General features: G+C 44.6%; 3 protein-coding genes across 9 annotated transcripts in view; 2 read left to right on the forward strand and 1 right to left on the reverse strand.

The window, feature by feature from the left end:
- Window positions 1-2,925: 2,925 nt before the first annotated feature.
- LOC309382601 (complement C2-like) lies at window positions 2,926-66,833 on the reverse strand. 2 transcript variants are annotated; one of them, XM_081934293.1, is made up of 18 exons: window positions 66,454-66,831; window positions 62,550-62,777; window positions 56,739-56,924; window positions 53,522-53,695; window positions 51,517-51,630; window positions 49,953-50,089; window positions 45,161-45,302; window positions 39,157-39,288; window positions 38,299-38,388; window positions 32,265-32,405; window positions 30,674-30,771; window positions 28,984-29,089; window positions 24,695-24,845; window positions 20,996-21,075; window positions 15,561-15,652; window positions 11,604-11,730; window positions 5,961-6,010; window positions 2,926-3,480 (listed from the first exon to the last, which is right to left on the reverse strand). In XM_081934293.1, the coding sequence occupies exons 1-18, from the start codon at window positions 66,491-66,493 to the stop codon at window positions 3,292-3,294; spliced, it is 2,277 nt and encodes a 758-aa protein (XP_081790419.1). In that variant the 5' UTR covers window positions 66,494-66,831; the 3' UTR covers window positions 2,926-3,291. The 2 variants fall into 2 exon arrangements, with proteins under 2 accessions (XP_081790419.1, XP_081790420.1); XM_081934294.1 differs by lacking the exons at window positions 28,984-29,089; window positions 30,674-30,771 and having other exon boundaries at window positions 66,454-66,833.
- A 5,167-nt stretch (window positions 66,834-72,000) lies between these two features.
- Window positions 72,001-143,422, forward strand: part of EHMT2 (euchromatic histone lysine methyltransferase 2) — an 85,654-nt gene continuing 14,232 nt past the window's right edge. The window contains exons 1-22 of one of the 4 annotated variants that reach the window (XM_081934274.1): window positions 72,001-72,320; window positions 112,474-112,537; window positions 112,662-112,901; window positions 114,454-114,761; window positions 116,851-116,923; window positions 117,136-117,233; window positions 120,029-120,172; window positions 122,229-122,372; window positions 122,710-122,824; window positions 125,880-125,981; window positions 128,519-128,664; window positions 129,976-130,119; window positions 130,625-130,854; window positions 133,420-133,611; window positions 134,942-135,024; window positions 135,618-135,724; window positions 136,838-136,960; window positions 138,583-138,684; window positions 139,508-139,612; window positions 141,189-141,343; window positions 142,012-142,179; window positions 143,286-143,422. The exon at window positions 143,286-143,422 is cut by the window's right edge and continues 8 nt beyond it. In XM_081934274.1, coding sequence (XP_081790400.1) covers window positions 72,216-72,320; window positions 112,474-112,537; window positions 112,662-112,901; window positions 114,454-114,761; window positions 116,851-116,923; window positions 117,136-117,233; window positions 120,029-120,172; window positions 122,229-122,372; window positions 122,710-122,824; window positions 125,880-125,981; window positions 128,519-128,664; window positions 129,976-130,119; window positions 130,625-130,854; window positions 133,420-133,611; window positions 134,942-135,024; window positions 135,618-135,724; window positions 136,838-136,960; window positions 138,583-138,684; window positions 139,508-139,612; window positions 141,189-141,343; window positions 142,012-142,179; window positions 143,286-143,422 — 3,085 coding nt within the window. In that variant the 5' untranslated portion in view covers window positions 72,001-72,215. Of the gene's footprint in view, window positions 72,321-102,214; window positions 102,267-111,230; window positions 111,498-112,473; window positions 112,538-112,661; window positions 112,902-114,453; window positions 114,762-116,850; window positions 116,924-117,132; window positions 117,234-120,028; window positions 120,173-122,228; window positions 122,373-122,709; window positions 122,825-125,879; window positions 125,982-128,518; window positions 128,665-129,975; window positions 130,120-130,624; window positions 130,855-133,419; window positions 133,612-134,941; window positions 135,025-135,617; window positions 135,725-136,837; window positions 136,961-138,582; window positions 138,685-139,507; window positions 139,613-141,188; window positions 141,344-142,011; window positions 142,180-143,285 lie in introns of those variants that run through there. The other 3 variants (XM_081934273.1, XM_081934276.1, XM_081934275.1) reach the window with 3 other exon arrangements.
- ZBTB12 (zinc finger and BTB domain containing 12) lies at window positions 89,459-98,839 on the forward strand. Of its 3 annotated transcripts, XM_081936435.1 has the most exons (4): window positions 89,459-89,725; window positions 90,149-90,571; window positions 92,681-93,259; window positions 94,949-98,839. In XM_081936435.1, the coding sequence occupies exons 3-4, from the start codon at window positions 92,763-92,765 to the stop codon at window positions 95,973-95,975; spliced, it is 1,524 nt and encodes a 507-aa protein (XP_081792561.1). In that variant the 5' UTR covers window positions 89,459-89,725; window positions 90,149-90,571; window positions 92,681-92,762; the 3' UTR covers window positions 95,976-98,839. The 3 variants fall into 3 exon arrangements, with proteins under 3 accessions (XP_081792561.1, XP_081792560.1, XP_081792562.1); XM_081936434.1 differs by lacking the exon at window positions 90,149-90,571; XM_081936436.1 differs by lacking the exon at window positions 90,149-90,571 and having other exon boundaries at window positions 92,740-93,259.

Consider the following 143,422-nt stretch of genomic DNA (forward strand, 5'->3'; position numbering starts at 1 on the left):
AAGACTCACCTATTTCAATCAGCTGGCCTGGCACTTTCTTAGTTTTACCTCCCAGGGATTTATTTTATTTTAGGGTTTGGGGTTTTAATTGTGATGTTTTTAGGTATTTATTTCTTAGTACAGCCTATCTCCCCCTCCAAATGTATTTTAAATGTAGCTTAAATGTATTTAATTATTATGACTGGTTTTATTGTATTGACTGTACACCGCCCCGAGTCCCTTTTTGGGAGAGGGGCGGTCTAAAAATCTAAGAAATAAATAAATAAACTGAAATGCTGCATGTCACTTCTAGTCCTTCTTTTCTCTAGTCTACCCATACCTAGTTCCTGCCACCCTTCTTCATATCTTAGTGGCTCTTCTCTGCACTTTTTTCCAAAATCTCATAATCCTTTTTGTATTGTGATGATCAAAACTGGATGCAGTATTCCAGGTGTGATCTTACTAAGGTTTTACAAAGCGGTATTAATAGTTCGCGTGATTTTGATTCTGTGCCTCAGTTAGCTTTTTTGGCAAAGAACGCTGTGACTTTCCCACCAAAGGGGATCCCTATTTTTCTATGCTTTCAAACTGCTAGGTTGGCAGAAGCTGGGACAAGTAACGGGAGCTCACTCTGTTACCCGGCGCTAGGGATTCGAACTGCCCAACTGCCAACCTTCCTGATCGACAAGCTCAGCATCTTAGCCACTGAGCCCTGGGCCTTCTACTTACAACCATTCATTTAGTAACAGAATAACAGAGTTGGAAGGGACCTTGGAGGTCTTCTAGTCCAACCCCCCCCCTTCTCAAGCAGGAGACACTATACCATTACGGACAAACATATTCTTAAAAACCTCCAGTGTGGAAGCATTCACAACTTCTGGAGGCAAGTCCTTCCACTGGTAAATTGTTCTAATAGCAATAGCACTTAGGCTTATATACAGCTCCATAGTGTGATTTATAACAGTCTCTTCAGTGGTTTAAGAGTCAGCCTATTGCCCCCAGCCATCTGGGTCCTCATTTTACCCACCTCGGAAGGATGGAAGGCTGAATCAACTTTGAGCCGGTCAGAATTGAACTTTTGGCAGTCCGCAGAGTTAGCCTGCGATGCTGTATTCTAACCACTGACCCACCACCGCTTCTAATTGTCAGGAAATTTCTCCTTATTTTTAGGTTGGTTGTCTCTTTGATTGGTTTCCATCCATTGCTTTTTGTTGTACCTTCAGATGCTTTGGAGAATAGGTTGACCCTCATCTGCTTTGTGGCAGCCCCTTAAATATTGGAACACTGTTCAAAGTGAATATTCAAAGTCACAATGGCGCTGAAAAAAAGTGTCTTATGATCACTTTTCACACTTACATTGCATGGTCACAGGATTAAAATTTGGACTCTTCCCAACTGGCATGTATTTATGACGTAGCCACTGAGTAAAGATACCTATAGGTAGTCCTCGACTTACAACTGTTCATTTAGTGACTGTTCAAGCATCGTTTTTCAGTGCGGTTGTAACTTGGAACGGTCACTAAATAAAGTGTCGTAAATCGAGGAGTACCTGTATTCCAGCTCCATCCAAAGACAGCCTTAAGGTTGCTCAAATCTTGCTCTGATGAAGCAGAACCAGGATCAAACTGGCAATGAGAACAACAAATTTCATGCCAGAAATTTCTACTTTTCTGCTGAGTCAGGGATATGTGGAGAGAACTTCTACTTAACAGTGGAGAAAAATGGAAAGTGGTCATTAAGAGTTTTATGCCAAAATCATAGCCTATGTGTGTGTGTGTGTGTGTGTGTGTTGTATTTGTACTGATAAATAAATAAAGGGAGACTAGTATAGATCTATTTCAAGCTAATTAGCTAATATATATAGGTTGAAATCCCAGTAAGGGTATGGCTAGCTGATGAGAGCTAATATATATATATATTATCTTCCTGAAACTACATGCAGAAATTATTCCACTTCACTTCAAGACTATATTCTGGATGGGGGAAAAAAAACCTCATAATGTCTCTATCGGGCTATTCCTTTATTTGTAGAAAAATATTTAGGGACATCTATGATTAATGTTGTTTTTCTGGGTCACTTTTTTTGTTTTCTGTTGCTTTTCAAAACCACTTCCAGATTTAAAGTGCAATTATGAAACTAAACAAGGACATTCATAAGTTATGGGTATACGTGTGTGTCCAATGCGTTCAGATGGCAGCCACAATCTCACAGTCAAAAGACCTGCCCTTCCCAGGGTGTCATAGAGTCTAATCGGGGAAGGAGGTAGCAAACTGTTCCTGGCCCTTCAATATTTTGAATCAAAAGCATCCTGTGTGAAGCAGGAAATAGGATTCTTTTAATTCAAAAGTGCTCTGGCATTTATTGCTTCCTGGGGATTTCTAATAGCCTCTTATTATGAATTCCTGAGTCATTGTTTGCTCAAAAGGCACACAAAAGGCTTAATTGCGAACTACGAAACAACATTATACGATGATGCAAAATAACATGAAAAGGAACCACTTATGCAGTGGTGAAATTCATTTTTTTTTTACTACCGGTTCTGTGGGTGTGGCTTGGTGGGCGTGGCAGAGGAAGGATACTGCAAAATCCCCATTCCCTCCCCATTCCTGGGGAAAGGGTATTGCAAAATCACTATTTCTACCACACTCTGGGGCCAGCCAGAGGTGGTATTTGCCAGTTCTCCGAACTACTGAAAATTTCTGCTACTGGTTCTCCAGAAACGGTCAGAACCTGCTGAATTTCACCCCTGCATTAAACACAAACATTCACTCTCAGTTAACAAGAATTGAAGCTAAGACTCAACTGAGATATGCTACATGATCGCCAATGTCCCATGACGGATATGGCACAATAACAAGAAGAGAAATGCCACTCCACTGACAATGTGTTTAATAGTAATTCTGCTGCCATGCTCTGTAAGAAATCATAACAAGCAGCAGAAAGAATAATAAGAAAGAAGCATTTAATTACCGTGTTAATCAACATTAGAAAGCTTTAGGGGAACAGGATTAACTTTAGAATAAATATTGTACAAGGATCGTGGAAGAAGGCAAGCAGAGGTGCATAATATACAGTATTATGAAAAGAATCATTGGCTTAATTATTATTTTCAACTGATTGGCATTTTTGCACTGTCTGTTTGAAGGACCTCAAGGCTTTGACACAATGAGCTTTGGACCAAATTAGGTTTTGAGCCTTCTGCTGAGAATATCAATTGGTTGAATCACAGATGCCATCAAACTAATCATCATGGAGATTGCTGGCTTGGCCAATATTGTACTGAGTCCAGGTTAAGAGCAAGTATTAGAAGTTCATTGCATGGGAATGAATCTCAAGGAGTTGTCCAGATATTTTCTTAACCAATCCTGCACTTGAAATAGACTGATGTAGAAGTTTCGTGGTTTGGATTCTTTGCTTGGCCGATCTCGTATTATCTCCCCATCGTCGTTTTTATTCTGCTGTGCACATGGATTGTACGTGCCCCAGCTGATCACACCCACCTATCGGGAAAGACAAAGAAATGGTAAATAATAAACTAGATAACCTGGATCAGATCCAGTGAGTCACTAATTGTGGTTATTGGCCAACCTAAATCTCACTGTTTCTTGCCCTTCACCTGGTGTGTATTGTGGCCCGCCAGTGGCCAGCAGATCTTGCAGCAGATTCGGACAGTGAGTAGGTTGGGGAGGAACATGGGCCAGTCCTGGAGTCTGGGGAAGGCTCTGATGAGGGCTTTGCATCAGAGGCAGAGAGAGGGCCAGGGCTGTCTGACAGTTATCAGATGCCTTCGGAGTCAGACATCAGTGAGGCAGAGGAACAGCTGGAGCCTGTTCCCAGTGTGCGCATGCACAGAGTTGCCAGACAAAGGGAACAGCTAAGGAACAAGTTCAACTTGGGAGTAAGGCCACAGGTGGATGTTGAATGGCTCCTCCCAGAGGGAATAAAAGAGGAGCGAAAGGGGAGTGGAGTTTGCAGGGGACAATTAATTCACTTAATTGGTTCGTGACTCTCCGAAACTCCTTGCTAAGTTTTGAAGCTATTGACCTGGCAGCTCTCCAAGCCAGATAAGGTCTGTGATTGTAAATTCACCCTTGAAAGACTTTACTGGATGTGAAGGAGAGGAATTCACAGTAACTTAAAAGGGGTTTTCATTGGGACAAGGAGTCTGCTTCATGCTCCTAGTCAGAACAGGGTGGTTCTGAACAGGGAAGTCTCCATCTTCCAGTAGGTACAGCCTTTGGTTGATGTTCCCAAGTATGATGTAAAAATGTACATCATGAGGTCATTTTGCAAGAGCCATGGTGGCACAGTGGTTAGAATGAGGTATTGCAGGCTAACTCTATCCACTGTCAGGAGTTCAATCCTGACCAGCACAAGGTTGACTCATCCTTTCATCCTTCTGAGGTCAGTAAATGCTAACAATATGGGCAATATGCTAACTCTGTAAACAGCTTAGAGTGGGGTATAAAGCACTATGAAGCCATATATAAGTGCTATTGCTATTGCTATTGATCCTTTTGTCATAATATCACACCCATATATGCCCAAGGTGGAGTTCTCCTTCTCACAATGAACTATCCATGACCTGTGTCAATCCTGAAGCAACTTGCCTTTTTGCTTCCTCATGGGTACTTACTAACAACGTATGTGGTAATGGAAACAGGGTTGAAATGACTGCCTGCCAGGTGATTCTTGCAGAGACCTTTTCATCCCGTCTCACCTCTAAAACAAAGCCTATGACAGGGGTCTCCAAAGTTGACCATTTTAAGACTTGCAAACTTCAACTCTTAGAATCGGTGGTCTTTAAGTCCACAAGTCTTAAGGTTGTTAACTTTGGAGACTCCTGGCTTATGTGGTACTTGGTAGCCTCCTCCAGATACACACTTGCATTTACTCTCACAATAATCCAGTGTTGTATAGTGGATAGCGTGTAGGGCTAAGCCTATGGTGACTGTAGTGAATCACCTGTACAATACCATTGGTTTATTCTTATTTCTGCAACCACACATGTTGGCCGATCGTTGTTATTCTAACTTCTGCCTTCCTTTTTTAAAAAAAATATTTTTATTCTACAGTTTTCTTCGTTTTACATCACAGTTTCAGCTTTGCAACAACGATATACTGGTTATATCCACAGTTGTTTACATTATACATACGATTATGTCTCCTAGTACACAGTATCATGTTCGTAACTATTATTTCCATATTTCTAACATAAATCTCTATAAAATTATCATTCTAGGTATTTTATTTTACACGTTTGTAACATCTCACATCTAGCTTCTGCCTTCCTGACCTACCTTAAATTGAAATATTTTAAGGCATAAAGGGAGAGAGTAAGTCGGACATATCTGCAGGAAAATTAAGGGAGGTTAAAAAAAAAAAGGGGGGGGACTTTTGAAAAACAAGATCATAGAGCCACTGAGCCTCTCCTTCTGCTTAGTGCAAGAATCCAAGTAGAGCTCACCCAAGAGAAGGTACCCCAAAATCTGCTGGGACACATCCAGAAAACAGGAGTCTGCTTTTTTCACACCAGGGTCTTCACTCTTAAGCAGAACTTCCTGCTTATTAGGAAGATTTTATAACACTCGCCCTAAGGAATCTTGCCTTTTCTTATGCAAAGCATCTCAACTGTTCTCACAGCATCTAAAGTAGAGGTGTCAAACTCAAGCCCCATGGGCCGGAGGGTTGCAGGACGCCATCACAGCCGAAAACAGAGCTCACAAAGAATTCCGTTTTCTCTGGCAGAGGATTGCAGGAGGCTGTCGCAGCCAAAAACAGCTTTTCATTAGCAGAGTGCTCAGGCAGTACCGTTGCAGCTAGTTCAATAAATCACAATTTTTTAAAAAAAACTCTGTCTTAGGAACAGGTAGGATCTCAAGAAGGGACTGGCCGTAACCCAGATGAAAAGAACATATAACCAACTGACTTCGGCTACTACTGTACATGCGACATTAGAATCCAGTACATAGTTCATTACCTGAAAATGTCTTTCTCTCCTTTCAACGAAGAGCGATCCCCCAGATTCACCTGCAAAATAGAATGGAATGGAATGGAATGGAGTGGGCAGGGTGGAGCAGAGCGGAATAGAATAGGAGTAGAGTAGAGTGAATAGAATAGAATAGAATTAGAGTAAGTAAAGTAGAGTAGAATAGAATAGGAGTAGAGTAGAAGTAGAGTAGAGTAGAATAGAATTAGAGTAAGTAGAATAGAATAGAGTGGAGTGGAGTGGAGTGGAGTGGAGTGGAGTGGAGTGGAGTAGAGTAGAGTAGAGTAGAGTAGAGTAGAGTAGAGTAGAGTAGAGTAGAGTAGAGTAGAATAAAAGTAGAGCAGAGCAGAACAGAAGAGAACAGAATAAAATTCTTTATTGGCCAAGTGTCATTGGACGCACAAGCAATTTGTCTTCGGCGCATAAGCTATCAGTGGGAAAAGTGAAATTAAACAGAGGACTAGTTTCAACCACTTCAAATTTCACCACTTCTTGCCACCTCCAGGAGGAAAAAGTTCAAAAGTTCAAAAGTTCAGGCCTTGCAAAACTGGGCAAAACTTAACTGCCGATTAGATGAACAATAGACGGAGAAGGCCTCTTTCTTCCTCCTAATCAGAGATCTATCTTTACATCTGAGAAGACCTAAGACAGAGGACTTCTAAACCTACAGATCTAAGGCCTCAGCTTACTCTGGAATTCTTTAAAGATAATTGTTTATTTCTCACTAGCCTTTGATAGGTTTATTTTTAAAAGAGAACAGATTATCTCATGTAGATCATACATCTTGGAATTCTTCAGTCCATGTTAAACATGGTACTCCTATTGTTTCATTTGAAATGCCAATTGATACCCTGTGTGTGTGTATGTTTGTTTGTTTGTTTGTTTGTGTTTGTGTATGTTCCAGCATAACTCTGGAACACCTGGAGCAATTTCAACCAAACGATACACAGATAGACTTACTCTCTGGAAAAAAATACTGCATGGTAAGACACCCCTAACACCCCTTGGGGTGTATATTCTGTTAAGATACAGCCTATTGTGCCGTAAAATGGCTTCTACTGTGCAGCACAGTGGAGTTGCCATGGTAACGGCTTCACAGTACTCTACAAAGGGGCTCCCTCTGGTAAGGGGGAAAATCCAACATTAGAAATTATGTTTGGTCCGGACATTTTCCCCTTATAAATAAATACTTGGATAATGCCAGGTTATCAGCTAGTAGTTGATAAAACCTAAGAGCAAACTATTCTGGTCATCAAGATGCAACTTATGTCAACTAATATCCAGCTGTTCCATGGAGGAAAGCATTGTGTAATTCCTCCTCCTTCTCATTAATCAATGCACTGTAGGATGAAGGATTGGGCTACGGATCATCATGTTCCATTCTGATCCATGTGGGTTGGTAGATAGATATTTTTTGACTTCCCAGTCCAGGTATGAGAACGATTGCCTCAAAATATAATCCAATAATGTCAATACTCAGTCATCCAGGTAATGATTGTCTCAAAGGTGCTTTTTCAAGAGGCAACTTGACTTTCTTGGGTTTTTCTTTGAAGACGTTTCACTTCTCATTCAAGAAGTTTCTTCAGCTTAAAGAAGCAGCCTCTTGAAAAAGCACCTTGGGGACATCTAATTAACTTCTATATCTAAAGGGGGACCAGAACTCATGGTCTTCTGGCTTCTAATCTAGTGCCTTGAAACACTAAACCAAACTGGCCCTCAACATTTCTACTTGGGCAGCAGGAAATGTAAATTATTCCCACCCCCATCTGATCCTTTGCATAGGTGGTACTGTGCTCAATAGTAGTAACTGTGGGAGGGATCTTGGAGTCCTAGTGGACAGCAATTTAAATATGAGCCAGCAGTGTGCAGCAGCTGCCAAAAAAGCCAACACAGTTCTAGGCTGCGTCAACAGAGGGATAGAATCAAGATCACGTGAAGTGTTAATACCACTTTGTAATGCCTTGGTAAGGCCACACTTGGAATACTGCATTCAGTTCTGGTCGCCACGATGTAAAAAAGATGTGGAGACTCTAGAAAGAGTGCAGAGAAGAGCAACAAAGATGATTAGGGGACTGGAGACTAAAACATATGAAGAACGGTTGCAGGAACTGGGTATGTCTAGCTTAAGAGAAAGAAGGACTAGGGGAGACATGATAGCAGTGTTCCAATATCTCAGGGGTTGCCACAAAGAAGAGGGAGTCAAACTATTCTCCAAGGCACCTGAGGGCAGAACAAGAAGCAATGGGTGGAAACTAATCAAGGAGAGAAACAACTTAGAACTGAGGAGAAATTTCCTGACAGTTAGAACAATTAATCAGTGGAACAAGTTGCCTCCAGAAGTTGTGAATGCCCCAACAATGGAAGTCTTTAAGAAGATGTTGGATAGCCGTTTGCCTGAAACGGTATAGGGTTTCCTGCCTAGGCAGGGGGTTGGACTAGAAGACCTCCAAGGTCCCTTCCAATTCTACTATTGTATTGTATTGTATTGTATGGCTGAAACGTACAAGGCACTGAACCAGCCACCCGGGTCATAGCAAGGACTAGAAAGGTTAGAGAGGGAAAAGGGCTCTACGAATTAAAGTTGCCATAATATCAATAAGTTGATTCAGCGTGTAAGGAAATATCCAGGACTGAAAAAAACCTCTTGTTATTAGAAAACATTTGCCCAGCTGGGACCAGCAATAGGATGCATCTAACCTCTCCTCCCCCCACTTAAATAATAAAATTATGTAACTTATCTCTCTACCTAACTACCCAGCTCTGCACTGGTTGATTTCAACCTGAGGCAAAGTTGACTTTCCATCTGCTCTGGTGCAGCTCTGCAGAATCTCTGAGTGGTTCATTACCCCACCGATCGGGCCTTGACCCCATTTTGGGGAAACACTGTGTCTGGCCTGCAGCCATCTTTTCTTTTGGACCTTTGGCCTGCCACGGTTTCTATCATTCTGCTCTGCATTTTCTATTGTGGGAAAATGGGAAGGGGGGATTGTACGGAGTTAGATGCCATGTAGCCATAACACAATTCTTTCTCAAAAGCCAAGGTCATCCTTTGTCTTTGCACCTCTGCACCTGACCGGAACTGAATGGGTGGAGCTGCCCGCATGGCAGTGGGAGATTGGACCATGTGATGGACTTGTGGGTGTGGGGGCAAGATCTTGAACTTTCAACTAGGTGGGGAAGCTTTCAGATTCGGGTTTTCCCAGATGTGCCAACATGGCTCTCTTAATAAATTGGAACTTTGAGCAATACTTTGCCTTGGACTCTGATTTACTTTTGGATGCTATTTGGAAACCTGACACACTGGCTATTTGCCTGGATGGCTGGAAGACTGCCTCTGAAGGCCATCTGCTGGCAGAGTATTGGGCTCCCTTGAGGCAGTTGGTGGGCCCCTGAGAAAACAAACTGCTGGCTAGGGCAGAACAAGAAGCAATGGGTGGAAACTAATCAAGGAGAGAAGCAACTTAGAACTGAGGAGAAATTTCCTGATAGTCAGAACAATTAATCAGTGGAACAGTTTGCCTCCAGAAGTTGTGACTGCCCCAACACTGGAAGTATTTAAGAAGATGTTGGATAGCCATTTGTCTGAAACGGTATAGGGTTTCCTGCCTAGGCAGGGGGTTGGTCTAGAAGACCTCCAAGGTCCCTTCCAACTCTGCTATTGTATTGTATTGTAGATGGGCAAGGGATTCAATCCAGTTGAAAATTTCTTATGTCAGTATTTCTCAATCTTGGCAAGGTGAAGATATCTGGACTTCAGCTCCCAGAATTCGCCAGCCATCCCATGCTGGCTAGGGAATTCTGGGAGTTGAAGTCCAGACATCTTCACCTTGCCAAGGTTGAGAAACAATGACTCATCTCCATGTTCTTACATACAGTACAAAATTCAGCATCCTCTTCCTGGTTCTTTGCTCCTATCTATGGGGTAAATTGAAGGGATCACTCATTGGCTTTATGATATAATCAGAACAAAACTGGGTGCAGTGTTCCCAGTGTGGTCTTACTAAGGCTTTCTAGAGAGGTATTTTAAAAGATTAACAGAGTTGGAAGGGACCTTGAAGGTCATCTAGTCCAACCCGCCGCTCAAGCAGGAGACCCTACACCATTTCTGACAAATGGCAGTCCAATCGCTTCTTGAAAGTCTCAAGTGATGAAGTCCCCACAACTTCCAAAGGCAAAGCTGTTCCATTGGTTGATTGTTCTCACTGTCAGAAAATTTCTCTTTATTTCTAGGTTGAATCTCTCCTTGATCACTTTTCATCCATTATTCCTTGTCTGGCCTTCAGGTGCTTTGGAGAATAGTTTGACTCCCTCCTCTCTGTGGCAGCCTTTCAAATACTGGAACACTGCTATCATATCTCCCCTGGTCTTTCTCTTCACTAGACTAGCTATGTCCAGTTCCTGTAACCGTTCTTCATATGTTTTAGTCTCCAGTCCCCTAATCATCCTGCTTGCTGTTCTCTGCACCTTTTTCTAGAGTCTCAACATCTCTTTTATAGTGTGGCGACCAAAACTGGATACAGTACTCTAGGTGTGGTCTTACTCAGTGGTGGGTTCCGGGCGGTACAGCCCGGTACGGATGAACCGGTGGTAGCCAGGAACAGCGGCCATCGTCCCGGTACGGTGGCTCGTTTGGCCCACCCACCTGCCCGCGTTCCTTACTTGTTTTTGAAGCAACTGGGCCAATTGCGCACACGCGCACAGCACCTGCGCGACCTCCGCCGAGCAGCTGGGTGTCGCAGGGCGGTGGCGTGCGCATGCGTGTGCAGCGCACGTATCCGACTAGGACGCCCAGCCCCGTGGGCAGTGTACCAGTTGCGACAGGATCTGGAACTCACCACTGGTCTTCCTTTATAGAGTGGTATTATGATACTTACAGCTCAGCCTCAAACGATAGGCTGTCCTCAACTTACAACCATAACGGAGGGCTGAATTTCAGTCAGAAGCTGTTGATGGCCCAAAGTCAAGATACCACGTGCCTATGCTCGATTTTACCATCATTTTTATGAGCCGTTGCTGTTCTTAAATGAATCATGCGATTATTTAGGGAACCACATGGTCATTAAGCGAATCCGGCATTGCAAAAAACACTGCACCTCGCAATCACCTGACCACAGAACATTGCAACTAGTCGCAAATGCCAGCCAGTTGCCAACTGCCCCAAATGCATTCATGTGACTATGGTGGGGTGGGGGATGGGGTATGGCAGTCGTAACTTTGAGGACTGGTCCTAAGTGGCTTTTTTTAAAGTCCACTGTAAATTGGGTCGTTTAGCGACGGGCCTAAGACTAAGACTACCCGTATTTCTAAAGGATTGGGGAGTGAGAATGGTACAAAACGCTCCTTGTTTAGTGACTCCAGCGTAGATGACCCAGCTTGGCCAGAATTCAACCCTTTCTCTTTGATGTACGACACTTCGACATGCATTGGGGATATAGTCACGTCTCCTTTTGTAGGTTGGTTGGTTTGTTTGTTGGTTTGTTTGTTTTATTGGATTTATGTGCCGCCCTTCTCCCAAAGGACTCAGGGAGAACATTAAAAAACCCACATCCCGAAAGTTAAAAAGAAATTAAATACGTATCCAAAAAACAAACCCAATTTATAGGACAATACATTTAAAAATGGGATAAAATTCACCTTTGCAAGTGTTGGCTTCCAACAAGTTATCTTCTCCACTGCACAGGAACCTGTCAGTCACCACTTCGTCGACATTGGACACATTGGCATATATCTTCTGAATAGCTCCAGAAGCACACAGGGGACGCTGGAAGAAGACACAGCTTAACAAGATCTGTTACTGGAGTAACTAATTGGGCCACTGGATCAAGAGCTCTCTATCTGTTCGTGTGTGTGTGTGTGTTTGTGTGTGTTTTCAAATGGATCTATGGAAATTCTCTGTCATCTAAATCATGGTTGTCCCAAAGATGTTTTTTTTTTCCCCAAAAGGCACCTGGACTTTGTTTTTCCTTGAAGACGTTTCACTTTTCACCCGAGAAGCTTCTTCGCTTCTGACTGAATGGGGGAAGGATTTACAACACAGACATCATCTATTTCCGGTGTACAATGCAGTCCCTTTCAACAGTCCCAAGAAGGTTCCACACCAATTTGCACTATTCAGGTAAACCTGAGGCTACAGATAAACCTCAGAGAGAGTATTAATGACCAAGTGACTGCAAGGAAGACAAGTCCTTCCGTCCTCCACCATCATTTTAATGTTTATTTGTATTTTAATTTAAATATTGTACAGTCCACATCCTACCTCCTCCGTTTACCTATTTGTATATTTAAGTATATTTATATTTTGTATTCATACTGTTTTAACTTTTAACTTATTTATTCATGACTGTACACCGCCCCGAGTCCTGTTTAGGAAAGGGTGCGGTTTATAAATTAAAGATGATGATGATGATTATTATTATTATTATTATTATTATTATTATTATTCAGTCAGAACTGAAGAGGCTTCTTGGATGAGAAGTAAAATGTCTTCAAGGAAAAAACAAAGTACAAGTGTCTTTGGTGAGGAAAAAAAACCACCTTTGGGGCTGTTGACTGCCTCCACTAGTCCCTAAAGCAGTATTTCTCAACCCTGGCAATTTTAAGACGTGTAGACTTCAATTCCCAGAATATCCTCAGCCAGGAATTCTGAGAAATGAAGCTCGCTAGTCTTAAATTTGGCAAGTTTGGAGGTCCCTGTTTATCATGCAGCTTCCCCCATTGTTCAGCGCATGCCTCCCCTTGTTCAGCGCACAGCTTCAGTGCTCAAAACAAGCTTCGCAACCAGAACTTTGGTTTAGGGGCTTACCCTACATGTGGGGAAGTGGGACAAGTTCCCCTTTTCAGAGGAGGCAGAATAAGCCCTCTGAGCAGCTGGTGCGGAAAAGAGGGTAACACTCCCGCTTCACTTCTGCCTGGGTTGGTTTCAAATCTGTGCCCAAATTATCCCAAAGGTGGTGTTTTTTTTCCAAAAGGCAACTCGACTTTCTTGGTTTTCTATTTCCTTTGAAAACGTTTCTCTTCTCCTCTTCAGTTACAGTTGAGTTAGAGGGGAGATGAGAAGTTAGAACTGAAGAAGCTTCTCGGATGGCAAGTGAAATGTTTTCTTTTTTGTTTAAAAAAAAAGTTTTTTATTTTTTATTTTCATTTTCATACAGATATTCACAACTACAGCATCACATCTTAACAAACACTATTATATTTTATCCAATATTATATCAATTCTTCTCACCATCTACCCACGGTAACTCTCTTTTGCTCTTCTGCTTTCCATACACCGTATTATACCTTGTTCCACAACAGCACTACCTCCTCTCCCTCTCTCCTCTTCCATACCTCCTTCCTTCCCTCTACCATCTCTCTCATCTCTACTTCCTCTTTCTCTCTCTTTCTACACACACACACACAAACACTCCTTCTTCCTCTCTCTTATCCATTTTCCTTCTCTCTCTTATCCTTTCCACTTCTTTCTTCTCAGCTTTTGATCCCGCTCTCTGTGCCTGTCTGATCATTTTCATTCCAGAAGCAAAATGCTTTCAAAGGGGGGGAAAAAACCCCGCCAGAAAGTCCAGTTCACCTTTCGGAAAAAGCATTTTTGGGAAAAAACCATGACCTGGATGATTAAGAATCTCCATAGTCATGGTGCCCAAATTAAAATCTAATACAATTCAGATTCGGCTATGTGTTATTTTTTTCAGTGACCTGCTAAGGAAGTCAAGTGTTGAATTCTGAAGAATCGGGATAGAAAGATGATGGATGCTTTGAACTTGGTGATGGAAATTCTGACTGAAAGTCTCAAAAGGCCGGGTTGATGACAGACCATCCATCCATCAGCCTCAGAGCCTTTTCCCAATACAATTGCCTCGCCAATGACATTTCTTCACTGCCAAGTTCTCCATCCTTGAGTCAGAGAAAACGATCCACATAAATCTATCATTCCTGTGGACTGTTGTTTTCCTGCCTTTTCCCCAGTCCTACTGTTCTACACCAAGGTAAAACAACAGAGCCTAACGAATTTTATCTGGCTTCAGGCTGTCTTTTCAGCACTGTCAGCTTGAAGAGGGAAGACATTACTTGAAGGATGGTTTAAACCAGGGGTGTCAAACTCAAGGCCCGGTGGCCGGATCCGGTCTGTGTGGTGCTTCGATCTGACACGCAGGCCACCCTGGAAATACTGAAGGACCAGCCCACGGTGCCTCTGCCACAAGGCCGTGCACGGCCCTCCAAGCTCAGTTTTCGCTGGCAGAGGGTTGCAGCAGCCAAAACAGAGCTCGGGAGCCCCTTTTTACTGGCAGAGCGCTCGGGCTGCCACAGGCGCCCCGACACGAGTGATGTCATGCTGGCCACGCCCATCCTGGCCACACACACACACACACACACACACACACGCTCCCCCAAGGTCAAACACAACCCTGATGTGGCCCTCAATGAAATCAAGATTGACACCCCTGGTTTAAACGTATCACACAAATAGGCCCGAGATGAAATGAACGCAGTGTCATGGGAATAGAAAAAAAGAGATTTCCCAAACATGTTTATGGAAAGGGGAAAGGTGCTCAGTTACTCTAACTTAATCTTTCTCAACTTTGGCAATTTTAGGACAGGTAGACTTCAACTCCCAGAATTCCCCAGATACCATGCTGGCTAGGGAGTTTTTGGAGTTGAAGTCCACCCGTCTTAAAGAGGCCAAGACTGAGAATCACTCCTGTAACCAATATATGTATTTATAGTCTTCTCCGTTCCTGTCAATCATATGCCTGTACATTATTTGTATGGTGCTAATTATGTTAAGTTTTTCTTCAGCCAGAGCCACGACTTGGCTTCATAATGAGCCTTGGTGGGATTCAGAACAAAAGATGAATTTGGACAAAGCAAAAAAACAACAACCCAAAACCTTTTCTGCTTTCCCTCCTGTGAGTTTGCTCCCTGAATAAGTTGGGGAGTGCGGTTGTGTATGTGTGACATTTGCACAGAGCTATTGGTTGGTTTCATCTGATGAAAAAGCTGGAGCTTTCTAATGATAAACCCACAACATTTGAGAAAAAAAGGCTTTCTCACCCCATCACATTTTAGGAACACCAAAGATTTCTAATTTTCTCATTTGCTGCAAAATCTGAGCTACAACGAAATGTAGTATTTCTGCACAATTTTTTTTTTCAGGAGTGTAACAACGTTATCACGAAAATAAAGTTGATGGTAAAAATTCGCTTTTTCTAACAGAGTTATCCAAGTCTGGAATACCTTACCCGATTCGGTTGTCTCAGCTACTAACTTTCACAGTTTTCATTCCAATTTGACTTCTGTCGACCTCATCCCCTATTTTAAGAGTTTCCTAAGAGTGCACTAATGTACCTACAGGTCCTGTCGCATTTTTGCTTTTTTATCTTGTTCGTTCGGATTTGTAATTTTTGTTTCAACAATAATTAAATAATTAATTAATTAAAAACAAGCTTTCAAACTACCTTTTGGTATTTTCAAGGGAGTGGCAAATTAACATTCTCCCGTTCATTTTCTTTAAGAGACTTTTCCACCTTTATTTCCTCTTCCCTTTGAGGCTCTTATTACCCAGAATCCCCGAGGAGGGAACCAAACACTTACACTTGCTTTGGTCTTGATCTGTACATTCATTCTCTTGTTGTCCAAGGAAATGAACTCGGCAGGCACCTTCTCAAAACTCAGTAGCTCCAGTTCTGTGAAGCAGAAAGGGACATGTAATTATGGCTTTAGATCAGGGGTGTCCAATCTTGGCAACCTTTGGACTTCAACTCCCAGAATTCCCCTAACCAGAATGGCCAGTGGCTGGGGAATTCTGGGAGTTGGAGTGCACAGGTCTTAAAGTTGTCAAGGTTCGAAAAAGTGGTTTAAATAGATGAATATTTAGGCTCAGGCATCTAATAGGTTACAGCAAGGAAGACCCATCCTCAAACAAAAATAACTAAACAGCTTTGGCGTTTGTTGTCAGGGGAAGTTCCACCCTGAACTAATGAGGTGTGGATTGTCGGCTTTCCAAGCAGCATATTTCCGAATAAGCAGAAATATAAAATAAAATAAAATACAAATCTTGCTATCTAAATCTTACATTTTGACAAGAGCTATGTTGCCCACCTCCTTGGCAGGTGAACGGAAGATCAGAAGGAAAGTAAAGAATGTGTGACGTATTATGAGACATGCGCATCAATCATTGTCAGATAAGAAACAATTCAGTCTACTGCATCTCAGAATATAAGCACAAGTTGGCAAACCAATTAACGCAGTGACATTTGTGAACATAGGAAAGCAAGAAATGTGGCTGATAAAAGAAAGTACGGGGGATTGTTTTCATTTTGTGCCCTCAGGAAAACGAATGCTAAAAGGCAGTCATCTAGAGTGGAGCAATTTCCTTTTCTGAAGAAATATCCTGCTTTGTTTTGTGGGGGGGAAAAAACCCTCTGATATTTAAATACAGAAACCCACACTCCTTCTAATGAAACTGGGTTGGGTTGCTTGAAAGAGTGCCAAGAAACTTTTCAATATTTGTTCCGAACCGTTTCTTCATCTTTCCTCTGAAATAGCAAAGGTTTTAACCTCCCGAGTTCCTCAAAATCTCTCATGTTACAACAGCAAAGATAAAGATGTGCCAATCAGTCTAAATTAGTCAGTGACCAGGCCTGGTAGAAGCAGAGGCAGGATTTGGGGGTGTTTTTTTTCAATGGATTAAAAAAAAAATGCATTAGAAATCTTCCCAAATCTATTTGCCCTTCGTTTTCTTTGAGGTGCGTGAATAGCCTTTATCATTTCCTCAATGTTCAATATTTCTAAATATTGGGGGGCGTGGGGGGGAGGTCCAGTCCTACACCCCTTTTTTGTGGAGTGCCTCAGGGATTAGGACTCCCCTTGTTCCTGCTTAACATCTACATGAAACTGCTGGGGGAGGCCATTCAGTGTTACGAGGTACAGTAGCATAGGTATATGACATCTACATAGGGTGATACTGATAAGTGATCCTTTATTATATACAGTATCTCTATCTATTGCTGGCCAGGTTATACTATTCAAATATTGACCCAGTGCCTTGAGCGGTGTTTCTCAACCTCAGCAAGTTTAAGACATGTGGACTTCAATTCCCAGAATTCCCCATGCTAGCTAGGGAATTCTGGGAGCTGAAGTCCATACATCTTAAATTTCTGGAGGTTAAGAAACACTGGTTTATATATTAGGGAATGTTGGTTTAGGGCACCTGAGTTGTTTCTTGGATGCTGGCTTTAATTGTTTCTTCAATGTTCTTATAGTTCTTGGTGTAAGCCACCCAAAGTTATGGCACATAAGATGGACAGCCACATAAGCCTCAACGATCAATCAATCAACGCCATCCTCACTAATGTGCATGTTCTTTTTTTTTAAATGCCCTTGAACATTTTTGCATTTTTTACAAATATTATTTAATGCAGGCTGAAGACCTGATCCTAGCAGTTGTTCACTGCTATTTCAAGATTTTTTAATTTAATTTTCTTTATCTATTAAATTTTTATGCCGCCCACCTTTTCTACAAGGTGACTCTGGGGGGGCTTACAAAGCAAGTAAAAATAGTTAAAAGATTAAAACCACACAGAATCAAAATATTATTAAGAACTGTACTAAAAGATGGGGGACAAGAGCATCTGAATTTTTCGTTTCGATTTTCAAATGGAAAAAAAAAAAAAACAAGCGAAATTGGGCTATCTTCAATTTGCAGGTTTATATGGGACAATCAGAGCCAAAGAACACACACATTCATAAGAACAATGCAGGGGAAATAATGAACTGAGCGGAAAACATGGAATTGCAAAACATGGGTGTGTTTCACAAAATTGGAACCAATAGTTGCCTCTTTGGGGAACTATTCGCCAAAACACGTGGGGAGTGAGTGCACACATTTTAAAAAATTAAATCAAGTGTACCAAACCAAATATGAGAGATTGAGAAACAAAAAAAGAACGGAAAGTAATTGATTTCTTAAAAAACGGAAGAAAGGAAGATAACCACTTTGTAAAAATGAGGAACTGATATTGACAGTACAGCCCTAGAGGGACATGCGCAGGGCATCTCTGGGGAGAATGTCAAAAGGACAAGTCCTCAGACCGCAATAAAAGCGCTGACTCTTTTAATTTAAGTTATGTATAATTTTTTAAAAAACAGGTTTGGGCTTCCTCTGCACAGTTGAAGCCCCCATCTTGAAGTTCTCGATGCCCCCACCCTGAATGTTCTCACTGCAGATACTGAGAAATATTTCCATTGGGGAAGAGAAAACCTTCTGAAATGGTATGCGAGAAAGACCTTGAGGGAGGGAGTGAATAAACGCTGCCCACGAAACATAAACCACAGCTCCATAGTAGGGAGGACTTTCTCTGTTACTCATGCCTTGGTCATCAGAGACAGCTGGATCGCCTAAAGTGTTAGTATCACTTTATAATGCCTTGGTAAGGCCACACATGAAATACAGCTTCCAGTTTTAGTCACCACAATATAAAAAAGATGTTGAGACCCTAGAAAGAGTGCAGAGAAGAGCAACTAGGATGATTAGGGGACTGGAGGATAAAACGTATGATGAACAGTTACAGGAACTGGGCATGGCTAGTCTAGTGAAGAGAAGGACCAGGGGAGACATGGTAGCAATGTTCCAAAATTTGAGTGGCTGCCACGAAGAAGAAGAGGGCCAACCTATTCTGCAAAGCATCTGAAGACAAGACAAGAAGCAATGGATGGAAACTAATCAAGGAGAGATTCAACCTAGAACTAAGGAGAAATTTTTTGACAATTAGTCAGTGGAACGACCTGCCTCTAGAAGTTGTGAATGCTCTGACACTGGAAGTTTTTAAGAAGAGATTGGACAGCCATTTGACTGAAATGATGTAGAGTTTCCTGCCAGAACAGAACAGGGAGTTGGACTAGGACCTCCAAGGTCCCTTTCAACTCTGTGATTTTGTTATCTCCCATATGACTACTACAGCGCACTCTACATGGGGCTACCCTTGAAGATAGTCCAGGAGCTGCAGCAGGTGCAGTATGTGGCCATGGCAGCAGTTTTGGGCACCCCAACGACTGTGCATCTAACATCTTCATTGCGCTGGATGCCAGTTTGCTTCTGGGTCCAATTCAAGATCTTAGTTGTCATATTTAAAGCCCTTCTTGGCATGAGGCCAGGTTATCCAAGGAGCCATCTTGTCCCAATTGCATTAACCCATCCTACGCAGTCAGCCAGGAAGAGCATATTACAAGTGGTCCTTGATTTATATATTCATTTAGTGACCGTTCAAAGTTACAGCGGCACTGAAAAAAAGTTACTTATGACAGTTTTTTACACTTACAACTGTGGTAGCATCCCCATGGTCACATGATCAAAATCCAGATGCTTGGCAACTGGTTTTTATTTATGACGGTTGCAGTCACCCGGGGGCCATGCGGTCACCTTTTGTGACTGTCTAACAAGCAAAATCAATGGAGAAGTCAGCTTTACTTAACAACTGTGTTACTAACTTAGCACCTGTATGGATTCGCTCAGCAACTGTGGCAAGAAAAGTTGTAAAGTGGAGCAAAACTCACTTAACAACCATCTTGCTTAACCACAGAACTTTTGGGCTCAATTGTGGTCGTAAGACGAGGATTACCTGTACTTAAGAAATTCTGACTTGCAGCATTTAGGAAGAGAGGGGGAATTTTTTTTGCCGCTGTCCCCACATTATGGAACACCTCACCCCACAGAGACAAGATCGGCTTCCGCTTTCCCAGCCTTCTGGAATAGCGTGAAGGCCTGGCTCTGCCAAATTAGAATAGAGCTGGAAGGGACCTTATAGGTCATCTAGTCCAACCCCACGCCCAGGCAGAAGACCCTACACCATTTCTGACACATGGCAGCCCAATCTCTTCTTGAAAGCTTCCAGTGATGAAGCTCCCACAACTTCTGAAGGCAAGTTCTGTTCCATTGGTTGATTGTTCTCACTGTCAGAAAATTTCTCCTTACTTCCAGGTTGAATCTCTCCTTGTTCAATTTCCAATCCATTATTTCCTTGTCTGGCCTGAGGAATCACATAGGGAATCAAAGGGTAGCATGCAACCTTGGAGAAGGGATTCTCCCTCCACCTTTTAACTTACCTTTAACCTTGTTATTGTTTTTTCATTTGCTTTTCATTCTGTTTTGCCTATATCTTTTATATGATTTTATGACTTTTTATCTGTAAACAGCCCAGTCGTTTAGATAATGAGATCGGCGGTGCCTGGATTATGATGAATATTTAAATAGTGGAGGCCCCAGAAGGAAACCTTCCTAAGTTCTCAGACTGTAAAGGGGCGTGTAGGAAATTTGTACTTTCAGACTGGCAAGATTCGGTTACAATAAAACAGAATTGTGTTGTTTCTCTGGGTCATATAATTTATGCATGCATAATTTTGTGTTTATTTATTTATCTTGTCATGTTTATGTAGTGTATATTGGAGGTGGTGACCAGAGGTGGCTTGCCAATTTTTTTACTACTGGTTTGGGTGCGCGCACGACATTGCTGCGTATGCGCAGAAGCATCCAGTGGGTGGGCGGAGCCTCTCGCCGCCGCTACTATTGGTTCAGCCGATCCGGGCCAAATCAGCAGCAACCCACCTCTGGTGGTGACCCTTTGAGAGCTGTGAAATTTCATTTTAATGTATGCCGATTAGTGTACACTCAAAGTGACAATAAAGTTATTCTAAGTTCTAATTAGCTCCTTGGTCATGCTTCTTGTCTGTTCTATTGGGAAAGCTGACACTTCCTGCACAATTTAACAGAATAACAGAGTTGGAAAGGACCTTAGAGGTCTTCTAGTCCAACCCCCCTATTCAGGTAGGAAACCTTGCACCATTTCAGACAAATGGCTGTCCAATCTCTTCTTAAAAGCATCCACTGTTGGCGCACCTGCAACTTCTGGAGGCAGGTTGTTCCACTGATTAATTGTACTAACTGTCAGGAAACCTCTCCTAAGTTCTAGGCTGCTTCTCTCCTTGATTAAAGCCAGCACATTGCAAGGTATGGAGAAGACTGGTGTCCTTACCATGATCTCTGCATGTTGTTGTTCCAGGCTTTTTCTTCAGGGCTCTGCTGGCCCCTTCGGTGCAAGGAAGGCAGATCGGTCTAGGGAAAAAAATTGATCCATTTGATTTAATGACCACTAGGAGAAATCCAGGGGGTGCCATAAAGGTGGGTGGGTAAGTGACAAGAGGAATACTTCACCGTAAAGCATTAGTACCTCTTTATAAAGTAAGGCCACACCTGGAATACTGCATGAGTTTTGATCACCACATTACAAAAAAGATGTTGAGGCTTTGGGGGGGGGGAGTACAAAGAAGATCAACTAAGATGATTAAAGGCTTGAAGACAAAAATATAAGAGGAACAGTTGTGCAAGAATTGGGTATGGCTAGTCGAGAGATAAAAAGGACTAGGGATGACCTGATAGCAGATTTCCAGTATTTGAGGGGCTGCCACAAAGAAGAGGGAGTCAAATTATTTTTCAAAGCCCAAGACAAGAAACAATGGATGGAAACTAATCAAGGAGAGAAGCAACCTTGACTGAAAAAATACAATTTCTGTAATAGGGTTGTCAAAGTCTGGAATGCCCCACCAGACTCAGAAGTCTCCGCTACAAATTTTCATAGTTTCAGTCGCAAATTGACTTCCATAGACCTTATTTCATACTTAAGTGGTTAGTAGGGGGCGAGGGCATGCATAAATAAATAAAATAAATAAACCTAGAACTAAGGAGAAACTTCCTAACAGAACAATTAATCAGTGGAACAGTTTGCCTTCAGAAGTTCTGAATGCTTCATCACTGGAGGTTTTTAAGAAAAGACCACCTGTTTGAAATGATATAGGGGCTCCTGCTTGAGCAGGGGGTTGGACTAGAAGACCTTTAAGGTCCCTCCCAGCTCTATTATGATTGAATGAGGGAGGACAAGATGGCAATACAAGTTGGGTAGGGCCAGAAGGGATTTTCCAACTTTGGAAGTAAGACATTGGGTCAGCAAAATGCCAAGATGCAAACAGAGAGGATACCGTAAGCCACAATGAAGGGCTGTGGCCAGGTGGCCCTTGACTGGCCATCCTTCTTGTTTGGGATACTCAATCCACTGCACCCACTACCAAAGCCGGTACCTGTTTGTTTATTTGCTTAAAAGGTTACAACAGGGGCTTTCTCTATCCTTTCTGCCCCCTACAGGATAAAACTGTAATAAAAATGAACTTCTCAGTAACACAGTCAACAAGAGAATACAAGAATTCACTGAAGTAAACATGAAAGTCAGGAGGTCACAAAAACTTTAAGCCTCACTCATCACTTCGTTGAGTGATTCCCTCATACAGGGACCATCCCTAGTTATGACAGTGATAAAAAAGTAACTTTGCAACCAGTCCTCTCATATATGATTTTTTTCTGGTTTGTAAGGCAAAAAAAATCTATCTTTGTATTAACACTTGTATTTTATCACTTTATTTCATCTATCTATCTATCTATCTATCTATCTATCTATCTATCTATCTATCATCTATCCATCTATCTATCTATCATATCTATCTATCTATCTATCTATCTATCTATCTATCTATCATCTATCTATCTATCTATCTATCATCTATCTATCTATCTATCTATCTATCTATCATATCTATCTATCTATCTATCATCTATCATCTATCTATCATCTATCTATCTATCTATCTATCTATCTATCTATCTATCTATCTATCTATCTATCTATCATCTATCATCCATCTATCTATCTATCTATCTATCATATCTATCTATCTATCTATCTATCTATCTATCTATCTATCTATCTATCTATCATCTATCTATCTATCTATCTATCTATCTATCTATCTATCATATCTATCATCTATCTATCTATCATATATCTATCATCTATCTATCTATCTATCTATCTATCTATCTATCTATCTATCCATCTATCTATCCATCTATCATCTATCTATCATCTATCTATCTATCATCTATCTATCATCTATCTATCTATCTATCTATCTATCTATCATCTATCATCTATCTATCTATCTATCTATCTATCTATCTATCTATCTATCATCTATCTATTTATCTATCTATCTATCATGTATCTATCTATCTATCTATCTATCTATCTATCTATCATCTATCTATCTATCATCTATCTATCTATCTATCTATCATCTATCTATCTATCTATCTATCTATCATCTATCTATCATCTATCTATCTATCATCTATCTATCTATCTATCTATCTATCTATCATCCATCATCTATCTATCTATCTATCTATCTATCTATCTATCTATCTATCTATCTATCTATCATCTATCATCTATCTATCTATCTATCTATCTATCTATCTATCTATCTATCTATCTATCTATCTATCTATCATCTATCTATCTATCTAATATTTATCTCCAAAATTAGACTATGGTAGGTACTGTATTTTATTTTATTCATTAGGTAACAAGACCAATCCATCAATAAACTACTATAAGCGCAGTTGCAGTATCATTTAGCAACTGCTTCACAATGACAGATAACAGAATAACAGAGTTAGAAGAACAGAACAGAACAGAATAAGCAAAGTTGGAAAGGACCTTGGAGGTCTTCTAGTACAACACCACCTGCTCAAGCAGATAATCCTATACCAGGGCTGTCAAACTCCCAGCCCGTGGGCTGGATGCATCACACATTGGCCATGCCTATGCCCCGTTTAACGAAGAGGAAAAAAAATCCCAATACATCATGTGATGCTGCCATGATGATGTGAGTTTGACACCACTGCCCTATACCATTTCTGACAAATGGCTGTCCAATCTCTTCTTAAAAACATCCAGTGATGGAGCACTTTCAACCTGTCTGGGAATTTCTCCTTAGTTCTAGGTGGCTTTTCTCCTTGATTAGTTTCCACCCATTGCTTCTTGTTCTGCTTTCTAGTGCTTAGGAGAATAGATTGACACCCTTTGCTTTGTGGCAGCCCCTTAAATATTGGAACTGTTAGGGATGTAACCCTATGCTTGGCTTGGCAATGTATATAAGCTATGATTACTTTACTGTTACTTTAAATGATTCAGAGATGTAATTGGTTTGTTACCTCATGAAGCCATAAAAGGGAGCCAGAATGACTGTTAGTTCTCTCTCTGTTTGTCAGAAGCTGGTTGGTGTATAGTGAGGTATTGTAGTTTGCTACTGTTTAGCTATACTTTGTGTGTTAGACTGATTATCTTGATAACTGAATTACTGAACCATGTATGACTTGGACTCTGAATACCTCTATATTTCTACATAGTAAACTACTATATTTTTATACTATTCAGTGTCTCTGTATGCTGGTTTCTGCGTGTTATTCCATATCACTCTCATTACACTTCTCTGTGCACTCGCTCTCCTAACGGGGAGCATAATTACATAACAGGAACACTGCTATCATGTCATCCCTAGTCCTTCTTTTCATTAAACTAGACATATCCATTTCTTGCAACTGTTCTTCCAATGTTTTAGCTTCCAATTGTGGTTGCTAAATGAGAACTACCTGTAATAGCCCAATGCAAATGAGTTTTCAGTGGAAGATCCTGCTTTGGTAGACAATTCCTTTAACTGGGCTGGAATTCTTTTAACAAGGCTTCGGTTGAAATGTGCAAAGAGCCTAATTAGTGTCAATCAATCAATGCTTCAGAACAAACCAGGTGAACTTTAAAAACCTTGGCAAAAAGACACCATACCTGATTCTTCCTCCGAAAGTCACAGGTTTCTCCAGTTCAATGAGGGAGATATCGTAGTCATAGAATTCTTGGATGCCCTCAGCCGCCTTGGCTCGAATGTTGTATAATTCATGGTCAATCCGTCTCTTTATGGGTACCCTGATTTCGCCTCCTGCCAACGGGAGAAAGAATCAGAGATCCTCGATTTTCTTTTTCTACTGTAAAAACATTGCATCGAGGGGGGCCCCGGTGCTCTATGAGACTGGTTGTTTTTTTGCAGATGTTTCCTTACTTAAGTTATGTAACATCATAAGTGCTAAATTACTTGTTTTAGACTAACAGTGCTTGTTACCTTAGAAGCAACATAGAATAACAGAGTTGAAAGGGATCTTGGAGGTCTTCTAGTCCAACCCCCTGCCTAGGCAGGAAACCCTATACTGTTTCAGACAAATGGCTATCCAGCATCTTCTTATTGACTTACAGTGTTGGGGCCTTCACAACTTCTGGAGGCAAGCTGTTCCACTGATTAATTGTTCTAACTGTCAGGAAGTTTCTCCTCAGTTCTAAGTTGCTTCTCTCCTTGATTAGTTTCCACCCATTGCTTCTTGTTCTACCCTCAGGTGCCTTGGAGAATAGTTTGACTCCCTCTTCTTTGTGGCAACCCCTGAGATATTGGAACACTGCTATCATGTCTCCCCTAATGGATAGGCACACACAGGCTTAACGGTAACAACAGCTCTTTATTAAGTACAACAAGTGAGAACCACCCAGCGAAGGTTGAGTCTGACAGCAGCCTTTTTATAGGGAGCTGTCAGACCCTTCGACCAAAAGGATTAAACCTCTGTTCCCACTGGAACAGAGGACCTTGGTGGAAACCACTGTAGTTAGATCAAGTATCTAACAGCCACTACTTGTCCTTTGAGGTAGATCAGGTGAGCAGACACTGGAAGAATGCAGGAGTGCTACTTTATCACTGCAAAGGAGTGTTTCTCAACTTTAAGATGGCTGTCCCAAAGGTGCTTTTTTGAAGAGTCAACTGGACTTTCTGGTTTTTCTTTGAAGACGTTTCGCTTCCCATCCAAAAGCTTCTTCAGCTTCCCCACCATCCAGTCAGAGCTGAAGAAGCTTCTTAGATGAGAAGCAAAACACCTTCAAAGAAAAACCAGAACGTTAAGTTGCCTCTTCAAAAAAGCACCTTTGGGAGAACCGTGACCTGGATGACTGAGAATCTCCATAGACGTTTAAGATGGCTGGACTTCAACTCACCCACAATTCCCCAGCCAGCAGGTATGGGGAATGCTGGCATACTGGCTGGAGAATTCTGGGAGTTGAAGTCCACCCACCTTAAAGTGCCAAGGCTGAAAAAAAAAATCCCGTTGTAGAATATAATCACAGAATCTTGAAAGCTCCTTGCCATTTCTTATATGAAAACACAACCATGGTGAGGTTATTCTGAGTCCCCTTCTCACATCTCCCTTTTCCCCAGGACTGAGTTGCCTTTTTTTCCCCTTGAGGGCTCCGCCTACTTTCATCAAGGTGTTCTCCACCTGTCGTGTCCCCCGTCCCCACCCCCCGGGTGTGTGTGTCAACAAAACTAAAGAAAGTGAAACTGAGGTCAGGCTTGGAAACACGCAGGGTAGACATTCTGCAGAAAACCAATACCTTCCCCAAGATACTGTCATTCATTTCCTGCCCAACCAAACAATTAATAATATACCTGGAGCTCTGCTGAATCAGACAGGTAAACATTCCCATGGACTTTGCCAACAAGGAAGCAAATACAATTTACTTCTTCTTTTTTTCCATTGGCATGAAAGCACTTTCCACTAGGGTTGAGGTTACAACGGGTTTTGCATGATGAGATGTATTAGAAATGTAGAAGATTGGGGGGGAGGGGAGAGACGATAGGATTCTGGTGGTTTTATGAGGTAAAATGGGCCTTAAGGCATGACCAGAAGGGGTAAAATGGGCCCTAAGGTTCGAATCAAGCTGCCCAATGTCATTTTGTACAGTGAGATGGGTGGTGTAGAAATTTAATAAACAAACATTTGTCTGAAACGGTATAGGGTTTCCTGCCTAGGCAGGGGGTTGGACTAGAAGACCTCCAAGGTCCCTTCCAACTCTGCTATTGTATGGTATTGTATAAACAAAAACAACCCCTGACTCTAAAAAGGCAAAAAAAGGCTGGGTGGTTGTGGAATAATTCATTCTATCTACACTAGGTAGGTTCCAAAGCCCATAGAATACAGGTAGTCCTTGATTAACAACAGTTCATTTAGTGACCGTTCAAAGTTGCAAAGGCACTGGAAAGTTAGGGCCATTTTTTTTTACATTTGCAGCCATTGCAAGCATCCCCCATGCTCATGTGATCAAAATTCAGACGCTTGGCAATGACTGACTCATATTTATGACGTTTGCAGTGTCCCGGTGGTCGTGCAATCACCTTTTATGAACTTCTGACAAACAAAGTCCCCGGGGAAGCCAGATTCTCTGAAACAACTTAACAACTGCAGCGATTCACTTAACAACTGTGACAAGTCGTAAAATGGGGAAAAGCTCACTTAAGAACTGTCTCGCTTAGCGACTTAAATTTGGGGCTCTGTGGCAGTTTGTAAGTCGAGGACTACCTATATAGGATGAAAGCCTAAACGGGATGCGTGAGCCTGTTTTTAAAATCCCTATCTTAGTAAACCTAACAGCAAACCCATTATTGTGTCTATACACAGTAGGTACTTCCAAAAATTTCAGTGGAACTAGGACATTTTGCTGCCTGGAAAATACAGATCACAGATAGTGTCTTACTTCACTTGATTTGTAGAAGCCAAGCAGATTTAATACAATACAATACAATAGTAGAGTTGGAAGGGACCTTGGAGGTCTTCTAGTCCAACCCCCTGCCTAGGCAGGAAACCATATACCGTTCCAGACAAATGGTTATCCAACATCTTTTTAAAGACTTCCAGTGTTGGGGCATTCACAACTTCTGGAGTCAAGCTGTTCCACTGATTCATTGTTCTAACTGTCAGGAAGTTTCTCCTCAGTTCTAAGTTGCTTCTCTCCTTGATTAGTTTCCACCCATTGCTTCTTGTTCTGTCCTCAGGTGCCTTGGCCCTATAATCTATCTATCACCCAGTTCAAGCAAGCAGCATTCAAGCCGCGTTACGTATTTTCTTTGGTTCTTCCCTCCGATCCTCTGTTAATTTTTCCCAGTTAAATTTTAGACTGTTATTCCTTTAAGGTTTTCTGTGTTCTTGTTTTCTGGAGATGTCCCAGCAGAGGTGATATTCACTTACCTTCCCTGCCGGTTCGCAAATGTGAGCGCATACGCTCAGCCTTCCTTGTATGCACTTTGGCTTTAAAAAGTAGCTAAATGGGATGCCGGAGAATCGGGGTGGGGGGGGGGAGGCAGGGCCACCTGCCATTTCCGCTACGGCGGAACGCCATCTCTGTGTCCCAGGTATGTTGATGGAGCTACGTACAAATCAAGGCAGAATCCAGCATTTCATATTGGAATCAGAGGTGGTATTCAGCCAGTTCCGACAGGTTCTGGAGAACCGCTAGTGGGAATTTTGAGGAGCACGGAGGAAATGGGGATTTTGCAGTATCTTTCCCCTGCCACGCCCACAAAGCCACGCCAACAGAACTGTCAGCATAAATTTTTGAATCCCAACACTGATTGGAATTGGCGTCTCTGAAATTCTATCCCCAACTGCCGTATTTTTCGGAGTATAAGACGCACCTGTTTCCCTCAAAAAAGAGGGTGAAAATCTGGGTGCATCTTATACACTGAATACAGGATTTTTGGCCTACCGAAACCCTGTCCCCTTCACAAAAATGGATGCGCAGAGGGTTTGGGAGGCCTGCAAAGTGCTCCTGGGGGCTGGGGAAGGCAAAAACGAGCAAAACCGGGCCGTTTTTTTAAAAACCCAGCTCCCAGGAGCACTCTACAAGCCTCCCAAAGCTCTGCATGCCCTTTTTTTCTGCAAAAAATGGCTCATTTTTGTGCCGCCCCCCCAGCCCCCAGGAGCACTCTAAGAGCCTCCCAAAGCTCTGCATGACCCCCCCCCTTTTTTTTTTCAAAAAAATGAGGCATGCAGTGGGTTTGAGAGGCCTGCAGAGTGCAAAAACTTTTTCTTTAATTTACCTCTTCAAAATCATGGCGCATCTTATACTCTGGTGCATCTTATAGTCCGAAAAATATGGTAAAAGCAGGAAAATAATGCCTCAGAAATTCCTGAAGAAGGGAAGACCCCGGAAGTATGCTGGAACCACGATACAATGCATGCTTTCTTTTAAATGTAGTATCTTACCCAGCACCACGATCCAACTGTCTTTCCAGCGGTTGAAGCAGTGAGCCGCTGTTAGAACCCAGGTGTTGGAAATCAAGGCACCTCGGCAAGTAGTATCCCTATGATGCTAGAGCAAAAATTAAATACAATATAATCAGGTTAGCACCCCAGAATTATGTTCTAGGTCAGGGGTGTCTAACTCAATTTGAGGACCGCATCAGGGTTATGTTTGACCTCGAGGGGCCCAGGGGGAGTGGCCAGGGTGGGTGCAGCTAGCTTGACGTCACTCATTGAGGCTCTGTTTTCAGTCGCGACAGCCCACCCGGACTCCATTTTCTCTGGCAGAGGGCTGCAAGAGGCTGTTGAGGCTGAAAATGGAGATCGGCCGGGCCACACGCAGCCTCCCCGAGCTCCGCTTTTGCTGGCAGAGGGTTGCACGAGACTGCGGCGGCCAAAAACAGAGCGCTGGCAGGCTGCACGCAGCCCTCCCGAGCTCCATTTTTGCTGGCAGAGGCACCACAGGCCCGTCCTTTGCTGTTTCCAAAGCAGGCCCGTGGACCAGATCTAAGCACCTTGTGGGCCGCATCCAGCCCGTGGGCCTTGAGTTTGGCGCCCCTGTTCTAGGTCATCTTTCCTTGACTGAGGGACTGTTCAGATCCCCCTCCTTTAACCATTCGACAGAACCAAATACTAGGGATTAAGCAAGTTAATTGCAGGTGGGGGCCACATTCCTGTAAGCCCCTAGAGAAATCTGGGAAGAGGAAAGAGATCACAATAACTGGGCAGTGATCTCTTTCCTCTTCCCAGTGGTGGAGGAGAACAGTCTATACCCGGGGTGGGTTCCTGCCAGTTCTAACCTCTTCTATAGAAGAGGTTCCACAAATCTACAGTGCTGTTTAGAACCGGTTCCAGCTCCCTCCCCCCGCCCATCCATACCACGCTTGCCCCGCCTGCCGCTCACTGATTGGCTGGCTCACCAATCGCCCCACCCGCCTCTATCTAAACCTTAAAGTCTTAAAGCTGTCAAGTTTGAACACCCCTGGGGTTTTTTTCCTAAAGGGTTAGGGGTGCGAGGGTCTTGTAACTTGACAGCTTTAAGATTTGCACACTTCAATGCCAGAGTTCCTGAGCCAACATGACTGGAGGAGGAATTCTGGGAGTTGAACTCCACAAGTCTTAAAGCTGTCAAGTTTGAACACCCCTGGGGTTTTTTTTCTAAAGGGTTAGGGGTGCAAAGGTCTTGTAACTTGACAGCTTTAAGATTTGCACACTTCAATGCCAGAGGTCCTGAGCCAACATGACTGGAGGAGGAATTCTGGGAGTTGAAGTCCACAAGTCTTAAAGCTGTCAAGTTTAAACACCCCTGTTTTTTTTTTCTAAAGGGTTAGGGTGCAAGGGTCTTGTAACTTGACAGCTTTAAGACTTGAACACTTCAATGCCAGAGTTTCTGAGCCAACATTTTGGTTGCTAAGCAAGAACATTGTTAAGTGAGTTTCACCACATTTTACAAGTTGGCCACGCTCACCCAGTCACATGACTGCCAAACCACTCCCACTTGGTCACATGGCTGGCAAGCCACTCCCACTCAGTCACATGGCTGGCAAGCCACTCCCACCCAGTCACATGGCTGGCAAGCCACTCCCACAAAGCAGGCCACACCTACAGAAGAGGTTCTAAAAATTTTTGAAACCCACCACTTGTCTGTACTCACTGTGTTTTGGAGACGCACATGCCAAGGGTTCTTCTGATCCCACCTTGCATTCTCCGAGTAGTTTGACAAACCACAAATGGCCTCCAAATCTCTAGGATCTAAGATGATTAGAAAGTTAATGAATCTAGGAGAAAACCAATCATCAATCTTGCTGTTTACCATCCTTGCTTGTGTGTTCTTTCCACATAGATGTCTATCAAGATTTTCAGGCATGGTTGTCCCAAAGATGCTTTTTCAAAAGACGATTGGGCTTGTTCTTTTTCTTGGAGACATTTTGCTTCTCATCTAAGAAGCTTCTTCAGTTCTGACTAATAATGGAGGGTGGAAGGATTTATACTGACTGGAAGGAATAGCAATCCTTCCCTCCTCCACCATTCAGTCGGAACGGAAGAAGCTTCTTGGATGAAAGGAGACACCTCTTCAAGGAAAAACATGCAAGACCAGTTGGTTTTTGAAAAAGCACCTTTGGGATTTTCTACATAGAAAATTTCAAGATCCATCACTCTTTGAGCAAAACCAACACAATATGACTTCTGTCCAAAGGCCCCCATTGCCTTTGTTTAGTGACAAAACTTCTCATGTTATCAGAAACGAGGCTCTGAGATTAGTTTTGCATGTGGGAAAATCAATCAATTTGATGTCAATATTTTGTGTGGGTGTGGGTGTATTTGTGTGTATGCATGCCTTTGAGTCAGTGTCAATTCCTGCAACTACCTGGACTAGTCTTTGCAGATTCGTTACCCAGGTTTTTCGGAAGCGATTTGCCATTGACAGTTTCACAGGGCCGAGAGAAAGTGACTGGCCCAAGCTCACCCAGCTGGCTTCATGCCCAAGGTGAAACTAAAACTCAGAGTCTCCTAGTTTCTAGCCTGGTGCCTTAACCAGTGCACCAAACTGCCTCTCTTATTTCACATATACACGATGCATTTCCAGCACTGCAAAAAAGCCAGTTTCATTTCTATTTTGTCCTGGATCTTATTACCTGCTTTGCATAAATAAAATGATTCAAAATAGGGAAAGAAAAAGGAAACAACTGAACAAACAGAAACATAAAATGAGGGAGAAGTTATACAGGAAGAACTGTTCACATATAGGCTGGAATTATCTACACGTAACAATAGCACCTAAACTTCTATACCACTTTACAGCCCTCTGTAAGTGGTTTACAGGGTCAGTCTATTGCCCTCAACAATCTGGGTCCTCATTTTACCAACCTCAGAAGAATGGAAGGCTGAGTCAACCTTCAGCTTGTCAGAATCGAACTGCTGGCAAAGGGCAGAGTCAGTCTGAAATACTGCATTCTAACCACTGCACCAATGCGGGCGGCTCTTTAGTCCTCATAACTATACATTTAGCGACCGTTTGACGTTATAACGAAACTGAATTTTAATGTTACTATTGATTACCTTAATATTTTAATGTTTGATCTTGTTGTTTTTAGTTTGCTTACAGCAATGTAAACCGCCTGGGTGAGATGGGCAGCATGTATAAGGCTGAACATTGGGTAGATGCACCAACCCTTTGCCCCTTTTCTCCCTTGCCCCCCCCCCGCCCCCCGTCCGTCCTGGTAAATAAGATAGATCCTACACACCCAATAGATCTTCAAAAGCGTTCTTCAATTCCTGTGGATTTTCCATCACAAAGACATGCCTTTCCCCTGGCTTTTTCGATGCAATCTCATTCATGGCACTCAACTCAACGTCAAGGTTTCCAATGCCAAAAACATAGATATCTGAATGGAAAAAACAACAGGACAGGCACTGATTATGTCACCTAGTTGGATAATGAAATGTCTGCAAGAAAAAAACCAAGGGCCCTTCTTCAAAAGGACATATACTAACAACATAGGACATTCTGGAAGAGAAGATAGGACAGTCCCCAAATCTTATATCAAGGGATTCGTTCAGATTGATCAAGCCAGTTAAGTAGCAAGGATGAATGGGCTGGATGCACTGAAAGCCATAAGAAATAAGAAAAATAAGAGCATGGCTCTTTAGAATTCATTTGGAGGAAAACTAAGCACATGGAAGATTTCCAGCAAACCTGAGGTGAATCCAGCAGGGGGTTTTATACTATACTAGCCGATAAACCGGCGTTGCCCAGGTATTTATTTATAGGGGGGAAATGTCCGAACCAAACGTAATTTCTAATGTTGGATTTTCCCCCTTACCAGAGGGAGCTACCTTGTGGAGTACTGTGAAGCCATTACCATGGCAATTTCACTGCGCTGTACAGTAGAAGCCATTTTAAGGCACAACAGGCTGTATCTTAACAGAACACACACCCTGAGGGGTGTCTTACCCCCACAGTATTTTTTTACAGAGAGTAAGTAATTTGTGTACCAAGTTTGGTGGAAATTGCTTGAGGCGTTCTAGAGTTATGCTGGAACATACATACAAACAGCCATATGTGTGTGTGTATGTGTGTGTGTTATTTGTACTGATAAATAAATAAAGGGAGACTAGTACAGATCTATTTCAAGCTATTTAGCTCTCATCAGTTAGCCATACCCTTACTGGGATTTGAACCTGGGCTGTATTACATATTAGGCAGATGTGTTAGCCACTAAGCCACAGGCTCTCCTCCTTATCAGCTGAGCCAGGGAAATAGGTATGTATTTGTGTTACAACCTCTGGTATGCCCAAATATGGGAGGGAGCTCACTACTTCCCCTTTCTTTATTTCGGCATACCAGGGGTTGTAACACAAATACATATATATATGTAGAGAGAGGGGGGGAGAGATTGATTGATTCTAAGATCTCCAAGAACATTTGTAGTGAATTAAAATTTTGTTACTTTACTCTGTGGGTTGCCCAGGAAAATACTTAACTGAAATTACTTTTCCTAGAGAGATGCAGGAGTGATTGTATTTTCTATTTCCAATTATTGCTGCATGAATGACTTGCCTGGCTTTTGAACAATTGTTCCTGCTATTTTCCAACAGCAGCAACACATCTCTTGGATTTTAGACAAGAGTTGGCAAGCAAATTTATAGGTAGGTAGGTAGGTAGGTAGGTAGGTAGGTAGGTAGGTAGGTAGGTAGGTAGGTAGGTAGATAGATAGATAGATAGATAGATAGATAGATAGATGATAGATAGATAGATAGATAGATAGATAGATAGATAGATAGATAGATAGATAGATAGATGTTTAATAATAGCTGGAACAGTAAAGTGGATAGATGAATGAATGAATAAATAAATATGAAGATATTTAAATTAATAGTTGGACTGAATGAATGAATACTAAGATATTTAAATTAATAGTTGGACTGAATGAATGAATACTAAGATATTTAAATTAATAGTTGGACTGAATGAATGAATACTAAGATATTTAAATTAATAGCTGGACAAATAAATAAATAAATATTAAGATATTTAATTTAATAGATGGAACAATAAAGTGGATAATGGGCCACAACATACAGTGATAGTTGATTGGTTAGAGAATCAGTTGATCCTCCCTCTTCTTTGTGGCAGCCCCAGAAATACTGGAACACTGCTATCGTGTCACCCCTGGTCCTTTTTTTCCTTCTTTTCTTTTCGAGGCAATCTAGGTTATGATTGATTGCTGGGTGTACAGGGGGAAGGTTCCCTCCCCCCCCCTCCGGCCTTTTTCTTCTGGATGCCCTGCATGCTCTGCGATGCTCCTATTTGCCTGACTATATTGACTAATATACATATAGATGGTAAATGTATGTATGTATTTATTTATATAAATAAGTACAAGTTTGTGACAGCGTCTGTGACTTCATTTGGACCCCTGCTGCGCAATTCCCTGACAATAAACAAATCAAACCTTACATCTCTTGGAGAGCATGTGCCACGGGTTACTTACTCCCTGAGCTACAGCCTTTCTCCTGACGGTGGAAAGTGAAAGTGAAAATGAAAGTAAAGGTTTTCCCCTTAATGTAGAAAGTGGTGCTTTACAGCGAAGGCTGATCTCAGCTGCTCAGGGTAATGGCTTGGATTTTGTGAGAGAGTGAGAAAATAAGTGTGGTCAAGGTGAAGAATGGATGTTTGAAAGTAAACAATAATAAGGACATAATAAATAATACTAGAACATAATATACTGGAATACTAGAATTAGTAGAAACTTGTTCTATAAACATTTGTTTCCTGTAACACATATACGGTATATTATGCCTTTGTATTTGTAACACACCCATGATACATTATACCTTTAGATTTGTATTTCCTGTAACTAACTTCCTGTAAACCTATGCTGTATTAGGCCCCTGTAAAGTATCTGGTAATTGTCAAACCTATGTTCCTGCCATTTGATCTGAAGATTTGATCAAATCTCCTTCCTGCCAATCTTCTTTCTGCAATCTAGGTATCTCAGGTTGGAGTCGCCCCACAGCTCTAGAACCTACACCAGGGGTGTCCAAACTTGGGAACTTTAAGACTTGTGGACTTCAACTCCCAGAATTCCCCAGCCAGCCATGCTGGCTGGGGAATTCTGGGAGTTGAAGTCCACAAGTCTTAAAGTTCCCAAGTTTGGACACCCCTGACCTACACCTTTGATCTATGTAAGTTCCCTTCCCTGCAAAACCAGGGAACCAATTCAGAGGTGGGTTCCTACCAGTTCGGCCGAACTGGTAGTAATTTGGCAGCTTGGGTTGCTGGAAACGGCAGCGACCCAGGCCTGCTATGTAGTGGTGGGTACCGGATCCTGGTGCAACCGGTACGGTGAAACGGCGCCGGGCGTCCATCACATGAATGCGCGCACGGGGCGCATGCGTACTTACTGCCCGTGACACCTCCGTGACGCTCCAGCTGCTCAGTGGAGCGTCGGGCAGGCGCCGTACGCTCCGCGCAGAAGCCCCAAACAGCTCAAATACCGGTAAGGAGCGTGAGCGGGCGGGTGGCCCCTCCGGAGCATACCGGAACGGTACATGGTGCTCCCGGCAGGCACCGGTACGTCCGTACCGGGGCGTACCAGTCGTAACCAACCACTGCTGCCATGCCCCCGAACCAGTTCTCCTATAGGGCCGCCATCGTGCTTTTGTAATTGCACAAATGTAATTTCACCCCCCTTTTTTTAAACGTTTTGTGCATACGCAGAACTATGGTTGTGCAAAAGCACACTTGTGCACCGAACCAGCAGTAATGCAGGGAGCAATCCACCCCTGGGCCAATTGGCCAATTGTGAGAACAAAGGAAGAGATGACACTGATAACGCTAACGAGGCTGCTCCTATCCTTTGGCAATAAATAGACAAACCTAATATGGAGACCGGAATTGGGGATTTAACTGATGTTTTATAACGTTTCTAACAGTATAAAAGGAAGGCCACTCCCTCTCTTAGGTATGGCTCTTCCCTGCATATCCTTGTATGAGTTTGGAAGTGCCAACTCTTTGATCAAAGATTAAATGCTGATTCTTTCTCAAGCCTCCGTTTAAATTCTTATTTTGGCTCTCTTTGTGGGCTTAAAAGTAGCCTTACAGATTTATCTAGAAGCAGCAATCTGAGAGAAGCAATGAAGTCAGATAGGAGAGGTAACCTGGGGGAAAAAAGCATTTCAAGAGGGCGGGAAAGGATTTATTGAGGATCCCCTCATAACCATCAGAGAAAATGAACTCTGGCAGCTTTATAAAGGCTACAAGAACAATTATTTTACTTCGTGTTGTGAACTCCAGGCCACAGCAATTAAGCCCGTGATGGCAAACCTATGGCACACGTGTCAGAGGTGGCATGCAGCGCCCTCTCTGTGGGCATGTAAGCCATCGCCCCAGCTCAGTTCTGCCATGCATACGTGCAAACCTTCTGCCCGCCAGCTGGTCTTTTGAGTCTCTCGCACATGCGTGGGAGGCAGAGCGTGGGGCGCACGCAGGGGATCGGCAAGGCACATGCGTGGGGGCCATGTGGAGGGGCAGGATGCATGCAGGGAGGGTTGCTCGTGCATGCGCGGGGGTGGGGCATATGCATGGGGCCTGCGCAGGCATTGAATTTTGGAGGTTTGGGTCCATGCTTTGGGCACTCGGTCCAGGAAAGGTTAGCCATCACTGAACTAAGCTATACAGGAATTCCTCTACTTATGACCCAAACTATAACTGACCCCAAAAGGGGGCTTATGACCCAGTTTCAAAGTTCTGACAGTCACAACCACTCCACAGTCATGTGATGAAATTTTGGGCAGTAGGCAATATGGTCACATATAGAGCCCTTAGCAAAGTCCTGCAGTCACGTGATCACATTGTATGACAATTTTGACAGGTGCTTACTTCTAGTTTTCAGCAAAACTGCACTCATAGTCAGCCACTGCCTCACTTAAGGACCACAGCTTTTGCCTAATGACCAAGGCATTGTGATGTCTCCCTTGGATGACTCCTCTGACTCTTTCTCGGAGGCCGGCTTGAGGGAGGATGAGCTCATTCCTGGCACATCAGGAACTGGGTTAATTAATGACTCTGAACTGCCAAAAGTGGTTTATAGGGGGCTTCGGTTAGGGACAGTTTGCAGGTCAGTTTGCAGAGGAGGAGGAAGAGCTGACGTCCATGTTGGATCCAAGAGCACTCAGGGGCAGAGAAAAGACAAGAGCAAAGGAGATCTGCCAGATTACTCGGGAGAAGGCCCTGCCTGCCTTGATGGACTGCGCCAGAAAGTTATTTATCATGCCAGGCAGAGGGAGGCATTTCTGGGAACAACGTGTTTGTTTTGTGACTGTGTGTTTGTTTGTGATTCCTGCTTGACTTTGTGCCTTGGAGACGCTGTACTTCTCTTGCCAAGTGAACTCTCGTGGATGTACTTTCTGTTTTGCCTGGTGGCTTTAAGTTTGCTTGGTGGACTTACTTGTTGAAGCAACTTTTTAATGGACTATTGGCCATTGCCTTGTGGACTAACCTTGGCCTGCTTGTGGGTGGCTTTATTTGGGGAAGTTCTGAGGCTGGGTGACGGGAACTACTGGGGAAACATTAATAAAATCTGTAAAACACACTTACATGTGTGTGTATGGGAATGAGTGAGTGAGTGGAGCAGCACCGTCATGTGACCAACACATTTTAGGAACATCTTGGCATACATCCATAATGGACAGGCTCCATTACAGTCATACGCATGGGTGGGATTGAAAATTTTTAGCAACCTCTTCCTGATTGCTAGGGGAGTGGGGGAGTGGCCATGGGGGGGCGTGGCCTATTCGGCCTCCTGCACCATGGCAGGAGGGCATTTTCGTGCACCATAAGCTCCGGACGTTTTCCTCTGGGAGGGCAAAAACAGCCTCCCACAGGCTCCGGAGGCCAGAAATGGGCCTGTTTCCAGACTTCTGGAATTTCCAGGAGGCCCATTTTTCGCCCTCACAGAGCCTTTGCATGGGCCCTGCACTTACCTAGCATGATGAGTGGGCTGTGTGGAGATTCCTGGGAGGGGAGGGGCAGGGTGGGCGGGGCCAGCCGGTCCTTCCAATAACTGGTTCGGTGAACCAGATGTAAAATTAGCATCCGGTTCAGCCGAACCTGTCCGAACTGGCTGAATCCCAACCCTGGTCATACGTCAAGGATTACGACTAGTGGATTTTCAATTGAGCAGTAGTTATAATGAGTTCAGTCTGCTGTAGAAAAACAAGATTCTTGAGGGACAGGTTGCTGTCGCAAAGTAACCCAATTCATTCTTGACTCACCGAGATAATCTTTTCGGTTTTCCCTCACATTCAGCAGACCTTCTATCTGCTTTACTGCCATTTTGGGAGAACCTCCAAGATTGGATTTTCCTGAAGACAAAAAGGAAAAAATAGAGGACAAAATCAGAGAGCAAACCCACTCCCTCCTAAAAACTGATGAGGTTACCTACCAACTTTCTCAGAGTATAAGACGCACCGTTTTCCCTACAAAAAGAGGCTGAAAATCTGGGTGCGTCTTATACACTGAATACAGCATTTTTTTTGCCTCCTGAAACCCCGCCCCTTCAACAAAATGGCCATGCATAGCTTGTAGGACGCTTTCAGAGAGCTCCTGGGGGCTGGGGAGGGCAGAAATGAGCAAAAAATGGCCCATTTTTTGCTCAATTTCTCCCCCCCCCACCAGCCCCCAGGAGCACTCTATAAGCTTCCTAATGCCCTTTTTCTGACAAAATAACCAGGCCTGTTTTTGTGAAAAACGGGCCATTTTTTACCTGTTTTTGGCTCTCCCTCTCAGGAACACTCTACAAGCCTCTTAAGGGCTATTCATGCCCTTTTTTGAAAAAAAAATGGGCCCCTTTTCGCAAAAAAAGTGCCGTTTTTGGGAGGTCTGCCTCTTCAAAACCTTGGTGCGTCTTATACTCCGGTGCGTCTTATACTCCGAAAAATACGGTAGTTTGGGTAATGAAACGTCTACAAGAAAACCACCAAGCTCAGAGAGCACCAAGGACCCCTCATTTCAAGCCTGAGCTACAAATATCCTCCTATATTGGTACAATATACTAGACAGCGAACGGTACCGCCGCCCCCCCTCACTCCCCACCCAAAAAATCCATTTTCAATTTCCCCCCTTTTCCTTACCATCCGTCAGCAGAATGATAGCATGGCGGGCTTTGCCCCATTGATCTTTTGAAAATTGTTCTTCGTTAATCATCATCTCATAAACGGCATGAAGCGCCGCATAAATGTTGGTGCCGGTTGCATTGCCGTGATCTGCCAAAAAAAGAGGGCTCGGTTAGTCTTGAGAGATTCTTCTTTTGAAACCTCGGTTCCTCTAAGGCCGTGATGGCGAACGTAGGGCACGCGTGGCACAGATGGCACGTAGAGCCCTCTCTGTGGGCATGCAGAGCCCTCTCTGTGGGCACACGAGCCGTCCCCCCAGTTCAGCTCCCCTGCGCACGTGAATGCACCTCCCACCAGCAGGCTGATTTTTGGGTCTCCCCCATGCATGTGCGGGGGGGCGGAGTGCATGCGGGAAATGTGCCGGTACTTTCAGGGGCTGAGGGGTGTGTGATCTAGTTGTCCCCCCTGGCAGCCCGTTTTTGCTCCTAGACAGCTGCAGGGAGGCATACTACCGTGTTTCCCTGAAAATAAGACAGGGTCTTATTTTCTTTTGAGCCCTGAAATAAGCACTTGGCCTTATTTTCAGGGATGTCTTATTATTTTTGAGGTGCAGGAGGAGGTGAGTGTGGCTACCTCGTGGCTGCTGCTCTGTTGGAATATTTTTGGGGAGGACTTATTTTCAGGGGAGGACTTATTTTAGCACATGCACGCAAAAGTCCGATTGGGCTTATTATCCGGGAAGGTCTTATTTTCAGGGAAACAGGGTAGCTCCAAAATGGGGCACCGGGGGGGAGGGGGTCGCATGCAGTGGTGGGTTTCAGGCGGTACGTCCCGGTACAGGTCTACCGGAGCCAGTCCGGAGCACTGGATACCGTTCCAGTATGGTGCTCCGGAGGGCCAACCCGCCCGTCCGAGCTCCTTACTGGTCTTTTAATTCTTTTGCACTTCCGAACATGCGCACGGCGTGTACAGCACCTGCGCGATGCAACGCTGAGCAGCTGGCGCATCGCGGAGGCACTAAGACGCATGAGTGCACTGCGCACGTCCATGTGGATGCCGCTGGGCCTGTTCCAACCGTACCGGTTGGAATGGGATCCGGAACCCACCACTGGTCGCATACGTGCATGGGGGCGCAGGGAGCATGGGGGGTGGGAGGTTTATCGCATGCACATTGCATTAAGTGTGCGGGCACACGCACATCCTTTTGGCCCATGATGACAGAAAGGTTCACCATCACTGCTCTAAGGCTTGAGAGCCTTATACAGGCGGTCCTTGACTTAAAACAGTTTGGTTAGAGATTGTTCGAGGTGAAAACATCACTGGAAAAAGTGGGTTATGACTGTTTTTAACCCTTATAACCATTACAGCATCCCCACGGTCATGTGATCCAAATCCAGACGTTTGGCAACAGACTCATCTTTATGACGGTTGCAATGTCCCGGGGGCCATGGGGTCACCTTTTGCGACCTTCTGACAAGCCAAGTCTTTCGGGAAGCCAGACTCGCTTAACAACCATGCTACTAATTAAACAAGTGCCGTGATTCACTTAACAACTGTGGCAAGAAAGATGGCAAAAGGGGACCAAACGGACAGAACAAATGTCTCACCTAGCAACAGAAATGTTTGGGCTCAATTGTGGTCGTAAGTCAAGAAGTACTTGCAAATGAGGCACACAAAAGGACAATAAAGAGCACAATGCAAAAGGGAACTGCGATAGATAACATTCCCCAAAGTTTTGTGGATTTTTTCACTCATGGGGGAAAAAAAGAGTGGGAAGGCCCTGCCTGCATGTTTGAACATGGATGAAAAAGAATGCTGCCATAAGAGTCCAGTTCAACATCTACTTTATAAAACGTTGCCGTGGGTCTTATTTTATTTATTTATTCGGCATGTAGCATCTACAGAGGACATCCTGTGGGGCGAATGCTGCTATTAAAAAAAAAGAACAAGAACAGGAAACAATTGGATCATTTTTAAATGCAAAAATCCTCAAAGCAAGCTAACCAATCTGGCTTCCTGAGGGTCTGATTATCTCCGGGTGTCTGTGGCAGCCTCTTCTCAGGTGGACCAGAGGAAAAACCCCATCAGATGAGCTAATTCTCCTTTATTCTAAGGCCCTATTTTAAGGCAAATCTTGAAAGTACTAAACTCCCGTTCTCTCTCTCTCTACCACCTGGCAGGTAGGGAGGTTCCTTTCCGAGTCTCTTTCTCTGAGCATTATACAGCTGCAGCCCTGCTACCCCCTTATTTGGTTCTTCCCTAAACAGCAGTTCACTTTGCATGAGATGGCTGGCCATGGGAATTTGATAGAGATAGAGAGAGAGATAGAGAGAGGGAGGGAGGGAGGGAGGGAGGGTGGGTGGATGGATAGGTAGGTAGGTAGGTAGATAGATGATAGATAGATAGATAGATAGATAGATAGATAGATAGATAGATAGAGAGATAGATAGATAGATATGAAGATAGATGGATGGATGGATGGATGGATGGATGGATGGATGGATATGAAGATAGATAGATGGATGGATGGATGGATGGATGGATGGATGGATGGATGGAGCGAGGGAGGGAGGATGGATGGATGGATGGTTGGATGGATGGATCGATAGATATGAAGATAGATGGATGGATGGATAGATAGATAGATAGATAGATAGATAGATAGATAGATAGATAGATAGATATGAAGATAGATGGATGGATGGATGGATGGATGGATGGATGATGGATATGAAGATAGATGGATGGATGGATGGATATGAAGACAGATAGATGGATGGATGGATGGTTGGATAGATAGAAAGATAGATATGAAGATGGATGGATGGATGGATGGATGGATGGATGGATAGATAGATAGATATGAAGATAGATGGATGGATGGATGGATGGATGGATGGATAGATAGATAGATAGATAGATAGATAGATAGATAGATAGATAGATAGATAGATAGCGGTGGTGCAGTGGTTAAGAGTGCAGTACTGCAGGCTACTTCTGCTGACTGCCGGCTGCCTGCAATTTGGCAGATTGAATCTCACCAGGCTCAAGGTAGACTCAGCCTTCCATCCTTTCGAGATGGGTAAAATGAGGAGCCAGATGGTTGGGGGCAATATACTGACTCTCTAATCCGCTTCGAGAGGGCTGTAATAGATAGATAGATAGATAGATAGATAGATAGATAGATAGATAGATAGATAGATAGATAGATAGATAGATATGCATGCCACAATTGCACACAGAGCCATATCTGCTGGCACGCAAGCCATCAGCTCCAGTGTGCATGCGCATGCCGGCCAGCTGATTTTTGGCCTTCCGGAGGGGTGTTGTGCACGCATGCGCATGTAGGGGCACTCTTTGCATTATGGGTGCCAGCACACGGCGTGCTATTGCGCATGTGCACTCGCATTTTGGGCGCCCAACAACAAAAAAGATTAGCCATCACTGATCTATGCATTGGCTTTGGTCCAAAAGAGGGAATGCATTCCAGATCCATTAGCTAAAGAGCCCCTCTTTGAGGGAGATAGGTGAGGTGGTTTCAAAATATGGAAAGAAAGAGGGGGGAGGGAGGGAAGGAAGGAAGGAAGGAAGGAAGGAAGGAAGGAAGGAAGGAAGGAAGGAAGAAAGAAAGAAAGAAAGAAAAAGAAAAAGAAAGAGAAAAAGAAAGAAAGAAAGAGAAAAAGAAAGAAAGAGAAAAAAGGAAAGATGGACAGACAGACAGACTGCCTTCCTTCCTTTGTGGGACTGTGAAAGCACACTTACACTACTGCAATAGCAGTTCTCTGGGAGGGTCCTTTCATCCCCCCCTGCCCCAACCCCAAAAATAGATTTATGTGGGCTTCCACCACCTTATGTCATTTATGAAATTGTAGAACAGTTGGTTGTTCTCCCAGACCTTGGGGACAGAGGGAATGTGGAACCCCCTGGGTTTCTTCTCTTTTTGTTTTGTTTTACTTTGCTTTAATTGTTTAATCGAGTTTTTATGAATGTTCTGTGGAAGCGGGGGGGGGGGGGATGAGAAAGGACTATACTTTGCTAAGATTTATACCTACAGTTGGGAATTTCAACCAAGTTTCTAGATTTTACATTCAGACTCCAGCAAGATTTACCTAACAGCTTTATTTCCTTCTTTGAATCAGTTCTATGCTAATCTCTCCCCCCCCCCAAACACAATTCCTGTTGGTAGGCAACCTTAATGAATACAATGCAATATTCGTTCTATTTACAATGTAATCACATAGCAATGTACACGTTTGTAATTCCGGGACAGATAAAAGTAGTATATTGAAAGGTGGCCCTCCGTTTTATTCTTTGTTTACACAACACAAACACACGTAATTTAAGCCACAGCCGCACTAACTCCTTGCCACTATAGGACAAAATCACAGCTTCAGTTTAAGAGTCGATGCAAACACAAATTTAAACAATACCAAGGACACCCAAAGGCGTTTTTCAAAAAGCAAATGGACTCCTTTGCTTTTCCTTAAAGGCATTTTGCTTCTCATCCAAGAAGCTGCTTCAGATGAACTGAAAGAACTGAAGAAGCTTCTTGGATGAGAAGTGAAACGTCTTTTAGGAAAAACAAAGGAAGTCCAGTTGCCTTTTGAAAAAACACCTTTGGAACAACTATAACCAAGATGACTGAGCATCTCCATAGACAATAATAGGGACAGAGGACCAGCTAGTTAGCTGCTGCAAGAAAATTACACCGACTGACTAGAAGCAATGGCACGACAAAGTAACATAAATGTGTGCATTGGAATATCTGCAAGAAATACCATTTGCCTGTAAGCAAGAACTGGTGGGACCATAAAATAGTCAAAGTAATAGAAAATTAAGAAGCTAAAGTGTTTCCGGTATTCCAGTATTTGAGAGACTGCCACAAAGAAGAGGGGGTCAATTTATTTTCTAAAGCACCAGAAGGCAGGACAAGAAACAATGGACGGAAACTAATCAAGGAGAGAAGCAACCTGGAACTAAGGAGAAACTTCCTAACAGTGAAGACAATTAACCAGTGGAACAGATACAAATTTATCTCATACACATATACAGATAGTCCTTGATTTATTACCACAATTGAGCCCAAAATTTCTGTTGCTAAGTGAGACATTTACAATACAATACAATACAATAGCAGAGTTGGAAGGGACCTTGGAGGTCTTCTAGTCCAATCCCCTGCCTAGACAGGAAACCCTATATCGTTTCAGACAAATAGCTATCCAACATCTTCTTAAAGACTTCCAGTGTTGGGGCATTCACAACTTCTGGAGGCATTTTCTGTTCCACTGATTCATTGTTCTGTCAGGAAATTTCTCCTCAGTTCTAAGTTGCTTCTCTCCTTGATTAGTTTCCACCCATTGCTTCTTGTTCTACCCCCAGGTGCCTTGGAGAATAGTTTGACTCCCTCTTCTTTGTGGCAACCCCTGAGATATTGGAACACTGCTATCAGGTCTCCCCTAGTCCTTCTTTCTCTTAAGCTAGACATACCCAGTTCCTGCAACCGTTCTTCATATGTTTTAGTCTCCAGTCCCCTAATCATCTTTGTTGCTCTTCTCTGCACTCTTTCTAGAGTCTCCACATCTTTTTTTACATCGTGGCGACCAGAACTGAATGCAGTATTCCAAGTGTGGCCTTACCAAGGCATTATATATTTCTTAAGTGAAGTTTTGCCCCATTTTATGGCCTTCCTTACTGCAGTTGTTAAGTTAATAATAATAAGGCTATTAAGTGAATCTGGTTTCCCCGTTGACTTTGCTTGTCAGAAGGTCGCAATAGGAAATTGCATAACCCCAGGGAGCACCGCAACTTTCACAAATATACAGTGTCGCAACAATAACATGGGGCTTGAATCATACATTTGCCGGTTGGACCGCTCCCTCCTCTCAGATGCCAATCAGTGTGTAAATGTTTTAAACAAAATAAAAAATCAAATTTATAAAGCCACCCAACTCATAACAACTCTGGGCAACATACAGAGATATCAGGGGAGAAATACGACATGCAACCTGGTCTAAATACCTACCTTTGTAATTCATACTATTTTCTATCTCCTCAAGCACCATATCGGCATCTTCAGCGGCAACAGCACCAATGTCAACAATTGTCTTGGGCTGGCTGGCATAAGATATGACTGAGAACTTGACCGGAACTTCAAAGCTAGAAATCTGAGGAGCAAAGAAAAGCCAAAACACACAAACAAAAACAGGATTACGCTTTAGAGAACATCCATCAAACAGGTCATTTTACCATCAAAAAACATTTTTCCATATGATATTCTTCCAGCAAAGGATTTCATTTTAATGTTTGGCAAAGAAATCTGAGGCATACTTGTCTAGTCGTTAAGGCACCAAGCTAGAAAGCGGGAGACTGTGAATTCTAGTCCTGTCTGAGCCATGAAAGCTAGCTGGGTGACCTTGGGCCTGTTACTCCTTTAAATATCACCTAAATATGAGCCAGCAGTGTGCAGCAGCTGCCAAAAAAGCCAACACAGTTCTAGGCTGCATGAACAGAGGGATAGAATCAAGAACAGGTGCAGTGTTAATAAAGTGTTATAATGCCTTGGTAAGGCCACACTTGGAATACTGCATCCAGTTTTGGTCGCCACGAAATAAAAAAAGATATTGAGACTCTAGAAAGAGTGCAGAGAACAATAAAGAGGATTAGGGGACTGGAGACTAAAACATATGAAGAAAGGTTGCTGGAATTGGATGTGTCTAGTTTGATGAAAAGGACTAGGGGTGACATGATAGCAGTCTTCCAATATCTCAGGGGCTGCCCCAAAGAAGAAAGGAGGCAACCCATTCTCCAAACCCCCGAAGGCAAGACAAGAAGCAATGGATGGAAACTAATCAAGGAGAGAAGGAACCTAGAACTAATGAGAAATTTCCTGATAATTAATCTGTGGAACGACTTGTCTGTTGAAGTTGTGAATGCTCCAACACTGGAACGTTTTTAAGAATAGATTGGACAACCATTTGTCTGAAGTGGTTTAGGGTTTCCTGCCTGAGGAGTGGGTTGGACTAGAAGACCTCCAAGTTCCCTTCCAACTCTGTTGTTCTGTCTCTCTCTTCACGAGGTGGTTGTGAGGAAAATAAGAAGAGGAAAGTGTGTTGGATATGTGGGTAGGATATGTTAGCCGCCTTGAGTCATTTGAAAAAATAATAAAGGTAGGAGACAAATGAATAAATTGCAAATAAATAAATAAAAATATTCCACAATGCTCCCTCAGTTGATATGAAGCAGGATCCTGGTCTGCTCAGTTTCAAGGTAGCTTGAATTGATCAGGAATACATAATAGCAACAATTCAAAGACCCAACAAGTGTGTGTGGTGTGTGTGTGTGTGTGTGTGTGTGTTACACTTACAACCTGGATTCAAAGTTCTGACGACACTCCCAGGACGCATAACCGACCATACTTCGGGTGCTGTGTAACTGGGCCACATTTGTAACATGTAACAGTAACAGAGTTGGAAGGGACCTTGGAGGTCATCTAGTCCAGGGGTGTCCAAACTTGGCAACTTTAAGACTTGTGGACTTCAACTTGCTGGCTGGGGAATTCTGGGAGTTGAAGTCCACAAGTCTTAAAGTTGCCAAGTTTGGACACCCCTGATCTAGTCCAACCCCCTGCTCACACAGGAGACCTATACTAGGGATTCGAACCACCGAACTGCCAATCTTTCTGATCGACAAGCTCAGTGTCTTAGCCACTGAGCCACCTAATCATCCTACAGCCACTTTATCATCCTAATCATGTGATCACATTTTATGACAGTGCTGCTTTTTCCCCCTTTTCATTCCCCTTTCATTTCCCTTTTATTCATTTCATTTTACAGCATAGTAACCAACTTTAGGCTGCACCTATTAAAGGGCCGATTGCTGCAAAGAGCTCATTTTTTTGCCATAGAAATGCCATAGAAAACCATTGGTTTTTCCTGTTGAAGTTGAATTGTTGTGGAATTTTCTGTCAAACAAAAGCAGGACTTTTTAAATATTTATGGAAAGGAATAGTATCAGCTGTCCTCGTTTGTTTGTGCGTGATACTAAGGATTGCAGTCACTGATCGGTTGATAACTTGAGGGGTCAGCAAGTCATTGCATTGTTCTTCCAAAATCCTCTCAACAACACACCAGCAGCTGAATACACAAGAGTGGAAGCCCAGGTTTAGCTTTGATATCCCAGCCCTCTTTCCAAACCAGCTTTTGATCCATTTCTCCCTATTCAAGGTGACTGGATACTGCCAACTTACAATCATTGAACAAGAGTGATCACTCCTCAAGGACATCTATAAATCAACACTTCTGGCTGGGGAATTCTGGGAGTTGAAGTCCTTGGGAGTTGCCAAGGTTGAGAAACACTGCTACGAATGGTAGTTTCAACGTGTCCTTTGGTGACCTCTTAAAACCGAATTTTGGAGGACGCCACGGCAGTAAAAGAGAAGCTCTGTTCTTAATGAATTAAAAATCCAAGTTGGGGAGGGGGAATTTCCAAAGTAACAAAGGCAAGATAAAAACATCTTAAAAATAAAATGGGACTGAAGCATGCAATGAGTCAGAGAAACAGGATGATAGAGGACAGGAAGGCCTGGAGGAATGTTGTCCACGGGGTTGCGATGGGTCGGACACGACTTCACAACTAACAACAACAAAACATTATCAAGCAGCATCTTCTACCTATCCCAGGTCCTTGGCAAGGACTCAATAGGTGAATAAAACTGCCAAATTCAGTCTAAGCATCCCACCGACTGGGTTACCAACCATAATAATATTATATTAGATTAACAGAGTTAGAAGGGACCTTGTAGATCATCTAGTCCAACCTCCCCAACCAAACAGGAGAGCCTATACCATTTCTGACAAATGGCAATCCAATCTCTTCTTGAAAGCCTCCAGTGATGAAGCTCCCACAACTTCTGAAGGCAACTTCTGTTCCATTGGTTGATCGTTCTCACTGTCAGAAAGTTCCTCCTTGTTTCTAGGTTGAATCTCTCCTTGGTCAGTTTCCATCCATTATTCCTTGTCTGACCTTCAGGTGCCTTGGAAAATAGCTTGACCCCCTCCTCTCTGTGGCAGCCCCTCAAATATTGGAGCACTGCTACTGTGTCTCTCCTGGTCCTTTAATCAAACATGTTCCGCCTGATTCTCAACAATCCTAGTGACTCACAACAAATAAATTGCAACGTTCTTGTGTGCTCCCCCCTAAATCCCTCCAGCATACGGCACTAGAGCGAACAGAGGATTCACTTTTTTTTTCTTGCTCTGATCCCTGTAAAAATAAAACTCCAGCAATTAGCTAAATTGGCCCCCACAGATATTTATTTTCTAAGTCAATTTTCCATGCTGGTAGGGAAGGGATTCTCACTCTAGGAATGCACTTAGGAAAAGACGGCTTAGGACTTGATTATCCACAAGACCATCTTTGTCCTAAGTTCCTTCTGCCTGATCACTAACATCTGGATTCCAGCTGTAAACCACACTCATAAAATTTCGTGAAATGTGCTTTTTGGCAGTTGTGCCTGCTGTGTGAAACAGCGTGCCCCAAGGCCTATTTATATTCTCTAAATCTATGGAGATTCTCAATCATTCAGGTCATTATTGTCCCAAAGGCAACTGGACATTTCAAGGTGTTTTTCTTTGAAAATGTTTCCCTTCTCATCCAAGAAGCTTCTTCAGTTCTAAATGACTGGTTAATGCCTCAATACTGTGGTAGAAGAGTAGAGGCCCTAAGGTAGAATAGAATCATGCTTCAGATGGTGACTGATGAAGAAGACATCTGTATCAACTATTCTTCTGTTCGTTAGGGGCACTGTGGTGGCACAGTGGTTAGAATGCAGTACTGCAGGTCTAACTCACTGCTCACTGCCAGGAGCTCGATTCTGAGCGGCTCAAGGTTGACTCAGCCTCCCATCCTTCCGAGGTAGGTAAAAATAAGGATCCAGATTGTTGGGGGCAATAAATTGACTGTAAACTGCTTCAAAAGGGATGTAAAGCACTGTGAAGTGGTATATACGCCTAAGGGCTATTGCTAATTGATGTAGTCTATTAACCCTATAAGTTAAGCGTCCTGGAGTCCCTTTGTGTAGGGTGTAAGAAAGATGGCCTTGACAGAGATATGCAGAATTCGTTGTGTAGGCAAAAGGGGCTGAAGCATTATTTAAGTCCTGAGTAACGAGATAACATTCAGAAGTGGCTTAAGGCAGATGCCTCCCTAATTCCATGGAGTATAAGAAGGAGGGGGACAAAAGACTTGCAAAATTCAGTTATTATAGCCAATCTCGATCAAAGGACCTTTAGGTTTCCTGTCTGGTACCTGGTGGAGGGGATATTCACCAATGGAGGGAGCATACCGATTGACAAATCAATAAATAAACCAACTTAATCTACTCACAGTCTTGGTGCAATCCCTTTCTCGCTTCCAACTTTTGGGGATTTAATCTTGTACACACTCTGATTTGGTTGCTTATAGTATGGTTAATCTGGGTTAAACTTTCTTAAAGTTCAAATTAGTTTATATTTGCAGGGTAAACATATCCTTATGTCAATAATCACCAGCACTGTTGCTAACCCTACCACTGTCAAGCGCCAGGGAAATCAGGAGATCCAGACAATTCAAATGGGTATAAAGATTTACGGTAAGCTTAAGCTCTCTACAAGAATCTGAACTACTAACAGTCCAAGCAATTTGGCAGTAAGATAAGGAATTCAAGGTGGGCTGGATTTAGACTGATGATGTCTTTGACCCCTCTCTCGGGCTCAGCCTGGTCACCTCCTACATTCACCTCCCAATTCGTTACCCAACCCGTACCTACAAACACTTACCCTGATGATGATTTGGCTTACAGCATCTTTAAAGATAGAAAAGTTAGGTTCTGTCACGCTGTGGGAAGCATCCAGCAGGAAGTAAACATAGAGGAAGCTATCTTTGGTCAGTATAAGTCTTCGGCCTAAAGATGGAGCTGATGTGGAGAAGAAAGAAATTGTTATTTCCCATCCTAAGCAAAAGAACTTGCTTCTACTTTACTTCTTTTCTCTCTCTTTCCTCTTCAATAACCTAGGATACCTCCAAAGAAGCGATTCTGAAGACACACACACACAAAAAGGGCAGTCCAAAGGCAAAGCAATAGAATTTGCTTGTACAAAATGCACCATGAAATTGACCCAGAGGTGGGTTGCTCCCAGTTTGGATAGTTTCGGGAGAACTGATAGTGGAATTGGGCGTGGGTCGTCGAACCAGTAGTGATGGGTGGCTGGCCATGCCCCCGAACCAGCTCACTCCGACGCTCGCCCTGCCTCGTCTTCCCCACGTGCATCCACACAATTGCCTCCTAGTGCCCATACACAGGTAAGCAGCATGGGCTGCTCAGGGAGCCCCGAGGCTTCGCAACCACCGCCTCCTAAGTGGGATCGAGCCTCCCCGCCTCCTCAATGCACGGAGGCAGGAGGTGGCAATCTCTTTTGCTGCCTGCGAGCTCCAGCAGGGGGCCCGAGCAGCCAAGTTAGCATGCCAGGATCTGCCGGCTGCCTCTAAACTGCAGTTTACTCGTGAGCAAGTTTACTCATGAGCAGGATGCTCAGCAGCTGGCAGATTGCTGGCTTGCTTGCTCAGCGGCTCCCCCCCCCCTCAGCTCACAGGCAGTGAACAAAATCACACACTCTAGCTGTTCTATCTTGCGGAGGACATAGGTGGACAAATGGAGGCGAGCCAGGACTTAACAGAATGCTAACAATTTATTGCTAACAGGTTGCCAACGCGGCAATTCACAATACGCGCGCTTCGCTAACAGGCAACAGCCGAGCTCTGCTCTGACAGCCTTTATATATGACGCTGTCAGAGCAGTCAGCCAATCAGCGCTTAGCACAGCGCCCCCTAGTGTAGCGGACCAGAGGGAAACTATATACATAACACTAGCTCTCCTGTGTTCAGCGCGGCGCGGCTCAGGTGGCTGCTTTCTTTGGCCTTTTTAAAAAAAGTTTCGCAGCATATTTTATTTCCCATCTCCAATCTGAAACATAAATTTGCCAAGCCACGCCGACAAAATAAGCCACGCCCACAGAACAGGTAGTAAAAATTTTTGAAACCCACCCCTGAATTGCACAGGCAGCATGCTGGCTAGGGAATTCTGGGAGTTGAAGTTCATATATCTTAATTACCAAAGTTGAGAAACATTGGTCTAATTCACGGAGGATAAGGCTACCAATGGCTGCTAATCATGTTACTACGTTGGCCTCCCCAGCTAAATCAGACAGGAAACTTGACTAGGTGAGTGAAAATTACTTTATTATAAGGCTACATTAACAGTATCTCGTCAGTCTGAAATTCCCACCTGCCACTTTTAATTGATAAACCCATTAGGCTGGCTGGTCTGGAGAAAAAAAGACTCACTTTGAATTGTTCCAGTTGGGTCCAACTCAAAGGTGGATACTTCACTCAGAACATCTGTCAGCGAGGCTCCAAACTCAGCTTTAACATCTTCAGCTCGGTCATAAGAATAACTGGCTGTGGGGATTGGAAAAAGGGAACATCTTGTGTTATTGCAGCCTTATTATAATCTTTATTTAAAACAATTTTTGTTCAAAAAAAATTGTTCAGGACAAGAAGCAATGGGTGGAAACTAATCAAGGAGAGAAGCAACTTAGAACTAAGGAGAAATTTTCTGACAGAACAATTAATCAGTGAACAATTTGCCTGCAGAAGTTGTGAATGCTCCAACACTGGAAGTTTTTAAGAAAATATTGGACAATCATTTGTCTGAAGTGGTGTAGGGTTTTGTGCCTAAGCAGGGGGTTGGGCTAGAAGACCTCCAAAGGTCCCTTCAAACTCGATTATTCTGTTATTCTCTCTCTGTCAGGCCATTTCACAGTTTTTTTGTTGTTGTGGGGAAAATAAGAAGAGGAAAGTATGTTGGATATGTTAGCCATTTTGAGTTATTTGAAAAAATAATAAAGGGAGGATAGAAATGAATTGATTTAAAAAATAAATAAATAAAAATATTCCACAATGCTGCCTCAGGTGATATGAAGCAGATTCCTATTCTATTCATAGCCCTATTCATTGTTCTATTTTATTCTACTCTAAAAATATACTGTCTTTGAATGAACAAATAATTGCTGAAGTTAAACAATTATTACTCAATCTTTGTATGTATGTATGTATGTATGTATGTATGTATGTATCCTCAGGCTGGTGTTTTCGGCCGAAACGTTGCCAAGACAATCTCAATCTTACACGGGAAAAGACCCGAATACAACAAGTCCAGCATACCTACACCCGTGAAAATCTACAAACACACACACACACACACACACACACACACACACACACACATGTTTTCGTAGATTTTCACAGGTGTAGGTATGCTGGACTTGTTGTATATATGTATATACATACATACACATAAACACACAAAATGTGTGTGTATGTTTTCCAACATAACTCTGAATACCTTGAGCAATTTTAACCAAACTTGATACACAGATGACTTACTCTCTGGAGAAAAATATTGTGGGGGTAAGGCACCCCTAAAACCCCTTGTGTGTGTGTTCTGTTAAGATACAGCCTGTTGTGGCTTAAAATAGCTTCTACAGTACTGCCATAAAATGGCTTCTACTGTGCAGCGCAGTGGAGTTGCCATGGTAACGGCTTCACAGTACTCCATAAGGGGGCTCCCTCTGTTAAGGGGGAAAATCCAACATTAGCAATTACTAATGGTCTGGATATTTTCCCCCTATAAATAAATATCCGGACAATGGCAGGTTATCGGCTAGTGCAATATAAAAAAGGAACATGTCAGATCCCTAAAAGTGATACTGCCATTCAATTGGGAGGAGGGGGGCCTTGGAGTCAATTTATTGGCAGTGCCTGTGACAACTGATATTTTACAACTGGTTTCCTAGCGCTGAAAAGCCTGAGATCCCATCACCTTTTGAGGAATGTTTATGACGGCCATGTGGGATGTTTTACTTTAATGTCTAACGGAAAATAGCCTTCGGAATGTATGTTTATTCGGCTCTCAGGGCAGTTGATAAAGGAAACATCTTCACACTTGTGTATTGGCTAGAATCTGCATTCTAACAAAGGGGAGGGGTCACTATTACTTGAATTGTACTTGCATTGCCTAAAGGGATTCAGATGTCATGGCTTCCATTCTTCTTAATTAAAGTTTCCTTTTGAAATAATCCGTTTCAAGAGTTTTCACTTTCTTAAGTTAGGAGAGGACCCCTTACAGAACATAAAAAAGATGATAAAGGGGCCAGGGCAATTGAAAATGAGATGTGTCTAATGAATGTAAAATTTTAAAAAAGGATGCAGAAGCTAAAGGACAAGCAGTGACCCTGGAGATCATCTAATCTAACCCGCTGGGGGGAAAAGGTGTCCTTGAAATGCATACCTCTACAACTTGGCTGCGTATCAGACCATTCGCCGTCCGGCATGCAGACCCGCTGGGATGATCCAATCAAGTCTAAGTTGGTTTGACATTTGAATGAGATCCGATCACCCAGACGGTTGCCTTTTCCTGTAGCAATCGCCCCCGGGGGCACAGCAAGGGTGAGGCAGTGCCCGACTGTGGAACGAAGACAACAACATCAACACAATTGTAGAGACGAGGCTGTAGCAGATGATGTGGGGAGGCACATGGCTACTCTCATCTTGCTTTTCCAAAAGCTTCTTCATTTTTACAGCAGCGTACACAAGTAGCCCTCGACTTATAACTCTTCATTTAGTGACCGTTCAGGGTCACTAAAATAAGGGTACTGAAATAAGGAACTTGTGTCCATTTTTCACACTTTACAACCGTTGCAGCATCCCCCATCGTCACGTGATCAAAAGTCAGGCGCTGGGCAACTGGCCTGTATTTACGATGGTTGCAGTGTCCCGAGATCACGTGATCCCATTTTCTGACCATCTGACAAGCAAAATCAATAGAGAAGCCAGATTCACTTAACCACCGTGTTACTAACTTAACAACTGCAGTGATTCACTTAACAACGGTGGCAAGAAAGGTCGTAAAATGGAGCAAAACTGACCTAACCGCTCAATTGTTGGGCTTAGTTGTGGTTGTAAGTTGAGGACTACCTGTGTTGTGTGAAGCGTGAATGGCCGTTGCTACCACAACATGTGGTGACGGCCATCCAACTTGTTTAAGTTGAACGACTGAGATGTTTAGCCTGGAGGTTGTTTAGTGAATGTCCAAAATGTACCCAAAAACCTTCTCTGAACCCCAAACAAGATCAACCAGAGCTGGAAGCGGAGTTGGCATCTCCAGAGCAAAGAAAGGACACCTATGAGAAGTGGACATATTGAAAGCCTAACAAGATTTACCTCCATCATGACTAAAGCAAAACAAGATTTACCTCCATTTTGACAAAGCAAAGAAATATTGGAGTAGGATTCACACCTTAATACAGAGGATTCTCAAAGTGACTATGAAGATAAAACCAGAAATTTTTCTTTGGGGTTTAATGAATAAAGACTTGAGGTGCGGGAGATGGATCTTGGATCTTATATATGTTGACGGCAGATTACTTTATGCACAAAAATGGAAGGACACTTAGATTCCCACAATGGATGAATGGCTGCAAAAGTGGATGGAGTTAGCAGAGATGGCTAAATTGAGTGCTTTGTTTAAAGGAAAATACATACCGTATTTTTCGGAGTATGAGATGCACCAGAGTATAACACGCACCCAGGTATTGAAGAGGTAATTTTTTTAAAAAAGAAGGTAGGTAGATAAAGGGATAGAGAGGGAGGGAAAGAGGCAGAAATACAGTAGATAGGTAGGGAGAGAGAGTGAGTAGTTAGGTAGGTAGGTAGATAAAGGGATAGAGAGAAATAGAGAAAGAGAAATACAGTAGGTAGGGAGGGAGAGAGAGTGAATAGTTAGGTAGGTAGGTAGATAAAGGGATAGAGAGAAATAGAGAGAGAAATACAGTAGGTAGGTAGGGAGAGAGAGTGTAGATAGGCAGGAGGTAGAGGGATAGAGATAGATAAAGAGACAGAGAGAGAGAAATACAGTAGATAGGGAGGGAGGGAGAGAGAGAGTAGGTAGGTTGGTAGATAGAGGGATAGAGAGAGAAAAATAGAGAGAAATACAGTAGATAGGTGGGGGGGGGAGAGAGTAGGTAGCAGGGGTGGGTTCCTGCCAGTTCTAACCTCTTCTATAGAAGAGATTCAACAAATCTACAGTGCCGTTTAGAACCGGTTCCAGCTCCCTCCCCCTGCTCGTCCACACATCATCAAGATGAAGAGCAAGAGGAGGAATTCTGGGAGTTGAAGTCCACAAGTCTTAAAGCTGTCAAGTTTGAACACCCCTGGGTTTTTTTTTCCTAAAGGGTTAGGGGTGCAAGGGTCTTGTAACTTGACAGCTTTAAGACTTGCGTGCTTCAAATGCCAGAGTTCCTAAGCCAACATTTTGGTTCCTAAGCAAGAGCGTTGTTAAGTGAGTTTCATCACATTTTACAAGTTGGCCATGCCCACCCAGTCACATGGCCAGCAAGCCACTCCCACAAAGCAGGCCACACCTACAGAAGAGGTTCTAAAAAATTTTGAAACCCACCACTGGTAGGTAGGTATATAAGTAGATAGAGGGGGAGAGAGAAGGAGAAATACAGTAGGTAGGTAGGTAGGTAGGTAGGTAGGTAGGTAGGTAGGTAGGTAGGTAGAGAGAGAGAGAGAGAGAGAGAGAGAGAGAGAGAGAGAGAGAGAGAGAGAGAGAGAGAGAGAAGGTAAGTAAGTAGATGTTTCCAGGTGTATTTAACCATGTGCTGGAGAAGGAAATTGCTGACAACCTGTAGCACGTAAAACTTTGTTTCTGCTGGCATAGCACTTGATCAATGTAATTCTCATCAATCACTCTAACTTAACAGCTTTCTGAAAGGAAAAAAATTTTTTTGTACTCTGCAAACCCCCTCAAAACGGCCCATTTTTCACGAAAACGGGCCCGTTTTTTTTTCAAAAACGGCCATGAATAGCCTGGGGGGGGGCTTGCAGAGTGCTTCTGGAAGGGGGGCAAAAACGAGTAAAAAAACCAGCCTGTTTTTTGTGAAAACAGAACATTTTTTTTTCAAAATAATTGCAACGGCCCGTTTTTCGCTCATTTCTGCCCTCCCCAGCCCCCAGGAGCTCTCTGAAAGCTTCCATAAGGCTATACACAGCCATTATGGTGAAGGGGGTGTGGCTTCGGGAGGCAAAAAATGTTATATTCGGTGTATAAGACGCACCCAGATTTTCAGCCTCTTTTTAGAGGAAAAAAGGTGCGTCTTATACTCCGAAAAATATGGTAATTACTTTTGTTTCTTGGAAACCACTTCTGGACTTTATGCTTGAGGTAGGGAAAAAATGAAACTTCAGTTTTGGGTTTTACTGATTAGATAGGTTTGTTCTTATAGAAATGGCTAGTTTATATTATTATGTAAAAGAAAAAAGTTGAGGTTTGATGCTATTATCTTACTTTACCACCCCAAAGAGAGTTGGAAGACAAGGTCTTTTCTTTCTTTTTTCTCTTTTTCTTACACTTTTTCCTTCCCTTTTCCTTCCCCTATCTTTTCCACTTTTTTAAAAAAAATTGAATCTTTGTATTATAAACTAATTTTTAAAAAACGATTTACCTCCATCATCACAAACAGGAGAGGTCCCATTCCATAGGCCGTTGGGCTGGCAGTATCGCTGGGCTGAGCCGAGGAGCTGGTACCCATCAGAACACTGAAAACTCAGGATGTCGCCAATGGGGTGGAAACTTCGTCGTGGGATGAAAAAGCCATTTTCAAAGCTCATCTGGCCCGGGCAGCGTATATCTGTAAAAAAGCAAAAAAAAAAAAAAAAGAGAGAGAGAAGAGATTAGGATCAAAAGATCCAAAATTTAGGTGCAGAATTAAAATGGTTCTGTAGGAAGTTAGCAACCACCCCTCTCCTAGAAAAATAAGATATCCTGGGAAATATTGAAAAGGCAGAATATTATATTTCCATGGATAAGAAATGGAGAAACATGTTTTTAGGCAGGGAACAGACTCACCCTTAATAGCCCCCACTTTTCTTAATGGGCCATTAAAATGCCCAAGCCAGTCTATTCTACGTAACAAAGAGTCCCCCTTCAGCTCCAGGGTGATGGGATTAAGGCATGTCAGTATTAGCCCTTTATCCATCTCACCACAGGGCACCTGGGAAAAAGCAATGCTCAACCAAACTTGGACTCAAAGCACAACCTAAAAAGTTGCCCCTGCATGGCCCCATGGGAGTCTGACAACCAATCTGATTACATTTCTCACACAGGAACAGGAAACAGAGAGGTGGGGCCGAACAGAGAGTATAAAAAACCCAGGAACTTTGAGCCCTTCTTTCTCTCTTTTCTTCTTCACCCAACATCTGGAAGCACGTGATCCCCTTTTTCTGTTCAGGAGCTCAAGCCATGTGGTCCTGTCCACCATTGAACCATCTTTCCAAGCAGCCTCCATGATTCCAGTGTCTTTTTCCCTACTTGGAACTGAAGCCAGAAGGACCTTTCTTCCAACAGTACAATGAAAGTACAGGTCATGTTTCAAATATAAGTTATATCTTGCCTTTTCTCCACAGCAGTCGATGGAGATTCTCAGTCTCCAGGTTGTGTTAGTTCCAAAGGCGCTTTTTCAAAAGGCAACTTGGACTTCGCTTTTCCTTGAAGATGTTTCGCTTCTCATTCAGGAAGCTTCTTCAGTTCTTAATCAGAAGCTTCTTGGATGAGAAAAAGACTCGTCTTGAAGGTAGAAACAAAGTCCAGTTGCCTTTTGAGAAAGTCCCTTTGGGACTCCATAGCACTTGTTCCACTAACCCTGTGATGTGGGGTAGGCAGAGAGATCACCATTGGTGTCATAAAAGGAGCTTCTGTAGCTGAACAGGGACTAGGATCTGGGTCTCCTTATACCTAATCCAACATTTTCACCACTAACCCATATAGGCTCTTGGGCAAAAGTGGCAATACTACCTGTGTTTCCCCGAAAATAAGACCCAGTCATAATTTATTTGCTCCAAAAGACGCATTAGGGCTTATTTTGGGGAAAACATGGTTATCAGGATGATCTGGCTGAACAACTCCCCCCCTCCCCCGCGTGTGCACAAGAGGCGGTGAGTACACAGGGACCGACGGTGTCCAGCAGCAAGAGCAGCTCACCAGCCCCTTGGCCGGCGCACTTTGGGGATGCACAGACCATGCAGTGCAGGTGCGCCACATGTCTCCTGCCCCACCCATGCCTCTGCTCAACTCCTAATGTTGCCATAGTAAAAGAAGGGGGGGTAGTGCATTCCACGCATATTGTCGGCTGAAGTCGGATCTCAGATTACTACAGCAGGCTTGGGAGCGGTGTACCTCATTGGGAAATGTGATTTATGACACAGACTAAAGGGGGGGGAGGCACAGGGATAAAGGTCAGCTATAACTCAAACAAAGCTTAGAACTGACTGCGAAAAGATCTTGCCTACAATGCTTCTAATAAATGACTACTTTTGTATTGAAACTTGACTCGATATTCATGAATCAATTAGGGCATTTTTAGGAAACCTGACATCTGCCTCCGCCTGCTGCTTTGAAGGCCAGCCCGACTGTCGCAGCGCTTGAACTCACCAGTGCTGCAAAGCCCCTAGAGTGTGCCAGCCAAGGGGCTGGCAGATTATGGCTGCTGCTGGACACCATCGCCACCCCCACCCCCTGTGCGCTTGCCGCCTCCTGTGCTGGCCACGCTCCTCCTCCCCAGATTGACTGAGGCTTATATTTGGGATAGGGTTTATATTAGGAGTATTCTAAAAAAATCATGGTATGTCTTATTTTCTGGCTGGGTCTTATTTTTGGGAAAACACGGTGTCAGGGTTCCAAGTAACACCCCTAACGAAAGACGCTAGTTCAGGATTTGCCAGGACTTGAACCTAGGTTTCCATGCTCACAATCCAAAGCACTGATGCCATTTTTAAAAGTCATCAGTTATTGAGCAAATTCTACAAATCTCTCTTTTCTGGTTTCCCAAAGGTTTAGTAATAGTCTGTGGCAAAGACCTTGGGAGACTGGGCAAAGAGATGCGATAAAGGAATCAGTCAGATAAGAGACAGCGTAGCCTGCAACTGGAAATCGGGTGAGGCAAGGAACTCAGAAGAGACACTCCCAAGTTTCTCAGGCTGCAGAGGAGATTGAGGGAGGGGCCTATTTTAGGGGTGAAATTTAGCAGGTTCTGACAGGTTCTGGAGAGCTACCGTATTTTTTGGAGTATAAGACGCACCTTTTTTCCTCAAAAAAGAGCCTGAAAATCTGGGTGCGTCTTATACACTGAATACAGCATTTTTTGCGTCCTGAAACCCCACCCCCTTCACCAAAATGCCGTGCGTAGCCTTTAGGAGGTTTTCAGAGTGCTCCTGGGGCCTGAGGAGGCAGAAATGAGTGAAAAACGGGCCAGTTTTTGCTCTATTTTGCCCCCCCCCCAGCCCCCAGGAGCACTCTATAAGCCCCTAAAGGTTATGCATGCCCTTTTTTTGACAAAAACCCGGCCCGTTTTCGTGTAAAACAGGCCATTTTGGGGAGGTTTGCAGAGTGCAAAACCTTTTTTTAAAATTTGCCTCTTCAAAATCTTGGTGCGTCTTATACTCTGGTGCATCTTATATGGTAGTAGTGGAAATTTGGAGTAATTTGGAGAACCAGTAAATACCACCTCTGGCTGGCTCCAGAGTAGGATGTGAGTATTTTGCAGTATCCTTCCCCTGCCATGCCCACCAAGCCAGAACCAGTAGTAAAATAAATTGAATTTCACCACTGGTCTATTTGTACTTTGCAAGATCCTGTCAACGTAGCTTTACAATAAAGTCGAATTAGCTCATCTGGTAGTAGTTCCTATCTAGTTTACCCCAAGAGGCTGAAAGATTTCCAGTTCCTTTTCTTGCAGAACAGCTATTGTATCATTGCCTCAACACTATCAAATCAGGTCTCCAAAAATTCAGACTAGAGGGCAGAATAGTGTTAAGATGGTCTTATGTTGTCCCAGTGGCAGTCTTGGGTCTTGTACCCTAAATCTCATAGCCCTTGGCCCGAAAATCAGGACAGATAAAGTACTGATCCTCATCTCTCAGGTGGCTAAAGGGTCAAAACCAAGTGATTACCGATTTTTCTTGACCTAGGACTACAAATGATCCCAAGATTTCTGTTGCTAAGCGAGACAGTTGTCAACTGATGTTTGCCCCATTTTACGACATTCTTGTCACCGTTGTTAAGCGAATCACGGCAGTTTCACATTAGTAGCACAGCTGTTAAGTGAATATGGCTTCCCCGTTGATTTTTTGCTTGTCAGAAGGTTGCAAAAGGGGGAATCACGTGACTTCGGGACCATCATAAATATGAGACAGTTGTCAAGCGTCTAAATTTTGATCGCGAGATGCTGGGAATGCTGTGCCGGTTGTTAAGTGTGACTAACGATCATACGTCACTTTTTTCAGTGCTGTTGTAGTGTCCAGTGGTCATTAAACAAATTGTTGTAAATCAAGGATTACCTGTAACTAATGCTTGCTGGGAAACCTGGTCTGAAAAGCTGGTTAAAGGTGGGAACGGCCAATTAAGTCCCGCAATTTGTGTGGGACTCCTGCAAGGTCAATATTATCGGAAGTGTTTACATCTTTGCTAATTTTTAAAGAAATCATTGCAAAATTCTGTGAAATTGTCACTGTTGACCAGAACTCTCCATGCCCCATTGTTTGGAAAGGTGTTCCCTGCCCTTCCCTTTCCAAACATTTCGAGGGGAAAAATAAATATGGAATTTGTGCAGTTGTTTTGTTATCTTTTGGACTTTTGATAGTGTCATGTTTGATTGTAATAACAATCTGGGATCGCCTAGGAAATTCCTACCATTACATAAGCACCAAGGAGAACTGATAAGGGGAAAAATACCAATGGGTATCAGGAAATGAGATGGTTTTTAAATTAATACAGAAGGAACACTGCTATTAGAGACCTTGGCTAATAACCATTCATGCAAACAGACCGGCATTCAAAAATAAATCAAACATTCAGGCTTATCAAAAATAAACATACTTCACTACCCAGTGGGAACCACTGACCAAACTAGGAAACCACTAGAGATAGTCCTCAACTTCCAACCATTCATTTAGTGACCATTTGAAGTCACAGCGCATGCAACATAATTTCATTTTAATGTATTCCGATTAGGGTACATTTGAAGTGACAATAAAGTATTCTAGTCTATTCTATTCAAATTCTATTCTAATTCTAATTCTATTCTAATTCTATTCTAATTCTATTCTAATTCCATTCTATTTTAATTATATTCTATTCTAATTCTATTCTGTTATATTCTATTCTATTCTAATTCTATTCTAACTATTCTATTCTAATTCTATTCTGTTATGTTCTATTCTAATTCTAATTCTATTCTAATTCTAATTCTATTCTAATTCTATTCTATTCTATTTTAATTCTATTCTATTCTATTCTAATTCTATTCTATTCTAATCCTATTCTGTTATATTCTATTCTATTCTAACTCTATTCTATTCTAATTCTATTCTGTTATATTCTATTCTAATTCTATTCTAATTCTATTCTATTCTAATTCTATTCTATTCTAATTCTATTCTATTCTAATTCTATTCTAATTCTATTCAATTCTAATTCTATTGTTATGTTCTATTCTAGTTCTAATTCTATTCTAATTCTATACTAATTCTAATTCTATTCTATTGTTTCTATTCTGTTATATTCTATTCTAATTCTAATTCTATTCTATTCTTTCTATTCTAATTTTATTCTATTCCATTCTGTTATGTTCTATTCTAATTCTATTCTAATTCTATTCTGTTATATTCTATTCTAATTCTATTCTGTTATGTTCTATTCTAATTCTATTCTAATTCTATTCTAATTCTATTCTAATTCTATACTAATTCTATACTAATTCTATTCTATTCTAATTCTATTCTATTCTAATTCTATTCTGTTATGTTCTATTCTAATTCTATTCTAATTCTATTCTAATTCTATTCTTGTTCTTATTCTATTCTAATTCTATTCTACTCTACAGTGGCACTGAAAAAGTGACTTATGGCTGTTCTTCACACTTATGACCATTGCAGCAACCATTGATCGAAATTGGGAGGCTTGGCAACTGGCTCGTATTTATGACGGTTGCATTGTCCCGGGGTCACATGATCCCCTTTCGCGACCTTCTAGCCAGCAAAGCCAAGAGGGAAAACCAGATTCACTTAACAACCACATCACTAACTGAACAACTGCAGTGATTCACGTAACAACTGGTGCAAGAAAGGTCAGAAAATGGGGGCAAAAGTGCCTTGCTTTGCTTAGCGACAGAAATGTTGGGCTCGATGGTGGCCGTAAGTCGAAGACCCATTGTATATTATAATTGCTTAACGTTATGTGCAAATAGTAGCCTAACACCTACCTCTGCAACGTGCTACATTGGTTGGCTTCCCATTAGGATAGTGCATTGGAGTCCATTTGGCATCCGGCTGGCAGACCCGGCTGGGTGTGGGATAGGGGTAAGTGCCAGGTGGGCAGACAAAGTTGAGGATACTTCCTGGACGATATCCGTCGGAGAGAGAGATGTCCCCGCCTTGGATAGATGCTCTTGGACAGGATGGTGTTCCATCCAAACTTTGGGTGGCAATAGCTGCAAGGCACAGGAAGGGGATGAGATTGACTTTGGTGATGGAATATAAACCCCTTTTATGAGATTGTCAAGGGAGGAAGGGAGGAAGAAGGGAGTCTCTAAAACAAGGGGTGTCAAACTCAAGGCCTGCAGGCCACATCCAGCCGGTGGAGTGCTTAAATCTGGCCCGTGGAGCAGCCCTGTTAACAGCAAAGGACCGGCCCCCGGTGCCTCTGCCAGAGAAACGGAGCCTGAGCTCCAGGCTCCATTTTCACTGGCAGAGGGCTAGCAAAAGAAACTAAAAACAAAACAAAAGGAGAAATGTTTCCCCTTTTGCATTTGAGCATGCAAGAAGGGACCGGAAAGGAGAAACGGAAAGAGGAAAGGCAAAGGAAAAGATGAGAGGAGAGCAAGGAAGAAAAGATAAGGGGGGAAAGAAGAAGAAAGGAGAATGAAGAGGGAAGGAAAAAGAAGGGAAGTAAGGAAGATTATAATGAGAGTGAGGGAGGGTCTGAGGGAAGTCCTGCCTTAGCACTTGGCCGCCACAGGTGCCCCTGACATGAGTGATGTCGAGCTGGCCACGCCCACCCTGGCCACGCCCAACCCAGCCACCTAAGATCAAACAAAACAGCCCTCATTGAAATCGAGTTTGACACCCCTGCTCTAAAACAAGCCTTCTGCTCTGAGAGATCCTTATTACAGGCAAACATTGGGGGGGGGGGAGTTACAGAGATTTTGCAAAATAACAGAGTTGGAAGGGACCTTGGAGGTCATCTATTCCAACCCCCTGCTCAAGAAGAAGAGTCTACTCTACACCCTTTCAGGCTAATGGCTGTCCAGTCTCTTCTTAAAAGCCTCCAATGATGGAGCACCTACAACGTCTGAAAGCAAGACATTCCACTGGTTTATTGTTCTCGCTGTCAGGAAATTTCTAGTTATAGACTAACAGTGCTTGTTACCTTAGAAGCAACATAGAATAACAGAGTTGAAAGGGACCTTGGAGGTCTTCTAGTCCAACCCCCTGCTTAGGCAGGAAACCCTACATCACTTCAGACAAATGGTTATCCAACATCTTCTTTAAAACTTCCAGTGTTGGAGCATTCACAACTTCTGGAGACTAGTTGTCCCGCTGATAATTGTTCTAACTGTCAGGAAATTTCTCCTTAGTTCTAGGTTCCTTAATTAGTTTCCACCCATTGTTTCTTGCTCGCCTTCAGATGCTTTGGAGAATAGCTTGACTCCCTCTTCTTTGTGGCAACCCCCGAGATATTTGAACACTGCTATCATGTCTCCCCTGGTCCTTCTTTTCATTAAACTAGACATACACAGTTCGGGTAGCTGTTCTTCATATGTTTAACAATCTGCTTGCTTTTGGATATCATACAGCTTGACTCCTTACTGCTCCACGACAGGCAGAAAAAATGATTTCATCAATCCCTGCCCTCCAAACTGGCATTTCAACATTTTAAAAAACCCCAAACCACAAACAATTTGATTTGAATCTTAATTTGCAGATGGTGCAAAGTGTTTCCCCCTTCCATTTTTCTAGCTTACATATCGTGGTAGATTTACATATTATTTCCTGACTTCCCCCCAAAAAGGCAGATCTGCAAGATTTAGAAAGGGTGTGGACAAAACAATAAAAATGACTGGAAATGGCTAGACGATCAGGGAAACGAGACCGAAAGTACACATTGTGGAATTATGAAACCCTGCTTAAAGAAACATTAAAAGTTGCTCTAGATGTGAAATCTTCTGCAAATGGAGATAACAACAGGATAGATATACAATGCTATATTTGTATCCTGGCATTCCTCCAAAATGCACTTTTATCTTCACAACAAAATTGTTGCATAGACCTGGCGCTGACTCAGTCATTCCCACTTACCTTTCTCCCGGCATAAATTCACCTTGCTAGTCTCTTTTTTTTTCCTGCTGTTTTCCAACCCCTGAGTCAGATAGCTTAAAGCAGTGTTTTTAAAGTCTGGTCCTAGAACCTAGAACTGTTGTATATGTCTAGTTTAATGAAAAAAAAGGACTAGGGGAGACATGATAGCAGTGTTCCGATATCTCAGGGGCTGCCACAAAGAAGAGGGAGTCAAGCTATTCTCCAAGGCACCTGAGGGTAGAACAAGAAGCAATGGGTGGAAACTAATCAAGGAGAGAAGCAACTTAGAATTAAGGAGAAACTTCCTGACAGTTAGAATTATTAAACAGTGGAACAACTTGCCTCCAGAAGTTGTGAATGCCCCAACACTGGAATTCTTTAAGATGTTGGATAACCATTTGTCTGAAGTGGTGTAGGGTTTCCTGCCTAGGCAGGGGATTGGACTAGAAGACCTCCAAGGTCCCTTCCAACTCTGTTTTTCTATTCTACTCTACTCTAGTCTGTTCTACTCTGCTCTACTCTACTGTATCCTACTCTAGTCTACTCTAGTCTACTCTGCTCTATTCTACAATGACACTGAAAAAAGAACAGGTATGTATCCTATGTCCCATCATATTAGATTGCTTAATGGGTGAGACACAATCTCTGCCTATTGTGTTGGATTTTACCTGGTGGGCAGAGAGGATAAAGCTGGTTCTAGGAAGATAACCAGGTCATGAATGGTTTCATTAGTGATAATAGGCATCCTGAATTGCATTCAGCAGTAACCGATAACCAATGCAGCTGGAGTAGTGGAAGTGTTACATGGGCATACCTAGAGTCACCTGTAACTGCTTACCCTTCTGTGAATGAGAAGAATACTGATGATGCCTGACCTTGGAGGCCTTCTAGTCCGACCCCCTGCTTAGGCAGGAAACCCTACACCATTTCAGACAAATGGTCATCCAACATCTTCTTTAAAACTTCCAGTGTTGGAGAATCCACAACTTCTGGAGGAAAGTTGTTCCACGGGTTAATTGTTCTAACTGTCAGGAAATCTTTCTAGGTTGCTTCTCTCCTTGATTAGTTTCCACCCATTGCTTCTTGTTCTACCCTCGGGTGCCTTGGAGAATAGTTTGACTCCCTCTTCTTTGTGGCAATCCCTGAGATATTGGAACACTGCTATCATGTCTCCCCTAGTCCTTCTTTCTATTAAACTAGACATACCCAGTTCCTGCAACCGTTCTTCATATGTTTTAGTCTCCAGTCCCCTAATCATCTTTGTTTCTCTTCTCTGCACTCTTTCTAGAGTCTCCACATCTTTACATCATGGCAACCAAATCCAGATGCAACATTCCAAGTTTATTTATATGTAGAATAGAATAGAATAACAAAGTTGGAAGGGAGCTTGGAGGTCTTCTAGTCCAACCTCCTGCTTGGGCAGGAAACCCTATACCACTTCAGACAAATGGTCATCCAACCCCTTCTTAAAAACTTCCAGTGTTGGAGCATCCACAACTTCTGGAGGCAAGTTTTTCCACTCATTTTTAATTTTTTGTTAATTGTTAATGTTAAAAATTAATGTGTTAGCCTCCAGAGCGCCAGAGAAAATTCAGCATCCCGCAAGTTGGGATTCTTGGAAAGGGGGGAAGAGAGAGAGAGAGAGAGAGAGAGAGAGAGAGAGAGAGAGAGAGAGAGAGAGAGAGAGAGAGAGAGAGAGAGAATGCTTTGGACCCCCCCCCCTTCCCCGCTCAACTCATCCTCGGGGCTGGATCGCTCCCCACCCACCCAACCCCGGCAGAGCAGCGAGTGGCATCGTCTTTCCACTACCTGCCACGAAGCTGGAGAGAAAACAGAATTCCCGAATCATGTTGCGCCGCCGCCGAGCCCCGATCGCCGTTCGCTTTCCTGCACCCCGCGGCTGCAGAGCTGGGAAATTCCGCCGCAAACGTTGCCAGCCGCACGAAAAAAGCCGCTGGCTCCGCTTTCGGTCCGGCTTTCCCTTTTGAGGACAGAAACTAAGCGGCCTGGGGCGGGGGGGGGAGCGGGGAGCGGGAATCGATTGGTGGGGGGAAAGTGAGAATTGCGCAAACTTGGTGAAAACCGTTCCGGCAATTTTCACGACGTAGCTAAATCGGAGTCTTTCCTGTGGCTTCGAGCGGATCTGAGTCGCTGGAGAAATCGAGGCCTTTCCTTCCTTTATTTTAACCGATCGTGATCGAAACTGCTGTGGCTCAAGTGAGGGAGGGTGGGGGTGGAAGATCCTGACGTCGAAGGGATTTCCCCGGGCAAAAATGGAATTTGATCACAGACGCGCGCGGCCGCGTGTCCACACGTAACTGGGCGACACGCGTTCCGCCTTGGAGAAGCGTTCAACTTATAACTTGGTGGGTTAAAAGTCCTGGCCTGTTTGCGTTCGCGGGGCTATCTCGCTCTGCCCGGTCTTCCCTCCCCACCTCGCCCTTGATTTCCCGTAAACCAGAGTTTGCAAGACTTCGGAGTTAGGAGTCAAGGCTACGCGCCCGACTTCGGTGAAAAGCTGGGTTTTTCCCATCCCGGTTAGGAGGAGTTGCGTGAACAAAGGGATTCAATCAAGGTCATGTGAGGTACTAATACGAGGTGAAACCAGGCTTAATAGCAGTGACTGTGAGAGGGATCTTGGAGTCTTAGTGGAGAAGCAGCTAAATATGAGCCAGCAGCCTGCAGTGGCAGCCAAAAAAGCCAATGCAATCCTAAATTGCATTAGCAGAGGGATACAATCAAGATCAAGGGTGGTACTAATACCACTCTATAAAGCCCTAGTAAGACCACACCTAGAGTACTGCATCCAGTTTTGGTCACACTATTAAAAAAGATGTTGAGACTCTAGAAACAGTGCAGAGAAGAGCAACCGGGATGATTAGAGGATTGGAGGCTAAAACATGAAGACCGGTTGCAGGAACTGGGCACTGCTAATCTAGTGAAGAGAAGGACCAGGGGAGACATGATAGCAATATTCCAGTATTTGAGGGGATGCCACAAAGAAGAGGGAGTCAAACTATTTTCCAAGGCACCTGAAGGCTAAACAAGGAATAATGGATGAAAACTGATCAAGGAAAGATTCAACCTAGAAATAAGGAGAAACTTTCTGACAGTGAGAACAATCAATCAATGGAACAGCTTTGCCTTCGGAAGTTGTGGGGGCTTCATCACTTGAGACTTTCAAGAAGGGATTGGATTGCCATTTGTCAGAAATGGTGTAGGGTCTCCTGCTTGAGCGGCGGGTTGGACTAGATGACCTTCAAGGTCCCTTCCAACTCTGTTAATCTGTTAAAATACCACTCTAGAAAGCCTTAGTAAGACCACACTGGGAACACTGCACCCAGTTTTGGTTACCACATTATAAAAAAGATGTGGAGACTAGAAAGAGTGCAGAGAAGAGCAACAAAGATGATTAGGGGACTGGAGGCTAAAACATATGAAGAACGGTTGCAGGAACTGGGCATGTCTAGTTTAATGAAAAGAAGGACTAGGAGAGACATGATAGCAGTGTTCCAATATCTCAGGGGTTGCCACAAAGAAGAGGGAGTCAAACTATTCTCCAAGGCACCTGAGGGTAGAACAAGAAGCAATGGGTGGAAACTAATCAAGGAGAGAAGCAACTTAGAACTTAGGAGAAACTTCCTGACAGTTAGAACAATTAATCAGTGGAACAGCTTGCCTCCAGAAGTTGTGAATGCCCCAACACTGGAAGTCTTTAAGAAGATGTTGGATAGCTATTTGTCTGAAACGGTATAGGGTTTCCTGCCTAGGCAGGGGGTTGGACTTGAAGACCTCCAAGGTCCCTTCCAACTCTGTTATTCTATTCTATTCTATTCTATGCCACAAAGAAGAGGGAGTCAAGCTATTCTCCAAAGCACCTGAAGGCCAGACAAGGAGTAATGGATTGAAACTGATTAAGGAGAGATTCAACCTAGAAATAAGGAGGAACTTTCTGACAGTGAGAGCAATCAACCAATGGAACAGAAGTTGCCTTGGGAAGTTATGGGAGCTTCATCACTGGAAGCTTTCAAGAAGAGACTGGATTGCCATCTGTCAGAAATGGTGTAGGGCCTCCTGCTTGGGGGGAGGGGAGGAGGTTGGATTAGATGACCTGCAAGGTCCCTTCCATCTCTGTTATTCTGTTATTACAGCTGTGGGGTATCCGAGGACAAAACCAAGAGAGCATGAAACACCTTAATACAGTGATGGCGAACCTTTTTTGGCTTGCGTGCCACAAGTGGGGGGAGCGCAGGGGGTCGAGTGCGGGCGTGCCGCACCCATAATGCAACACGCACCCCCCCAGTGCGCATGCATGCAAAACGCGCGAATCCCCCCCCATTTTTACATTTTTTTCCCTCCCCAGGCTCCAGGGGCTTTATAGGAGGCTGGGGAGGGCGAAAAGAGCCTCCCCTGACACCCCGGAGGCCCTCCGGAGGCTTCAGGGACCGTCCGGAGGCTTCCCTGAAGCCTTCGGAGCGCTTAAAACCACCCTCCGAGCAAACCGGAAGTGACTTCCGGGTTGCTCGGAGGGTCGTTTTAAGCGCTCCGAAGGCATCAGGGAAGCCTCGGACGGTCCCTGAAGCCTTCGGAGCGCTTAAAGCCTCTGGAGCCTGGGGAAGGCGAAAAATAGCTTTTAAAAAGGTGAACTCAGCTGGCCAGAGCATGCATGTGCGCTGGCCAGCTGACAGGGCAGCGCCTCGCGTGCCCTGACAAATGGCTCCGCGTGCCACTTGTGGCACGCGTGCCATAGGTTCGCCATCACTGCCTTAATACAATACAATACAGTACAATACAATACAATACAATACAATACAATACAATAACAGAGTTGGAAGGGACCTTGGAGGTCTTCTAGTCCAACCCCCTGCCTAGGCAGGAAACCCTATACCATTTCAGACAAATGGCTATCCAACATCTTCTTAAAGACTTCCAGTGTTGGGGCATTCACAACTTACGGAGGCAAGCTGTTCCACTGATTAATTGTTCTAACTGTCAGGAAGTTTCTTCTAAGTTGCTTCTCTCCTTGATTAGTTTCCACCCATTGCTTCTTGTTCTACCCTCAGGTGCCTTGGAGAATAGTTTGACTCCCTCTTCTTTGTGGCAACCCCCGAGATATTGGAACACTGCTATCATGTCTCCCCTAGTCCTTCTTTTCATTAAACTAGACATACCCAGTTCCTGCAACTGTTCTTCATATGTTTTAGTCTCCAGTCCCCTAATCATCTTTGTTGCTCTTCTCTGCACTCTTTCTAGAGTCTCCACATCTTTTCTACATCGTGGCGACCAAAACTGAATGCAGTAATTATGCACCTTAATGGTTGAGGATTATGGGAATTTTAACACTACACTTCTTGGATTTGCATTCTTGGACACCTGGTTGGGGAAAGGCTGCCTGTGACTGCTCAGCTAATTTGGCTGGATTTTAATGATTAAACATAGAGGGAGAGGCAGTGGACAAAGTCTCCCTTTGTAGTTGTTTATTTCATTAAAAGAAATCTCACCCCAAATAGGGAGGGTAATAACTGGGGGAAATTAGCCTTTTTGACTTTGCCCTCTTCCCCCAGCTATAAATTCACAAACAAAATAACTCAGAGCAGAGTTTATTATTAGACTGATTATAAGATTGATAGCTCTTATATTACTTAGGATTGACGTTCCTCCTTTCAATTTTTGTTTTCTTTTGAAAGAAAAGATTGGGGGAGCCATTTGTCTGGAATGGGTTTAGGATAGGGGTCTCCAACCTTGGCAACTTTAAGACTTGTGGACTTCAACTTCCAGAATTCTGTAGCCAACCTTGCTGGCTTTACTGGCTGAGGAATTCTGGGAGTTGAAGTCCACAAATCATGTGATCCCCTTTTGCGACCTTCTGACAAAGTCAAGGAGGGAAGCCAGGTTCACTTAACAACCGTGTTACTAACTTAACAGCTGCAGGGATTCCCTCAATAAATGTGGCATGGAATGGTGTAAAACGGGGCAAAACTTGCCCCGACAAAAAACCTTTTATTCATTGACTGTGAATTCTGCTCATTCACATCCAGCAAAGTCTTTCGAGGGAGGATTTACAGTCACAGACCTTATCTGGCTTGGAGAGCTGACAGGGCGATATCTGCAAAACTTGGCAAGGAATCTCAGAGAGTCACGAACCAATTAAGCAAAACTGCAAACTCCCCTCCCCTTTTGCTCCTCTTTTATTTCCTCTGGGAGGGGCCTTTCATCATCCACCTGTGGCCTTACTCCCAAGGCGCCCCCTGTTCTTTAGCTGTTCCCTTTGTCTGGCAACTCTGCACATGCGCACACTGGGAACAGGCTTCAGCTGTTCATCTGCCTCACTGATGTCTGACTCCGAAGGCAGCTGATAACTGTCAGAGGGCCTTGACCCCCTCTCTGCCTCCGACACAGAGCCCTCATCAGAGCCTTCCCCAGATTCCAGGACTGGCCCATGTTCCTCCCCAATCTCCTCACTGTCTGTATGTACTGCCAGATCTGCTGGCCGCTGACGGGCCACAACAAAACTCACTTAACCAAAATTGGGGCTTAATTATGGTCATAAATCGAGGACTACCTGTATTCTGTCATTCTGTAGTCCTGTGAGGAGAAATAAGTTATAAAAGAGGAGCTGGTACTGATGATGTTATCTAAGATGATGGGAAGATCACAAATGGCATGACCTCGAGACAGTGCAATGACTGTTGTTAAGTGAATCATTGCAGTTGTTAAGTTAGTAACACGTTTGTTAAGTGTCCTTAACAAAGGACACTTAACAGAAGGTTGCAAAAGATGATTGCGTGAGTCCCCGGGACACTGTGGCTGTCATAAGTGTGAGTCAATGGCCAAGCACCTAATTTTTTTTTTGTCATGTAAGAGTGAGGACATTGCAAAAGTTGTAACTGCAAGAACCAATTGGAAGCTACTTTTTTTCTTCCTGTTGTAATTAAAGGGACGCAGTGACTCAGCAGCTAAGACGCTGAGCTTGTCAGTCAGAAAGGTCGGCAGTTTGGTGGTTCGAATCCCTAGTGCCGTGTAGTGGAGTGAGCTCCCGTTACTTGTCCCAGCTTCTGCCAACCTATCAGTTCGAAAGCACATAAAAAATGCAAGTAGAAAAATAGGAGCCAACTTTGGTGCGAAGGTAACAGCGTTTTGTGCACCTTCGGCATTTAGTCATGCCAACTACATGACTACGGAGACGTCTTCGGACAGCGCTGGCTCTTCAGCTTTGAAACGGAGATGAGCACCGCCCCCTAGAGTCAGGAATGACTAGCACATATGTGCGAGGGGAACCTTTACCTTTAATTTCAAACTGTCACGAAACAAATGCTTTTACATCAAGGATTTAAAGAGAGTTAGGAGAACCCTTACTATCGTCACTATTTAGAAGCAACAAAAGGGCTGTGAGAATCTTTTGACTTAAAAATCAATAGGGTAAAATGCAAAGGGCCGAAATAAAGACATCTTGTGTTGTTGTATGGATTGGGTAGATAGAACAGGTGAAGGTAATTGGCTTAGGTAATTGACAAAAAGTTATGCTTAAATTGGCTAGAGGGAAGAAGGCTTGAATCATTCCTCTGCGGGAAATGGGTCAGAAGAGTTCTAACATATTAGCTCAGGATGGAGGGAAATTAAACAGGAAAAAAGCCAATGGTATTGAAGGTAACATCACGGGATGGAAGCTGTTGCAGGTAACGCTGCCTTTTGCAATTGACTGATGGGGATTTTGTCCGCGCCGATGGTGTTCAAGGGATGCTCCCGATATTTTCGGATTGCACCCAAGGCGCCTATCACTACTGTCTTTGCTTTTTTTTTTTTGTCACAGTCCTCCTACTTCTATTTGCAGGTCTTTATACATTGGGACTTTCTCCAGTTGTTTCTCTTCTATTTTGCTATTCTCATGTACTGTATATCTGGCCTTTATTATTTTTATAATTAACTCAAGATAGCAAACAAACCTAATATTCCTTCCTTGTATACTATCCCCACAACAATGCTTCACTGTTATACCACACTGACTCAGGCGGGAGGGGACGGACTGGCCAGAATCTCCCAGGGAAATATCAGAATAAAAGAGTTGAAAGAAGCTTTGGAGGACATCTAGTCCAACCCCCTGCCTATGCAGGAAAACCTATACCATTTCAGAGAAGTGACTATCCAACATCTTCTTAAAGACTTCCAGTGTTGGGGCATTCACAACTTCTGGAGGCAAGCTGTTCCACTGATTAATTGTTCTAACTGTCAGGAAATTTCTCCTCAGTTCTAAGTTGCTTCTCTCCTTGATTAGTTTCCACCCATTGCTTCTTGTTCTGTCCTCAGGTGCTTTGGAGAATAGCTTGACTCCCTCTTCTTTGTGGCAGCCCCTGAGATATTGGAACACTGCTATCATGTCTCCCCTAGTCCTTCTTTCCATTAAACTAGACATACCCAGCTCTTGCAACCGTTCCAAGTTTCTGTGGCTAAGCAAAGACTAGAATCTTGGTCCCTGTTTGGATACTTTCATCCTGATACGGCAATCCCATTCTGTGTACGGAAGCTAAATAAAGGAGCAGCAGGAGAATTGATGTGATGGTCTGTGGGAATGACCTTGTAGCTAGGAAGATCTGCAGCCTAGACAAGATTAGGATGAATAAAATTCGAGTCCAAAGAAGGAAGGTTGGTTAAAAGACCCTCCTTAGTTTTGAGGAGAGTAAAAAGGAGGGAAGGGAGGGGTACTTTCAGATTTGCAAAGTGTCTAGTAACCTTACAATAGGGATAAAGCTCGTAACTCCTGGGTGTGTTTTTTTTTTTGTCTGGACTGCTTTGCAAGGCTGATAATTGCATAGAAAATGGAATAGGAAGCTTCAGGGCATTTCAGGCCTGCTGTTGGGACAAGGATAGAATGCAACTTGGCTTTATAAACTGGGCTTATGAGAGGAGAAAAATTGGGGTGAAACCTTTGTGCCCTCCAGTGGCCAAATAGGAGAAGGCAGGTAGAAAATTGTCTCGAATTAGAATACTTTAAGTTCTGGCCAGAAGCAAAAGATGTGAATTCTCTAAAGGTACAGGTAGTCCTCCACTTACAACAGTTCACCTAGTGACCATTTGAAGTTACAAAGGCACTGAAAAAAGTTTCTTATGACCATTTTTCACCCTTACACCCTCTTTGCAGCATCCCCATGGTCACCTGATCAAAATTTGGATACTTGGCAACTGGCTCATATTTATGAGGATTGCAATGTTTCATGTTACTAACAACTGCAGTGATGCACTTAATAAGTGGGGCAAGGGAGGTCATAAAATGGAGCAAACTTTATTAAACAACCGTCTCGCTTTAGCAACAGAAATTTATTGGCTCAATTGTGGTCTTAAGTCAAGGACTACTTGTACAAATACAGGAGCACAAATACATGATCCCAGCATTTATATAAAACCAACACAGTTCTAGGCTGCATCAACAGAGGGATAGAATCAAGATCACGGGAAGGGTTAATACCACTTTTTAATGCCTTGGTAAGGCCACACTTGGAATACTGCATTCAGTTTTGGTCGCCACGATGTAGAAAAGATGTGGAGACTCTAGAAAGAGTGCAGAGAAGAGCAACAAAGATGATTAGGGGACTGGAGACTAAAACATATGAAGAACGGTTGCAGGAACCGGGTATATCTAGTTTAATGAAAAGAAGGACTAGGGGAGACATGATAGCAGTCTTCCAATATCTCAGGGGTTGCCACAAAGAAGAGGGAGTCAAGCTATTTTCCAAGGCACTTAAGGGTAAAACAAGAACAATTAATCAGTGGAACAGATAATGCCTCCAGAAGTTGTGAATGCCCCAACACTGGAAGTTTTTAAGAAGATGTTGGATAACCATTTGTCTGAAACGGTATAGGGTTTCCTGCCTAGGCAGGGGGTTGGACTAGAAGACCTCCAAAGCCACTTCCAATTCTGTTAATCTATTCTATTCTAATATTGCATAGCATTTCCCTCCCCTCTTTTTCAGTTAGTCCTTTCCCTCTTTTGAAAGAAGACAGATTCAGCGAAGGTGCTAAGCAATCCCATCTTCTCCCGATTCTACATTACCACTTCCTTATCTTCTCTGTGGGACAGACCAACGGCCTCGTAGACTCCCTATGTACATGGGCCACCAACTGACTTCATCCCACATTCTTGCAACACTACTTCAACCCTGGAGAGTTCTTCCCCATGACACCTTTCTGGGCCCCGTCCCCCTCCGAGGGCCTTCACAAAGAACTTTCCCTGCATTCTTCATCTTCCTGAAGTTTCAAGGAGAGGAAAAATCGCCTTCAGTTCTTTCAACAGAAAGGTTTCTTGTCATTTATTTATTTTATTCATTTATTTAGTTTGTCACTCATGTACAAGATAACAGGAATAAGAATAAACATGAATAAGAACACAGGAAACAGGGACAAATAAATGGGGACATTAGGACAGGGATGTTAGGCACGCTGGTGCGCTTATGCACGCCTCCTTTAACACAATACAATACAATAGCAGAGTTGGAAGGGACCTTGGAGGCCTTCTAGTCCAACCCCCTGCCTAGGCAGGAAACCCTTTCCCCTTTCAGACAAATGGCTATCCAACATCTTCTTAAAGACTTCCAGTGTTGGGGCATTCACAACTTCTGGAGGCAACTTCTGTTCCACGGATTAATTGTTCTAACTGTCAGGAAATTTCTCCTCAGTTCTAAGTTGCTTCTCTCCTTGATTAGTTTCAACCCATTGCTTCTTGTTCTACCCTCAGGTGCCTTGGAGAATAGTTTGACTCCCTCTTCTTTGTGGCAACCAATGAGATATTGGAACTTTACAGACCTCTTAGGAATAGGGTGAGGTCAACAGTAGACAGTTTAAGGTTAAGGTTATGGGGGTTTTGTGGATGTTAATGTTTGAGGATGTTAATCTTCTTCCATCCAATTTTATTCACAGGCTGCTGAACAGGGCCTCAGATGCTGATTTAATTTTCCAGACAAATAGGTACACCCCTCCACCACCACCACCCAAAAAATACCAAAGAAATTCAGGAGCTGTAGTGACATGTGTTGAAATCTCCTGCCCAGTTATTCCCCTATTTAATTATTAAAGGTCTGGTTACCTGAAAAGATCAGGAAAAGAAAGTTTCTGAAATTGGTACCTAAATTCTACCGGTAGTAGGTTTACTAGCAGGTGAATTGATAAAGGGAGAGCTCCAGAGATGAGGCAAGGCAATTCATTTTCAATGTAAATTAGGTGTAAATAAATATTTCCAGGAGAATTTAGCTCTTGATATACCGTAATCTCTGACATGAAATAAATATTTGGACAGCAGAATGAAGTAACAGACGAAAGACTTACACAGATTAATTACAGATTACTTTTGACTTTATCCATTCATTTCTTCTTTCTTTGGGTTTCATGGGTTTGAGTTTTGGGTTTCTTTTGCATTTTCTCGTCTTTATTCTGTTATCCCTAAGACCCTATTGCTACTTGTAGATTAATTGTAGATTACAATTCACAGGATTTTCCACCACCGCTGAAGCGGACTGTGCCTTATAAGAATTGAATTCAACAACGTCCAAAAGAGCCTATGGAATGTTATCAGATACACAAACAAACATTTGGTAGTGTTTTTCCAAGTTCTTCACTTGTAATTTTATTTGTCAAATCTCCTCTGTATTGCACAAATCTCCTCGCATCCACGTTTTTGAAAGCCCTAGAAACAATATTTATTTATTTTCTGTCGTCCGTGGAGTGGAGTGGTGCAATTATGATGAAAAGTAACTTTCCGCTGCTTTCCATTGCCATCCCTAGGCGCAATAAAACCATAAAATCATATCACAGTACATGCTGAAAACAATGTAAAATTAAGATGGCGCTAAACATCCTGGCACCTGGCACCTGCCTGGCCCCAAGCTGGCCTGTCGGGTCGGCCGGGCAGCCAGACAGGAGGAAGATAGCGCGCCGGTTGGCGCGGCGTGGCAGCGTGGCAGCTGGCGTTTTAAACCAGCATGGCGGCCGGCGCTCTCAGAATTGGAGTCAGGGCGGTAGAGCGGCAGAGCGGCGGCAGAACAACGGGGCGCCAGAGCCAGCGGAGCAGCGGAGCGGTAAAGATTGGATTGGAGGGGGGCGAGAAGGCTGGAGGAGGTGGAGGACAGCGGTGGAGGACAGCGGCGGTGGTCTGGGCGGTCTGCGTGATTGCGTGACTGTGCAACTGGGCGGTTTTTGGCCTGTGACATGAGAGTGATGGTGGCAACCCTGGAGAGCCGAGCGGCCCAAACTACGAAAAGAACGAGGGAAGGGCTGCAGGGAGGCCGCAGGGAGGCCGATGCAGCCCTCCCGGGCCCAATAACAACACCTGGGTGGCCAAATGGACAGAGGATTTTTTTTCATCTAGAGCAGGCCATGGAATCGGAGGCCTGGAACATCAGAGGCCCACGCAGAAGGTCAGACCCGGTGTTTTGCTGAGCTCACTACTACCCCCCCCCACTCACGCATTTACCATCTACTTACTACGGGCTATCTGCCCTACCATCTATTATGATTTACCATCCATTGCAAACTACCTCTTAGCTGCAATTTTTATCCACCAGCTGGCTACTTTATCATACTTCCATCAGCCAGCATTTACATCCAGATATGGACTATTTCCATCAGCCTATCCCCCTGCCTGGACTATCTTCTTGCCAAGACCATCCCCTTAATGGGAACTGTGGCCACTGATACATCTACAGCTCCCACTTGACGAACTTGGCCCTGTCTAATCATGTTATATACGAGGCTAGACCTACTACAGCTACGAGATTCCCCCCTCTCGCAGCTATGGCCTCCTGCCCTTTCAAGGGCCCACCTTGAGGACGGGTTCATTAACCCAGAGAGGTGGAGGAAGCGCACGTTAAGGGGTTTTTTAATTAAATGTTTTTTAAAAGTTGTAAGGGGTTATAAGGATGGGGGGGGAGGGGTTGTAGGGATGGGGGGGGGGGAACCGGTTAGGAGAGATGGAAGAGCCAGGCACCTAGGTGTGGTCGAAAGAGGAGGGAGCGGAGTGGGGGAGGAGAGGGAAGATAGCATTCCTGTGCAGGGCTCCTTAATACCAACGGTCGTGGGGAGGGGCAGGTGCGAGGACAGTTTAAGAGTGCGTAGTCGGTTGGGAGACCGGGGTTTTTGGTCATTCCCGGTCGTTTGTACCAACCCCTGCATACTAGGTGGTCAGGATCTACAGACCCAAAGCCTGAGACTGCTGTTATGCAACGCGAGGTCCGTTGTTAATAAGGCCCCCCTCATTCACGATCTAATTTTGGAGGGGGAGCCGGACCTCGTCGGAATAACCGAGACCTGGTTGGGCCACGAGGGAGGTCTACCCCTTGTGGAAATGTGCCCGCCAGGTTATCGAGCATTTCACCAGCCTCGGGCCCAGGGAAGGGGCAGCGGGGTAGCAGTGATTATCCGGGAAGACTTAGAGCCGAGAGAGTTCACCGTGCCGCAGACATCCGGGTGTGAGTCCCTCGTCGTGAGATGGGGCCCAGGGAGGCAGTTGGGCCTGCTGATAGTATACCTGGCTCCTCGCTATACTTCAGCGGCCCTGCCCGAACTCCTTGAGCTGATCTCATCGGTGGCGGTTGAGACCCCCAAACTTTTAGTGATGGGGGATTTTAATCTGCCGTCGATGGGAGAAGCGTCTGAGGGGGTTCGGGAGTTCATGGCTTCCATGACAGCCATGGACCTGACCCAGTTAATTCAGGGCCCTACTCACGAGGGAGGCCACACCCTGGACCTTGTTTTCGTCTCTGGCCAGTGGACGAGTGATCTGGGAATAGGGGATCTAGACATTATTCCCCTGTCATGGTCGGATCACTCACTTCTCCGGCTGGACTTCCCTGGTGCTACCCCCCGCCGCGAGGAGGCGGAACTGGAAGGTATTAGATGGTTCCGCCCCAAGCGCCTGATGGAACCAGATAGGTTCCAGACGGAACTTGGGCCACCTCCTGTGGACCTGACCCGCCCCCGAGTGGAGGACCTGGTAGACGCATGGAATAGTGCGACTACCGGGGTCCTAGACCGGGTGGCGCCTTTGCGGCCTCTCCTGCGGCGACGAACCACCCTGGCACCTTGGTTTACCGAGGAGCTAAGGGTGATGAAACGCCACAAGAGACGCCTAGAGAATCGTTGGAGATCCTCCCGTTCCGAATTTGACCGAGCACAGGCACGAGCCTATTTGAAGACGTACCTTGTGGCATTAAGAGCGGCCAAACGTCAACATTGTGCCGCTCTTATTGCGTCTGCAGATAACCGCCCTGCCGCCCTGTTTCGGGTGACCCGCTCTCTCTTGTTTGAGAGACCACGGGAAGCCCCACTACAGGGCAGAGCAGAGGAGTTTGGGAAATATCTACAGGACAAAGTCGCTCAAATCCGGATGGGATGGGCCCCTTTCAGTGGTTCAGTAGAGACGCCCGTGGCGAGTCTTGAGGGACCGCTTTGGGAGGAGTTTGACTCGGTTGCCATCGAGGATTTGGACAGGTTGCGTGGACGTCTGCGACCCACCACATGTTTATTGGACCCGTGTCCCTCCTGGCTTGTACTGGCATCCTGGGAGGTTACGCGTGACTGGCTCCTTGGCCTGGTGAACGCCTCGCTGGGTGAGGGGTCTCTACCGGCCGCCTTGAAAGAGGCGGTGGTGAGGCCCCTGCTCAAGAAGCCTTCCCTGGACCCAACGGACCTAGTCAATTATCGTCCAGTCTCCAACCTTCCTTTTTTAGCGAAGGTTGTAGAGAGTGTGGTGGTACAGCAGTTCCCACGTCACCTGGAGGAAAATGATTATCTAGACCCGCGCCAGTCCGGCTTCCGACCCGGGCACAGCACGGAGACAGCCTTGGTCGCATTGGTTGATGATCTCTGGAGGGCCAGAGATAGGGGTTGTTCCTCTATCCTGGTCCTATTAGATCTCTCGGCGGCGTTCGATACCATCGACCATGGTATCCTGTTGCACCGGCTAGAGGGGCTAGGAGTCAGGGGCACCGTTTTACGGTGGTTTGGCTCCTACCTCTCTGATCGGACGCAACGTGTGTTGGCAGGGGAGCAGAGTTCGACCCGGAGGCCACTCACATGTGGAGTGCCACAGGGATCGGTGCTCTCGCCTCTCCTGTTCAACACATATATGAAACCGCTGGGCGAGATCATCCGTGGTTTTGGGGTGGGATATCATCTGTATGCTGATGATACTCAGCTATACATTTCCACCCCGAACCACCCCAATGAGGCCGTCGAAATGATGTCCCGGTGTCTGGAGGCCGTACGGGTCTGGATGGATGGCAACCGACTAAAACTCAACCCTTCCAAGACGGAGTGGCTGTGGCTTCCGGCCTCCCGGTTCAACCAGGTGCTTCCATCTCTGGCCATCGGGGGCGTCCAACTAGCCCCCATGGAACAGGTGCGCAATTTGGGCGTCCTCCTGGATGCCCGGCTGTCCATGGATGATCATGTAACAGCCGTGGCAAGGGGGGCGTTCCATCAGGTTCGCCTGATGCGCCAATTGCGCCCCTTATTGGACCGGGATGCCCTACGCACAGTCACCCATGCGCTAGTGACGTCTCGCCTGGATTACTGCAATGCTCTCTACATGGGGCTTCCCTTGAGATGCACTCGGAGACTACAGTTGGTCCAGAATGCGGCCGCGCGGGTGATTATGGGGAGGACTAGATACTCCCCTGTAACACCTCTCCTGCGCGAGCTGCACTGGCTTCCTGTGGTCTACCGAGTGCGTTTCAAGGTTTTGATTATGATCTTTAAAGCGCTTCATGGCACAGGGCCTAGTTATATGCAGGATCGCATCCTGCCCCACACATCCCTACGACCAATTCGCTCACACAGAGAGGGACTTCTCCGGGTGCCGTCCGCCAAACAGTGCCGGGGGGCGACACCCAGGAGCAGAGCCTTCTCTGTGATGGGCCCAGCCCTGTGGAATGACCTCCCCCGTGACATCAGGATTACTTCCGATCTCCGCTCCTTCCGTGTACAGCTGAAGACCCACCTCTTTCAATTATCTGGCCTGGCTCAATCGTAATTTCTCTTATTCCTCCTAACTGTTTTTTAAATTGTCTTTATATATTAATTTTTAATTGCATATTGGGTTTTTACAATTGGGGTATTTTAATGCTGATTTTTAACTGTCTAAATGATGAAATTTGTTACCTCCTCCGTGTATGTGTGTTTTGTATTTATGTACGTTTATGTGCTGTTATATATCTTCTATGTCTTATGCTCCATTGTACGCCGCCCCGAGTCCTACTTGGAAAGGGAGCGGCTAATAAATCCAAATTATTATTATTATTATTATTATTATAAACAGATGGCAGGCAAAGCACAGGTGTTAATTTGCTATTTCGCTGCCTCTGCTTTTTTTTAAATTTCACCAAGCTATGTTTAACAACGATGCTAGGGCTGGCAAGACTGTGCCAAAAACAGATAGAACTTCCGGTCCTCTCTGGATCAGCTGATCCGCGGGCCGAGGTTAAGGGGCTTCCTGCACCTCAAACATAAGAAGACCTCCCCGAAAATAAGGCCAAGCGCTTATTTCGGAGGTCAAAAGAACATAAGATGCTGTCTTATTTTCAGGGAAACACGGCATATGTACAACTGTTATCATTTTCCCCTCCTTTTCTGAAATGTATAAATACGAGTGTAGCCTCCTGTCTGTAGGAGCCTCTCCCATTATTTTCTGGAGGGAATTTATCCAATGCAGACTGAGTAGTTACAGGTAGTCCTCGACTTACGACAATTGAGCCCATCATTTCTGTTGTTGAGTGAGACAGTTGGTAAGTGAGTTTTGCCCTATTTTATGACCTCTCTGGCCACAGTTGTTAAGTGAATCACTGCAATTGATAAGTTAATCACTCGGTTGTTAAGGGAATTGGACTCCCCACTGACTTTGCTTGTCAGAAGGTTGCAAAAAAAGACCTCGGGGCACAGCGGCGGTCATAAACATGAACCAGTTGCTAAGCATCTGAATTTTGATCACAGGACCCTGGGAATGTTACAAAGGTTGTAACTACGAAAACGGTCATAAGCAGAGGTGAAATGCTACCAGTTCGAACTGGTATAAAAAAAATTCTATGGGTTCGGGCGAACGGGTATTTCCGACAATCAGCTGTGACACACTATTTATATTAGCTAGAATCATCAGCTTTCCTGCTTTCTTGCTGATCTAAATAGCGTGGCACACCGGATTCCCCCCCTCACTGTTCTACTTACCTTTGCAGGCACGCTCACTAGCAGGCTCCACTCCCCCACACACCTGGATGACATCATGTCCCGTTTTTGACGCTCTGCACATGCACGGAAGGTCCTGCACATGCGTGGAGGTGGCGCGTGTGAGCAAAGCGTGCACACTCACATTTGCGAACCAGTAGCGAAGATAAGTTGATTTTGTCCCTGGTCATAAGTCACTTTTTTCCGTGCCGTTGTAACTTTCAATGGTCACTAAATGAACTGTTGTAAGTTGAGGACTATCTGTACTGCACTGATCATTGGTTTTTGGGTCCTGTGTTTGATTCTACAGGATGCAGGATGTTTCATTCTGCATCGATTACAATATCAGGATATACTTAGACCTCAACAGTATTGTAATAATCTTGCATCCCAGCTGCAGCTGAGCAAAGGCATCATAGTTTCTGTCTGTTGATGTAGGTGGAACTGTGCATGCAGGTCAGTGGTGGGTTTCAAAATTTTTTAGAACCTCTTCTGTAGGTGTGGCCTGCTTTGTGGGAGTGGCTTGCCGGCCATGTGACCGGGTGGGTGTGGCTTGCCAGCCATGTGACTGGGTGGGAGTGGCTTGCTGGCCATGTGACCAGGTGGGAGTGGCTTGCCAGCCATATGACTGGGTGGGCGTGGCCAACTGGTAAAATGTGGTGAAACTCACTTAACAACGCTCTTGCTTAGCAACCAAAATGTTGGCTCAGAAACTCTGGCATTTGAAGCACGTAAGTTTTAAAGCTATCAAGTTACAAGACCCTTGTACCCCTAACCCTTTAGAAAAAAAAACCCAGGGGTGTTTAAACTTGACAGTTTTAAGACTTGTGGACTTCAACTCCCAGAATTCCTCCTCCAGTCATGTTGGCTCAGGAACCCTGGCATTTGAAGCACACAAGTCTTAAAGCTGTCAAGTTACAAGACCCTTGCACCCCTAACCCTTTAGAAAAGAAAAACCCCAGGGGTGTTCAAACTTGACAGCTTTAAGACTTGTGGACTTCAACTCCCAGAATTCCTCCTCTCGCTCTTCATCTTGATGATGTGTGGACGGGCGGGGGGAGGGAGCTGGAGCCGTTTCTAAACGGCACTGTAGATTTGTGGAACCTCTTCTATAGAAGAGGTTAGAACTGGCAGGAACCCAGCCCTGCTGCAGGTATACGACCAATTTATGGACTTACTCCTTAAGAGACAATGTTGTCCCTTCCAGAACCTGGAGGGAAGGCCACCAAACCTCCGTGTTTTCCCAAAAATAAGACCTGGTCTTTATATATTTTTTGCTGCCAAAAAGGCACCAGGTCTTATTTTCAGGGGAAGTCTTCCACTGACTCACCTCACCATGGCAGCACTGACAGTCCCACTCAGCGCCCTCCATTTCACTGTCGGAGGCCTTCAGGAAAGGCCTCTGATTTCATACAATCTCTTCATCGCTATGTTGAGATGACTAGTTAGATGTTATTAGTATGCGGCTAATCCTCAATTTGACAACCAGAATTGGAACTTGAACTTCCATTGTTGCTGAGACAATTGTTAGGTGAGTTATGCCCAATTGGCCATCTTTTTGGGTTGTTAAGCAAATCACTGGTTGTTAAGTAAACTATGTGGTTGTTAAATGAATCTGGATTCTCCCATTGACCTGCTTGTCGGAACCCAGATAAGAAAGCAACAAAGAGCGATCATGTGACCCCAGGGTATAACAACCATTATAAATACACGCCTGTTGCCAAGTTCCTGAATTTTGCTTACGTGACTGTGACAATTGTAAGTCTATTTTTTTTAACACTCTCATATCATTGGTTGGTCATTATGCAAATGATTGTAAATCAGCATCCACCTGTACTGATGTTCCACCTTTAATTCCAGATGACCTCCTCTGCTGGCTTCATGTAGATATTATATATAGTATTATATAGTGTGCAGTGCCCGACGTAAAAGAGTTTACACGTCTCATCCTTCAGCTCTCATCACTAATGACTGATACCACCCACTCAGCAAGGAGAACAATTATAATGCAGTGCCCCCCAGTTTCAATTCCTAAGTGTTCCAACTTATATTATGATTGATGGCATAAAAAGCAGCTGAGAAACCTAGCAAGGCAAGGAAAGCTGCATTCCTAACATTCAAGTCTCAACAAAGGTCATTCACAGCAACAGCCAGTTCTGTCTCGGTCTCACTGCTGGCTCTGCGCAAGATCCAGATAATCAGTCTCATCCTGGATTCTTTACAGCTGAAGTCCCAATAATTTCTCCAAGATCTGTCATAATAATGGATGGAAATTGTCTCTGGGGTTGACAGATAACTTCTTCTAAAGAGAGTTTCTCATAGCTGCAGGTATCTATCACCTCCTAACCTCAAAAGGCATTACCCATTTTAATTATTTATTTGTATTTCACTCTTCTTACCGCCCCTCTCCCTTATTTCTGAAGTCTATTCCCCCACTCCAGGCTTAGCCACCAAAAGGGACCAGGAAGAATGATGGTGTCAGGAGGAATGATGGTGATAGAAATTAAACGCTTGGCATCTTTAGAGTCAATAAGATTGAACCAATCCCTCATTATTTTACAAATTGTTAGCCCAGTTATCTCCTTGGCTCCTTGGTGAACATACAGTGGGGCAAAAAAGTATTTAGTCAACCACCAATTGTGCAAGTTTTCCCACTTAAAAAGATGAGAGAGGCCTATAATTGGCATCATAGGTAGACCTCAACTATGAGAGACAAAATGTAAAATAAAAGACCAAACAATCACATTGGCTGATTTGGAAAGAATTTATTTGCAAATTATAGTGGAAAATAAGTATTTGGTCACCTACAAACAAGCAAGATTTCTGGCTCTCACAGACCTGTACCTTCTTCTTTAGGGGGCTCCTCTGTCCTGCACTCATTACCTGTATCAATGGCACCTGTTTGAACTTGCCATCAGTATAAAAGACACCTGTCCACAACCTCAAACAGTCACACTCCAAACTCCACTATGGTGAAGACCAAAGAGCTGTCAAAGGACACCAGAAACAAAATTGTAGACCTGCACCAGGCTGGGAAGACTGAATCTGCAATAGGCAAGCAGCTTGGTGTGAACAAATCAACTGTGGGAGCAATAATTAGAAAATGGAAGACATACAAGACCACTGATAATCTCCCTCGATCTGGGGCTCCATGCGAGATCTCACCCCGTGGGGTCAAAATGATCCCAAGAACGGTGAGCAAAAATCCCAGGATCACACGGGGGGACCTAGTGAATGACCTGCAGAGAGCTGGGACCAATGTAACAAAGGCTACCATCAGTAACACACTACGCCGCCAGGGACTCAGATCCTGCAGTGCCAGACGTGTCCCCCTGCTTAAGCCAGTCCATGTCCGGGCCCATCTGAAGTTTGCTAGAGAGCATTTGGATGATCCAGAAGAGGATTGGGAGAATGTCATATGGTCGGATGAAACCAAAATAGAACTGTTTGGTAGAAACACAACTCGTCGTGTTTGGAGGAGAGGGAATGCTGAGTTGCATCCAAAGAACACCATACCTACTGTGAAGCATGGGGGTGGCAACATCATGCTTTGGGGCTGTTTCTCTGCAAAGGGACTAGGACGACTGATCCGTGTACAGGACAGAATGAATGGGGCCATGTATCATGGGATTTTGAGTGCAAACCTCCTTCCATCAGCAAGGGCATTGAAGATGAAACGTGGCTGGGTCTTTCAACATGACAATGATTCCAAACATATCGCCCGGGCAACGAAGGAGCGGCTTCATAAAAAGCATTTCAAGGTCCTGGAGTGGCCTAGCCAGTCTCCAGATCTCAACCCCATAGAAAATCTTTGGAGGGAGTTGAAAGTCCGTGTTGCCCAGTGACAGCCCCAAAACATCACTGCTTTAGAGGAGATCTGCATGGATGAATGGGCCAACATACCAGCAACAGTGTGTGCCAACCTTGTGAAGACTTACAGAAAACGTTTGACCTCTGTCATTGCCAACAAAGGATATATAACAAAATATTGAGATGAACTTTTGATATTGACCAAATACTTATTTTCCAGCATAATTTGCAAATAAATTATTTCCAAATCAGCCAATGTGATTGTTTGGTGTTTTTTTTTTACATTTTGTCTCTCATAGTTGAGGTCTACCTATGATGCCAATTACAGGCCTCTTTCATCTTTTTAAGTGGGAGAACTTGCACAATTGGTCGCTGACTAAATACTTTTTTGCCCCACTGTACAAAAGTAACTATTAGCAATGTCTTGCACCTTTTCCTTAATGAAATAGAGCCTTAAGGGACCTTAGAGGTCTTCTAGTCCAACCCTCTGCTCAAGCATTTCAGACAGGTGGCTGTCCAGTCTTTTCTTAAAAACCTCCAGTACCCACAACTTCTGAAGGCAAGCTGTTCCATTGGTTGATTGTCCACACTGTTAGGAAGTCTCTCGTTAATTTCAGATTGCTCCTCTCCTTGATTAGTTTCCATCCATTATTTTTGTCTTGCCAACACTACCCCAGTAGAGCATAAGTTATTAAAACAAGTCTTACAGATGGCATTTCACTGATGCAATGAGGATAGTGCAGTTTTAAAATGTTGTTGTCTTTATATCATAAACCCAAGGTAGAACTCATACATGTATTCAATTCTATTCATTTTTTATCAAAAGCATACATTTATTTATTTATTGGATTTATTTGCTTATGCCACTTTCATTATCAACTTCCAGCAGAAGAGATACCCATCCTTTGCGTATCAAATTAAAACAGGGGTGTCAAACTCGCGTTGTCATGATGTCGTCACGTGACATATCGTGCTGCACCCATAATGCAATGCGCTACCCTCCCAGTGTGCATGCGCGCATGACAGCCGCTCCCCCCATTTTTTGCATGCTTTTTTCGCCCTCCCCAGGCTCCAGAGGCTTTATAGGAGCCTGGGGAGGGTGAAAACAGCCTCCGGAGGCTTCAGGGACCTTCAGGAGGCTTTCGGTTTGCTCATAGGACCGTTTATAGTCCTCCGGAGGCTTTAGGGACCTTCAGGATCCCTGAAGCTTCTGGAGGGCTTAAACCAACCCTACGAGAAAACTGGAAGTCCGTTCCCGAACTTCCGGTTTGCCCATAGGGGCAAGTTTTTTTGCTCCGGAGGCTTCAGGGAAGCTCCTGAAGCCTCCAGAGGGTACTCCCGTGGAGGGGAGGCTCTTTTCGCCCTCCCCAGGCTCCTATAAAGTCTCTGGAGCCTGGGGAGGGCGAAAAATGGCTTTAAAAAAGGCTGAACTCAGCTGGCCAGTGCACACATGCGCGCTGGCCAGCTGACAAGGCAATGCCTTGTGTGCCCTGACAAATGGCTTAGTGTGCAACCAGTGGCACGCGTGCCATAGGTTCGCCATCCCTGCTATATGCCATTTCAGACAGGTGGCTATCCAGTCTTTTCTTTAAAATCTCCAGTGATGAAGCACCCACAGCATCTGAAGGAGAAGTTGTTCCACTGGTTAATTGTCCTCACTGTTAGGAGGTTTCTTATTAATTCCAGGTTCCTTCTCTCCTTGATTAGTTTCCATTCATTATTTCTATCTTGCCAATGCTACCCAGTAGAGCATAAGCTATTAAAACAAGTCTTATAGATGGCATTTCATTGATGCAATGATGGTGCAGTATTGAAATGTTGTTGTCTTTGCATTCTGGTGCTTTGGAGAATTAATTGAACTTCATTCCTCTTTGTGGCAGCCTCTGAAATACTGTAATACTGCTATCATGTTCCCCCTAGTCCATTTCTCTAGATTAGCCAAACCCACTTCCTGCAACCGTTCTTCATATATTTTAGTCTCCACAAAGATGCCCACCACATAATTGCCTCCATATTCCGGAAAGTAACTAGATTTGAGGACCTAGTGGGAATTTCCCGGCCACTATTCAACCTCTAAATGCTTGGGATGCAAATTTGAGAAATGTATTAACAATTGGAAATCTGCCAAAGAAAGCTGGTTGTTTAACAAAGGCAGTGAAGGAGAAAAAAATGAAATTTGTTGCATCACAGTTCTGATGACTTCTACTACTAATAACAGCCATTGCTTAGCTGGGAACTTCCAAATGCAGTGGGAAGTAAATAAAAAGGATTAATAACGTGCCTATCGTCCCTGTCACTGTATTTGTATTCTTTTATTCTTGTTCTTATTTTTGTTTGACAAATTCTAAGAAAGAAAGAAAGAAAGAAAGAAAGAAAGAAAGAAAGAAAGAAAGAAAGAAAGAAAGAAAGAAGAAAACAGGTAGTCCTCAATTTACAAGGGATGGCTTAGTGACCATTCAAAGTTACAACAGCACTGAAAAAAAGGACTTATGACTGTTTTTTACACGACCGTTGTCAGCATACCCATGGTCACATGATCAAAATCCGGATGCCTGGCAACTGATATTTATGATGGTTGCACTGTCCTGGGCTCATGCGATCACTTTTTGTGACTTCCTGCGCAGCAAAATCAAAAGGGAAGCCAGATTTACTTAGCTGCCACATTGCTAACTTAACAACTGTAATGAGTCAATTAACAAGTGGGGCAAGAAAAGTGATAAAATGGGGCAAGATCCACTTAATAAATATCTCACTTAGCGACCAAATTTGTATTTATTTATTTTGTCATATTTATGTAGTGTATATTGGACCCTTTGAGAGCTGTATGCAATAAAATTTTACTTTAATGTATGTCGATTAGAAGGACACGGTGGCTCAGTGGCTAAGACTCTGAGCTTGTTGATCAGAAAGGTCGGCAGTTCAAATCCCTAGCGCCGCGTAATGGAGTGCGCTCCCGTTACTTGTCCCAGCTTCTGCCAACCTAGCAGTTCGAAAGCATGTAAAAATGCAAGTAGAAAAATAGGAAGGTAACAACGTTCCATGCACATTCAGCGTTTAGTCATGCCGGCCGCATGACCACGAGACGTCTTCTGACATCGCTGGCTCTTCGGCTTTGAAACACAGATGAGCACCGCCCCCTATAGTAGGGAACGACTAGCACATATGTGCGAGGGGAAACTTTACCTTTTATCTTTATATGATTAGTGTACATTCAAAGTGACAATAAAGGTATTGTATTGTATTGCATTGCATTGGTTTGCTTCATTGAATTCCATTCCTATTCCATTCCATAATTTGCAGCTTCATTATGGTCGTAAAACTACCAGTCCTCGTTGAATTTGCAAGCAAATTCAAAATTTCCTTTTTTTAAAAAGTCGGTTTCGGCAGTTGCGGGACTTTTTAAAATCTAACGACTCTAAATATCTATCATTGGAAAGCCGGTTGTTCAGATGAGAAAAAGGAAATTTCTTGCAGCCTGACCAGCTCTGCAACTGGGAAGGGCTGGAGAGCTTTTCGGACTACTGTTTGCACGCTGCCATCTCGAAGAAAGCTTCCGCCTCTTTCCAGCTCATTTTCCCCTCTGGAAACCTCATCATTTTCTTTTTAAAAAGGGAGGGAAACACCGCCCCCCACAACCGCCCCCCCACAAAAACCCCTCCGCCATCTCTACAATAAGCGGTTTCCAAGGGGGGGAGGGATTAGTTGCCAAGGTGATTTGGAGGAGGCTGAAGAATGTACCCCTCCCCTCTTGCCCTCCAGGCGCGGGCTGATGACGTCACTGGCCTTAAAGGGGAAGAAGGTGGGCAATTAAAGGATCCCACGGGTGGATTCTCTCCCACAATGCAATGAAGTTCTTTCTGCTTTTTCCCACCTTCTTTTCATTGACCCTTTTCGGAGTTGTTGGGTTTTTTTCCTTCTCTCTTTTTCTATCTGGCTGACAAATATTGCCCCCCTCGTTTTCTGGCCCTTTAAGGAGGCCCCTTTAATTCCTTTCTTTTGGCTTGCCTTCTTTTTTTTTTGGGCGATTTGGGGTCGTCCCCTCTCCTCCAAGAGAGGGGGAACCGCGATCCAGGTGAGGTTGGGTGGGAGGGAGGAGAGATTGGGGGGGGAAAAAGAGGGGGGCGAGGATCTGCAACCGGGAAGGGGGCGGGGGTGTGTGAGTCTCCGGTTCTTTTGCAAAGGAAGCAAAACTGGTTCTTTGCAAGGAAGAAAGGAGCCTGCAAAGGGGGGGGGGAAGAACCGGGGATCAGCAGCAGCAGCAGCGGAACGGGTGGTTTGTGCGTGCAACTGTGCAACGCGAGAGATCCCGGGGCTGGAAACGTGCAAACCAGCCGAGGGGCGAAGAAAAGTGCAAGCTCTTTCTTTGCACGCGCGCCCGAGGGGAAAAAAAGAAAGAAAGAAAGAAGAAAAAGGTTGCAGGTTAGGCTTTATGCTGCTGCAAGAGAGAAAGAGAGAAGGGAAGCTTCCCGCCTTTTTTTTTTATTTCGGTGCCTAGAAAGCGGAGGCTTTGCAATCGAGGAATCGCTTCCGATCTTATGATCCAGCGCTTCCCATCTTGGATCCAGCGCGCCGGGAGGAGCAACGCGCAGACTTTCACACGTGTGTCTCTCTGTGTGTGTGTGTGAGACTGTGTGTATATACGCACCCCGGAGGTTTTGCTCTTTCCCGTGGCGCTTCCCTTTTTGGTGTGGAATTAATGCCACACCTCCCCAGCCATCGCCGGTAAAGTTAATCCGCACTTTTTAATTTTTCTTTCTTTCTTTCTTTCTTTTTTTGCACGCGCTCTCTCCGCTTGCAACTTCGGTGCGGCGGAAGAGTTCGCACTGGAAGTTGGCGCGCACGTGAAGATGCTCCTACGTACTGGAAAAGGCCGTGTCCGTCGGCTCGATGCCTGAAACGGGGGCTCTTTAAATGAAACGTACGGGCCATCTTATTAGGCGAAGTTTGGGAAATGAGCTGAACTGAACCTGCATGCGTGCTTCCCTGTTTTTTTTGTATGGGTGTATGCTGTATTCGTCCTGCAGAAAACGTATAGAAGTCGAAAATAACTTCTTCGTGGCACAACCTCAAAAAAAAAAAAAGTAGGCGTTGATGTTTTGCAAGGGAAGCCCAGATTTAGAGATGATATTGCAAGCCCTGAACTAAAGAGCTCGAATAGTATTGACTGGATTCCCTTAACGTCCCAAGCCAAAAATCAAATCTTGATGGAATAGAATAGAATTCTTTATTGGCCAACTGTGATTGGACACACAAGGAATTTGTCTTTGGTGCGTATGCTCTCGGTGTACATAAACAGACAAGATATATTCATCATGAATTCACAAGGTACCACACTTAATGATAGTCATAGGGTACAAATAAGCAATCAGGAAACTATCAATAGAAATCTTAAGGATACAAGCAACAAAGTTGCAGTCCTGCAGTCATAAGTGGGAGGAGATGGGTGATAGGAATGATGAGAGGACTAATAGTAATAGTAATGCAGCCTTAGTGAATAGTTTGACCGTGGTGAGGGAATTATTTATTTAACAGAGTGAGGGCGTTCGGGAAAAAACTGTTCTTGTGTCTAGTTGTCTTGGTGTGCAGTGCTCTATAGAGTCTTTTTGAGGCTAGGGGTTAAAACAATTTGTGTCCAGGATGCAAAGCGTCTGTAAATATTTTCACCGCCCTCTTTTTGACTCATCCAGCGTACAGTTCCTCAATCGAAGGCAGGTTGGCAGTAATTGTTTTTTCTGCAGTTCTAATTATCGTCTGTGTCTGTCTTGTTGGGTTGCAGAACCAAACCAGACAGTTATTAGAGGTACAGATGGAAGACTCAGTAATTCCTCTGTATCAGCAGCTCCTTGGGCAGTTTGAGCTTCTTGAGTTGGCGCAGAAAGAACATTCTTTGTTGTGCTTTTTTGATGATGTTTTTGATGTCCGGGGTCCATTTTAAGTCTTGAGATATGATAGAACCTAGAAATTTGAAGGTCTCTACTGTTGATACTGTCTTGTTTAGTACTGTAAGAGGTGGTAGTATGGTGGGGTTTCTCCTAAAGTCTACCACCATTTCTACGGTTTTGAGTGTGTTTGGTCCCAGATTGTTCCGGTCGCACCACGAGGCTAGTTGTTCAACTTCCCGTCTGTATGCAGCTTCATCATTCTCTCAAATGAGACCAATCACTCTTGTACCATCTGGGTTGTGTGAACCAGGATGGAGACACTGAAGTCATAATAACTCTTAACTTTGGGGAACAAAAATGAGCTTAATATGTTTTTCCACCTCCCTCCCATATTCTCTATATGATTGATAAAGGAATCTGGTTTGGAATATCATTGAAGCTTAAGGAAATGCTAGGTTCATACATCATACAAATTTAGAGTTGTTGGTATTTGGACTGCAGAGCACCACCCAACCGTTAGATGGCAGCAGAGACAAGTTTTATTTGCCAGGCTTCTTTGCAGCTGTCTAGTGGTAGTTTGAAGTTTTGCAATACAGATCCGTCCACTCTTTAGATTTAGAAATTTAGAACATTTCTGTAGTTGTTTATAAAACTGGTCTATAGCTTAATCATTGATGTGAAACAAACACATCAGAGATATGTTTTAATTTGAACCACAATTTAGGACATAGAGCAGTTTATTATGTGCTCTTATTCTTAAAAAAGCCAAAGGCTTAGAATGAATATATATATATCCCATGCCAAGCCATGAAACCTTGATTATAAGCCACAAAGCCTGGTTTCAAAACAGTATAGCTAGCTAAAGCCAAGCAAACCACCCTATGACATAACACACTATGTAAACTCAGCCAACAGTTTTTATTTTTCATGTAATTTCAGTCATTCCAATTAGATGATGATTAGTTCGACAGGACTTGCATGCTGGTTTCACCAACTTGCTAATTCCAAACTGGATAAATAAGATTTTGCACCTTCTGTGAAGCCTTGGGAGTGGTATGGGGGAAGATTGTGGCACTTTGTGCAAAGTGAGATTATTTAAAGTCTTAAATTTATTTTCCTCTCCCCCCCCCCTCTTTTTTTTTCAGTGCCTGTTTTGTTCGACCCTGACCCTTAGCCTCTTCTATTCTTGCTCCCCTTGGGAAAGTCGGCCACCTCGCAAGAGCCAAAATGGCGTCTGGTGTGGAGCTCCTTCGCTTTCAGCTGCCTGGCCACGAGGCGGCCACCCTACGCAACATGAACCAGCTGCGCTTTGAGGAGCGTTTTTGTGATGTCACCATCGTGGCGGACAGCCTCAAGTTCCGCGGCCACAAAGTCATCTTGGCGGCCTGCTCCCCGTTCCTGAGAGATCAGTTCCTGCTCAACCCTTCTTCCGAGCTCCAAGTTTCCCTCATGCACAGTGCCAAAATTGTAGCCGATCTTCTTCTCTCTTGCTACACTGGAGCACTTGAGTTTGCCGTCAGGGACATTGTGAACTATCTGACCGCTGCCAGCTACCTTCAGATGGAGCACGTGGTGGAGAAATGTCGAAACGCCCTCTCCCAATTCATCGAACCCAAAATCAACCTCAAAGAAGAAACGTCCAAATTTGGAGGCTACCGGAAATTCAAGTCTTCCAGTGTTGTGGGTTGCTCTACCTCATCGAATAAAGTGCACTCACGCAAGAGGTTTGCTGAAGAATTCCTCAGTCTTGCAAATACTTGTACAAAACTGTTGTTATAGCCTATTTGGGTGCCCTTTTCGCCACTAGTCCAAGTTCCTTCCAAAAAAAAAAAAAAAAGGAGTGGGGGGGGAGGGAGAAATCCATGGAAAGAACCAATTGTTTTTTGGGGAAACAATTTCCAGCCTGGTCACCTAGAGGTGATTCTTACTCACCACAGTTGACCAATGACAGCTACCGTATTTTTCGGAGTATAAGACGCACCAAGATTTTGAAGAGGCAAATTAAAAGAAAAAGTTTTTGCACTCTGCAAACCTCCCAAAAACGGCTCGTTTTCTCAAAAATGGGCCCATTTTTCATTAAAAAAAGGGCATGCATAGCCTTTAGGAGGCTTATAGAATGCTGCTGGGGGAGGGGCAAAAATGAGCAGAAAACGGGCCCATTTTTTGTCAAAAAAAGGGCATGCATAACCTTTAGGAGGCTCATAGAGTGCTCCGGGGGGCAGAAATGAGCAGAAAACGGGCCCATTTTTTGTCAAAAAAAGGCATGGATAACCTTTAGGAGGCTTATAGAGTGCTCCTGGGGCCTGGGGGGGGGGCCACAAAAACGAGCAAAAAAACCAGCCCGTTTTTCGCTCATGTCTGCCCTCCCCAGCCCCCAGGAGTACTCTGGAGGCCATTTTGGTGAAGGGGTGGAGTTTCAGGAGGCCACAAATGCTGTATTTAGTGTATAAGACTTACTCAGATTTTCACCCTCTCTTTTGTGGGAAAAAGGTGCATCGTATATTCTGAAAAATACGGTAATTATAATAGTTAGTGGTATTTCTTTAACTGTGTGCTCTAAGGAATATATTGGGTAAGCAAGGTAATAGCAGCATGCCTGAGCAGCCAAAGCCATAATAGTTCTCTGCTTCAGTTGTTTATCCTGTGTAATTACAGATAGTCCCCCACTTGCAGCAGTTAGTGATGGTTCAAAGTTACAACGGTACTGAAAAATGTCTTACGACCATTTTTCACACTTACGAGAGTTGCAGCGTCCCTGTGGTCACCTGGTCAAAATCCAGATGCTTGGCAACTGGCTCATATTTATGATGAATGCGGTGTTCCATGCTACTAACAACTGCAGGGATGTACTTAATAACTGGCAAAGCAAGGAAGGTCATAAAATGGGGCAAAACTCATGTAATGCCCGTCTCGCTTAGCAACAGAAATGTTGGGCTCAATTATGGCTGTAAATCGAGAACTATCTGTACTTGCATCAGATACACAGATACAGGGGCACAAATACCATGATTCTGATATTGATATGATGACATTACTTGGTTTGTGTTGGCATTATCGCATTATGTGTCATGTCGTGTCCAGCAAAGTGAATGGGGAAACCAGATTCACTTCACAACCGTGTTATTAACCGCACTGATTCATGTAACAACTGTGGCAAGGAAAGGTCGTAAAACGGGGCACAATTCATTTTACGACTGCCTTGCTTACTAACAGAAATGTGGGGCTCAATTCTGGTCGTAAGTCAAGGACTACCTGTATTGAGAAGAGTGGCCTGCCTCTACAGATGGTTAGAGCTAATTAGACTTGAGAGTAATGGCTTACAATAATGAACCAAGATTCCTTGTAAAACAGGGGCATTAGCCATGCCTCAGACTTACTTTCTAATGTTCTGAATGTATTCTTATGGTTGATAGGTCCCTTCAGCGGCCCGTTAAGCTGGAGTTCCCGTTGGAAGAAGAGTTGGAGATGAAGGCAGAAGAGGAGGAAGAGGAGCAGGAGGACGATTTTGGATATGAAGATTCCGTCTCTGACATCTGCATTGTGAAGATTGAATCGGCCATGGAAGTGGCCCAGCGGCAGAAGAAGCAGCAACAGCAGCAGATGGGCACCAGCTGGAGCAAAGACACGTCCCCTCAGCAAAGTTGGAACAAGGAAGGCTCGCCCCAGGAACCCTGGGACAAAGAATTGTCTCCTCTGCCGGGGTGGAACAAAGCCGAATCCGGAGACCAGGAAGAACCTCAAGTCAACTCTACGGTGGCAGAAGCCATAGTGTCTTCTCCAGAATCTACACCGGAGAAAGCTCAGCATGGGGTGGTCAAGGCCTCCTATAGCCTCTCGGAGGATGATGTAGGTAAAGGCCTCCTGATCATCCCTGGGGGAGGCTACTTGGAGGAGACTAGCGAGGCGGCAGCCGTTGCTGCCGAGTGCCAGAGCAGCAGCAGTGGGATGGGACTGGTCCTCGCAGGACTGAGTGGCCGTCCTTTCTCCACCTTTCCCGTGGTTGGGAGAGGTGGCGGTTCAGGAACCCTCGGGGGAGGTAGCGGGATCTCTAGGATCATCTGTTGTACCAAGTGCGAGGAAGTCTTCCAAGGGGTGGAGAAGCTGGTCTTCCACATGCGGGCCCATCACTTCATTTTCATGTGCCCTCGGTGCGGCAAGCAGTTCAACCACAGCAGCAACCTCAACCGACATATGAATGTTCACCGCGGGGTGAAATCCCACTCCTGCACCATCTGCGGGAAGTGCTTCACCCAGAAATCGACGCTGCACGATCACATGAACCTCCACAGTGGGGAGAGGCCCTACCGCTGCTCTTACTGCGACGTGCGCTTTGCCCACAAGCCCGCCATCCGCCGCCACCTCAAGGAACAGCACGGCAAGACCACGGCGGAGAACGTCATGGAGGCCAGCGTGACCGAGATCAACGTCCTCATACGTTGAAGGAGGAGGAAAGCGGGTAGCGGTGGGGAGTGGAAAAGGGGGGTAAATCCTGAGCTCTGAGGGAGGGACGTGGGCTGTAGGGATTAGTTGTAGGGGTAATGAGCCAGGATCCCCGAGTTTTGTGGGATAGGATTAGCGCTAGTGTGGTAGAGGGTCGAAGCCCTGGATTCTTTGGACGGGTGTGGGAAGGGCCTAGTGGATTAGCAGAGTAGACCGTAAGTGAAGTGAAGCTCCTGGATAGTCCGGGAAGTGAAAGGGATCTAATTAGTTTGAATAGAAGGCGGTAGGAGATGGGATTCCTGGGATCTGTCCTCATCCAACACCCCAGAAGACAAGCTCAGGATCCAAAAAGATCTTGACAGACTTGAGCAATGGGCCCTATCCAACAACATGACATTTAATGTGGAGAAGAGCAAGGTTTTACGTCTGGGCAGGAAAAACCAAAGGTACAAGTATAAGTTAGGCGAAACCTGGCTCAAAAACCATAACTGAGAGGGACCTCGGAGTCCTAGTGGACGATCACTTAAAAACATGAGTCAGTAGTGTGTGGCGGCGGCGGCGGCAGCCAAAAAAAGCTAATACAATCCTTGGTTGTATAAACAGAGGCATAGATTCAAAAATCACATCAAGTATTAGTACCGCTGTATAAAGCCTTAGTAAAGCCACACCTGGAATACCGCACCCAGTTTTGGCCACCGCATTACAAAAAAGACTTCGAGACTTTGTAAAAAGTGCAGAGAAGAGCAACTAAGATGATTAAAGGCCTGGAGACTAAAACATAATGAAGAACAGTTGCAGGATTTGGGTATGGCTAGTCTAGAGAAAACAAGGACTAGGGGCGACATGACAGGAGTATTCCAGGATTTGAGAGGCTACCATAAAGAGGAAGGGGTCAGCTTTTTTTCCCAAAGCACCAGAGGGCAGGACAAGAAACAATGGATGGAAACTAATCAAGGAGAGAAACAGCGTGGAATTAAAGAGAAGCTTTCTAACAAGGAGGACAATTAATCGCTGGAACAGCTTGCCTTCAGAAATTGTGGGTGCTTCATCACTGGGGTTTTAAAAAAAAGAGACTGGACAGTCACTTGTCTAAAATGGCATACACAAGGGGGCTGGACTAGAAGACCTCCGAGGTCCCTTCCAGCTCTTTCGGATTGAAATCCGTCACGGGTTCCTTATGGCCCTTTATCAAAAAAAAAGAAAAAAGAAAATGGCTACCTCTTTTACAGCCCGATCCTATCCAGAGTTTGTTCAGACATCCTATGACAGTGGACAGAGATGCCTTCTAAGGCAGAATGGTATTGGGAACGTGGCTATGGGTTGTTCAGAGAGGGGAAATCTCACTTGAGGTAATCTTCCTTCCCTAGTGAGATGGATGAGACCTGGAACTATCTCAGCCAAAGAAACTGGGGGGCACAAAAACCCTTAAGCAGCATGGCACAGGAGACGGATCTCCACCATCAGCTATATATAGTTGGTACCCTGCTGCCCGCCACCTGTGGCCTTGAACCTTCTCTCTGATCTTCTTATCCTCACTCAGCCGCAAAAACAGCTTTAGAAAGACCGCACAGACGAGGTTTTAGGTTATCTGAAGCCTTTCGAGATCCTGGAAACAGTGGACGGAAAGTTGGCGGCCACCTAAACTTCGCGGGTGACATTTGCCGAGTTTGATATCGTTTGGATGTCAAAGAAAGTCTCTACTGTGGCATTTGATGGGTACAGCCACCTACTGCAATTTTATCTAGGGTTTTTTTTTTTTTTTAAAGGCAATAATTCTACAGGAAATGGCAGAGGAGCGAGGGATCTGCTGGAGGAAGTAGTAGGCACTGTTCTCGGCGGCTCCTCCATAACTACCGCAGAAATACAGCAATTCATCCACCTGAGACATTTGGTTAAGAACAGCCGACATGAAGGAAGTTCTTTGACCACGTGGCTGTGAATCTAAGCCTGGTGTTCAAGATGGAGACCAGGCCTTTGTAGGTTTTGATGGCCCTTTCTGCTGACCCAACAGAGGCGAAACAAAGAGAAGGCTCTGGGTAACTTGCTGTTGTTACATAAGTTGGCTTTTTGTAGACCCAGGGCACTGGTTTAAGATGAGCATGGTGGGAACAGATGTTCTGGAGAATGTAGAGCTTTGTCTTTTCGAAAAATGGCAAGCACAGTATCATTTCCCCCTCTTTTATTAAGAAGAATCAGTAATAGATACAGGTAGTCCTCAATTTACGATCAGAGTTTTTATCTTGTTTAAGTGAGACATTTGTTAAGTGAGTTTTGCCCCATTATACGACCTTTCTTGCCACAGTTGTTAAGTGAATCACTGCAGTTGACAAGTTAGTAACAGGAATGTTACGTGAATGTAGCTTCCCCATTGACTTTGCTTGTTCAGAAGGTCACAGAAGTTGTGACCTTGGGACACAGCAACGGTCATAAATATGAATCAGTTGCCAAGCGTCTGAATTTTGATCACATGATCATGGGGAAAGGTCGTTAGTGTACAAAACAGTCATAAGTTGCTTTTTTCAGTGCCGTTGTAACTTTGAATGGTCATTCAATGAATTGTAAGTCAAGGACTACCTGTACAGGGGGGGGAAAAAAACCCAGATCTTGGGCTCAGTGCTATTCACACATTACAAAACTAATAGGATATTGACTATATACCAGCGATGGCGAACCTTTTTTGGCTCGCGTGCCATAAGTGGGGGGAGCGCAGGGGGGTAGTGTGCGGGCGTGCCGCACCCATAATGCAATGCGCAACCCCCCAGTGCACATGCACGCACTACAGGCACGACCCCCCATTTTTTGCATGCTTTTTTTGCCCTCCCCAGGCTCCAGAGGCTTTATAGGAGCCTGGGGAGGGCAAAAACAGCCTCTCCTGCCCTCCGAAGGCTTGAGGGACCTTCAGGACGCTTCTCTGGAGCCTCCGGAGCAGTCAAAACAAACCTCCGAGCAAACCGGAAGTGACTTCCGGTTTGCTCGGAGGCTCGTTTTGAGCACTCCGAAGGCTTGGGGGACTTCAGGACGCTTCCCTGAAGCCTCCGGAGTAGTCATAATGAACCTCCGAGCAAACCGGAAGTCCATTCCTGAACTTCCGGTTTGCCCGTAGGGCCGGTTTTTTGCACTCCGGAGGCTTCAGGGAAGCTCATGAAGCCTCTGGAGGGCCTTCGGGGGGTGGGGGGGGCTCTTTTCACCCGCCCCAGGCTTCTATAAAGGCTCTGGAGCCTGGGGAGAGCGAAAAATGGCTTTAAAAAAGGGTGAACTCAGCTGGCCAGCGCGCGCATGCATGCTGGCCAGCTGACAGGGCAGCGCCTCGCTTGCCCTGACAAATGGTTCGGCGTGCCACCTGTGGCACACGTGCCACAGGTTCGCCATCACTGCTATATACCATTATAGAGAAAGAAGTTTTTAACTCTAGAAATCTCAAGCAAATTTGATCAGATAGTTTAAAGATACTCTTCCCTCTTGGTCAAGAAGTAATTCAGATGTTGCTAAAGAGTAGTAAAATAACGCCTTGATCTTGATCCTCGGTGATTTCATGATCATATCCATATCTACCTACAGTCCTGGAATTTTTCTAGTGGTCCCATCCAAGTACTATGTTGGCTTTGCTTTCTAAAATCAGCTGAGATCTCTTTTCAGAGCAGGGTAGATTTAGCATCGATTTATCCTTCTAGTGTTGCATAATATTTGGCTACTTTCCCATTCATGAAATCGCCATAAATCTTCACGGTCCTATTCACATATTGTGCTAAGCAGGGGTTATTGTAAACGTCATTTACTGAACAAACCCGCTGAGCCTAATCCATCCCTATAATTTGTGACTGACAGAAAGTTTTGGGAGCATGCTTACAGAGAGGATGAATCCTTCATGCTTAAAAGTCATTCAACATGCCAATCTTTCAAAAGATGGATTTTTTGCTGTCTGTAGAAATGGGGAAAGTCTCTGAAACAGGGCTATAGGACGTTGCAAAGTACAAAATCTTAAGGTTTGTTCATTGGAAAGGCAATTAATGGCTTTTGGGATGCTACCCACGCACTTTTATCAATTATCTTGAGGGCTAGAAAAAAAAACTTTCAAAACAAAACAAAACTGAATTGTACTGGATTGCTGTATTGTATATTCAGTAGTGAAAAGGGCAACCTGCATTGAATCTCATCCTGCTGGAATGGCTGCCACAAGTGGGGGATATTTATCCTTGAGATGACAAAAGACTTTGATCCCATGGACCCTAACTAGTTTTTTTTTTCCTCCCATTTTATTTTGTTCTTAAAAAAATAAATAAAACAAACCATAATACTGGTGCTCCTGCTGTTGACTGGATTTCATTGGGAAAGGGGACCAAAATTTCAGAGTCCTTTGCTGGATGTCCTCTCGAGTTCCAGATTTAAGAGAATTGATTTTGGGGAATCACCCATTCAAATGTGAACCATGGTTTGTCAAATGAACCCCAACTAAACCTGCCAAGCGAAAGCCAGATCAACCCCAGAAAGGCTTACTGCCCAGTTGTTTAGGAAATGAAGGGTCTTATATGCCCTTTAAGGGATGCAGTGGCTCAGTGGCTAAGACACTGAGCTTGTCGATCAGAAGTTCAGTGGTTCAAATCCCTACTGCGGTGTAACGGAGTGAGCTCCCAGATTCTGCCAACCTAACAGTTCGAAAGCATGTAAAAAGGCAAGTAGAAAAATAGGGACCACCTTTGGTCCCTTATTCCGTGCGTCTTTGGCGTTTAGTCATGCCGGCCACATGACCACGGAGACGTCTTCGGACAATGCTGGCTGTTCAGCTTTGAAACGGAGATGAGCACCAGAGTCAGGAATGACCTGAACATATGTGCGAGGGGAACCTTTACCTTTATATGCTCATGTCAGCTAGTATTAATAAAAGATCTGCACTGTGTTGAGTAGATCTGCGTACCACAGATGTAAAGAAAGCAAACCGACAAATGAATTCACTGATTAAGTTACCTAGCAGGGTAATGAGACATCAGCAAGCAAGCAGCCAAGCTCAGAGCACCAAGAATTCCACAAATATAATTCTGTTCTCCCTGGATCTTTTTTTCTCTGCCCTTTGCCCCTATCCCCCCCCCCCCAGTAACTTGCTTATCCTGGGCACCAGGAACTCCAGGCAGAGTAGCCGTCCCAAATATATTCTGTATATTTCGATGCTCCACCAATCCCATGTGAACTTTTCCATTTACATGAAATGGTATTTTTCTGCATATAAGCACGCGAGCCGCCATGGCCCCATTAAACATGAAAACACATATCTCAAACGAACCCCTTTTCTAAGTTACATTTTGCATAGGTTTGGACTCTAAACTCTAGCTGCCCAACCACGGCTGGGGATTATGGGCATTGCAGTCACCCCATTGAGAGGGCATCATCAGGTTTCCCTAACTCGGTTGTGCTGGATCTGTTAGGACCCTTCCTAGTATTTCCAGCCGCCAAAAGCCACAAGGGCTGGGGATTATGGGGGTTGCATGCTTCTTGTTGTTAGTTGCACAGTTGTGTCAAACCCATCACGACCCCATGGACAACATTCCTCCAGGCCTTCCTGTCCTCTACCATCCTCTCTAAAGTCCATTTAACCTTGGTGACTCCATCCAGCCGCCTCACTCTCTGTCGTCCCTTTCTTTTGCCCTCCATCGTTCTCAGCATTAGGCTCTTCTCCAGTGAGTCCTTCCTTCTCATTAGGTGGCCAAAGAATTTGAGTTTCCTCTTCAGGATCCGGCCTTCTAAAGAGCAGTCAGGGTTGATCTCTAGGACTGACCGGTTGGATCACCTTGCAGTCCAAGGGACTCCCAGGAGTCTTCTCCAGCACCAGAGTTCAAAAGGCCTCCATTCTTTGGCACTCGGCCTTCCTTATGGTCCAACCTTCACAGCCATCCATTGCAACTGGGAAAACCATAGCCCTGACTATATGCACTTTTGTTGGCAGGCTGATGTCTCTCTGCTTTGGGATGCGACTCCCCATAATCCCCAGCACCCGTGGCTTTCAGCGGCTGGAAATACTGGGAAGGGTCCTACTAGATCCGGTACAATTGAATTGGGGAAAGCTTGCAAAGAGAGAATCGGGCACGTAAGTGGACAAGCTCGGCCTAAATAGATCCCGAGCGGGAATCTTCCTTGCTCTTTTGTCTCAGCCGGATGAATGGAGGCGCTGCCCCTTTAAGAGGCTCCCTCCCTCCGCCCCCCTCCCTTTCTTCGCCCCGGGAACGTGACGTCAGCGCGGGGCCGGCTCTGCTGCCACAGCCGCGCGAGGCCATGGATGATGTCGGAGCGGGAGTCGCTCAGGTTTGGGTCGCGGAGGGGAGGGGAGCGGGGGGGGGGAGCGGGAGACGGAGGATCCGGGCGGCCTTGGCGGGAATTGCACCAACGATCGTGCGAATCGGGCTTGAGGAGCGGCGGGGATTCCCCGGGTTTCCCTCCTCCCCAACCCCCACCCGGCTTTGCCGCCTCCTTTTCGGGCTCGGGTCGGGCGCGCGGGGAGGGGCTGCTTTGCAGCTCGCTCAGGACATGCAAAAAATAAAAGAGGGTGCATTTTCCACCTGGATCGCAGCTGGAGGAGAGGGCGAGGGGAGTGTGGGGGAAACCGCTTGACCGGCCAGCTTCTCTGGATGCAAAAGAGGAGGAGGACTGGGGGTGAGCATGGAATCTTATCCGAATCCACTGTAAAAAGATTAGGAATTCGGGGTTAAGAGGGACCCGCTTCCTTTGAAGCGATTGCTAAACTGCCCCCCCCCCATCGCCTTGTGTCGCCCGATCACATCTTCTCACGACCGACGGGCACGTTGGTTTTCCTAACCTCAACTTGCAACCCCAGGTGGAAGCCGCGTGCATCTTTCTCGCTTTTAAGGGCCAGCCCCTCTTCCGTCCTCGATCTCCCCCCTTCCCTCCCCCCCATGCCTTGCCCCAGAGATTGATTGCAGTCTCTTTGTTGAAGGTTGGTTCATTCATCTTAGGATGCGATTAAAAGTACAGGTGATCCTCATCTTACGACCGCAACGGAGTCCAACATTGATGTTGTTAAGTGAGCTTTGCCCCGTTTTTAATGCTGCCTTTGTTAAAGGGAATCTTTGCAGTTCTTTAAAACGAGTGACACGGTTATTAAGTGAATCGGGTTTGTCCATTGCTGGTTGCAAAAGGAGATCACATGACCCCCGAGACAATGTGACCGTCACAATATGAATCAGGGATCAGGCATCCGAATTTAAATCCCATGACTATTGGGATGCTGAAAAGATAAAAGTGTGAAAAATGGTCACAAGTCACTTTTTTCAGTGCTGTTGTAACTTTGAACAGTCGTTAAATGAACTGTTGTAAGTCGAGGATTACCTGTATTTTGCAGATGGTTTCACCCAGCTGCATTTGGTAGCTGTTCCCTCTGCCCATGCTCCATTCACGCAGCTGGTCATATGAATGCAAGAGCTGTCTTTGAGGAAGACGCTAAACCAGTTGCATAATGATTTACTGGGCTGATCCGATTCACTTAACAATCATAGAATGGAGGAATTGGAAGGAATCATAAGAGATCATTTAGTGACTCCATCCTCATGCAACATTTCGTTCGTGTGCCTTAAGTCAGTGTTGACTCCTTGACAAACCTCTGCAATTTTATGGGCAAGGTTACTTTTTAAAAAAGTTTTTATTTTATTATAATAGAAGCAATCCATCACCCGTTAAACAGTGTGTCATCTGGGTAAAATTATTTTTTGCAGTAACAATTCAAATTTACAATCATATTCATCATTTATCTATTCCAGTTTAATACCAATACCTTAAATATCTAATACTATAACAATCCTTAATTTATTTAGCTCTATTAATTATATTAATTCCATTGATACATTTTTACACCGCTAATTTTACTTCTAATTCTTATATTTATTCTCTAATCATTGATAAATGATTTCCATACAATATAATAATCAGTTTGTTCTTTCTCTTTAATTGCCAGTGTTAATCTGTTCATTTCTGCACATTCTAATATTTTCCTAATTAAATTCTCCTCTGTGGGAATCTCTTCACTTTTCCAATTTTGTGCAAATACAATTCTAGCTGCTGTTATAACATGAATAATCAAATATACATTTTCTTTACTATAAGTTTCTGGTAAAATCCCCAACACGAATATTTCAGGTTTTCTGGGCAAGATTTCTGAAGTGGTTTATCATTGCCTGCTTTTTTCAGCTCGAGAGAGGTACTGGCCTGAGGTCACCCAGCTGGAGCCCACCACCTGTGGGAGAAACCTTTTATATTGTTGAATAAATTTTAACATTAGAAGGTTATTTCTTCTGATAGCCAAACAAAATCTACATCGTAATTTCAAATGCACCATTTTTGTCCTCTCTCCTGAAAACAAGACAGAGAGTAATAATCACAGCCTTTGCTTAATAATCACAGCCTTCTCTCTGGATTGGTATTCAGTGGGATTTGCCAGCATCCTTTTGTCAAATCTAAAGGCGAGAGGTACTTGGCTCCCCCTAAAATAAATCATCCAAAGGTTCATCCATTTTGGGCGTCTGTTAACCATCACATTTTGCCGCTCCGATTATCTGTCTAAAATACACACAAAAGCATACTTTGCGATTCTAATTTGGCACCATAACAATGAGAGAGCACCTGTCTCCATCTGGAACATTTACAGTATTTTTCTGTCTCAGTACGTAACACTTCTCTTAGCCATTCAGGATTTCTGTAGTGATGGTGGGGTTTTCCCTGGCTCTATTTTGCGTTTAACTAGAAGAGTGGTTAGAATGCAGGCTAACTCTGCTCACTGCCAGAAGTTCGATCCTGACTGGCTCAAGGTTGATTCAGCCTTCTGTCCTCCTGAGATCGATAAAATGGGGACGCAGATAGTTAGGAGCTTCTACCAAGGCGCTCTTATCTATATATTAATATGTATATTTCAGTATATGCAGTATGTATGTGCATCTCTCTCTCTCTCCCCCTCTCCCCCTCCCTCCTCTCTCCCCCCTACCCCCTCTCTCTCGTATGCGTGTGTGTATACACCTAGTTGGATAATGAAACAACTGCAAGAAAACAAGCTCAGAGCTCACCAAGGACAACTCAGTTTAACCCTGAGCTACATACGTACATAACACACACACACACACGTGTAAAATCACAATAGAAATACAAATGATTACTAAAACTGAAAGATGGGAGCAATGGAACCGCATGTCCAGGTGGGACGAGAACTGGGAATTGCTATTGGTCGATCAACCCCCTCCAGTTTGATGCTCCCCCATTGGGGTCCTCCAGTTTGATGCTCCCCCATTGGGGTCCTTTGACACAGCCAGGTCTTCAGACTCTTGCAGACAGTAAGGAGAATGGGAGCCAATCTTGCCTTAGGCCAGGGGTGTCCAAACTTGGGAATTTTAAGACTTGTGGACTTCAACTCCCAGAATTCCCCAGCCGGCTGGGGAATTCTGGGAGTTGAAGTCCACAAGTCTTAAAATTCCCAAGTTTGGACACCCCTGCCTTAGGCCCTTCTCCTGGACTGCACTAGCTGAAATTCCTTGACCGATGGGATCCGCAGGATGCCCACTTTACCAGCACCAGTGGGGAAGGCCTGTCCCATATGGGTGTGATGCTTCTCAAGTAACCTGGACTCTTGCCACCTCAGTGTTTGATGTAAATTCTAGTATGGCGTCTGGTTTCCTCAAGCAGGACGTCGGCTGAGCAAACTCACTCAAACCTGCGCTCTGCAAGGACCAACCTCCCTTCCTTTTTGCACCCTTTCTAAACCAAGGCTTGTTTTCATTTGGTGTGTATTAAATTGCCACCATCACTTATGTGATTGCCCCTTTGTGCTGGATATCCCACTCTTTGGCTATCCTGCTTCTGCCTCCCCTTTGTCACAGTTTTTTTTTTTTAAATCAATAAAAATGGAATAAAATCTATGTAAACCTATTTTAAAATTTCAAAATCAGTGGGCTCCTAAAGCCCCAGAGAGCCAACACAAGCATCCTTGGCCTTTAGGCAACAGACATACATAAACACAAACACTCAATGGCTGGTGCTTATAGGTCTGACACACTTTTCCAGGTCTGCTACTAAGAACTGTGAGTTGTCTTTTAGCAGTAGGCCTCACAAATTGTAATAGCCTAGTATTACTATTGGTAGACTACTGCAGTTTGTGAGGCTTTAGGTAAAGGTAAAGGGTCCCCTCGAACATCTGTGCTAGTCGTTCCTGACTCTAGGGGGCGATGCTCATCTCCGTTTCAAAGCCAAAGAGCCACCGCTGTCCGAAGAAGTCTCCATGGTCATGTCGCCGGCATGACTAAATGCCGAAGGTGCATGGAATGCTGTTACCTTCCCACCAAAGTGGTCTCTATTTTACTCCTTGCATTTTTGCATGCTTTCGAACTGCTAGGTTGGCAGAAGCTGGGACAAGTAATGGGAGCTCACTCCCTTACGCGGCGCTAGGGATTCGAACTGCCGACCTTTCTGATCGACAAGCTCAGCATCTTAGCCACTGAGCCACCTTGATGCCTACTACTAAAGGACAATATTCCTGCCTATTAGCGCTTGCTCCCCCTCCCTCTCTCTCAACAACTCCAACACTCCACTGTTGTTGTTTTACTCAGCTTTTATAGGGTTTGTATTATTGTATTATAATACTGGGCAACTGGCCTAGCTAGAGAAAGGTCTTTAAGGAGCTCAGGGCGCCATCAGCCCAGATGCTAGCCAGTTTAAAGGCAGCTTGCCCTCTCACAAGTGTGTTTCTACAGTTTTCTCCAGGTTAAGCCTCTAAGTGGCTAAGTGCTTCTCAACCATTTTGAGATGCGTGGACTTCAACTCCCAGAACTCCCTGCTTCTTGTAGATTCGGGCTATGGACATCCATTATTAAGTAGAAGCCAGAGCAATGCTTTTCAACCTTGGCAACATTTAGGATAATCTGTGGAGATTCTCAGTCCTCGAGGTCATGGTTGTCTCAAAGATGCTTTTTCAAAAAACAAATGTACTTTGGGTTTTGTTTTTTGTTTTTATCTTGAGGAAAAGACAAGATATGAAGAGTTCAACTCCCAGAGTTCCCCATGATGGCGAGGGAATCCTGGGAGTTGAAGCCCACACATCATAATGTTGCTAAGGTTGAGAAAAACTCTGGCAGAGGAACAGAAATCTGTAAGAAACTTAGAACCAGCCATGATTTGTCAAACATAGTTTTCTACTTGTGGATCTAGAACCAGCAATAAATAAATCCAGTGAAAGTCAACATATACAGGTGAAACTCGAAAAATTAGAATATCGTGCCAAAGTTCATTTATTTCAGTAATGCAACTTAAAAGGTGAAACTAATATATGAGATAAGACGCATTACATGCAAAGCAAGATAGTTCAAGCCGTGATTTGTCATAATTGTGATGATTATGGCGTACAGCTCATGAAAACCCCAAATCTACTATCTCAGAAAATTAGAATATTACATGCAATCAATAAAACAAGGATTGTACATAGAACAGTATCGGACCTCTGCAAAGTATAAGCATGCATATGTACTCAGTACTTGGTTCGGGCCCCTTTTGCAGCAATTACTGCCTCAATGCGGCGTGGCATGGAAGCTATCAGCCTGTGGTGTTATGGTGCTGAGGTGTTATGGAAGACCAGGATGCTTCAATAGCGGCCTTCAGCTCTTCTGCATTGTTCGGTCTCACGTCTCTCATCTTTCTCTTGGCAATGCCCCATAGATTCTCTATGGGCTTCAGGTCAGGCGAGTTTGCTGGCCAATCAAGCACAGTAATCCCACAGTCATTGAACCAGGTTTTGGTGCTTTTGGCAGTGTGGGCAGCTGGAAAATGAAGTCAGCATCCCCATAAATCTCGTCTGCAGAAGGAAGCATGAAGTGCTCCAAAATCTCCTGGTAGACGGCTGCGATGACCCTGGTCTTAATGAAGCACAGTAGTCCAAAGTCCTCTTTTCTGATGAGAGCAACGTTTGCATCTCATTTGGAAACCAAGGACCCAGAGTATGGAGGACGAATGGAGAGGCCAATCAAGCACAGTAATCCCACGGTCATTGAACCAGTTCAAGAAGCATCCTGGTCTTCCATAACACCTCAGCAATGCCACAGGCTGGTGGCTTCCATGCCACGCCGCATTGAGGCAGTAATTGCTGCAAAAGGGGCCCAAACCAAGTACTGAGTACATATGCATGCTTATACTTTTCAGAGGTCAGATATTGTTCTATGTACAATCCTTGTTTTATTGATTGCATGTCATATTCTAATTTTCTGAGATGGTGGATTTGGGGTTTTCATCAGCTGTACGCCATAATCATCACAATTATGACAAATCACGGCTTAAACTATCTTGCTTTGCATGTAATGAGTCTTATCTCATACATTAGTTTCATCTTTTAAGTTGCATTACTGAAATAAATGAACTTTTGCACGATATTCTAATTTTTCGAGTCTCACCTGTATATGAGCATGCTGAAGATCTTGGTTGTGTTTCTGACATGCTAATTGTAAAGCTCAACTAACAAGCTCTGATATGGGGACAATTAAACACACTCCATCCAGCTTTATCAACAACACTTTGAAGTTTGCGACTTTTTGGAATATAAGCTACCTCGGATGCCCAGACTAAAGTCTTAATTTAGAGTCTGTTGCAGTCAGTGGCATCGGCCATAAGCCACCATGATGCCAAAATAAAAATTCTTAATTAAATGCAGTTGTCTATCCTCTTAACATGCCAAGCACAATCAAAGAAGCAAGATTCAGTTAGATTTTTTTTAAAAGTGAGTTTTGATGGCAAGAATTAGGGTATTCCATCCCTTCTTTATTAATTTTAATTTAGGTTTCCTGGAAGCTTGTGAATTTCTTTCCCAGAATGGTGGCATGATGGATTAAGAGTCTGTTTATTTCCTATGCCTTTGAGAGGATTTGTGTTCAGATGTGCCCCTCCATTTTTTTTCAGTCCTAGCCCTTTCTCTCATTGTGATGTCATCAAGCAGCTGCTACCGTCACCTATTTGCATCCTAACATTGAATACAAAATATAGTTGTCATTTATGGAGCCCTTGGTGTTTTCTGAGTTTGCCTGCTTGCAGATGTTTCATGCAACTGGGTAACATCATCGTTGCAAGTGAACATGGGGTTTGCTCCTTATTTATGTACAGCAATTTGCCCTGCCAGTGTTGGTGGGAATATGCTTTTCTCTGATTCCATTACTGGGGTATTGTTTGAAAGAGAAAGCAGAAAACAATGCCTTAATTAAGGAACTATCAGGGATGTGCGGTCATTGGAGGCAGGGGAGGCAGAGCCTCACCTCTCATCATGAAATAGTAATATATAAAATAATAATATCGACGAGGGAGTTTCATATATATAAGAGGAGGGAGGAGGAGGAGCGCGTGCGGGGTGGTGCCAGCTGGGCAACCGGCGGAGGCAGGAGGGTTCTCGGAAGCGCCAATAACCTTCCTGCCTTCGCTGTACTTTGCGTGCTCCTCGCAACTGCAATCGACATCCAGAAGTGGCAGGGGCTTGATGACGTCGCCGCAGCTGCAATGCTCGGGCGGACGGAGGTAGCCAGAGTGGCGCCAAGGCAGTCCGGCGGACGAGCGATGGAGGATCAGGCTACCTGATCCTCCATCGCTCGCTCGCTCGCTCTTTCGTCCGCCCGGACCCTTTGGCACCACTCTGGTTACCTCCGTCAGGGCGCGCTCAGCAGCGACATCGGCGACGTCAAGACGAAGTGGCTTGGAGGCGAAGTGCTTTTCAGTGCTTTTCTGTGCGTCTGGCGTTTAGGATATCCGGCTATCTACCTAAACACCAGACGCACAGAAAAGCAGCTGCTGTTGGGGATCGTGGAGCGCGAGCCGTCGGAGCGCGCTCAGGAAGGCGGGGAATGGGATCACGTGTGCTGGAGACTGAGGCAGCCTCAGCCTCCAGCACACGTGGTCCCATTCCCCGCCTTCCTGATGACGTCACCAGCATCACCAGGCGTAAACCTCACCGCACGTCACTGGGAACTACTAAGGAGAAAATCACATCCCCATCAACATTGCAGTGTTTGTGTAACAGGAGGCAAACCCCACACTCACTAGTACTGATCATATCTAAGATGATGGGAAGATTACAAATGACATGACTTTGAGACACCGCAATGACTGTTGTTAAGTGAATCACTGCAGCTATTAAGTTAGTAACACAGTTGTTAAGTGATTCTGGCTTCCCCATTGACTTTGCCTATCAGAAGCTTGCAAAAGATGATTGCGTGAGTCCCCGGGACTCTGCAGCCGTCATAAATATTAGTCAGTGGCCAAGCACCTGTTTTTAAGAGTGGGAACATTGCAAATGTTGTAACTGCAAGAATCAATCCTAAGCTACTTTTTTTCTGCTGCTGTAATTTCAAACTAAAGGGACATGGTGGCTCAGTGGCTAAGACGCTGAGCTTGTTGATCAGAAAGGTCGGCGGTTTGAATCCCTACCGCTGCGTAACAGAGTGAGCTCCCATTACTTGTCCCAGCTTCTGCCAACCTATCAGTTTGAAAGGACATAAAAATGCAAGTAGAAAAATAGGAGCCAACTTTGGTGGGAAGGTAACAGCGTTTCGTGCACCTTCGGCATTTAGTCATGCCATCCACATGACCATGGAGACATCTTCGGACAGTGCTGGCTCTTCAGCTTTGAAACGGAGATGAGCACCGCCCCCTAGAGTCGGGAATGACTAGCACATATGTGCGAGCGGAACCTTTACCTTTAATTTCAAACTGTCACGAAACAAATGCTTTTACATCAAGGATTTAAAGAGAGTTAGGAGAACCCTTACTATCGTCACTATTTAGAAGCAACAAAAGGGCTGTGAGGATCTGTGAAGTTTCTCCTCAGTTCTAAGTTGCTTCTCTCCTTGATTAGTTTCCACCCATTGCTTCTTGTTCTACCCTCAGGTGCCTTGGAGAATAGTTTGACTCCCTCTTCTTTGTGCCAATATCTCAGGGGTTGCCACAAAGAAGAGGGAGTCAAACTATTCTCCAAGGCACCTGAGGGTAGAACAAGAAGCAATGGGTGGAAACTAATCAAGGAGAGAAGCAACTTAGAACTAAGGAGCAACTTCCTGACAGTTAGAACAATTAATCAGTGGAACAGCTTGCCTCCAGAAGTTGAGAATGCCCCAACACTGGAAGTCTTTAAGAAGATGTTGGATAGCCATCTGTCTGAAATGGTATAGGGTTTCCTGCCTAGGCAGGGGGTTGGACTAGAAGACCTCCAAGGTCCCTTCCAACTCTACTATTGTATTGTATTGTATCTTTTGACTTAAAAATCAATAGGGTAAAATGGGAAGGGCCGAAATAAAGACATCTTGAGTTGTTGTACGGATTGGGTAGATAGAAGAGGTGAAGGTAATTGGCTTAGGTAATTGACAAAAAGTTATGCTTAAATTGGCTAGAGGGAAGAAGGCTTGAATCATTCCTCTGCGGGAAATGGGTCAGAAGAGTTCTAACATATTAGCTCAGGATGGAGAGAAATTAAACAGGAAAAAAGCCAAACTTAAGGTGGTTCCTGCTGAGGAAGAAGGGGTTTGTATCTGAAGGCTTATTTTGGTGTAGCATGCTTTGAGAAAGTTGGTGTTTTCAGTTGCTGGGTTTGCGTTGCATGCTAGCCTACAATTTAATCATGGTTTTTAAAATATGCTACACGTTGGGATTGTGCAGAGTCTTATAAACTAAAAACAGTGTTGGTTATTGCTATAACATACTAAACCATGACTAACCAAAGACACAGCAGCTTGGTTAGCTTTGCGGCTTAGGTCTGCAATATATTAGGAAATGTTGACTGGAGGTTGGAATTAGCATTTTAATGATAAAAGCATGCAAGTTCTGAAATAAAAGATACATTCTCCTTCAACCCATTTCAGAACTCTAAAAATGCCCCTAATATGTCAACCTCATCAACGTGGGTGATCTGGAGAAGTCATTGGTATAGACCTGTGATGGCAAACCAATGGCACGCCTGCCACAGGTGGCACGCAGAGTCCTGTCTGCGGGCATGCGAGCCGTCGCCTTAGCTTAGCTGTGCATGCGCGCACGCACCTCCCGCTGACCAGCTGATTTGTGGTTCTCTGCCACGCATGAGTGGGGTCGTGGTACATGTGGGAGATGCGTGCGCATATGGGAGGTGGGGGGTTGTGCGCGCATGCAAGGGGGGCTGTTTGCACACAGCCCGTTCTTGGTCCCAGGAGGCTGCAGGGAAGCCAACTTGGCCCAAAACGGCATAGGGGGGTGCATGGGGGTTGCACACCCATATGCGGGGGTGGGGGAGTTGTGCGTGCATCTGTATGGGGTGGGGGGGCGTGTCGCACACACATTGCATTATGGCTTTGGGCACGCGACGGCCAAAAGGTTAGCCGTCATTGGTATAGGCTGACAATTATGTCTTCTGTAATGAACCATGGTGAAATAAACCACAATTAGTATTTTATGTAAGTCTGGATAAACGTTTGCAAATTAATCTTAAAGTTTTGAATTACTGTTCATTCCCTCCCCCCTCTTTCAGGATGACGCCCTTCGGGGATTAGCGGGAGCATCAGCTGTGGTGGAAGTTGAAGCAGGTGAAACAGGTAAGTTTTATGGACGCCCATGATTAGAAGTTGGGGAAGGTGCTGCTTTCCTCTGCAGCCTGGATTTGAATCCTATTGATTCCAGAACCCCCCCTAAGAGCCTTGTGTCTATGCCTTTCTCGAGATGCTGAACCCTCCAAAGAGGACTTGGAGGTCTCATCGGGAGCCTTGTCTCCTCGGAAGACCAAAAGCACGTTGGGAGCAGTAGGGGACGGCCTCCTGGTCTCCACCCGAAATGGGGATGATGGCGCCTGGACGCAAGCGACGGGGAGCGGGAAAGAAGGAGGACGTGTGTCTCCAGAATCAGAAGACCCCTTGGCTGGATCAAACCCTAGTCCCACCCCAGGGAGCAAAGGCCTACCTGGTGAGTCGGGAAGGAGATTGGTGAGGGAGGAGCATGTCAGTAGGAAGGTGGCTTTCCTTTGTAGAGAAAAAACAAGGATCCTCTAGATCACGGTTCTCTAACTCTGGCAACTTTAAGACTTGTGGACTTCAACTCCCAGAATTCTTCAGCACTGGCTGGGGAATTCTGGGAGTTGAAGTCCACAAGTCTTAAAGTTGCCAAGGTTGGAGACCCCTGATCTAGATGGTTTTTTGGCATTATGGTGATGAGACCTGTAAGGCCAGGGGTGTCCAAACTTGGGAACTTTGAAGACTTGTGGACTTCAACTCCCAGAATTCCCCAGCCAGCTGGCTGGGGAATTCTGGAAGTTGAAGTCCACAAGTCTTCAAAGTTCCCAAGTTTGGACACCCCTGTGTAAGGTTGTGGTTGAGTGACTTCTGTTGGGTGATGATGTGCTATTTTACATCTCTGTTCTCTGCCTGGTGTTGCAATGTATAATTTAGAAGCTCTCCTAAAAAATTGGTATCATGTGTTAAGAGGTTGTTTTGGACCAGCGAGATCCAGAATGATATTAGTCTGCTCTTATCTACATGTTTCATTAGATAGGTTTTATTCATACATATTTAACATTATTTGTGGCCTGAGCTGTTGGTGACATAGAAAAGCAGATGCAGACAGGAGTAAGGTTGTGCTGGGAAGGCCACCCGATGGAAGGCACCCCGAAGGGCACCCACCCAGAGCATTGTTCGGGGCTCCCTTTTATTGTCAAACTTCTCAGAATAGCAAAAGCTCATTGGACAGAAAATACACTTGGCAAGTATTGATTGGTTTACAGATGCATGCTTTCCTCATGAACACCTCATGGATACTTCATGATATAGATACGTGACTCTCTACTTAGTTAATATTTTGCTGCATGGAATGTGATGTCTACGTGTACATTCCATTGTGCTTTTTTTGTAAGCAAAAGAGATTTAAGTGCCAAAGGATTAAGAGAGGAAGGAATGTGGATTTTGACTGATTAATCAATGTGGTTTGCCAACTACTGATTAATCAATTAACCCTACACTGAGCCAGCCAGGGAGGAATCTGGAAGAGAGAGCATAAATACACAAGAAATAAGGATTGTTCGGGGGGGAAACCCCAATGTAGTCAATCCGATTGGAAATGTCCGTGATGGACACCTGCACTCAAATCCTCTATAGAGCCAAAGGCTTGTTGAGGAAGACTGATTTTACTGGTTGAGGCATTTATGAGCCGCAGTGGTTAGAGTGCAGTACTCCAGGCTATTTCTGCTGACTGCAGGCTGCCTGCAATTTGGCAGTTCAAATCTCATCTGGCTGAAGTTTGACTCAACCTTCCATCCTTCCGAGACGGGTAAAACGAGGACTCAGATTGTTGGGGGCAATAGGCTGACTCTGTAAACCGCTTAGAGAGGGGTGAAAAAGCACTGTAAAGTGGTACGTAAGTCTAAGTGCTATTGCTATTTTGTGTGGCTTTTCGGTATCTCCATCTCAGCTGCATTCACGTTATCTACACTGGGTCTCCCAACATCTCATCCCCTTCTCTTCAGGTCATGCCGCCAAGACTTTCCCATCATCCCCCAGCAAAACAGCTGGCCCCAGCCGAGCCAAGATGTCCCTTACCGGGACCAGCAAGTCCCCAAACTCTATCCAGAGTCTGGCTATGCGCTTACTAACTATGCCTGGATCACGTCTTCCAGGGGATTCCGGGTCTCCCACAACAGAAGCCCAAGATTCAACCCCTACTCCTGCTCCGGCAGTGGCCTCTCCTGCTCAGCCTTCAGCATCAACCACTGAGGAAGTCAAGCCCAAGGTCCACCGAGCTCGGAAAACAATGTCAAAGCCCAGCAGCGTACAGGTAGGCTTGGAAAGGTAGCCCCTGCCCAGGGAAGGTGGTTCAAAAGATCTATTGGTTGATTGTGTACATATGTGTCAATATTGGCAGCTTTTAAAATGTGGGAACTTCAACTCCCAGAATTCCTCAGCCGGCTTGCTGACCAAGGGATTCTGGGACTAGAAGTCTGCACATCTTTGTGTAGTCAAACAGCATTCTATATCAAATGCTCCTCAACCTTGGCGGCTTTTAAGGTGTGTGGACTTCAACTCCCAGAATTCCCCAGCCAGCTTGCTGACCGAGGAATTCTGGGATTTGAAGTCCGCACATCGTTAAAGTTGCGAGGGTTGAGAAACATGGATGTACAGGGCTGTTTTGGCTATGCAGAGAGAGAGGGAGAGAGAAATGTATGTAAGTGACCGGGCTGTCTTTGTTGATGATGATCAGGGTAATTTTCAGTAATAGATTATTTCAGCAAGGCATTTATTAAACAACTAGGTCCAGAGGAATTCCTGTATCAGTGTGAAAGTTAACCAACGATGACAAATCTTTACATAATGAAGAACAATTCTTTCAACTCATTAAAATTGCAAAACCAATTGATGTACAAATCATCCCACTTTGTCATTAGGCTGAATAATGATTGGGCCGCTTATTATTAACTTGAGCAGCTGAACACCATGGATTTTTATTAATTAGAGTGTTATCCCGCCTTTATTATTTTATAAGTAATTCAAGGTGGTGATCTTATCTTATACGTCCTCCATCTCCTCTTTCCCCACAACCACCATCCTGGGGGTTGAGTTGGGCTGAAAGAGAGTTTCTGGCCCAAAATCACCCAGCTAGCTTTTATGCTTAAGGGTGGAACTAGAACTCTCAGTCTCCTGGTTTTTAGCCCAGCACCTTAGTTGTTATACCAAGCTGGCTATTCTCCTAAATCACCCCCAAAAAAATGCTTTTCAGTGTGTAAATAGACTCTAGACAATTTGGTGGTTTACGCTCTTGAAGTGACCACAGTACTTCTCTCGCAAGACAAAAATGGCACCGTATGTTTCTCCAAATGGGGAACTTGCAAACTTGTTGCTCCTTCCAACAACTGATGGCACAACTGGGAGAACTAGTAGAGCAATGTAACGTTCATGTCTATCCAGTGGTGGGTTACAAAATTTTTTAGAACCTCTTCTGTAGGTGTGGCCTGCTTTGTGGGAGTGGCTTGCCAGCCATGTGATCGAGTAGGAGTGGCTTGCCAGCCATGTGACCGGGTGGGCGTGGCCAACCTGTAAAATTTGGTGAAACTCACTTAACAACACTCGTGCTTAGCAACCAAAATGTTGGCTCAGAAACTCTGGCATTTGAAGCACGCAAGTCTTAAAGCTGTCAAGTTACAAGACCCTTGCACTCCTAACCCTTTAGAAAAAAAAAACCCAGGGGTGTTCAAACTTGACAGATTTAAGACTTGTGGACTTCAACTCCCAGAATTCCTCCTCTCGCTCTTCATCTTGATGATGTGCGGACGGACTGGGGGAGGGAGCTGGAACCGGTTCTAAACGGCACTGTAGATTTGTGGAACCTCTTCTATAGAAGAGATTAGAACTGGCAGGAACCCACCCCTGTGTCTATCTGATCAAAAGCTGTCTGAGAGACTCCGTATCTGTCCATGCAACCTGATTGTGACATGGCTGCACATCCAGACACATTTCTCCATTTCTTTATCCTAACCTTTCTCAAAACTCTGTTTTTTATTTGAAGACGTTTCTCTTCTCCTCTGAGAAGCTTCTTCAGCTCTGAGTGGATGGTGGGGAATGGAAGGATTTATACTCCTTGCGGACAGCTGGTCATTTGCATGAAAGCAAATGCAAATTGCACGAATGCAAATAACCAGCCGTCTGCAAGGAGTATAAATCCTTCCATTCTCCACCATCCACTCAGAGCTGAAGAAGCTCCTTGGATGAGTCTTCAAAGAAAAGCCAGAAAGTCCCGTTGCCTCTTGAAAAAAACACCTTTGGGACAATCATGACCTGGATGACTGAGAATATCCATAGACAATCCATAGAGCTATATCTAAATCCTGACTGTATGGATGATCGGCCTTCTTTTCTCTGCTTCCCCCAAGGTGCCTGAAAAGAGGGTCTCAGAGATGTTGCATTTCCGTGTCTCGGATGACTTGAGAAGCATTTTAGAACCAGGTACGGAGGCCATACATTGAAAAGGGTGACTAGGCTGGTATAGAAATATATTTGGGACTAAAGGCATTGGATAGAGGGGATAACTCAATCCTAGTCTTCGACGCCTGCTGGGGATTCTGGGAGTTGTAGTCCCATCACCGGAGAAGGGAGGAAGGGTTGTTATGTCTGCTGGATTCTAATTTTCACTCTTTTTCCTTCTCTTTCTAAAGAAGAGCCCGCAAAGCACAGGAAATACGATTACATGTCAGATGAGTTGCACAAAAGGATTCCGCTCTCGCTTCAGCGCTCAAGTCCCAGGGCTACCACAGAGGTACATCTCCTCATTTGAAAGGGTTAATGGTTCTCCTAAAGTGTTGTGGCCCCCTAGTGGCCAGCAGAGCTGGCGGCGGATTCAGGCAGTGAGGAGATTGGGGAGGAGCATGGGCCAATCCTGGAGTCTGGAGAAGGTTCTGATGAGGGCTCTGTGTCAGAGGCAGAGAGGGGGCCAGGGCTGTATGTCAGTTATTAGCTGCCTTCAGACATCAGTGAGGCAGACGAACAGTTGGAGCCTGTTCCCAGTGTGCACATGCGCAGAGTTACAAGACAAAGGGAACAGTTAAAGAACAGTGGTCAACTTGGAAGTAAGACCACTGGTGGACGGTGAATGGCCCCTCCCAGAGGAAATAAAAGAGGAGCAACAGGGGAGGGGAGTTTGCAGGAGACAATTCGTTCGCTTAATTGGTTCGTGACTCTCTGAGACTCCTTGCCAAGTTCTGCAGATATCAGTCTCCAACCCAGATAAGGTCTGTGACTGTAAATCCTCCCTTGAAAGACTTTGCTGGATGTGAATGAGAGGAATTCACAGTCAATTAATAAAGGGTTTTTTGTCGGGACAAGGAGTTTGCTTCATGCTCTTGGAAAGCCTAGGTCCGAACGTAAGGTAAGGGTGTCAAACTCGCAGCCCACAGGCCAAATGCATCACACATTGACCATGCCAACCCCCGTTTTAGCAAAGTGGGGGGGAGAAAGTTGGGATACGTCACGTGATGACAACATGACAATGCGAGTTTGACACCTTTATCCTAAGGATTGAGGGTTGAGTTTAGGGACCACCTGTTTGATTAAAGAACTTATTTGCATGAGTGAGGATGAGTTTCAAGCGGTGACTTCATTGAGTAAGGAGCCGAAGCTCTGGGAAGGAAGAGACAAAAGCTTTTAAAATGCAGGAAAAGTATCTGTAGATCCGGGTGTTAAAATTGTTTAAGGAAGCCCTGATAGTAACTGGGAAAGAGAGGCCTGCTGATGATACAGGTAGTCCTCGACTTACAATGGTTCATTTAGAGACCGTTCAAAGTTACAACGGCACTGAAAAATGTTGCTTGTGACCGTTTTTCACACACTTAAGACCGTTGCAGCATCCCCATGGCCACATGATCAAAATTCCATCACTTAGCAACTGACTCACATTTATGACGGTTGCAGTGTCCTGGGGTCATGGGATCACATTTTGGGGCCATGACAAGCAAGGTCCATGGGGAAGTGAGAATCCCTTAACCACCGTGTTGCTCACTTAATAACTGCAGTGGTTCACTTAACAACTCTGGCAAGAAAGGTCGTAAAATGGGGCAAAACTCGCTTTAACAACGGTCTCACTTAGCAACAGAAATTTGGGGCTCAATTGAGGTCATATATCGAGGACTGTCTTTATGTCTCTGTAGCTAGTCTGGCTTATTTTATTTGTAAACGGTTGAAAATTTAAAATCAATGCACTGTCCTGTGAAACAAGATAGGATTCCTGGCAGGGGAATTCTGAGAGTTGAAGTCCACCCCTCTTAAAGTCAAATTTGAGTTTGAGAAACATTTTTGAAGTTGTTCTGAAGGGGAAAAAGACCCGCATGTCTTTATTTTGCATAATTTTGATGCCAGCCTTTGAGAAGTTACTCCTATGGTAGAAAAGCAGAAAGCATCTCTTCCTTTCTAAGTACCATATTTTTCGGAGAATAAGATGCACCTTTTTTCCTCAAAAAAGAGGGTGAAAATCTGGGTGCGTCTTACACACTGAATACAGCATTTTTTGGCCTCCCGACCTCCCCCCTTTCACCAAAATGGCCAGTGTTAAGTAAGTAAGCTCCCCGTTAGGACACCAAGTATGCAGAGAAGCGTAATGAAAGTGGTATGGAAGAAGATGCACAAACCAGCATACAGGGACACCGAATAGTATAAAATATAGTCGTTTACTATGTGGAAATATAGAGGTATTCAAAGTTCAATTTACAGTCCAAGTCATACACGATTCAGTCAGTCAGTTATCAATGTTCTCAGTTAAGGAATGATCCTTCGAACACAGTCCAGTATCAACTAATCAGTTTAGCACACAAAGTACCTAACAGTAGCAAACACACAGTACCTCACAATACATCCGATCAGCGTCTAACAAACAGAGAGCTAACAGTCATTTTGGCTCCCTCTTATGGCTGCTTGAGGTAACAGCAACCAATCACATTACAGTAGTACTTAAAGCTACAGTACTACCATCCTGGTTTATATATTGCTGACCCAACTGTTAGCTTATATTCCTAACATTTGGTAGCAGAGGGTGGTTAGATAAGTGCATACCCTTATGGAAGCTTTCAGAGAGCATCTGGTGAGGGCAGAAATTAGCAAAAAAAGAGCCGTTTTTTGCAATTTCGCCCTGCCCCCAGAGCATTCCATAAGCTTCCTAAAGGCTATCCATGCCCCCCCCTTTTTTTTTGCAAAAAACGGGCCCGTTTTCTGCTCGCTTTTGGCCCCCCCCCCTCCAGGAGCACTTTACAAGCCTAAGGGCTATTCATGCCCTTTAAAAAAAAAAAAAAAACGGGCCGTTTTTGGGAGGTTTGCAGAGTGCAAAAACCTTTTTTTTTTTAATTGCCTCTTCAAAACCTTGGTGCATCTTACACTCTGAAAAACACGGTAACTGTAGCCTTTAGCAACTCCACACTTCACATCAAAATAATCCTGTCAAGGTTCCAAATAACATACCCATCACCAAATGTCAACCCTGAAGCTGGCCTGATGGAGGCCATTTTGAGACTTGGGTGCTGGCAAATCCTGAATCCGTTTTTAATGAAAGCCCATCCTTTTCCGTAGATCACGGTGACGGAGGAGATGACGGCTCCCGCCACGGCTTCGCAAGACGATGGAGGCCAGGAATGGGAGACTGAAGTGGGGGATGACTTCAGCCTCTTCTACGACAGCTACTCTGTGGACGGCCACATGGATTCGGACAGCAAGGTGTGTAGGATAAGATGGTGAACGTCTTGAGTCATTTAGCCAGTGTTTCTCAACCTTAGCGAGTTGAAGATGTGTGGACTTCAACTCCCAGAATTCCCCAGCCAGCCATGCTGGCTGGGGAATTCTGGGAGTTGAAATCCGCACCTCTTCAACTCGCCAAAGTTCTGAAAGACTATTAATCCCTTAAGACTCCTTCAAGAAATGCAGGATGGTGCAATTTACTAAAAAAAAAAAATTAACCCCTTTGCTCAACTGCCAGGATCCTGCTATTGTAACCCAGCCCAGGGTGCTGAGGTTTCCTTCGATTTGGGAGGTGGCTTTTTAATTTCCCAGAATGCTGTTGTGTTAAAGGCACTGTGGAGAATTAAGATGGTTCCCGCTGCCCATTGGGATAACTCAGGCTTCCTCTCAAGCTAAATCTTGTGGTTTTTGACACAGCCAGATGTTCAGACTGGATTTGGTAATTTTGTCCCCCTGTCGAGTCTTTCCCAAGGACCTAAGATAGGCAGATGTTTGATGGTGTTACAAATATCGTCGCTGGTTGGAATCTGTTCATATTTATTATTACAAGATTTATATCCTGCTTTTCATGCCATTCCAGTTGGTCCATCCACCTCCTATTGTCCCCACAACAACAGCTCTGTGAAGTTGTTGGCTTGGGATGAAGACACTGGCCTCAATTTACCCAGCTGGCTTTTGTGCATCAAGGACTACAAGAACTCACGGTCTCCCAGTTTCTAGCCCAACACCTAAACTGATAGATCAAACTGTAGTAATAGCAACAGACGATGGGGTGGGGTCAAACTCGATTTTATTGAGGGCCGCATCAGGGTTGTGATTGACCTCGGGGGGGGGGGGGGCAAGTAGGTGTGGCCAGGGTGGGTGTGGTCAGCTCGACATCACTTGTGTCGGGGGTGCCTGTGGTGGCATGAGCGCTCTTGTCAGCGAAAATGGACTCCCGAGCACCGTTTTCAGCTGTGACAGCCTCCTGCAACCTTCTGCCTGTGAAAACAGAGCTCAGGAGGGCCGCATGCGGTCCTCCCGAACTCCGTTTTCGCTGGTAGTGACACCGCAGGCCAGTCCTTTGCTGTTTCCAGGGTGGCCCCCTTGGGCCAGATCTAAGCACCCCACGGACCAGATTTGGCCCCCGGGCCTTTAGTTTGACAGCCGTAACTTAGACTTATATTTCGCTTCTTACAGCCCTCTCTAAGCAGTTTACAGTCAGCAGATTGCCCCCAACAACCTGGGTCCTCCTTTTACCAACCTTGGAAGGATGGAAGGCGTAGTCAACCTTGAACCTGGTGAAGATCAAACTGCTGACAGTCAGCAGAATTAGCCTGCCGTACTGCATTCTAACCACTGCTCCTATTATGTCTATGTTTAGTGATCGTTCGTTCAGTGACCATTCAAACTTATGGAACACTGAACTTCAGGACGTGCCCTGGGAGCCTGGCTATCACAGTGTCCCTGCTGTCATGATTTGCTTAACAGCAGCCAGGAGTACCAGTTTCTGTCACTAAGAAGTGCAGTCATATGATGTCACACTTTATGACGATGTCGTTTAGCGATGGAAATTCCACTCCCAATTGTTGTTATTAACCAAGGATTATGTGCTTGAGGGATACTTTATAGAGTAGAGCTGTCAAACTCCCGGCCCTTGCGCCAGATGCTGGCCACGCCCGGTTTAGCAAAGGGGGGGAGTCACAATACGTCACATGACGACGCCAGTTTTACACCCCTGCTATAGAGAAATGAAATATTGCAGACTCCCTTACATAACTATATGGGACCTCTTTTAAAAGTTTGAAATTCCAACCCTGGACATATTTTGGATCTCTTTCCCCTGTTTCTTGTGGAAAATTGTTAAGTAGACCTGGCAGAATTTTTCCAAAGATTAGGTATCTGTGCCGTAGTCAAATCAGATTGAGTGGTCTTGAAAGATCATTTCAGTGTAAATTATGCAAAGTGGCACTTACACAATTTCTTATTTTGGATAGCTTATTTTGCTCCATGTAGGAGCAGGGAGGAGATAACGCCTGTTTTATGTTGGTTATAGTCCGATGCCGATGTTACCGGAGAACATATGAGTGAGGAGGAGGAGGAGGAAGAGGAGGAGGAGGAAGAAGAGGAAGAGGAGGAGGAAGAGGAAGATGATGATGATGAAGATGATGAGGAAGAGTCAGGAAACATCTCTGATCGGGTGAGTTGACCCTCATCTCAGTTGGATGAGGATTTATTCTCAGCGATTCCTCAGTTTATTTATTTGTAAGATTTCCGTTAATCGCTTCATGTAATTCAGATCTGTTTGTTTTAATGCACAGAGGTTAATGTTTTGATAGGTTGCGGCCCATTTGGTTTAGGGCCATGATGGTCCTAAGTGGGGGGAGATGGGTGATAGATGAAGCTCTTTGCCCATTTAAGGCCAAGTTGCATGGAGTAGCCGTCTGCATGTAGATACATTGTTCCTGGCCTTGATCTCTGCTCCTGCTTATCACTTGCGGGGGGCGGGGGGCTCTTCTGTTTTTCTTGTCCTTTAGAGCACTGCCTCCAGCTCCAAACGTAAAGCCCGGAAGCGCTGGCGGCACGACAGTCCGTGGATGAAACCATCCCGGAAACGGAAGCGCAAAGAGCCGCATCCCAAGGACAACAAAGGTGATTTTCTCCCAAGGCAATCAAGTCTGGAATGCAAAACACGTATTTATTTATTTATTTGTTTATTTATTTATCTATCGATTTATCCCTTTGCAATCTTAATCTACATTTTTTTTTCGTTTGTAATATAAAATACAAAAATAAATAGTGAGAAAAATAGGGTGGGGGGAAGGGAAAGGAAGAGTGTAGAAAAGAAGGGGGTTGGGGGGAAAAGGCATTGACCATCCAACCCCTTTGGTACGGTAGAATAAGACAGTAACATCAAACCATAACTTTTTACTTTTATATACTAGTATGAGCTAGCCCAGGGATCAGCAAACTGCGGCTCTGGAGCCACATGTGGCTCATTCCTCCCTCTGCTGCGGCTCTGTCACCAGTCGGCACCACAATTTTGGGAGGAGCTTCCGGGGAGGGGGGGGGGGAGAAGAAGCACAGTGCGGCAGGAGAAGACTCTATGGCAAGGGGAGGGTTTTCCAATTGTCTCCACAATTGATAGGGCTTTCGGTTATGACAGGTAGAGGAAAAAGTACGCCGCGCTAGGAGACCTCTATGGTGGGGGAACTGAACTTCCGGTCAGCTCCAGAACTAAACAGGGGGCTTCCGATTAGGACCTTTGTGGCTCCTGGTCTTTTCTGTGGGAAACGGGTCCAAATGGCTCTTTGAGTGTTTAAGTTTGCCGACCCCTGAGCTAGCCATTTCAACAAACCTATCAAATCGATAAAGCCCAAAATCAAATTTTCATTTTTTTTCTACCTACAATACAACAGCAGAGTTGGAAGGGATCTTGGAGGTCTTCTAGTCCAACCCCCTGCCCAGGCAGGAAACCCTATACCGTTTCAGACAAATGGCTTTCCAACATCATCTTAAAAACTTCCAGTGTTGGAGCATTCACAACTTCTGGAGGCAAAATACATTCATCAAGAATAAAAAAATACAACACTTAGTGATAGTCAAGGTTACTAATGAGCTATCCAATCGTACTAGGAAACAAAAACAATATAAATTGAAAGATACAAGCATGGTTATAGTCCTAAGTGGGGAGAGATAGATACTAGGAAGGAAGGGAAGAATAATAGTAATACATTCTTGGTAAATTATTGACAGTGTTGTGGGAATTAGTTGTTAAGCAGAGTGATGGCATTCAGGGAAAAAGCTCTCCTTGTGTCTAGTTGTTCTGGTGTGCAGTGCCCTATAGCGTCTTGAGGCTAGAAGTTGAAACAATACAATAATACAATAGTAGAGTTGGAAGGGACCTTGGAGGTCTTCTAGTCCAACCCCCTGCCTAGGCAGGAAAACCCTATACCGTTTCAGACAAATTGCTATCCAACATCTTCTTAAAGACTTCCAGTGTTGGGACATTCACAACTTCTGGAGGCATTTTCTGTTCCACTGATGTGCTTGATTCCACCTCAAGCGCAAAGTCCAGTAGTGCTTTCCAAGTAGAAATAAAAGTATTTTGTCTTTTTTTTCCCCCTTTGATCAAAACAGTCAGTTTAACCATCTCTGCTAACTCCATCAACTTTTGCAGCTGTTCGTCTATTGTGGGGATCCAAGGGTCCTTCCATTGTTGTGCATAAAGTAATCTCGCTGCCCTCTCTGGAAACAGATTCAATGAACTGCTCCAACCATTATCAGAGAAATACAGGTAGTCCTCAACTTATGGTCACAATTGAGGCCCACATTTTTGTTGCTAGGCAAAACCGTTGTTACGTGAGCTTTCCCCCATTTTACGACCTTTCTGGCCACAGCTGTTAAGCGAATCACTGCAGTTGTTAAGCTAGTCACATGGTTGCTAAGTGAATCTGGCTTCCCCATTGACTTTTCCCTTCAGAAGTCACAAAAGGGGATCCCGGCACACTACAACCGTCATAAATACATACTGGTTACCAAGTGTCCAAATTTTGATCCCCTTGGGGGGTGGGTGCAGAAATGGTTGTAAATGTGAAAAATGGTCGTAACTCATTTTTCCCTGTGCCATTGTAACTTTGAACTGTCTCTGAATGAATGGTTGTAAGCCAAGAAATACCTGTAGTACAGGTAGTCACCAACGTATAACCACAAATGAGCCCAACATTTCTGTTGCTAAATGAAACACATGTTTGGTGAGTTTTGCCCCATTTTACGACCTTTCTTCCCACAATTGTGAATCACTGCAGTTGTTAAGCTAGTATCGTTGTTAAGTGAATCTGGCTTCCTCATTGACTTGGCTGATCAGAAGGTCACAAAGGGGGAATCACATGACCCTGGGACTCTGCAACCATCATAAATATGAATCAGTTGCCAAGCATCTGAATTTTGATCACATGACTGACCATATTGCAATGGTTGTTAAGTGTGAAAAATAATCGTGTCACTTTTTTCAGTGCTGCTGTTACTTTGAACGGTCACTAAATGAAATGTTGTAAGTTGAGGACTACCTGTAGCTGTTGACCTGATCTGAAAATACTTAAGACTAGCTGATAACCCCGCGTAGCCTGGGTATGTATTTATCCCAATCCTGTATTACACAGAGCACCCTTGTGGAGTACTGTGAAGCCGTTACCATGGCAACGCCATTGTACTGTACAGTAGAAGCCATTTTAAGGCACAAGAGGCTAACTCTTAACAGAACTTGAATGCAAAATGCACACTATCACTGTCAAAAGTACAGTGACTTGACACTATAGATATAATTCAGTCCTTTTCATTTCAGCGGCCCAGGCAATCCAGAGTTATTCTGGAACACACACACACGCACACACACCGAGGGGTGTTAGGGGTGTCTTACCCCCACAGTATTTGTTTCCAGAGAGTAAGTCATCTGTGTACCAAGTTTGGTTGAAATTGCTCGAGACATTCCAGAATTATGCTGGAACACACGCACGGACACACACAGCCATTTTTATATACTGTATATAGATGTTGCAAAATCTGAAGTGGCTGCTAGCTTCATTCAGAACCTCCAGAGAAGAAGGCCATCAAAATGGGAATTATTGAATGAAAAGAAATCAAAAGGCATTGGATGGATGTACTTTTCCTTACTTGGGACTTTCTCTTTATCTATTTCCTTCCTTAGGCCTGAATGGTGGCCCTACAGCCACCCAGAGTGAGTACACTGAGGTGCCTCTTGGCTGCCTGGAGCTGCCCAACGAGGGGGCACTGTCCCCCAACAATGCCGGTGTGTGCCCATCCATGCCCTTCTCTTCCTTTGGAGCAGCGGGTTCAAGAATTCAAGCTGTGTAGCCTTTGGGACAGGGGTGAAATCCAGCAGGTTCTGACAGGTTCTGGAGACCCGATAGTGGAAACTTTGAGTAGTTTGGAGAACCAGCAAATGCCACCTCTGGCTGGCCCCAGAGTGGGGAGGGAATGGAGATTTTGCAGTATCCTTCCCCTGGAGTTGGGAGAGAATGGAGATTTTGCAGTATCCTTCCCCTGGAGTTGGGAGAGAATGGAGATTTCACAGTATCCTTCCCCTGGAGTGGGGAGGGAATGGAGATTTTGCAGTATCCTTCCCCTGGAGTTGGGAGAGAATGGAGATTTTGCAGTATCCTTCCCCTGGAGTTGGGAGAGAATGGAGATTTCGCAGTATCCTTCCCCTGGAGTGGGGAGGGAATGGAGATTTTGCAATATCCTTCCCCTGGAGTGGGGAGGGAATGGAGATTTCGCACTATCCTTCCCCTGGAATGGGGAGAGAATGGAGATTTCGCAGTATCCTTCCCCTGGAGTGGGGAGGGAATGGAGATTTCGCAGTATCCTTTCCCTGGAGTGGGGAGGGAATGGAGATTTCGCAGTATCCTTCCCCTGGAGTGGAGTGGGAATGGAGATTTCGCAGTATCCTTCCCCTGGAGTGGGGAGGGAATGGAGATTTTGCAGTATCCTTCCCCTGGAGTGGGGAGGGAATGGAAATTTCGCAGTATCCTTCCCCTGGAGTGGGGAGGGAATGGAGATTTTGCAGTATCCTTCCCCTGCCACGCCCACCAAGCCATGCCCACAGAACCGGTAGTAAACAAATGTGAATTTCACCACTGCTTTGGGGATTGGGGGGGGGGTAGTTTTGAGTATATTTTAGCTTCCTTTTTTAAAGGGGAGAATTGTTCACAGCTTTCACTGTACTGTGCAGGTGAGAAATGTTGACTATAAAAAGAAAAAAATATCAAGACATATCTGGCAATCAGAACACAGGAAAGAGAGTGGGGTTTGGGGTAACTTTTGAACATTGCCTCCCCCAAATAATCTTAAAACAACTGAAGTGGCGCAGTGGTTAGAGTGCAGTACTGCAGGCTACTTCTGCCTGCTGGCTGCCAGCAGTTTGGCAGATCGAATCTCACCAGGCTCCAGGTTGACTCAGCCTTCCCTCCTTCCAAGGTGGGTAAAATGAGGACCCACATTGTTGGGGGCAATAGGCTGACTCCGTAAACTGCTTAGAGAGGGCTCTAAAAGCACTATGAAGCGATATATATCTTAAGGGCTATTGCTAGTGCTATTATTGCTGTCTTTTTTTTTTAACAATTTGGGCTTGTTCCATTCCACCTGGTCCTCCCTCAACAGCAAATCATCCTGCATTGTTTGTGGCTATATCGTTAATGGAGCCATAAGTTGAGCAGAGCTTGCAAACTCAGGGGAAGCTGCCCCATTGAGAAGGGTTGTGTTGATTTAAAATCCAGAGTTGGGAGAGGGGAAGTTGCCACCAGAGCAATAGATTGATCCCCAACTCCTTAAGCTACTGCAGCTAAGAATTCAGGGGGAGCAGTGGTCAGAGTGCAGAATTGCAGGCAAGCTTTGTCCATAGCATGCAGTTCGATCCTGATGGGCTCAGATGTTGACTCAGCCTTCCATCCTTCCGAGGTGGGTAAAACAAAGACCCAGATTGTTGGGGACAATAGGCTGACTCTGTAAACCGCTTTAGAGAGGGCTGTAAAGCATGTGAAGCGGTATATAAGTCTAAGTGTTGTTGACTCGGCCTTCAATCCTTCCGAGGTGGGTAAAACGACGACCCAGATAGTTGAGGGCAATAACGCAAATAATGGTTACATTGTAAGGTTCCCAGAAAGTGTTATAAAACATGGAGCAAAATATAAGCCTGGATGCTCTTGCTAGTGTAGTGCCTTCTTATACTATAGAACAGTTAATTTTCTCAAGAAGCCACATGAAAAGCTGGGACAGTTGTGAAAGGCTGAATCAATAAGGTGTGAAAGTGTGTAGGCATGCATGCAAGCACATATATAATTTGAAAAGAAATAGTCCCTTTCTAAACCAATCCATGGGCGTCAGACAGGGATAGCCATAGGGCCAGATGTGGCCCAGGGGCCATAAAATGCTCGGGTCTGCTGTAGAAGTTCCTCTCCAATTGCCACTGTTGAAGAACAGTTGCATTTGTGTTTATCCACAGAGACGCCGCCATCCTCTCTTCAATCTCAAGACACGGATGTCTTAAAATTTAGAGCAGGGATCTTCAACCTTGGCCACCTCACAACTTGTGGACTTCAACTCCCAGAATGCCTTAGCCAGCTGGGATCATGATCTTCAGATCATGGCTGGCTGAGGCATTCTGGGAGTTGAAGTCCACAAAGTGGCCAAGGTAGGAGACCCCGATTTAGAGCATCTAATAAACTTTGGGGTGCCCAAGTGATAGAGACGGGCAAAGAACATGGACCTGCATGGCTGACAAGTAGGCTTTCCCCAGGAGATGCATCATTTCCTTCTCCCCCTTCCCAGGTGTGTCTAATGAGACAAGTTCGCTGGAAACGGAACGCTTTGAGGAACTTCCATTGTGTTCTTGCCGCATGGAAGCCCCAACCATTGAGCGGCTTAGCCAGCAGGCTGGAAATCAGTGCATGGCAACCGAGAGTGCTGATGGTGAGGTAAGCAAGGATAGGGGAGCTGGGAGGAAGAGGCTCCAGGAGGCCTTATGGAAGTCCTTTCCATTTTGCCCTATTGATTTGTAAGTCAAAACATTCTTTGCAGCCCCTCTGTTGCTTCTAAATAATGCTAATAAGGATGTTCCAAATATCATCCAGAATTAAATCAGAGTTCAAGACACAGCTTTCATCAAAGTTCCAATTTAATAAGAGAGACATGTTGGTGCATCTGTGGAAAACCCGAATCTGAAAGCTTCCTGGGGTTTCCACCCACCCAGTTGAAAGTTCATGATCTTGTCCCCACACCCACAAGTCCATCACATGGTCCAATCTTCCACTGCCACGCTGGCATTTCCACCCATCCAGTTCCGGTCAGGTGCAGAGGTGAGAAGACAAAAAATGACCTTGGGCTTCTAGAAAGGAATGTTTTGTTTTGGCAACATTGTACTCCTTCCTATTCCCCCTCCCAATTACCCCACTAATGAACCAGCATAGTAAAATAATAGTGTGTGTGGCAGGCCAAAGATCCTAAAAGGAATATAACTGCAGGCCTGACAAAAGGATTCTGTCCAGTACAAATCAGCCCTCAACCCAATTTATAAGCTGAACTAACTTTTAGCTGAAGATGGCAAGCTTGACATCTGAATGAAATGGGTCTTCTTTTGCTCAGCTGAGTGTCTCCTGCTGTCTGAAACAGAGCAGCTTAGCCCCCAATGCAGGGTTTCTCAGTCTGAGGCGTTTTAAGACCTGTGAACTTCAACTCCCAGAATTCCCCAGCCAGCATGGTGTCAGGGCTCCAAGTAATATCCCCAAGGAAAGAAGACGCCGAGGCTTGAGGTTCCTCAAAGTTCCATTTTATTAGAGATGTCGTATTGGCACATCTGGGAAAACCCGAATCTGAAAGCTTCCAGGTTTTCCCCATCCAAGTGAAAGTTCAAATCCCTGCCCAGCACCCACATGGTCCAATCAGGCACCATCCAAAACTGGAGATGCCTCCCAGTCGCACCATCGGCAGCTGCAGGGCAAGATGTCCTTGACTCTCTGAGAAAAGAATGTTATTTTGACTATATATATCACCCACACTCCGTATAATCCCCCCTCCTATTTTCCCACAGTAGAAAATGTGGCAGGCCTGAAGTCCCAAAGGTAAAAGATGGCTTCCAGGTCTGACTATTGGTTGACTGAGGAATTCTGGGAGTTGAAGTCCATACATCTTAAAATTCACCAAGTTTGAAACATTGCCCTAATAAATTACCTCAGTGGTAGCTGGCCCACAAAAAGGTGGAGACAGCTTTCTCCTTTCTGCCTTTACAGCTAAATGGCTGCAGCAGCAGCATCTTGAAGCAAGAAACGATGCGTCCCTCCAGCCGGGTTCCCCTCATGGTCCTGTGCGAAACCCATCGCGCCCGGATGGTGAAGCATCACTGCTGCCCTGGATGTGGCTACTTCTGCACGGCGGTGAGGAACGAAAATCGGCAGGCGTGTGGGGACCTGATAATGGGGTGAGAGGGTCACCATCCACCCTCTGGGGACTTTTGAGGGGCAGAGCGCAGCCCTTGTGACTGTCTCTACCTGAATGAACCCATTGGTGGCCATTTTGAGCCAAGGCCTCAAGGTCAATTAGGAGAAAGCCTGGCCAGGTTGATCAGGAAAGTGGAGAGCACCAGGCTTTAGTTACATGCAGGCCTGGTCATCCTGGAGAATTTGACTGCTTGCTGATGGCACAGGTTGGGTTTTCATATCTTCTCTTCCTGAAGATTCAACTCTGTCATTTCTAGCAAGCTTGGTTGTCAGTTCCAATGTTGACTCTCCAGTAACCATCCAAATGTTGGGAAACTACAATCCCCAGCAGTCTTTGCGAGCTTGGCCAGTGGAGGAATCCTAGGGATTGTTTCTGAGCGCTAATATACACAAGGTGTGGCCAGACCGTCAGATCTCTGACGGCTGTTTTCCTTTTTCTCAGGGCACCTTTCTGGAGTGTCACCCGGACTTCCGTGTGGCCCACCGCTTCCACAAGGCCTGCGTTTCCCAGCTCAATGGCATGATCTTCTGTCCACATTGTGGAGAGGATGCTTCGGAGGCCCAGGAAATCACCATCGCCAAGGCGGACACCTCCACGCCTGTCCCCATCCCACCGTCGCATAGCCAAGGCGCTTCCGAATCCACCGGCCGTGCTGACACCACCCAGCCCAGGTGAGTAGGATGCGTCTGGCAGGGATCCCAATCCCTGGGTTTTCAGAAAATAAGAGGATGTGTATTTTTTTTAAAAAATTGCAAATGGAATCTTTTTAATTAATGCCAAAGGTCTTCTCTAGGATCACTCTCAAGCTATAAAACGGGTGGGGAATTATGGCCTCTTTATGACTTGTGGGACTTCAACTCCCAGAATTCCTGAGCTGGCCATGCTGAAGGATTCTGGGAATTGAGTTTCGTGTTGGCTCAGGAATTCTGGGAGTCATAAAGAGGCCATCGTTCCCTATCTCTGCTGTACTCATCCAAAGGACAGAATTGACTGGATCTTTGAAATCTTCCACCTTTGCCACTGTCCGCGGGGAAAGCCGTTTCTCCTTTCCAATTTCTAAATCCCATAAAAGAAAAGTTGCACTTCTAGAACTCAGCAGGCAGCAAAAGGGCCACATTTGAGCAAAGGCTTAGGAGGGTTGATATCAGTGGTGGGTTTCAATTTTTTTAGAACCTCTTCTGTAGGTGTGGCCTGCTTTGTGGGAGTGGCTTGGCAGTCATGTGGCTGGGTGGGCATGGCCAACTTGTAAAATGTGGTGAAACTCACTTAACAAAGCTCTTGCTTAGCAACCAAAATGTTGGCTCAGAAACCCTGGCATTTGAAGCACGCAAGCCTTAAAGCTGTCAACTTACAAGACCCTTGCACCCCTAACCCTTTAGAAAAAAAAACCCAGGGGTGTTCAAACTTGATAGCTTTAAGACTTGTGGACTTCAACTCCCAGAATTCCTCCTCCAGTCATGTTGGCTCAGGAACTCTGGCATTGAAGTGTGCAAGTCTTAAAGCTGTCAACTTACAAGACCCTTGCACCCCTAACCCTTTAGAAAAAAAAACCCAGGGGTGTTCAAACTTGATAGCTTTAAGACTTGTGGACTTCAACTCCCAGAATTCCTCCTCCAGTCATGTTGGCTCAGGAACTCTGGCATTGAAGTGTGCAAGTCTTAAAGCTGTCAAGTTACAAGACCCTTGCACCCCTAACCCTTTAGAAAAAAAACCCAGGAGTGTTCAAACTTGACAGCTTTAAGACTTGTGGACTTCAACTCCCAGAATTCCTCCTCTCGCTCTTCATCTTGATGATGTGCGGACTGGCGGGGGAGGGGAGGGAGCTGGAATCGGTTCTAAATGGCACTGTAGATTTGTGGAACTGCTTCTATAGACGAGGTTAGAACCGGCAGGAACCCACCCCTGGTTGATATAAATTTGCAACTCAAAAATCTCTCCATTCCACCGTTCTCCACAAATTAACGTACGCAAAGGCTTCCAAAGTTTTTCAGCCTCACTCTTTCCAGTGACATCATGTCAGGCCTCTGAAGTAGGCCAAGTCAAGAAGCAGATCCCCAAGACTTACTAGAATTCTACCTATCCTGTTTACCTGGAAACGAGACCTCCCTGGATAATAAGCCCAATTGGGCTTTTGAGCATCTGCGTTAAAATAAGCCCTCTCCTCAAAATAAGCCCACCCCGAAAATATTTAAATTCACGCGCAGCCAGTCCCTGTCATTTCCTGGCGGGGGGGGGGGACATGCCCCACAGGCCCCTGCTATCAACGTGGAACGGCCTTGCGGAGGTCGCTCCCAGAAACCCTAGCTACCACGCCCCTTCTCTAAGCGGCGGTTGCAAAAAGAGCGGTAGGCCCAGCGACCCTCTGCCAGCGAAAATGGAGCTTGGGAGGGCCGTACAACTGCAGCAATTCCAAGTTCACTAGTCTCTTCCCCCTTCACGCTCTAGCTCCGTGATGGCGAACCCATGGCACGTGTGCCACAGGTGGCACGCAGAGCCCTCTCTATGGGCACGCAAACCATTGCCCCAGCTCAGCTCTACTGTGTATGCGCGCACCCTCCCGCAGGCCAGCTGCTTTTCAGGTGTCTGCTGCGCGGGTCGGTGCATGCGGGAGATGCGTGCGCATGCATGGGAGGCACGCACCGGGGAGGGCATTGTGCAGGGTCTGTGTGTTACACTATGGGTACACATCTTTGCTCTTTTGGCACCCAGTGACAAAAAGGTTAGCCATCCCTGCTCTAGCTGAAGGTGCCACCACATACAGGGAGTCCTCGATTTACAACCTCGTTTATTTAGTGACCATTCAAAGTACAACGGCATTGGGAAAAGTGACATATGATCGTTTTTGACACTTACTGACTTTGGTAGCATCCCCATAATCCTGCGATCAAAACTCAGACTCTTGGCAATTGGCTCATATTTATGACGGTCGCAGTGTCCCTTTGGGGGAGGGGGGAAGGTGTCATGGGATCCCCTTTTGTGACTTTCTGACCAGCAAAGTCAGTGGGGGAAGCCAGATTCACTTCACAACCGTGTTACTAACTTAACAACTGCAGCGATTCCCCTTAACAACTTTGGCAAGGAAAATGGTAAAATGAAGTAAACCTCACTCCATTGTCTTGCTTAGCAGAAATCTGTGGCTGAATTGTGGTCGTAAGTCGAGGACTACCTGCATGACGACATGACGATTTCTTAACTTGGGATTTTCCTCATTGCTCTGTTTGGGCTTCTTCCCTCAGTGCTCGGATGCGTGGGGGCTCTGGGGTTGAACACCCGCCAGACGATACGGTGGGCTTCAGCGGCCCCGGTATTGATAGCGCAGGCCCACAGCTGACCCTTCCTAACGGGGCTGTGCTTTCAGCACAAGGATTGCCAACAGGGGCTGGACGGGAGCAGCTGGAGCGAGCCCTGGTGGTACAGGAATCCGAAAGGTAAGCAAACCACTGTTCTCACCTTCTCTGCCTAGATGGTAAGACTACGATTATCGTTAGCATTATTCTAGCAAACATTCATGGTTTGATAGTAGAGGTCCAGCCTTGGCAACAAAGCAAGGTGAGAACGCTTAAATAGAATGGAAAGGAATAGAATAGAATAGAATAGAATAGAATAGAATAGAATAGAATAGAATTATTTATTGGCCAAGTGTTATTGGACCCACAAGGAATTTGTCTTGGGTGCATATTGTCAGCGTTCCAAATAGCATCCAAAATTAAATCAAGGGTCCAAGGCAACGTGCTGCTCAAAATTCCAATTTATTAAGAGAGCCATGCTGGTACATCTGGGAAAACCTGAATCTGAAGCTTCTCAGTTTTCCCTACCCAAGTTAAAGTTCATGATCTTGCCCCCACACCCACAAATCCATCACATGGTCCAATCTTCCACTGCCATGCTTTGCAATTTCGCCCATCCAGTTCCGTCAGGTGCAGAGGTGCCAAGACAAAGGATGACCTTGGCAATCTAGAAAAGAATTTTATTTTGGCTGCATAACATTCTACTCCATGCTATCCCCCCTCCCAATTCCCCACTATAGAAGCAGCATAGTAGAATAGAAGTGTGGCAGGCCAAAGATCCAAAAGGAACATGGCTGCAGGCCTGACACATATGCTCTCAGTGTACATAAGGAGAATAAAAATACATTCATCAAGAATAAAAAGATACAACACTTAGTGATAGTCAAGGCTACTAATAAGCTATCCAATTGTACTAGGAAACAAATAAAAACAATATAAATTGAAAGATACAAGCAACATGGTTATAGTTGTAAGTGGGGAGAGATAGATACTAGGAAGGAAGGGAAGAATAATAGTAATACATTCTTGGTAAATTATTGACAGTGTTGTGGGAATTAGTTGTTAAGCAGAGTGATGGCATTCAGGGAAAAAGCTCTCCTTGTGTCTAGTTATTCAGGTGTGCAGTGCCCTATAGCGTCGTTTTGAGGCTAGAAGTTGAAACAATCTATGTCCAGGATGTGAGGGATCTGTAGATATTTTCACAGCCCTCTTTTTTGACTCGTGCAGTGTACAGGTCCTCAATGGAAGGCAGGTTGGTAGCAATTGTTTTTTCTGCAGCTCTAATTATCCGCTGAAGTCTGTGTCTGTCTTGTTTGGTTGCAGAGCCAAACCAGACAGTTATGGAGGTGCAGATGACAGACTTAATAAATTTCCCCTTTCGGATCTGTCTCTCGCCTTCCATAGTTTGCCTTCCTTTCCAAACTTCATTTGCTTTACTCTCTTTGATCCCTCTCTCCTCTATCGCTCCCAGGCGCAAGAAGCTGCGATTCCATCCGCGTCAGCTCTATCTCTCCGTTAAGCAAGGGGAACTGCAGAAAGTGGTCCTGATGTTGTGTAAGTTGCCACTTCCCTGCTGGAATGGGGAATGCGGAGACCAGTAATAGAAGGGGTGTCAAACTTGATTTCATTGAGTGTGTGACCAGGGTGGCTGTGGCCAGCTCGATATCACTTGTGTCTAGGGAGCCGGTGGTGACCCGAGCACTCTGCCAGCAATGGGCTCCCGAGCTCCGTTTTCGCTGGCAGAGGGGCTGGTTCTTTATTGTTTCCAGGGTGGCCTGCTGGCCAGATCTAAGCATTCTGCGGGCCAGATCCAGCCTCCGGGCCTTCCGTTTGACAACCCTGTGTAATAGGAATAAGGGGATTCTATTGAGTTTCCTCTATAAGGAAAACTCTATAACTCTATATTTCCTCTATAAGTTTTTTTTCTAACCTTAGCAACTTTAAGGTGTCTGGACTTCAACTCCCAGAATTCCCTGGCCAGCTGTCAAGAGTTTGTGAAAGAGAGATATTTCTTTCGGTGTTTCCTTATGGGGTTAAAGTTTACCATTTTATTTTTCATGAATCGAGAGAATTGGGGCAATTGTTCGTTCTTTTTTTCTTTTTCATTGTCACTTACCTTCTCTCTCTCTTTCTTTTTCCACACTCAGTAGACAGCTTGGACCCCAATTTCCAGACCGAGCAACAAAGCAAGCGTTTCCCACTGCATGCTGCTGCACAGAAGGGCTACATGGAAATCTGCCATGTTTTGCTGCAGGTGTGTGTGTGTGTGTGTGTGTATTTGTGTTACAACCCCTGGTATGCCCAAATATGGGAGGAAGCTCACTACTCCCTCTTTCTGTCCTTCGGCTCATTACAGAAAACCATCCAGGCAAAAAACCATATTTTTATTTTTAATGTTGCCTTTTTATATTTGTGTTGTATTTGTGCTGATAAATAAATAAAGGGAGACTAGTATAGATCTATTTCAAGCTATTTAGCTCTCATCAGCTAGCCATACCCTTACTGGGATTTGAACCTGGGCTGTATTATATATTAGGCAGGTGTCTTAGCCACTAAGCCACAGGCTCTCCTCCTTTATCAGCTAAGCCAGGGAAATAGGTATGTATTTGTGTTACAACCCCTGGTATGCCCAAATATGGGAGGGAGCTCACTACTCCCCCTTTCTGTCCTTCGGTTCATTAGTAAAACCAGCATGTGTGTGTGTGTGTGTTGTATTTGTGCTGATAAATAAATAAAGGGAGACTAGTATAGATCTATTTCAAGCTATTTAGCTCTCATCAGCTAGCCATACCCTTACTGGGATTTGAACCTGGGCTGTATTACATATTAGGCAGGAGTCTTAGCCACTAAGCCACAGGCTCTCCTCCTTATCAGCTGAGCCTGGATATATATAATATATTTAATATATATATTAAAAAAAAACCTGGGCCTCAGGGTTCTACTGGGTTTTCTTTTTTCCTTCATATGTCCTGGGCTTGACTTTTAGAGTGTCAACATCAACCCCTGAGCAAGAAGTAAATAAGCATCCTTCACCAACTTTTTGAGTCGAAGTAGGTATACGTTTCATAGCCCTTTTCTAAAAAGTGCTAATTAACAAGCTCTCCTCTGGGACCTTAATTAGTTGATTAGAACCTTCCTGGGCAGTCTCTCACATGCTGCTGAAACTGACCGAACCTTAATTAGTTTCCCACTGCAAACTTTTGTTGTCCTAAATATAAGCACTGGTGCCAACATTCTTTTTTTCTTCCCTCGGGAATTGCAAACTTGTTGCTATCCAAGCCAATCGCTAAACGAGGACTACTTATATACCAGTTCAAACGCCTCCACAAATCAATTAGTAATAAATCCTTAATATTTTCTCTGGCAGGCTGGAGCCAACATAAATACGGTGGACAAGTTGCGTCGAACCCCTTTAATGGAAGCAGTTGCAAACAACCATGTGGAGCTAGCACGTTACTTGGTCAAGAGGGGTGGCTGTGTGTACACAAAGGTGAGGAGATATATGATTTTTAAAATGATATTTTGGTGGAAGGAGAGCTGTGTGGAAAGGGGTGGGGTAGGGATAGTCTCCGAAGTGGGGCGTGGGAGGAGTCACAGCTGGGTATTGTCACGGCCCATCTGCCTGGAGACTGAGGTAAATCTTGAGGCCACGCCTCTACCCCTCCTCTGACTCCCCAGATTAACCTCAGTCTTCGGCCCAGAAGGAGCTAAGTACCTGGCTCTCCTAGGTTCGAGAATTTTACTTCCATTTCTTCTGGAACAGTCCTGTGCCCTTAATTGATGTGTGACAAAAAGAAATTGCATGTGTTCAATTGTTTTGGTGCGCCATAGTTTCATTTCTATGTTGTCTTGCTGCTTTTAAAAAGGCAAGACTCTTCAACATAATATATACGAAGCAACTGGTGGTGTCATTTCTTTGCACCGTGTGTTACGTTTGAGAAAAATCATACTTTGGTAGAGAAACAAATATATGTGTGTTAATTGGCTTGCTCTCTATTGAACTAATTTTTCCTCAAAAATGTGACATTCAGCCTCAGAAATGCTTCTTTAAAAAATCTTTTTGGGTAACAAAACAGTATTTAATCCTAAGGAAATCAAACATAGAAACTAAGAAAGGAAAATTAAAAAAAACTATCTTATATTTTAATCAATAGTCACTAGTTCACCACTGAAACCTCTATAATATTTCTCAGCCTTGGCAACTTTAAGGTGTGCAGATTTCAACTCACAGAATTCACTGGTGAGGATGGGAATTGGAGTCCACGCATCCTAAAGTTACCGAGATTTGAGAAATACTGAAATAAACAATGAGATATATTATTGTAAGATATCACGGGATTGATTTCTGCTATCCTAAGATATATTGCTCCATCCTTTGGTATAAAATACTACCTTTTCCAAAGCAGACCACACATTTCCAACAACCTGGATTAACAATGCTATTCCATCTAGTTTAATAGAATTATTCAGGGACAGGGTCAAAGCTTTATATTACACTTGGTTTGTTTCAACCATGGTGTCAGGTTTCCAAAAAATGCCCTAATTGATTCATGAGCCTCGAATCAAATTTCAAAAGAAAACCAGTCATTTATTAGGAGCATTTTGGCAATGCCTGTTTTGTGCAATCAGATCTTAGCCTTATTTGACATGTAGCTGAACTTTATCCCTGTTCCTTCCCTCCCCTCTGTGTCATAAATCACATTCCCCAGTGAGGTGCACCCCTCCCAAGTCTGTGGTAATCTGAGATCCGACTAGCCGAAAGTATGCATGAAATGCGCTCCCCCCCCCTTTCCTCCCTATGGCAACTTTAGGAGTTGACATATGGTTTGTTGAGCCTGTCAGAATGGGCTGGATTGCACATAATACTAAGCCATTGTGTAGAAACCATATTGACTGGGCTTATCAACAACCCTGAGATAAAGCAAAAAAAAAAAAAAAATCACACAAAGATTAGTGTAGTTCAAGAATCCAAAGCGCGAGGCCACTTCTTGTGGGACTAGAGTTCAGGATTCCATCAGTGTTTTATGAGAATGATACAAGTAGGAGAGAGGAAGTGCCTACATGCAACTTAAATTAATGCTATTTCGTTCTCCCTGATGTTACTGCCAAAAGGAGGATGATGGATCTACCTGTCTTCATCACGCTGCCAAGAATGGAAACGTGGAGATGGTCAGCTTGCTTCTTTCCACCGGACAGGTGGACGTCAATGCCCAGGTAAGTGGAGAAGCTGTTTTCCTTGGTTGCTGACAGTGGCTACCAGCTTCACTCAGCTCTCCCTGGGCCTTCACACAATGCTTTTTAAATTTTTTATTCAAGCATCATCTTCCATTAAACAGTGTGTCGCCTGGGTACATATATTTTGTGCAAATATTTTATGCAATAACAAGTACAATTTACAGCTACAGTGTATCACAGAAGTGAGTACACCCCCTCGCATTTTGTAAATATTAAAGTATATCTTGCCAGCAGTTTAGACATTAATGGCTGTGCGTTGCGTTATTTTGAGGGGACAGTACATTTACACTGTTATACAAGCTGTATACTCTCTACTTTACATTGTAACCAAGGAATATTTATTATTTTATCTATTCTTAACTTAATACTAATATATACTGTACCTAATACTATAACAATCCTCTTCTTAACTTATTTAACTTTATTAAAACATTTTCTCTGTTTCATTCCTCTGCTTTTTTCCACTTTTCATATTTATTCTCTAATCATTGATAAAATACAATAATACAATAATAATACAATAGCGGAGTTGGAAGGGACCTTGGAGGTCTTCTAGTCCAACCCCCTGCCTAGGCAGGAAACCCTATACCGTTTCAGACAAACGGCTATCCAACATCCTCTTAAAGACTTCCAGTGTTGGGGCATTCACAACTTCTGGAGGCAACTTCTGTTCCACTGATTAATTGTTCTAACTGTCAGGAAATTTCTCCTCAGTTCTAAGTTGCTTCTCATATTCCCATATGTTATAATAGTCAGATTGTTGGCCTTCACACTATGCTTGTTCTCCTTGTTTTTTGCTTAGGATAATGGAGGATGGACCCCCATTATCTGGGCTGCCGAGCACAAACACATTGAGGTGATCCGTATGTTGCTTACCCGAGGAGCTGATGTCACCTTGACTGACAACGTACGTGAGTTTGGGTTTCCTGGGGAAGCATCCTGGGGGGAGGAGTGGAAATCTCTGGTTGGATTTATCCACATAACAGAATGGACAAGGTTGATTCGTCCCGGGATCTCCAACCTTGGCAACTTTAAGACTTGTGGACTTCAACTCCCAGAATTCCCCAGCCAGCCACAGTTGGTCCAACAAGTCTTAAAGTTGACACTTAAAGTGTCAGGACTGCATCTATTTAATCCCTAGGAAGAAAAACCCTCGACTCCCTTAAAAATAGAGAAAAGATACTTTACTTGTAAAGAACAGAATACAGCTAAGTCAGACACGATCTGAAGCAAAAACATGTGAAACAACAAACTGAAACAAACTTTAGAGCCCCCCCCCCCCCCTTATAACTAGGCAACCAGAGTCCAATCATCGGCCAAGAAGATGTTTTGGGAAAGTCTCTGATTCAGGTACGCTGTTCCTCCCTTCTGCATTCCGAAGCTAGGACAGTTGGCCTTGAGGATGGTAAACAAAATCCAAGCTGGCAGTTTCATTGCCGCTGGCAAATTTCCACTTTCACTACCTGCATGCTCCCTCCGCCCCCCCCCCTGCCCAAGTGCCCATTGCTCCCCCTCCCATCGTTTCCATGGCAGCAGGCAGCAAATGAAGATGTAGGCTGACACCAAAGTTGCCTTCCAACTTCCGAGGTCGGTAAAATGAAGACCCAGATTGTTGGAGGCAATATGCTGATTCTGTTAAGCGCTTAGAGAGGAATGTAAAGTACTGTGAAGCGGTGTATAAGCCTAAGTGCTATGAGACCTCTGGGTTAGGCCACCCCATTGCTGCTGGGCCCTTGCATAAAAGGAAATCCTTGCAATTAGGTAAGTAACACTGCTAAGGGGCAAAGTGAGTAAAATGAGTCACATGGTAGATAGGGCAGTGCCATTGAAGTCTCGTTTTTTTTGTACATGCATGCAACGTTGATGGACATTCCGGCTTTGGGCCTGCTAGTCAGGGTTGCCATCTTGACTTTTGGGATCCCTCCTATGGCAACTGTCAGGGTTCCAAATAGCATCCAAAAGTAAATCAGAGTCCAAGGCAAAGTATTGCTCAAAGGTCCAATTTATTAAGAGAGCCATCTGGGAAAACCTGAATCTGAAAGCTTCCCTGTTTTCCCCACCCAGTTGAAAGTTCAAGATCTTGCCCCCACACCCACAAGTCCATCACATGGTCCAATCTCCCACTGCCATGACGACAGATTCCACCTATCCAGTTCCGGTCAGGCGCAGAGGTGCAGAGACAAAGGATGACCTTGGCTTTCTAGAAAGAATTGTATTATGGCTACATATCATCTAACTCCGTACAACCCCCCCCCCCTTCCCATTTTCCCACAATAGAAAATGCAGAGCAGAATGATAGAAACTGTGGCAGGCCAAAGGTCCAAAAGAAAAGATGGCTGCAGGCCTGACAGCAACTGCTGAGAGTGACAGAGGAGAGCTTCTGCACATCTTTACTGGCATCCACGAGGGGACATAACGGAGGTTTGGACACCCGGCCCGTTGTCTTTCACTCTTCTTTAATGCCTTCCTCTCCTTCCATCCAGGAAGAGAACATCTGCTTGCACTGGGCCTCCTTCACAGGAAGTGCGGAGATTGCCGAAGTCTTACTTAATGCCCAGTGTGACCTCCACGCCGTCAATTTCCACGGAGACACGCCTCTGCATATAGCGGCCCGGGAGAGCTACCACGACTGTGTTCTGTAAGCAACAGGCAGAGCTAAACAACAACCGACAAGTTTCCGTTTTGGATCCTGTATCGTGAGACCTGGGGGGGGGGGGATTAGCCGTTGCAAGGCCTCTACCTACAGATACCCTGTTTTCCATATAAAAGCAACCGATAAGCCTCACAGGGCAAACCAGATAAGCATCACATATAGATCAGCTAATTCTACTTTACTGTCAAACTATATAAATAGTCCTTCACTTACGACCACAATTGAGCCCAAAATTTCTGTCGTTAAGCAAGACATTTGTTCCGTGATTTTTGCCGCACGTTGGGACCTTTCTTGCCACAGTTGTTAAGTGAATCACTGCAGCTGTTAACTTAGTAATGCCGTTGTTAAATGAATCTGGCTTCCCCACTGACTTTTGTCAGAAGGGACACTACAACCCTCATAGATATGAGTGAGTTGCCAAGCTTCTGGATTCTGGTCACATGACCACGGGGATGCGGCAACGGTCGTAAGTGTGAAAAATGGTCTCAAGTCCCTTTTTCAGGGCTGTTGTAACGTCTAATCCACGGATCTCCAACCTCGGCCACTTTAAGACTTGTGGACTTAAACTCCCAGAGTTGAAGTCCACAAGTCTTAAAGTGGCCGAGGTTGGAGACCCCTGTTCTAATCTACTACGATCCTTCTTCCTCGCACAGCTTGTTCCTGTCAAGGGGCGCCGACACTGAAATACGGAACAAGGAGGGGGATTTGCCCGTGGACCTGACCTTGGAGAATTCAGATGTTTGGTTTGCCCTTCAACTCAACCGCAAGATCCGCCAAGGCATCCTTAACCGTTCGGTGCGCACGGAACGTATCATCAGCAGGTAAGGGGGGTCAGGCACAGTGGTGGTTTCCAGACCCCGTTCCAACCGGTTCTTCATATGTTTTAGCCTCCATCCCCTAATCATTGGATACCATTTGTCTGAAGTGTTTTAGAACTAAGGAGAAATTTCCTGACAGTGAGAACAATTATTCAGTGGAACAGAAGTTGCCTCCAGAAGTTGTGAATGCCCCAACACTGGAAGTTTTTAAGAAGATGTTGGGTAGCCATTTGTCTGAAACGGTATAGGGTTTCCTGCTACAATAGCAGAGTTGGAAGGGACCTTGGAGGTCTTCTAGTCCAACCCCCTGCCTAGGCATGCACCTTAGCGTCTCCGCAAGCCTCCCCGATGCTCCAGCTGCTCAGCGGAGCATCGCGCAGGTGCTTTACGCGTCGTGCACTTAAAAGACCAGTAAGGAGCTCAGGCAAGCTTCTAGTCCAACCCCCTGCCTAGGCAGGAAACCCTATACTGTTTCAGACAGATGGCTATCCAACATCTTCTTAAAGAATTCCAGTGTTGGGGCATTCACAACTTCTGGAGGCAATTTCTGTTCCACTGATTAATTGTTCTAACTGTCAGGAAGTTTCTCCTCAGTTCTAAGTTTCTTCTCTCCTTGATTAGTTTCCACCCATTGCTTCTTGTTCTGCCCTCAGGTGCCTTGGAAAATAGTTTGACTCCCTCTTCTTTGTGGCAACCCCTGAGATATTGGAACACTGCTAGCATGTCTCCCCTAGTCCTTCTTTTCATCACACTAGACATACCCAGTTCCTGCAACCGTTCTTCATATGATTTAGTCTCCAGTCCCCTAATCATCCTTGTTGCTCTTCTCTGCACTCTTTCCAGAGTCTCCACGTCTTTTCTACATCGTGGCGACCAAAACTGAATGCAGTATTCCAATAAAGGGAATAGGTTGCGAGAAATAAAATAAAAATAAAATGACTGAGGCTTACAAAGACTGTCCAGCTTGTCATCCACAGTAAATACTCATTTTAAGCAGGGTGGAATATCAGAGTTAGCCAGATAAAAAATGGAAGCCAAATACGTTAAAGCAGGGCAGCGTGCTTTAAAGTGGCATCGTCATAACGTTCCACCCTCTTTTCTTTAACCAGGGATGTGGCTCGGGGCTACGAAAACGTGCCCATTCCCTGCGTCAACTCTGTGGATGAAGAACCCTGCCCTGATGACTACAAGTACATTTCAGAAAACTGCGAGACCTCCACCATGAACATTGACCGCAATATCACCC

This window comes from Natrix helvetica (genome assembly GCF_964273705.1).
Source record: "Natrix helvetica genome assembly, chromosome: 1".
NCBI lineage: Eukaryota > Metazoa > Chordata > Lepidosauria > Squamata > Natricidae > Natrix > Natrix helvetica.

Coding starts and splice junctions, on each gene's coding strand:
- ZBTB12 (XM_081936435.1), top strand. CDS start 92,763: ATGGCGTCTGGTGTGGAGCTCCTTCGCTTTCAGCTGCCTGGCCACGAG. Junction 93,260..94,948: donor AAAGTGCACTCACGCAAGAG/GTTTGCTGAAGA, acceptor TATGGTTGATAG/GTCCCTTCAGCGGCCCGTTA.
- LOC309382601 (XM_081934293.1), bottom strand. CDS start 66,493: ATGATTCGGGAATTCTGTTTTCTCTCCAGCTTCGTGGCAG. Junction 50,090..51,516: donor CCCAACTGGAACAATTCAAA/GTGAGTCTTTTT, acceptor TCTCCACATCAG/CTCCATCTTTAGGCCGAAGA. Junction 24,846..28,983: donor CAGTTGGATCGTGGTGCTGG/GTAAGATACTAC, acceptor TCCCGTTGGCAG/GAGGCGAAATCAGGGTACCC.